Source organism: Oncorhynchus clarkii, chromosome 5 (assembly GCF_045791955.1).
Source record: "Oncorhynchus clarkii lewisi isolate Uvic-CL-2024 chromosome 5, UVic_Ocla_1.0, whole genome shotgun sequence".
Taxonomy (NCBI): domain Eukaryota; kingdom Metazoa; phylum Chordata; class Actinopteri; order Salmoniformes; family Salmonidae; genus Oncorhynchus; species Oncorhynchus clarkii.
The window spans coordinates 15174964-15297915 of NC_092151.1; the positions used below are offsets into that span (position 1 = coordinate 15174964).

At 45.5% G+C, this 122952-nt stretch overlaps 1 protein-coding gene across 2 annotated transcripts; it reads left to right on the forward strand.

Moving 5' to 3' along the window:
* Positions 1-9478: 9478 nt before the first annotated feature.
* LOC139408423 (netrin g2b) lies at positions 9479-120681 on the forward strand. 2 transcript variants are annotated; one of them, XM_071152282.1, is made up of 9 exons: positions 9479-9584; positions 9689-9898; positions 11144-11947; positions 46351-46994; positions 88934-89106; positions 90037-90072; positions 117117-117284; positions 118238-118372; positions 119560-120681. In XM_071152282.1, exons 3-9 carry the CDS (start codon positions 11729-11731, stop codon positions 119778-119780), a joined length of 1596 nt encoding a protein of 531 aa, XP_071008383.1. In that variant the 5' UTR covers positions 9479-9584; positions 9689-9898; positions 11144-11728; the 3' UTR covers positions 119781-120681. The 2 variants fall into 2 exon arrangements, with proteins under 2 accessions (XP_071008383.1, XP_071008384.1); XM_071152283.1 differs by lacking the exons at positions 9479-9584; positions 9689-9898; positions 117117-117284; positions 118238-118372; positions 119560-120681 and adding exons at positions 109067-109186; positions 110865-111004 and having other exon boundaries at positions 11485-11947.
* The last annotated feature ends 2271 nt before the right edge of the window (positions 120682-122952 follow it).

Below are 122952 nucleotides of genomic sequence, written 5' to 3' on the forward strand. Positions count from 1 at the left end.
ATGACAAAGAAACATAGAGGCACGTGTGTGTGCCTGGGTTTGTGTGCCTGGGTTTGTGTGCCTGTGTGTGTGTGTGTGTGTGTGTGTGTGTGTGTTTATGTGTCTGTGTGTGTGTGCCTGGGTTTGTGTGCCTGGGTTTGTGTGCCTGTGTGTGTGTGCCTTTGTGTGTGTGTGTGTGTGCGTGCGCATGTGCCTGTGTGTGCGTGTACGTGTGCGTGTGTGTGTGTGTTTGTTTGTGTGTGTATCCAGTTGTCGTGTGAGGGACACAACCAGGGTGTCATCAGGTTGTGTGAACATGCACTAGATGGTGAAATAAGAGGAACAGGAGGAATAGGAGAAACATGAGGAATAGGAGGAACATGAGGAATAGGAGGAACATGAGGAATAGGATGAATAGGAGGAACAGGAGGAATAGGAGGAACATGAGGATTAGGAGGAACATGAGGAAAAGGAGGAACAGGAGGAATAGGAGGAACATGAGGAATAGGAGGAACAGGAGGAATAGGAGGAACATGAGGAATAGGAGGAACATGAGGAATAGGAGGAACAGGAAGAATAGAAGGAACAGGATGTACAGGAGGAATAGGAGGAACATGAGGAATAGGAGGAACATGAGGAATATGAGGAACAGGAGGAACATGAGGAACAGGAAGAATAGGAGGAACAGGAGGAATAGGAGGAACATGAGAAATAGGAGGAATATGATAAACAGGAGGAATAGGAGAAATAGGAGGAATATGAGGAACATGAGGAATAGGAGGAACATGAGGAACATGAGGAATAGGAGGAACAGGCGGAATAGGAGGAACAGGAGGAATAGGAGGAACAGGATGAACAGGAGGAATAGCAGGAACATTAGGAATTGGAGGAACAGGAGGAATATGAGGAACATGAGGAATAGGAGAAATAGGAGGTATAGGGGAAACAGGAGGAATAGGAGAAATAGGAGGAATAGAAGGAATAGGAGAAATAGGAGAAACATGAGAAATAGGAGGAATATGACAAACAGGGGGGGTAGGAGAAACAGGAAGGAATAGGAGAAACAGGAAGTTATAGGAAGAACAGGAGGAATAGGAGAAACAGGAAGGAATATGAGAAACAGGAAGGAATATGAGAAACAGGAAGGAAGAACAGGAGGAATAGGAGAAACAGGAAGGAATAGGAGGAACGGGAAGGAATAGGAGAAACAGGAAGGAATATGATAAACAGGAGGAATAGGAGAAACAGGAAGGAATAGGATAAACAGGAAGGAATAGGAGGAACAGGAGGAATATGAGAAACAGGAGGAATAGGCAACCCTATCTAGCTTAAAAAGACATCAAACCACTGGAAAGGACCCAACAAGAAGATATGAACATTGACATACATTCTAAAAGGCGGATTAATTGCACTTTGAAGATGAAGAACGGCCACATAAATAAGTAAACAGACTACACAAACTTCTGCTTTACAACTAAAGAAACACCAATATTCCAGTAGCTGATTATCTTGTGATACTGCAGTTTTGCACATTAATACATCTGAGCACAGTTTCGGGGCATCCGGCAAATTACAGCAAATTTATGCTAATAGTACATAGACCATTTCTCCACGGTATGGACCATTTCTCCACGGTGTGGACCATTTCTCCACGGTATGGACCATTTCTCCACGGTGTGGACCATTTCTCCACGGTGTGGACCATTTATCCACGGTGTGGACCATTTCTCCACGGTGTGGACCATTTATCCACGGTGTGGACCATTTCTCCACGGTATGGACCATTTCTCCACGGTGTGGACCATTTATCCACGGTGTGGACCATTTCTCCACGGTGTGGACCATTTCTCCACGGTATGGACCATTTCTCCATGGTGTGGACCATTTCTCCACGGTGTGGACCATTTCTCCACGGTGTGGACCATTTCTCCACGGTATGGACCATTTCTCCACGGTATGGAAAGGTATGGACCATTTCTCCACGGTATGGACCATTTCTCCACGGTATGGACCATTTCTCCACAGTGTGGACCATTTCTCCACGGTGTGGACCATTTCTCCACGGTATGGACCATTTCTCCACGGTGTGGACCATTTATCCACGGTGTGGACCATTTCTCCACGGTGTGGACCATTTCTCCACGGTATGGACCATTTCTCCACGGTGTGGACCATTTCTCCACGGTGTGGACCATTTCTCCACGGTGTGGACCATTTCTCCACGGTATGGACCATTTCTCCACGGTATGGAAAGGTATGGACCATTTCTCCACGGTATGGACCATTTCTCCACGGTATGGACCATTTCTCCACGGTGTGGACCATTTCTCCACGGTATGGACCATTTCTCCACGGTGTGGACCATTTATCCACGGTATGGACCATTTCTCCACGGTGTGGACCATTTCTCCACGGTGTGGACCATTTCTCCACGGTGTGGACCATTTCTCCACGGTATGGACCATTTCTCCACGGTGTGGACCATTTCTCCACGGTGTGGACCATTTCTCCACGGTATGGACCATTTCTCCATGGTGTGGACCATTTCTCCACGGTGTGGACCATTTCTCCACGGTGTGGACCATTTCTCCACGGTGTGGACCATTTCTCCACGGTGTGGACCATTTCTCCACGGTGTGGACCATTTCTCCACGGTATGGACCATTTCTCCACGGTATGGAAAGGTATGGACCATTTCTCCACGGTATGGACCATTTCTCCACGGTATGGACCATTTCTCCACGGTGTGGACCATTTCTCCACGGTGTGGACCATTTCTCCACGGTATGGACCATTTCTCCACGGTGTGGACCATTTATCCACGGTATGGACCATTTCTCCACGGTGTGGACCATTTCTCCACGGTGTGGACCATTTCTCCACGGTGTGGACCATTTCTCCACGGTATGGACCATTTCTCCACGGTGTGGACCATTTCTCCACGGTGTGGACCATTTCTCCGCGGTGTGGACCATTTCTCCACGGTGTGGACCATTTCTCCACGGTGTGGACCATTTCTCCACGGTATGGACCATTTCTCCATGGTGTGGACCATTTCTCCACGATGTGGACCATTTCTCCACGGTATGGACCATTTCTCCACGGTATGGAAAGGTATGGACCATTTATCCACCGTATGGACCATTTCTCCACGGTATGGACCATTTCTCCACGGTGTGGACCATTTCTCCATGGTGTGGACCATTTCTCCACGGTATGGACCATTTCTCCACGGTGTGGACCATTTCTCCACGGTGTGGACCATTTCTCCACGGTGTGGACCATTTCTCCACGGTATGGAAAGGTATGGACCATTTATCCACAGTATGAACCATTTCTCCACGGTATGGACCATTTCTCCACGGTGTGGACCATTTCTCCACGGTGTGGACCATTTCTCCACGGTATGGACCATTTCTCCACGGTGTGGACCATTTCTCCACGGTGTGGACCATTTCTCCACGGTGTGGACCATTTCTCCACGGTATGGCGGGCCTCTGTCCTCTTTCTCCATCCAGGATCCTCAAATGAATTCTGGCCATGACACCACAGTCCATGGGGGACCCTCTGTTTTTTAAATTTTGTTTCACTTTCTCTGTACAATCAAAGCAAACATAGTGTGTATGTGTGTGTGTATGTGTGTGTCTTCTGTCCGTCTGGTCAAGACAGTGTCCATGGGCCATGCTGGACAGCCGCATTACATTACAGATCATGCACCACTTCGTTGGGGCCATACCACATTTCCAGATTGCTTCATGCACAAGCACGACTCCCACACAAGTTGACGTCAGTAAACTGAGAGGGGGGGATGAGAGAGAGAGAAATAAAGAGTGACAGGAGTAGAGAGACAGAGAGATGGGATATAAAGTGAAAGAGAGAAGGAGAGAAAGAGGGACAGAGAGAGAGACAGTGAGAGAGAGAGAGAGAGAGAGAGAGAGAGAGAGAGAGAGAGAGAGAGAAAGAGAGTGGGTGGGTGGGTGGGTGAGCATCGTCCTGAACTCAGTCCAAACTGCATGCCGTCACGATGAAGGGTATATCTTTTTATCAAGGTCTGCCAACGAGGCTACTCAGCCACCCCGACCTTCTGCGCAGACACATGGACACACAGAGGCTGCATCCCAAATAGCAGTCTATCACCTATTTAGTGCACTAAGTTTGACCAGACCCATGGGCTCTGGCCAAAAGTAGTAGTCTAAAGAGGGAATATATTGTCTCCGGTCAAAAGTAGTGCACTATATATGGAATAGAGTGCCATTTCGGACACAGCTAGAGACAACACAGTTGGTTCTGTGTAAGTTCCCAGAACATTTGTTAGGTCGTGGTAAATGTATGTTCACATAACACAAAAATGGTCCAGTCGTGCTGATCATTTTAGAATGTTTTAAACAAACATTCACCAGATGTTGCAAGAATGTTCCTAGAGCACATTTGATCTGTTCTTTAAAGGTTCCCAGAACATTTCATTAGGTCGTGGGATCAGTCTGGTGGAAATATTGTGGCAACATCACATAATATATTTTCCCAAAACACAAAAACTGTCCAGTTCTGCGGATGACTCTACAATGATTCTACACTGTACCTACCAACCTAATTAAATGTTCTGGGAACTTTTAAAGAACTCAGTAAGGCTGTTATGTCTACATCCTTGCAACATCAAAGGAAATATTGTGCACCCTGATACAAACATTATCTTAATGTCAGCACAACTGGACAGTTTAATTGTTTTGGGAACCTATCTATTGTCATATTCGCACAATGTTCCCAGAACCTAAAGAAACATTCTAGGAATAAATTAGAATCATTGCAGAATCATTCCCACAGCTGGACAGTGTTTCTGTTTTGGGAACACATCTTTTATGATGTCCCCATAACGTTCCCACCAGACTGTTCCCACAACCTAATAAAACATTCTAGGAACTTGTAAAGAACAGACTAAATGTATTCTAGGAACATTTTTACAACATCAGGTGATTGTTTTTTTCACCCGAAAATAAACATTGTAGAATCATACGCACAACTGGACAGTGATTGTGTTTTGGGAACACATCTTTCATGATGTCCCCATAATGTTCTCCCCAGACTGTTCCCACAACCTAATGAAACATTCCTGGAGACTTTAAAGGACAGACTAAATGTGTTCTGAGAATGCTCTTCTAATATAAGATAAATGTCTTTTGCACCCTAAAAGAAACATTAAAACCTAACTAAACATTCTGGGAACCTTTGATGAACTCACAACACGTGTTCTGGGAACGTTCTTGCAACATCAGGCGTTTTATACAAATATTGTATAATCATCAGCACAACTGTGAAAGTTGTTGTGTAATGAGAATATTTGCCGCAACCTAACTAATGTTCTGGGAACTTTCACAGGACCAATTTTGGTTTGCTGGTACAGTGTGTTTTTACATTACGTGGAAACCTAATGACAACTTTTGTGGAATGCTCTGTTTTGGTTGTTACAGATGTTGTGCACAACATTTTAGTGAATGTTAGGAGAACATTCCAAGGATATTTCATTAAAAACATGTTTTTAAAGAAGATTTTGTTATGTTTTTGGGATGTTTTCATGCTAATGTTAGATAAAATCCTAACGATAATTGAACATTGTACTGCAGTGGGCTAAATCAGGGTCACACAAAGTGTTTATTGGTAGTCTTAAACAAATCTACAATGAAACATAAGTTTACACCTCACACATGGTTCTGGGCTTAAAAAAGAGGAACCCGTGTACCATGTCAGATATAGAGTTGAAATGTATAAAATGTTGAGTTTGCATCCCAATAATATACATCACAGAAGACTCAAACAGTTTTGTTATATTTCACATAAAAAACACCGGATTTTCGTCTTTAAGGAGACATATATACAGTTGAAGTCGGAAGTTTACATACACCTTAGCCAAATACATTTCAACTCCATTTTTCACAATTCCTGACATTTTATCCTAGTAAAAATGATGCTCATTACGCTCATTACTCATATCTGCTGTCCTGCGCCTGACTCCTCCACACCGACGAGGGTAGGCAGATGCACGGGATGAGGGTAGACAGATGCACGGGGACGAGGGTAGGCAGATGCACGGGGATGAGGGTAGGCAGATGCACAGAGATGAGGGTAGGCATAATTGAATTCCAAAATATCAAACCCCTCATTCATCCCCATCATCACAGCTGACTTTTCTGTCAGGTTATATTCATGTACATTGAAGTGGATCTAGAAGAATGTAAAACTATTGGAATATACAATATTACATATTTTACCTGGTTTTGCCTGTTTGTGATCACCATTGTACAGTTAAACCTTGTTGTAAATTGGGAGGGTGGTATTATTAAATAATTCTCACCTGATGTTATAAAAGATGCAGTTTAGGGATGCAATAGATGTGATGCATTGTTTCTGTATAGCTTTAGCCAAAGGCCTAGCCATCACAAGCCAGACCAAAGACCAGAAAATACATTGACATGCATTAGAGCAGAACGAGTAGAGTATTACCTTATTGATCCCAACTTGGGAAATGTTTTTGTCACTTGAAGCATCATCAAGGATTACAAGGACAAGACAAGTATCAATGATACAGATAATACAAAAGCAAATATCAAGACACAATCGAGGGCACCTGCAGAAAGATTTAACATACTTTAATTAGCAATATAAAAGCCCAATAAGTTGACTACAATCCAGAACGTTGAATACAAAAACCTACAAGTAAACCATATCTAAAGTGAGATCATTCATATGCGTTTTGATGCTGAAATGTTTTGATGCCATGTCTCGTTTCAAGTGATAGAACTGGATTACATTTCACCATCCTAACTAATATAAGTGACGTGTTCTGGCGTCAGGCCAGTAAACGGTCTAGCACTGTCTGGCGTCAGGGAAATTACCACTCAACTGGCCAACGCTAAATCATTTGTGGGGCTTTGAGAAAGACATCCGGATTCATACATAACAAATGATCAGCTTTTCTAACTTTGATGAATGTCAGATCTTATAATGCATATTTCATATGTGACTCCAAGCTAACAAGGGTCAATTTAGTAATCAATTTAGTTTCCCACTGTAACATGTTTCTTTGAAGACCTCGGTAGATATATAAGCTAGGTAGATAAATAAGGTAGGTAGATATATAAGGTAGGTAGATATATAAGGTAGGTAGATATATAAGGTAGGTAGATATCATTTTTGGGGGGTGAAGGGGGCTTAGGTAGGCGCTGCAATGGTTAAGAGGAATCTGAAAGACTTGAGAAAGATAGAGGAGACGCTGCAAGGACAAACTATCGATCGACTCCATGCTGTACTGTCAGTGTTCCCACCCAGATAGAAGTTCAGAGTTCCCTTCCGAATCACATGTCTCTCTCGCTGTCTCTCTCTCTCTCTTCCCAAAATCACCTAAAACAAAAATCACAGAAACCCCCAGAACGTTGTTATGACAACATACTGAAGCTTCAGTTTCTTCTTTTGTGATGCATTTGACAGCTTTCAGATGTTTAGAGTGCAACGCAGCTGTCACTGGCGGGGCTACAGCATGTATTGTACACCCTGCCTTGTGAAAGTACAAGAGAAGCAGTCAGTCTATTTCAGCACCACGGACAGCGACTTTAGAACAGATAGCAAGCGCCAATTTTTATTTATTTATTTATTTTATTTCACCTTTATTTAACCAGGTAGGCTAGTTGAGAACAAGTTCTCATTTACAACTGCGACCTGGCCAAGATAAAGCAAAGCAGTTCGACACATACAACAACTCAGAGTTACACATGGAATAAACAAACATACAGTCAATAATACAGTAGGGAAAAAAGTATATATACAGTGTGTGTAAATGAGGTAAGATAAGGGAGGTAAGGCAATAAAATAGGCCATAGTGGCGAGGAATTTACGATACAGCAATTAAACACTGGAGTGATAGATGTACAGAAGATGAATGTGCAAGTAGAGATACAGGGCTGCAAAGGAGCAAAATAAATAAATACAGTATGGGGATGAGGGGGATGGGCTATTTACAGATGGGCTATGTACAGTTGCAGTGATCTGTGAGCTGCTCTGACAGCTGGTGCTTGAAGTAAGTGAGGGAGATAAGAGTCTCCAGCTTCAGCGATTTTTGCAGTTCGTTCCAGTCTTTGGCAGCAGAGAACTGGAAGGAAAGGCAGCCAAAGAAGGAATTGGCTTTAGGAGTGACCAGTGAAATATACCTGCTGGAGAGCGTGATGCGGGTGGGTGCTGCTATGGTGACCAGTGAGCTGAGATAAGGCGGGGCTTTACCTAGCAAAGACTTGTAGATGACCTGGAGCCAGTGGGTTTGGCGACGAGTATAAAGCGAGAGCCAACGAGAGCGTATAGGTCGCAGTGGTGGGTAGTATATGGGGCTTGAGGTCTAGAGTGTCTCCCCCTTTGAAGAGGGGGATGACCGCGGCAGCTTTCCAATCTTTGAGGATCTCAGACGATAAGAGAGGTTGAACAGGCTGGTAATAGGGGTTGCAACAATTTCGGCAGATCATTTTAGAAAGAGAGGGTCCAGATTGTCTAGCTCGGCTGATTTGTAGTGGTCCAGATATTGCAGCTCTTTAAGAACATCAGCTATCTGGATTTGGGTGAAGGAGAAGCTGGGGAGGCTTGGGCGAGTTGCTGTAGGGGGTGCAGGGCAGTTGACCAGGGTAGTGGTAGCCAGGTGGAAAGCAGTATCAAATTCCCTTCTGAAGTTGCCCTCAAAGCTGCTTCATATTTATGATTAATGATTGTGTCAAATCGTTTTTATAACGTATCAATATATAATCAATTGAAATTAAGTTTATGAAGCTATTTCAATATAGTCTGAAATAGCTTACAATTTTGTTATGCAAACAATCTAACTTGGCCTAGACTTCATGGGCGCTTCAATGTGTTGTAATTATTTCCATTATTCTCATAGGTCTAAAAAAAAGACTAAACAGTAGTATTTGTTAAATTAAAGTAATAGATTCAGGTATAATTTATTAAATTACAAAACGTGTAAAGGCAGCGCTGCATTTTGCAATTGATCCAACATGCTATGGCTGATTGTAATAGCGGTACGCGCCTTCTCTTTTGCACAAACAGACAGCTTTAATAGCCACCAAAAATGGCTCTGTAAACCCGAACCGTGGTTTATGTCCTGTATCTAAACCGCCCTCTATCCACCACTTCCTCCAACGTGAGCAAACAACTCTGGCTTATCTGCTGCTAAACATTTCTGATACAACTCCCTGAACGCTCGGACACAGTGGATGACACTGTAGGCTATAGCTCCACTTCTCCGCTGTTCCTTTAAGCAGCGCTTGCTGATCAGCTGGTGGGACTGTTCAGTTTGGTGCCGCTTGGCCCGTGCTAGAGAGCGTAGAGAGCGGGTAAGAAGTTGCGCAACCCGCCCTGGCTCAGGCTAGCAGATAAAAGCCCGGGTAGTGATTGAAAGAGATGGTAAAAAGGAATTAGCACAGGCATAGAGAGCGAGAGAGAGAGAGAGAGAGAGAGCGAGAGATAGAGATGAGCGAGAGAGAGAGCGCGAGAAAGGGGGAGATTTTCCACAAAGCTTTTTTTCTTTCTGCGCTTGAACATCCCGGATAAAGCTGAGCTTGTAAAGTGGGAAAGTACGAGCACCAGACCTTCCTCAACGTCAATATTTTCATACTTTTGATACTCTTTCAAGCTGGAATTCACGCTTTCGCTTTTTTTCTCCAACTCCCATTTCCAGATCTAGGACACGGTCATCCGTGGTGTAATAAAAAAGTAACAGGCACGAGAAAAAAGTAACAAGGAGACCGCATCAGATAACCAGAGTGTAGTACAGTAGCCAACACCACCGCGGGAGCCCGGTAGTGAATGGAGCCGTGCGGTGCTTATGGCAGAGGGGCGTTCGTAAAATAATGGGACACGGAGTGGCTCTCCCAGATGAACCTTCGAAGTAAGTAGGCTAAATAAGTGTTTTATCTAATAAATCTGACCCGCTTCAGAATGTTTGACTGTTAAAATAAATTCTGAGGAGATTACGAGACCTATTCGAAGTGAGACTAAAACGCAACGCTCACTTCGAGACTATTAGACTAAATTGTCACTCACTACTCTAAATGTTGTTAGGCCTACTCTATAATAAATTCAAAAGTTGTCACTTTATATAAATGTTTAGAAATAATGTTATTTATGACCAAATTAAATGCAGCCTGATCGGTTGCTACTTTCGATTCGGGCTGCTGAAAGCGAGCAGAAGCAGCAGTCTGTCAGACACACCCTATAAGGTATTTCGAGCCAGAGAACCGCTTTGGCACTTCAAAACTATAAACTGAAAAAAGCTTCACCTAATTTTCGTGGAATACATATTTGTGGGATTCTGGCCACATCGTAGCCGGACAGTGAAGAGGGTCAGTGTCATTCCCATTAAAACGTATTTTGTGACCTCTGGTCTTCTAGCATTTTGATGCCAATTCAAACTCTCACGCATAGGCGGCACTGGCACGTGTATTTCCGCAGGGGCGCAACCAGGACAGCAGAGGTGTGCGTAATAATTTACTAAGCGCCATGTCAGCTATAAGCATGTTAAATTAATGCATGGTGACGCAGTTGAAGCTAGGACAATTCATGTTTCATGGAATGAATTAAATAAGTGGTGGGGTGACATTCACTTGCTAGTTCACCCCCCCTCCCATGCATATAACGCATACGAACTTATTTTTCAAAGAAAGGGGACGAGCTTTCCACTCTATAATGAACAATCCAATACGTCTCACCCCAAAAGCACACTCACACACCCGCAACTTTTGAAACTCGGCATCAAACCTTGTATGACTTAAAAGCTCGTGTGTAACTCTCGAAATATTCTCTCTGAAATATGTTACATGCACGACGATGTACAGCATTACATACAAACATCTGTTTGATACTTTGCTACAAATCTCATCCTTGTCAGTCTACATGGTTTTGATCTATTTCTTGGAAATTCAGATGGTAAAAATAAGGAACGAAATGTCCCGTCTCGGAAAATAAGAACAATGGGATGATCAAGATAGACTAGACCTACTCACTGATAGGTATACTGGTCTCTCTCTCTCTACCTCTCTCTTTCAATAATATCTGTAGTATATAATATTCTCTCTCTTTCACTCTATCATTTCTATAATATCTAATATTTTCATAATTCCCCTCATTTTCCCAGGACTATCACTGAGGCAAGGTGCCGGACCGGGGCATCACGACCTGATGGATGTATCTAAGTACGTCGTCACCTCATCCTCCCTCGTAGCGGACAGCTCTTGTCTCTCCCAGCGGAAAAGGACCTCTGAAGTATGGATTTGTTCTGCTGATATCCCAACGACCCCTACCGCCACCACCACAGCACTGGCACCACTATGGTTGAAGTAGATGTGAAGTTTCATAGTGACTTTCGCCTCCCCCTGGTCCATTTTTTGTCCGTCTTTTCCAAACCAGGCGTCAAAACAATAAAGTGTCATTTCCTAAAGAAGCCGTGATTATTTGTGTGTCCACTTCTATTGAACGGCTCTACAGTTATTTATCTTAGTGCATTTGTATTTGTTTTCCCTCATAACTGAACCGTCCCCTATCGCTCAGTTGAGCACGTAGACTCATCATGGTGATGCCAAAGTTACTTTCTGTCTCTGTATGATCCCTAGTCGCGTTCCATGCTTTTCGCCCAAGCTCTGACTACCGTGGCCTCTCTTGCCCTTCACCGCCAGACCCCACTCATCGTCGGACCCCGCTCGTGGCTTTCCCAGGACCTGCCATGCTCTGTCAGGCCGTGTTGCTCCTCCTGCACTGCTTCGCCTCTTTGACACTGGGCCAGTACGACCTGTGCAAGTCCCTGGTGAGCACGGACGATGGCGCGGTGTGGGAGCAGTATGCATGCCAGCCCAAGGCCCAGTCCATGAAGGACTACATGCGGGTCAAGGTGGACCCACCAGGCATCACCTGTGGGAACCCACCTGAGAGATTCTGCACTCTGGTAAGTTGAATAAGTGGCGTGGTGGGTTTATTGGATTGCACTGAAATTGATGTCTGAAGTTGCTGCTGTGAGCAGGGGCAATGATTTGTTTAGTTGGGGGGCCTAGGGGTGACCAAGCACAAGTTATGGGTGGACATGGGAAATCAGCAACGTGTATCAGAAATAGCTTTGAAAATTGTCTTAAACTAACACTGGTCAATCAGCCCCAACAGTTGATTAGGCTGCAGCTGCTCACATTAGTGGGAAAAAAGAGACAGCAGCAGACGATGCTGTGTCCTGAGACAGACTGATGATTCGAGGGGGAAAATGGCAGAAGCGGATGTTCCGTTTGAATCAGATGGCGTGTCAAGAGGAGATGAGCGAGAAGGATTGCATTCCAGTGGAGAATACAAAAGGAAATAAGAGAAGTAAAGTGGTAGTGGAATCGAGTAAATCCAAGCCTAGTTCTGATTATTTTTTGGTCAGAGTAAGGGCTTTTGGATCGATGTCACCTGGGAGATCCGATTGAAGTCTATAAAAATGGTGGATGCGTTGCATGAGGTGGCGTTGATGAGAGTATTGTTGTTGTTGTGAATCTATGGAACAGAAGGAGCTTGCTCTGCGCCTCAACAAGAAATCGGATTGGAATGTGTCGTGTGTGGCTCTTCAAAGCAAGGTGTCTATCAAGGGCGTTATCGCTGGTGTGGCACTAGAAGTGAATGCAAAGCATATGTGAAGAATTGAATCAAGTGATTGGTGCACACTGACTGACCTGCATGATGGGTGGAGTGAGGAAGCCCACTCCATCCATTCTATTGCTTTTTCTCACATGCATTCTCACATGCATTTAGATTTTATGAGGTGAGAGCTTTCATGCCCAAACCCATGCAGTGTGATAAATGCAAAATATTTGGTAATGTGTCGAGTGTATGTAGACAGGAGGGGTATCGTATACCAGCTGAGCCAAATGCTGCAATTGTGGTGGTGAACATGCACCCACATTTCTGAAGTGTCCTGTTAGGGTGAAGGAGACGGAGGTGGTAAGAATAAGGGCTGTCCAGCATGTCTCCTATCTGGAGGCAGTGAGAAGATTGGAAGAAAGCAGTGGGGTTGAGGAAGTAATGGTAGTAGGAGTAGAGGAACCAGAGAATATTCCTTGTCAGAGGGATCCTGACATGTTGCATGTTAAGAAGGTGGACTTTGTAGCATTTATTACATTGGTTATCAACTGCACAGCGCAAACAGAAAGGAGATCTGAGGAATTGTGAGTGCAGCTGAGCGTTTTTTGGGACTCAGGGATTTTACAGCAGAGGCATTACAAGGAATCCTGAATCCTGAATCCTGAATGCTCTGTCCTCACAGGCACCTGCACCTGTTTAGGGATGGGATTTGAACTGTGACTGAAGGAGTGGGATGGTTTTTATTATTATTATTATTATTCTGTGTGTTGCCGGGTCCCACCCTCCATTCCCGCAAATTGATTTTGTTTTGGTGTTTCAATACCCCGTATAGTAAGTAGGTGGCAGAAATACAGTCTGCCTTAAAGAAGAAGAAGAACGGATACAAAATACTTTGAGTTTAAGATAACCTTTGTTATTAAACTTATACTTTAAGTTCCTTATTTATAAGCATTTGTGTTGGTAAATTATGTAATAGAGCCTAAGTTTGTAGCATTTACTCTGCCTCACTGAGCCTCTGTACCCTGAGACCCTCTTAGCTCTGGTCTGTGGCAGTGGCCTCTCCCCAGGCTCTGCCACAATTGCATTGAATAACTTCTTCAACTCTTAATTTGTATCTGCCCTAATTTATTCAAATTAATCCATTTGAAAATGAAAATATTCAAGTTAGAAACATCATGTTCAGTGCTAACGCCCCCTCCAAGGAATTGTTTCTCCCCTCCAAGGAATTTATAGAAAGCTGATTTAGGCCTACTGCATTTCTAAACAAAGCTCTAAAATGCTATTTAGAGAGCTGCAAAAACAATGCTATTTAGAGAGCAGCAAAACAACGCTATTTAGAGAGCGGCAAAAACAACGCTATTTAGAGAGCGACAAAAACAACGCTATTTAGAGAGCGACAAAAACAGCTCTATTTAGAGAGCGGCAAAAACAGCTCTATTTAGAGAGCGACAAAAACAACGCTATTTAGAGAGCGACAAAAACAACGCTATTTAGAAAGTGGCAAAAACAACTCTATTTAGAGAGCGGCAAAAACAACGCTATTTAGAAAGTGGCAAAAACAACGCTATTTAGAAAGTGGCAAAAACAACGCTATTTAGAGAGCGGCAAAAACAACGCTATTTAGAGAGCGGCAAAAACAACTCTATTTAGAGAGCGACAAAAACAGCTCTATTTAGAGAGCGGCAAAAACAACTATATTTAGAGAGCGGCAAAAACAACTCTATTTAGAGAGCGGCAAAAACAACTCTATTTAGAGAGCGGCAAAAACAACTCTATTAAGAGAGCGGCAAAAACAACTCTTATTTAGAGAGCGGCAAAAACAACTCTATTTAGAGAGCGGCAAAAACAACGCTATTTAGAGAGCGGCAAAAACAACGCTATTTAAAGAGCGGCAAAAACAACTCTATTTAGAGAGCGGCAAAAACAACTCTATTTAGAGAGCGGCAAAAACAACTCTATTTAGAGAGCGGCAAAAACAAGCCAAAATGACTGCATCCATGATCATCTTGGTACTGTAGCTTCATTCACCTCAGTCGATAAGGGACATGCATACAATTCTAGGACAAACACATGCCATACAGCAACTAGCTGCTACACACTAGCTCAGCACTGGGATTACAAACCCTAGTTCAGTTTCCTGTCAAATCAAACAGTAGTTACCTGGCCATTTTACCTCTGCGCTGCTTTCATCAACCAAGGGTGGCCAATCTACAATTCAGTGAACAACTGAGCAAGGCATAACTTATCGCATTGTGTGTCATTTGCCATCAACACTAGTCTATCTCAGCATGACATTGGGAAAGCCTAGTTTGTTGGAGGCGTTAAATAACACAGTAGAAGGTGATAGCAGCATTTTCACTCAATAAAGGAAAGAGCTGGAGAAAAAACATACCATTTTATTTGGCTTAGGCAGGTCGGAACCTCCTGATGCGGCGTGAATTCAAGCGGGCTCGGGTGGGCTTTGGCCAAGTTTGGCGGGCACCAAAAGTCATGACACCAGTGAAATTACTTGGCAATGGGCTGGAGCTCACAGAGAATGGTCCGGGGGTGTTGTTTGCATTGTGTTGGCAGACTGTCATCCGGCTTGATTGGGTTTTTTCGAAAGACTTCAAATTTTGCCTGGTAAAGGGCATAAAGTATTGAGAGGGGAGAGGGGAGAGGGGGGAGTATCTCTCGTTTCAAGAACACTAACTGGGTGAGGGTGGAGAACTGCAGGAGAATAGTGGGCATTACTATGCAATTCTCAACGTGTATTTCCCAGCTAGGTTGTTGAGTGGAATGAAACTCTAAAAATAGGACAATTTGAACGTTTGAGACTTAGGCCATCTTTAGCTGAGCTACAACATACCGCTTCCTTTTAATTGTCACAACTTGACACGATCTGAGATGTGTTTACTTAATGTGTTAGGTTCAGTACCACCTGGCTGGACAGTCTCTGTTAGCTGCCCAGTCGATGAGTCAGTGAGGTAATCAGATGAGCGATGACTTCCAACCAAAGGCAGAGATACATGAATTTAATAGGGGACAATTGATTCACTCATTATTCACTGATGTCTCAGAAACACACACACACACACACACACACACACACACACACACACACACACACACACACACACATTAGAGGCCCTCCCACTATTGAGACTAACAACAGGACTCCGGGATAATTTAACAATGTAAAGCAGAGCAGATAGGTAGAGAGAAAATTAGAGATGAGGTAGAGGAGAAAGATGAAGAGAGGGAGAAAAGAGCGAGAGAGAGGGAAAGAGAAGACTGAGAAAGAGGGAGAAATAGAGTGAGAGAGACACTTGGGCATTCTGTATCTTGCCCCTAATGGCAGGGCCCAGCCCGGGCCTGCTGCTGGAAACTTCTACAATTATGTTTCTGAGCAATGAAATATTGATGCTCTCCTTAATGGGCTTCTACCTTACAAGGACCCCAGGATGCTAGCCACCATGGTACGTTCCGTTTCATTCCCCATCCGTAGGCTCCTTCCCTTCTCCCGGAATGTTTCATAGGGGAGGAGTTATGGGGGGAATCTGGGATTTGAACGATCTAGCCTTAGTGGCCATGTACTATTATAATCTCCACCGGCACAGCCAGAAGAGGACTGGCCACCCCTCAGAGCCTTTCTAGAGAGTTTTTCCTAGCCACCGTGCTTCTATATCTACATTGCCTGGTTTCTGTATAAAAGCCCATTTACGCTTGAGGGTGTGATGCAATTGCGGCGCCTCCAGAAGCACGCAGAGGCTGCTCTCACCGTGCACCTCCCGAAAGTTTTAACAATGTGGAGGGCTCCATATACCTCCGCATTGACGTGATTGTTTGACGGTAGGTGGGGGCTGGAGGTCCTGTGTTAACACAAACTCACTTCCTTGACAACTTTCTTCACAACAGCTCTGCTCAACAGCGCTGCACTACTCCGCGAAGCGCAAGAAGTATGAATGCCCTGACTTCTGCAGAGGCATTGTCACCTTAAACGCTGCATGACCAATGCAGACATCAGAATGACCATGCAGCGTCTTTGAGCACTTTGTGACATCTGCTAATGTAAAAAGGGCATTATAAATCAATTTGATTGAGTGAAATTTGATTGAAATCAGATTCTTCTTAGTCAGCAATTTTTAGTATCGACTGGGATCTTTATTTATTTACTTTTTAATTTATTTAACCTTTATTTATTAACAAGGCAAGTCAGTTAAGAACAAATTATTATGTAAAGGCTACAGAAGCCTTTCTTCTGGGTTTACCATTCTGCATACTTCCTTCCTTCCCCGAAGTGTGCACTCGTTCACTCTCTCAAAATCCTTTATTTAGATAAGTAAAAAAAAAAGCCATCTTGGTGTTCATTGGAATAAGTAACAAACTGAGAAAATCTGTGTGTCTACAGCATATGTTTGTGCGTGTGTTAGGGCAGTTCGGCATGTCTACGTATGCATTGGTGGACAGCGCTGTGGGGGTGAAATGGTTTGAGTTCCATAGATGGGTTGGTTGTTTAGCAACAAAAACCAACTTGTGTGCAACTATGGGGCAAAACAGAGAGGGTTGGCTTAGATTTTGTCTCCAATGTTTATTGAAAACTTATATAAAGTTGCACAATGAGCACTTGTTGTCTTTCAAATACATCGTTACAGTTGTTGGTTAGCTAACTAGCGAATTTTAGCCATGTTAGCATAGACGTGACATCAGTCAAAATACCTAAAAACAAGACATGGTATCAAGGACATGATAAAACTAGCTTAAATGAGCCACTTATGGTTCACCACGTCAGCTTCTTGTCAATGTTGCTAGCTATTTGGTCCTACCAGCTCTCACAGTCTCGAGTCAGAATTAGACTAATTAGATGTTTCTAAAACATCACATTTAGAAGTTGTTCTAATAGTCAAATTTCAAAGTGTTTAAGCATTAACTTAAGTTCAGGAATTAACTCAGGAATCTTAAGGTTAGGCATTCAGTCCAAATGGTTAATGTAAAGGTTAAGGTTTGGGATAGGCTTAAAATTAAAATAAATTATATTGCTGGATTCAAACTGGCAACCTTTGGAATACTAAAATACTGACTTGTATCACGGGTTACCTGGCTGATCATGCCATCCATGTGAGTGTGTGTGTGTGTGTGTGGTTTGTCCTCTGACAAATCAATTGTATGTTTCGGTGTTCCTCAAGGTTTAATTTTAGGACAACTGTTGTTTTCACTACATATTTTACCTCTTGGTGATGTCATTCGGAAACACAATGCTAACTTTCATTGCTATGTGGATGACACAAAGCTGTACATCTCGATGAAACACAGTGAAGCCCCAAAATTGCCTACCCTGGAGGCCTGTGTTTCAGACAAACATTTACTTTAATTTTAAACTTGAACAAAACAGAGATGCTAGTTATAGGTCCCAAGAAACAAAGACATATTCTGTTGGATCTGACAATTCATCTTGATGCTTGTATAGACGTCTCAAAAAACACTCGGCGTTACTCTGGACCCTCTGGACTATTGGTCATATACCACAAACCCAGAGGTGCCTTGATGCTATTATTAACTGGTTACCAATGTAATTAGAGCAGGAAAAATACATGTTTTGTTATACCCATGGTATATGGTCTGATATACCACGGCTGTCAGCCAATCAGCATTCAGGGCTCGAACTACCCAGTTTATAATAGTCCCATGTACTATTAGTAAGGCTTGATTGAAGCTCAATGTTAAATTAAAATCTCCCTACTATTATATCTAAGCCAATATGACACCAACGTCGATGAAAATTAATCAACTTGATTGTAGGTACACAACACATTCTCCGCCTCTCGTCATGATCCATCTGTCCGTTTTTGAGAACCACTATAACATATTTTAAACAGGGTTGTTAGCATTAAGGTTGTCAGACAATTTTTTGCCCAAACCTTGATCAAATTCTAGACACTGCAGCGTCCATAAGGGGACAATTAGACTTGGATCCATTTGAACTGAATACGTTTGTACAATAGGTGCAACAGTTCTAATAAACTGTTTAATTTATCGCTCCCATGTGCACATTTCGGTCAATAAAAAATCAACAATGTGCTGCCTTTTGTAGCATTTATGACAATGCATATGTCTTTTCAGCCGAATCTCAGAGTTCTAAAACCAGGACCAACAACTTGGTTGCTGTGCAACAGAAGCAGCTTGCAGGCTAGCAGCTGTAGCTAGCTAGCTAACACCAGTAGATGAGAAGAAAGCTACAAGCAAAATAAGCTAGCTAGCTAGGTATATTTAGCTATGGATGGTTTTTCATATGGTTGAAGTCATCTGTGTAAACTAAATCAGAGCACCAACAAATAAGCTAGCGAACGTCCTTGTCTGCTATTATAGCCAGATAGCTAGCCAACTAGCCAGTAGCTACAAGCCAACAAGACTGTATAGATAGTGCACCATCCACAACTCAATGTTGACAATATAAGCGAAGTAAAGTTCATATTCAACACCAAACTTTGGGAAACTGCCACGTTGCTAACTTATAATACATCTATCTATTCTGGCATGTTACAGTCAAATCGGCTAGATAGCTACGTGTGCAGCCAGATGTCATTTTCAGCACAAACCTTGCTAGCTACCCTACATTTCCTCAACCAAGACCAGCCTCTCACAACATTAACTGCAGCTGATAAAACAAATTGTCTTGATAAAAATGCACTTGCAAGTAGCGTACCGGCTGTGCATTACAGTGAGTATACACATTAGCTAGCTAGCTAATTAGCTAGATCAACAGACGAGACAGAAGACATGTTCGAACAACCAGAAAAAATTCCAGCCCTTACATTATGATGCATTAATTCAGTACACCCTCCACTGTCAATGCAATTTTCTTCATGCCATTTTAATCCAAATTTGCACTGACTGACCAAGTGTCAAGTTACTTTTCAGTGTATTCCCAAAGACCTGAACTTAGTAAGCAAAATTGTTTAAAATACATATTTTCCAGACATTGAAGTTAGGTTCATTTTAGGTTCTGAATGAAAGGTGAAAATAAGTATTTTCAGGAAGTTTAAAATATGTATTTTCCATATGTAGAAAATTTATTTTTGCTGTAGCTCTGAACTAACTATTCAAGAGCTTGAGGATTAGTTGACAAGTTGAATCGTATGTGCTAGCTCTGGAATAGATCAATTACATGGAACAGCCTGGGGTCCCCATGGAGAGGTTTGAGAACCACTACTCTACTGTACGGTGCTGTCCAAACTTGTGAAACATAGATGTCTATGCTTGGTTCAGATTTGGTCCAGTACAGACTGGACCAAATCTGAACCAAACATTGTTTGCCGGACCAGAACAGAAATCAACGTCCGTGGATGAGATTCCCTAAAAACATTCCCCTTCGATACAGCTACAACTTTTTCTAGCAGGTTAGGAGAACATACCAGCAGGTTAGGAACATTAAAGCAGCAGGTTAGAAAAACTAACCTGCTAAAAAAAGCAGAGGTGAAAGTAAGGCTGTACGCCTTACCGTTAAAACATGAGCCTATCACAATAATTCAAATGAAATGTCAAAACTGTAGGCTATTACACCACTTTTTATCATTACTGCATGTCAGAGGCATGAAAAAATAGCAAATGGACTTGAAAACAGGTGGTATAGCCTACGCTAGAAAATGTGATAGGGTTTAACAAAAAGATAGAATTTTGCCAAGGCAGAGATGAGTGGCCAACACCGAGACGTGCGCCGACAGCAGTGGACACACAAATTCTGGCCTAATGCCAATCGCCAAATGTCATGACACTTTGTGGTGTTTTGAGTAACAGTCTCTTACCATTCACCACTGTTTGGAGGCTGGTAATATGTTGTGAGTGGATGAACGTGTGCAGGTAGCCTAGTAATGGAGCCCTTTGACATGATTGTCTGACAATCAGATGAAACATCATGACTGGTTGTGTTTATGCCACAATAAAAGGTAATGCATTTAAAAAAAAAAAATGACTAGGCCCACAGAGATCCCATTGAATGAATGAATGAATTAAATTATATGATTACCACATAAAAAAAATTGTTGCGTGCACATATAGGAGGTCCCGTACCGGGAAGAAATTCATTGTACTTCCCCCCCCTGATGAAGTCACTTGTTTTTAGGGAGTCCCGTCTTGGACGTTGAAGTCAAGGCCAGTCCGGACTGCACCAAACAAAGAAAAAGACTCCCAAAAGATGTCGACGTAGGTCCCCTTAGTGGGAAGTAGCCATCAACAAGTAAAAAACTGGAGGGGAGTCTGTGGGGACTCGCCCTGAATTTTTGTTTTCTTTCCTAATGCTCACTCATATTCAGTACTTTAATAGTCACTTACAGGAACTGGTATGTTCTTAATGTAAAGCAGCTGTTGATATTCACCCCCCACCCCTCTTTAATGGGAGAATCCACATGTTTTGCATAAATGCAAATAGCCAAATCTATGAAGTAATAGCCGTGGCCCGTTTTCCCGATAGTGATGGAACTTAAGCTTATGACTGTTTTAACAATGTATCGTTTCTATAACGGCCAAAGAACTCGTGCGTTTCTCAAAACACCACGTATGGAGAACTTTCAATAAGTGCGTTGTTAGAGCATGTGTCGATGCTGATAGGATCGAAAGAAAGGGCTGCTCTCGGATCAGCGTTCTCCATTCATATCTTACGTTAACATTAGATACTGACCATGGGCCAGCTCCTAGAAAGAAAATATCACCTATGGCTGCAAATATTGAGGAGGCTTATTCTAATGCTTAGGCTATGCACTAAATCAAATATTTGGCACATCATTGACCACATGTTGTTAGGCTTACACATCATGAAATTGAGGCAAAAATTACAGACGGTAGCCTACAATTAGCTAAATAGAACTCAGTTGATTGAACATGACATTTATTTAAATATGATTGAAATACACAGTGTACAAAACATTAGGAACACCTTGCTAATATTGAGTTGCACCCCTTTTTTCACTCAGAATAGCCTCAATACCTCTGGGCATGGACTCTAAAAGGTGTTGAACGTGTTACTTGGGGATGCTGGCCCATGTTGACTCCAATGCTTCTCACAGTTGTGTCAAGTTGGCTGGTAGTGGATCTCTACTCTGAATATTTTGTTCAATCTCATCCCACAGATGCTCAATTTGATTCAGATCTGGTGACTGGGCAGGCCACTGCAATAAGCTGAATTCACTGTCATGTTTGTGGAACCATTCCTGGACAATCCTAGCCTTGTGGCATGGGGCATTATCCTGCTGCAAAAATACATTTGCAGATGGATACACTGCTGCCATGAAGGGATGCACCTGATTGACAATGATGTTCAGATATCCTGTGGCATTCAAACGTTGCTCCACTTTTATCAAGGGGCCCAATGTGTGTCATGAAAACACACCACCAGCCTGCAATATTGACACACGGCATGATGGATGCATGTACTCGTGGTTTTCTCCATACCTAGTCCTTCCATCAGCGTAAAACAGCAGGAACCGGGATTCATCAAACCAGGCAATGTTTTTACAATTCTCCAGTGTCCAGTGTTTTCGTTCTGTAGCCCACTGCACTCGCAGTTTTATTTTTGAGCTGAAAGAAGTGGAACCCTGTAATGTCGACAGCTGCCATACACCATTCATGTCAAGGTACAACAAGTTGTGCATTCTTTTATGGGTCTTTGGGTACCAATGTTGTACTGGACTGTCAGTGGACTAACTCCAGAATTCTGCACAATTCGTGCCTCCTTTGTCCTCTTTCATCAACGACCCATTGTTTTACCACTGGTCTGCTGTTAGCTGTATGTCCTTTGGATGTGTGGTCACTTGTGATACACCTGGGAAACTGTTGAGCGTGAAAAACCCAACAGCATTGCAATTCTTGACACACTCAAACTGGTGCTCCTGGCACCTACTATCATACTCTGTTCAAAGGCACTTAAATCTTTTGTCTGACCCATTTACCCTCTGAATGGCACACATACACAATCCATGTCTAATTTGTCTCAAAGTTTAAATATCCAACTTTAACCTGTCTACACTGATTGAAGTGGATTTAACAGGTGACATCAACAAGGGATCATATTTTTCACCTGAATTCACCTGGTCAGCCTATATCATGGAAAGAGCAGGTTTTCCTAATGTTTTGTACACTCAGGCCTATGTAGCCTACCGTATTTATATTTAATGCCATCACCTAGGTTCTCATTTGAAGCACCTTTTACCCTTTGCTTGTTTATAACAATTGCAAAGAAATTGGCGTCTTTGTATTGTAGTCAACTTTGTTCTGAAGTTAACAGCGGTCACAGAGTGTCAGCGATTTGGGTGCAGAGTGAAAGCGGAGTCAGGCGCAGGACACAGGTATGGAGTAATCCAACTGAGATTACTCAAAGAATAAAGCAACATTCCAAAAATGGAACATACAACAAAACTCTAATACGAACACTAACGACATAAACAATCACGGACAGAACATAAATGTATGTCAGATGGTTAAATAGGGAATGTAATGAGGGAATGTAAAACAGGTATGTATGTAATCAGACAAAACGAAACAGAAAAATGGATCGGTAGTGACTAGAAAGCCGGTGACGTCGACCTCCGACCACCACCCGAACAAGGAGAAGGACCGACTTCGGCGGAAGTCATGACAGTAACCCCCCCCTTGACCGCGCGCCGACACCGGCGACGACCAGGAGGACGGGACGCAGGGCGATCGGGGTGGAGACGGTGAAACTCCTGTAGTAATGAGGGATCTAGGATGTCCTCCACCGGTACCCAGAATCTCTCCTCCGGGCCATACTCCTCCCACTCCACCAGGTACTAAAGGCCCCTTGCCCGACGCCTTGAGTTCATACGGTATACGCCGGGACCCCCTCGATGTCCAGAGGGGGCGGAGGAACCTCCCGCACCTCAGACTGCTGGAGTGGACCAGCCACCACCGGCCTGAGGAGAGACACATGGAACGAGGGGTTAATGTGATAATCAGGGGGAGTTGTAACCTATAACAAACCTTGTTCAGTCTCCTTAGGACTTTAAATGGCCCCACAAACCGCGGACCCAGCTTCCGGCAGGGCAGGTGAAGGGGCAGGTTTCGGGTCGAGAGCCAGACCCGATCCCCTGGTGCATACACCGGGGCCTCACTGCGGTAGCGGTCAGCACTCGCCTTTTGCCTCCTGACGGCCCGTTGTAGCCGCACACGGGCAGCGTTCCATGTCTCCTCTGAGTGCCGAAACCATTCATCCACCGCAGGAGCCTCGATCTGGCTCTGATGCCATGGTGCCAGGACCGGCTGATAACCCTGAGGTAAAGCTGACCGAGACCCCCAGGCGTTCCATAAACGCCCTCCATACTCTAGACTTATATTGGGGACCCCGATCAGAAACTATATCCTCAGGCACCCCGTAGTGCCAGAATACGTGGGTGAACAGGGCCTCCGCAGTCTGTAGAGCCGTAGGGAGACCGGGCAAAGAAAGAAGGCGGCAGGACTTAGAAAACCAATCCACAATGACCAGAATCGTGATGTTACCCCACGACGGGGGAAGATCCGTCACGAAATCCACCGATAGGTGTGACCATGGCCGTTGTGAAACGGGAAGGGGTTGTAATTTCCCTCTGGGCAGGTGTCTAGGTGCCTTGCACTGTGCGCAAACCAAACAGGAGGAAACATACACCCTCACGTCCTTAGCTAAACTGGGCCACCAGTACTTCCCAGCAAATCAGCGCACCGTCCGACCGATGCCAGGATGACCAGAGGAGGGTGGTGTGTGAGCCCAACAGATCAAACGATCGCGGACATCAGACGGAACATACAGACGCCCAGCTGGACACTCAGGGGGAGTAGGCTCTGCACGTGACGCCCGCTCGATGTCCGCGTCCACCTCCCATACCACCGGTGCCACCAGGCGAGAAGCTGGAATTATGGGAGTGGGATCCGTGGACCGCTCCTCTGTATCATACAGCCGGGACAGTGCGTCTGCCTTCACGTTCTGGGAACCTGGTTTGTAGGAAAGGGTGAAAACAAAATGGGTGAAAAACATGGCCCACCTTGCTTGACGAGGGTTCAGTCTCATCGCTGCTCGAATGTACTCCAGATTGCGGTGGTCAGTCTAAATGAGAAAAGGGTGTCTAGCCCCCTCAAGCCAATGTCTCCACGCTTTCAGAGCCATGACAACAGCTAACAACTCCCAGTCCCCCACATCATAGTTTCACTCCGCCCGGCTGAGCTTCTTCCAAAAGAATGCACAGGGGCGGAGCTTTAGTGGGGTACCCGAGCGCTGAGACAGCACAGCCCCTATCCCTGCCTCGGACGCGTCCACCTCAACTATGAACGCTAAGGAGGGATCAGGATGAGCCAACACGGGAGCCGAGGTAAACAGAGCCTTCAGGTGACCAAAAACCCTGTCCGCCCCTGCAGTCGCACCTGTCCCCCCTTCAGCAGTGAGGTAATGGGAGCCGCTACCTGACCAAAACCCCGGATAAATCTCAGGTAGTAGTTGGCAAACCCTAAAAACCGCTGCACCTCCTTTACCGTGGTTGGAGTCGGCCAATTACGCACGGCTGAAATGCGGTCATTCTCCATCTCTACCCCTGACGCTGAAAAGCGGTACCCTAGGAAGGAGATGGACTGTTGGAAGAACAGACATTTCTCAGCCTTGACGTACAGGCCAACAGTCTACCAAGCACCCTGCGTACCAGGGACACATGCTCGGCGCGTGTAGCGGAGTATATTAGAATGTCATCTATATACACCACTACACCCTGCCCGTGCAGGTCCCTGCAAATCTCATCTACAAAGGATTGGAAGACTGATGGAGCATTCATTAACCCTTACGGCATGACGAGGTACTCATAATGCCCAGAAGTGGTGCTAAATGCTGTCTTCCACTCATCTCCCACCCGGATACGCACCAGGTTGTTAGCGCTCCTGAGGCCCAATTTTGTGAAGAAGCTCGCCCCGTGTAATGACTCGGTCATACTGGCTATGAGCGGTAGCGTGTAACTGTATTTTACCGTGATCTTATTCAAACCTCGATAATCAATACACAGGCCCAAACCATCCTTTTTCTTCACAAAAAATAAACTCGAGGAGACAGGTGAGATGAAAGGTTGAATGTATCCCTGTCCCAGAGATTCGGTGACATATGTCTCCATAGCCACCGTCTCCTCCTGTGACAGAGGATACACATGACTCCTGGGAAGTGCAGCATCTACCAAGAGATCTATCGCACAATCCCCTTGTCGATGGGGTGGTAATTGAGTCGCCTTCTTTTTACAGAAGGCGAGTGCCAAATCGGCATATTTATTGGGAATGTGCATGGTGGAAACCTGGTTTGGACTTTCCACCGTAGTGGCACCTAAGGAAACACCAACACACCTCCCTGAACACTGACAGGACCATTCCTTGAGAGCCCTCTGTTGCCACAAAATAATAGGATCATGAGAGGCCAACCAAGGAAGACCCAATACAACAGGAAACGGAGGAGAGTCGATCAGGAAGAGACTCATTCTCTCCTCGTGATCCCCCTGCTTTCTCATAGCAGTAGGCGCTGTGACCTCCCCAATTAGCCCCGACCCCAAAGGACGACTATCTAAGGCATGTAGAGGGAAGGGAACATCAACAGGAACAATAGGAATCCCTAATCTATGTGCTAAGGAGCGGTCAATAAAGTTCCCAGCTGCACCTGAATCTACTAGCGCCTTATGCTGGGAATGTGGGGAGAACTCAGGAAATTATATAGGTAACCATATGTGTGCAACAGGGGGCTCTGTGTGAGTTGTGTGCCTACTCACCTGGGAAGACCCACCAGTGCTACGCCTGCTACCTCGACCTCTTGGAGAACCAACCCAGCACCGACCAGCAGTGTGCCCTCTGCGGCCACAACTGGTACAGGGAATGGTCCCCCCTCCGGTCCCCCTCATAGCAGCCCCTCCTAACTCCTTAGGTGTGGGATCCAATGTGCTGGGTAATGGAACGGGCGGACCCTGATCCAGACGTCCACGGGAGGCCAACAGGTTATCCAGCCGGATAGACAAGTCCACCAGCTGGTCCAGGTTGAGAGTAGTGTCCCTGCAGGCTAGCTCCCTACGAACGTCCTCTCGTAAACTACACCTGTAGTGGTCGATTAGGGCCTGCTCATTCCATCCTGCACCAGCTGCCAGAGTTCTGAAGTCCAGTGCGAACTCTTAAGCGCTCCTCATCTCCTGTCTCAGATGAAACAGTCTCTCTCCCGCCGCTCTCCCTTCAGGTGGATGATCAAAAACTGCCCGCTTCCGGGCAGGAGAAGTCCTCGTAGTCATCCAGAGTCGAACCTTCCCTTCCCCAGATGGAAGCGGCGGGAGAAGTCCTGTACTCATCCAGAGTCGGGCCTTCCCTTCCCCAGATGGAAGTGGCGGGAGAAGTCCTCGTAGTCATCCAGAGTCGAACCTTCCCTTCCCCAGATGGAAGCGGCGGGAGAAGTCCTGTAGTCATCCAGAGTCGGGCCTTCCCTTCCCCAGATGGAAGCGGAGGGAGAAGTCCTCGTAGTCACCCAGAGTCGGACCTTCCCTTCCCCAGATGGAAGCGGCGGGAGAAGTCCTCGTAGTCATCCAGAGTCGAACCTTCCCTTCCCCAGATGGAAGCGGCGGGAGAAGTCCTGTAGTCATCCAGAGTCGAACCTTCCCTTCCCCAGATGGAAGAGGCGGGAGAAGTCCTGTAGTCATCCAGAGTCGGGCCTTCCCTTCCCCAGATGGAAGCGGCGGGAGAAGTCCTCGTAGTCACCCAGAGTCGAACCTTCCCTTCCCCAGATGGAAGCGACAGGAGAAGTCCTCGTAGTCATCCAGAGTCATACCTTCCCTTCCCCAGATGGCGTTGGCCCACTCCAGGGCTTTTCCAGTCAGGCAGGAGATGAGAGCGCCCACTCTCTCACGTCCGGAAGGAACCGGCTGAACAGCTGCCAGGTAGAGCTCCAGCTGGAGTAGGAACCCCTGGCACCCGGCAACTGATCCGTCATACGCTCCTGGGAGCGAGAGCCGAATTCCACTGGGACTTGACAGCGGAGGGGTGGACATCGGTGTAGGTTGAAGCGCGGGTGGTGGTGTAGTAGCGTTGACAGGAAAGCCTCCTCTCTCCCATCTGTCCATAGTTTGCAACATGCGATCCATGGCTGTCCCTAGCCGGTTTAACATGGTCGCGTGCTGCTGAACGCGCTCCTCTACTGGGAGAGAAGGGCTGGCTGTACCTGCTGACTCCATTTGAATTGGTCCTTGATTCTGTCAGCGATTTGGGTGCAGAGTGAAAGCGGAGTCAGGCGCAGGACACAGGTATGGAGTAATACAACCGAGTTTACTCAAAGAATAAAGCAAAATTCCAAAAATGGAACATACAACAAAACTCTAACACGAACACAACCACTAACGACACAAACATTCACGGACAGAACATAAATGTATGTCAGATGGTTAAATAGGGAATGTAATGAGGGAATGTAAAACAGGTGTGTATGTAATCAGACAAAACAAAACAGAAAAATGGATCGGTAGTGACTAGAAAGCCGGTGACGTCGACCACCACCCGAACAAGGAGAAGGGCCGACTTCGGCGGAAGTCGTGACACAGAGGGACAGATAAACATCTTGATTAAAGGTTGAGCGGAGATCTTCTGTGTCTAAAGTGACTCGTAATTTTACATGTCATTTTGTTTTGCGTGTAAAAATGTTGTATAATTTTGTATAATCACATTCCGGTGTAAAAGGTATGTTTTAAATGAGAAGTAGACATTGGTATGAAGCCAAAAAAGTAAGGAAATTCACATGAGCACCACAATGTCTACTCCACCCATGCTCTACCAAGGTTTTCCAGTACACAGCCTTGACCTATAACAGTAGCTATGTTGGACTCTTTTACCTCAAACAATGTAGGTTGCTTAGGGTTCAAATCTTCTTAAGCATCCTAATTCATACTCTTCAGATTAATAATGGACTTTACAGTGTCCTGCTGTTAAAATAATATATATACACTATATATATATAAAAGTATGTGGACACCCCTTTAAATTAGTGGATTCGGCTATTTCAACCACACCCGTTGCTGACAGGTGTATAAAATCGAGAACACAGCCATGCAATCTCCATAGACAAACATTGCCAGTAGAATGGCCTTACTGTAGAGCTCAGTGACTTTCAACGTGGAACCATCAACTCAAGTCATCAAATTTCTACCCTGCAGGGGCTGCCCCGGTCAACTGTAAGTGCTGTTATTGTGAAGTGGAAATGTCTAGGAGCAACAACTGCTCAACCGCAAAGTGGTAGGCCACACAAACTCACAAAATGGGACCACCGAGTGCTGAAGCGCGTAAAAATCATCTGTCCTATTTTGCAACACTCACTACCGAGTTCCAAACTGGAAGCAATGTCAGCACTAGAACTGTTCGTCGGAAGCGTCATGAAATCGGTTTCCATTGCCAAGCAGCTGCATACAAGCCTAAGATAACCATGTGCAATGCCAAGCATCGGCTGGAGTGGTGTAAAGCTCACTGTCATTGGACTCTGGAGCAGTGGAAATGCGTTCTCTAGAGTGATGAATCATGCTTCACCATCTGTCAGTCTGACGGACAAATCTTGATTTGGCGGATAGCAGGAGAACTCTACCTGCCTGAATGCATAGTGCCAACTGTTAAGTTTAGTGGAGGAGGAATAATGGTCTGGGGCTGTTTTTCATGGTTTGGGCTAGGCCCCTTAGTTCCAGTGAAGGGAAATCTTAATGCTACAGCATACAATGACATTCTAGATGATTCTTTGCTTCCAAATTGTTAGGTTAGATTACTTGTTAGATATTACTGCATGGTCGGAACTAGAAGCACAAGCATTTCGCTACACTCATATTAACATTTGCTAACCATGTATATGTGACAAATAAAATTTGATTTGATTTGAACTTTGTGGCAAACGTTTGGAGAAGGCCCTTTCCTGTTTCAGCATGACAATGCCCCTGTGCACAAAGTGACGTCCATACAGAAATGAATTGTCGAAATCGGTGTGGAAGAACTTGACTGGCCTGCACAGAGCCCTGACCTAAACTCCATCGAACACCTTTGGGATGAATTAGAACGCCGACTGCAAGCCATGCCTAATGTATGTATATGTATATATGTATATACAGTGGGGCAAAAAAGTATTTAGTCAGCCACCAATTGTGCAAGTTCTCCCACTTAAAAAGATGAGAGAGGCCTGTAATTTTCATCATAGGTACACTTCAACTATGACAGACAAAATGAGGAAAAGAAATCCAGAAAATCACATTGTAGGAGTTTTAATGAATTTATTTGCAAATTATGGTGGAAAACACTGTCATTAAGTTTGCCGATGACACAACAGTGGTAGGCCTGATCACCGACAACGATGAGACAACCTATAGGGAGGAGGTCAGAGACCTGACAGTGTGGTGCAAGGACAACAACCTCTCCCTCATCGTGATCTAGACAAAGGAGATGATTGTGGACTACAGGAAAAGGAGGACCGAGCACACCCCCATTCTCATCGACGGGGCTGCAGTGGAGCAAGTTGAGAGCTTCAAGTTCCATGGTGTCCACATCACCAACACATCACCAACAGACCTCTATACCAGGCGGTGTCAGAGGAAGGCCCTAAAAATGGTCAAATACTCCAGCCACTTCTCTCTGCTATCGCACGGCAAGCGATACCGGAGCGCCAAGTCTAGGTCCAAGAGGCTTCCAAACAGCTTCTATCCCCAAGCCATAAGTCTCCTGAACAGCTAATCAAATGGCTACCCAGACTATTTGCATTGCCGCTGCCCCCCCCCCCCCCCCCCCCCCCCCCCCCTCCTCTACGCTGCTGCTACTCTCTGTTATTCTCCATGCATAGTCACTTTAATAACTCTACCTACATGTACATATTACCTCAATGACCTCGACACCGGTGCCCCCGCATATTGACTCAGTACCGGCATTCTTTTTATGTAGCCCCGCTATATTTATTTACTGCTGCTCTTGAATTATTTGTTATTCTTATCTCTTTATTTTTTTATTGTTGGTATTTTCTTAAAACTGCTTGTAAGTAAGCATTTCACTGTAAGGTCGGCGCATGTGACAAATGCAATTTGATTTGATTTGAATTAGGCTGTTTGAGAAGGTTTGAATCCTAAACAACCTGCATACACATTGTTTGAAGTACAATAGACCAACATAGCTACTGTAGTAGGTCAAAGCTGTGTGCTGGAAAACCTTGGTAGAGCATGGGTTTTGTAGACATTGTGGCGCTCATGTGAATTTCCATTATTTTTCGGCTTTGGACCAATGGCTTCTTCTCACTTAAAACATTGTTTTTTTGTTGTTGTAGTAGTAGTAGTAGTAGTAGTAGTAGTAGTAGTAGTAGTAGTAGTAGTACAGTAGTTCCTATAAACATGGCCACCATCTTTTTCTATTGAGGATGATGCTCCTGTACTGTATCAAGCTGGATTGGTCTCACACACACACACACACACGAAAAGCCTGCGTTAGCGTACAGTACGTCTTGCATGTGGCTTGGTTTGAACCAAAACCAACAGAGTGCCTCCATGTATGTGTATGGGCCTGTGTAGTGACAGATGAGGGACGGTGTGTGTGTGCATGTATGTGTATGGGCCTGTGTAGTGACAGATGAGGGACGGTGTGTGTGTGCATGTATGTGTATGGGCCTGTGTAGTGACAGATGAGGGACGGTGTGTGTGTGCATGTATGTGTATGGGCCTGTGTAGTGACAGATGAAGGACGATGTGTGTGTGCATGTATGTGTATGGGCCTGTGTAGTGACAGATGAGGGACGGTGTGTGTGTGCATGTATGTGTATGGGCCTGTGTAGTGACAGATGAGGGACGGTGTGTGTGTGCATGTATGTGTATGGGCCTGTGTAGTGACAGATGAAGGACGGTGTGTGTGTGCATGTGTGAAAGAAGAAGAAAAAAACCTTCCTGTCCCACAACAGAGTTTGTTTGTTTTAGAAGGTAGAAATCAGCCAGCTCTAAAAATAGACATGAGAAAGAGAGAGAGGTGGGGAAAGAGAAAGAGAGGTGGGGAGAGAGTGAGTGCGTGAAACGGAGGGAGGGAGAGAGGTGGGGAGAGAGTTAGAGCGAGAGTGAGAAAGAGAGAGAGAAAGCAGCTGGAAGGAGAGGAAGATGGCAGCTGGTGGTGTTGTGGAGTAGAGAACAGTCAGTAGATCACTTCTTTCCCAGACTGGGCCCAAGGCCATGCCACCTCCCCCTGCCCAAGATAACCCTTCCCAGACTGGGCCCAAGGCCATGCCACCTCCCCCTGCCCAAGATAACCCTTCCCAGACAGGGCCCAAGGCCATGCCACCTCCCCCTGCCCAAGATAACCCTTCCCTGGCTGCCTCTTTCCTGGCTACCCTCTTTGCATCATCCCAGGCTAATCCATCTCTGGCTGCCTCAGCCCTGGCTACCCTCGTTGCCCCTTCCCTGGCTACTTCTGCCCATGCTGCCTTTATCTGCCCCTTCTCAAGCTTTCCTGCCCTGCGCCAGCAGACAGATCCAAACAGGGACACCCAAACCCTGCAGGCCTTGGGACTGACGCCAACCCCTAGAGAGAGTTAGGTCTTCAATCCTGATTATCTTGTTCCTGTAAAACCAGCCAGTAGTAACACAACTGATTACCACCTGCAGTGAGCAACTAATCATCAAGACCTTGATTAGATAAATCAGATAGGTTAGTACTGGGCTGGAATAAAGCCTGCACCAAAAATCTTCTATAAGGAGTAATAATGGCAGCTAAAGATGGATCTGACTCTGGGAACATAGAACTACTAGCTTGCATAAACCACACAAACTTGTTAGAAATATAAGATTGGGGGAATTGGTCAGGGCAATAATGGTGTATTGATAGGAACATCATAGGGTTTCAACATAAGCAACACAATAATGATTCCATCATAAACAATACATGAATAGTCCTGAGCCAAAAGTCCAAAGAGCAAAATTCACCATGGAATTGAAAACCTTATGCTGCATTCACAACCAAGTGGTAAGTTGTTAATTACCAGTTGTAAAGTTGGATGCATTCAAGTGCTTTTAGTTGGATGCATTCACGTGCTTTGCTCATGGAAAACAATCTGTCAACCATAAACTAAAAGTACAGCTATCATGCTTTTAAACTAATTATAGCGTTCAAAAAACATGTTGTTTTGTTTTATAAATAATGTTTTATAAGTCCTACCAGAACCTCTGGTTGAGTCTTTGAATGGAAGCCCAAGTCCAAATAAATATTTGTAAACCAATGAAAAAAACATACAAACAAGAGAATCCCAACACAACCCAAATATCAATAGTCAATACTCCAACAGAAAATGTAAAGGTCCAATGGAAGATGATGGCTCTAAAATATTCAATGTATATTTCCACAAAAAACATGTTGAATGTTAAGTAAAAAGGCCTGAAATTAGTAGCAAACAATGCTCTCCAAACAATGGGCCCGCAGTCTAATTCAAGATGGCACTTGTGGGTTGGACACGTCTCCAACCACACCCATACCTGCAACGTTAAAGACCTTCTGCTTCATAGACAATTATCATCAGTGTATTAACATAGTCTTGGCATTATAAAAAAAAATTGTTTCATCATTTAATTTCTTCCTTTTAATCACTGTTTCGTTGCTGAGCATTTTCAGGAGGCTTAAAAAGGCTTGTAAAGTTTGTAATTTCCAATTTAAAAGGTCAAATTTGATTTGAGAGCATCCTAACGAATAATGTATAATCCCCTACAAAAATGTCCAATAATTATAATCCACATAATAATTTCCATAATAATTTTCACATTTACTGTGGTTGCAGGATTATTTTCATGCTATAGCAAACTGTTCCAAATTAAGATCCTACATCTGTAGTCAGGTCAATGTTTCATTTCATTTTTGCTTTATGCCTTCATGGCAATGCATGTTACAAGTTTACACAGGCAGTGTGTGTGTGTGTGTGTGTGTGTGTGTGTGTGTGTGTGTGTGTGTGTGTGTGTGTGTGTGTGTGTGTGTGTGTGTGTGTGTGTGTGTGTGTGTGTGTGTGTGTGTGTGTGTGTGTGATAATATTGAGGAACACATGGCTTGTTGGTGGCCTAATATCAGTAGAGTATTGGGCAGTTCAAGGTGGGACTAAGGAGGATCTGTTGCAAGGCTCAGGCAGCTTGAGGTGAAGAACTCAAACCACCTCTAAGCCTCCCGATGATACCACTTCACCTGTCTGATCCTTGGATTGAGTACAATATTTGGAACATAGTCTATATGGTTAGTTAGTTAGTTAAGATTTCCTCTCTCATGGGATTACAGTAAACAAGAATGGCAGGATGTCCCCAAAGAGTTTAAGAATCCAATCAATTGTTGTTGTTTATTCTTTGTCACATACTTCGTAAACAACAGGTGTAGACTAACAGTGGTTCCCCCTGAGTGTTCTTTTAGCAGTAAGTGGACTGAGTACTGTGTCGTGCCTTTGGCATCATTAAACTGAAGACTTATTTTCATCAGAAATTCTCTGTAATTATTATTACGTGATTAAACTAACTTAATCATGTAACTGTAATTAGCTAGGAAGTCGGGGCACCAAGGATATTCAGATTACAAAGTTATAATTTTCCTAATATAACTTTCAGATATTTTAATATCTGATCAATTAGTCTTCTAATTAATGAATTATTCTTTACCTCACGTTAGTCTCATTCCAAACGTCGTAAATTGTTGGTTATCTGCACGAACCCAGTCTTCATTATGAGTCATCCATACATCAATTGTCTTAAATCATTTATTTATTGACTAACTAGATAATCACAGAAATGCACAAACAAACAAGTAGATATGGTTACAAGGAAATTATCGGGGAATGTGCCCTAGTGGGCTAAACCGGCATCGCGGGTTGGTGGACAAAAGGGAAGTGGGGGTCGACTGAGATAAAAGACAAAGTTGATAATGATAACAATTGAAATGCTAACCCTTTGCACATGAACGCTCACTCATTTGGGAATAATTGCAATCAATATATACAGTGCATTGCGAAAGTATTCGGCCCCCTTGAACTTTGCGACCTTTTGCCACATTTCAGGCTTCAAACATAAAGATATAAAACTGTATTTTTTTGTGAAGAATCAACAACAAGTGGGACACAATCATGAAGTGGAACGACATTTATTGGATATTTCAAACTTTTTTAACAAATCAAAAACTGAAAAATTGGGCGTGCAAAATTATTCAGCCACTTTACTTTCAGTGCAGCAAACTCTCTCCAGAAGTTCAGTGAGGATCTCTGAATGATTCAATGTTGACCTAAATGACTAATGATGATAAATACAATCCACCTGTGTGTAATCAAGTCTCCGTATAAATGCACCTGCACTGTGATAGTCTCAGAGGTCCGTTAAAAGCGCAGAGAGCATCATGAAGAACAAGGAACACACCAGGCAGGTCCGAGATACTGTTGTGAAGAAGTTTAAAGCCGGATTTGGATACAAAACGATTTCCCAAGCTTTAAACATCCCAAGGAGCACTGTGCAAGCGATAATATTGAAATGGAAGGAGTATCAGACCACTGCAAATCTACCAAGACCTGGCCGTCCCTCTAAACTTTCAGCTCATACAAGGAGAAGACTGATCAGAGATGCAGCCAAGAGGCCCATGATCACTCTGGATGAACTGCAGAGATCTACAGCTGAGGTGGGAGACTCTGTCCATAGGACAACAATCAGTCGTATATTGCACAAATCTGGCCTTTATGGAAGAGTGGCAAGAAGAAAGCCATTTCTTAAAGATATCCATAAAAAGTGTCGTTTAAAGTTTGCCACAAGCCACCTGGGAGACACACCAAACATGTGGAAGAAGGTGCTCTGGTCAGATGAAACCAAAATTGAACTTTTTTTTTTGTGGAAAGAACTGAAAACTGCTGTTCACAAATGCTCTCCATCCAACCTCACTGAGCTCGAGCTGTTTTGCAAGGAGGAATAGGAAAAAATGTTGGTCTCTCGATGTGCAAAACTGATAGAGACATACCCCAAGCGACTTACAGCTGTAATCGCAGCAAAAGGTGGCGCTACAAAGTATTAACTTAAGGGGGCTGAATAATTTTGCACGCCCAATTTTTCTGTTTTTGATTTGTTAAAAAAGTTTGAAATATCCAATAAATGTCGTTCCACTTCATGATTATGTCCCACTTGTTGGTGATTCTTCACAAAAAAAGACAGTTTTATATCTTTATGTTTGAAGCCTGAAATGTGGCAAAAGGTCGCAAAGTTCAAGGGGGCCGAATACTTTCGCAAGGCACTGTATATTTACGCTCAGTGTGTCGTCGTGATCTCTGTTGGAGAGTTTGTCCGCCCTCTCTCTCTCTCTCTGCCGAGGTTAGAATAGATAGTTCAGAGTAACATTCAGCAATGTTGTTATAGAATAGATGTTTTGGTGGTTTTCGGTCTTCACGTTCAATGGTACCGAATTCCTAGCTGCAGACTAGTAATTAGTATCAAAGATTTGTTATTTTTCTGTCGGTTCGATAGTCTCAGAGTTTAACCACGTGGTATGGTTAAGAGTTCAGCAATCAGCTGAAACCTTGGCGCTCTCGTGGTTATCGAGGTAAGCTGGTCTCTACTCAAATCTTAGCACTCTCGTAATTGAGAGAAGCATGGTCTCTAGATAAATTCCCAAGTTGGAGGTTATATTCGGAAGAGCGGAAAGGGGCTGTCCCATGATGCCAGATCGATGTCTGTGCTCATGGGGCGGGCCAATGATTTAGTTAAACTCCAAAGGGAATTGGAGTTTCCTTCATTAAACAGTTTAAAATCACATTACATAATTTCCCAAATAGTTTTATCTTTACTCATTCATTTTATACAACAATTAGATGCAAGCCTCACAACTGAGACTCTTGTATAAACAGGGTTATGGTAATGTGGCTGTATTGTCTCTCATGAGTTTCACAAAATTGTACAAAACAGACCAGTTCGTAGCTGGCTACTTCACCGACCGTTTATACATTCTCCAGAACATGAATATTGTTCAGTTCTCAAGTTCTGTGAGGTGGAAGAAGTTCCTTTGTTCTCTCTGTGAAACCTTTTCTCCTATACTGTCTGGCCATGAGGAAGAGTGTCTCCTCCAGGAATGTACGATCTGAGATAACAGCAGCCTGGGTGTAGGCGAAAGAGAGAGGGGGAAGACACGCTATACCCAAAGAGGGCCACGTCATGACTACTGTATATGGAACACAGTCTAGTGTTAAGTGTTCCTTTAGCCATGGTATACATAGGTTGTGTCCTGAGGGAGTTCACAGTTTGGGGAGAATCAGGACGTAGACATAGTAGTACAGCTGAAGATCAGGCCAGGATTTCCTGGCTGCCCTCCTGTCCTGTTATAATGTAAGTTCCCATCCCCTGAGAGTTGCTCTTAGGCATCAGCGCAGACCTGTTCAGTGCAGACCTGTTCAGAGCAGACCTGTTCAGTGCAGACCTGTTCAGAGCAGACCTGTTCAGAGCAGACCTGTTCAGTGCAGACCTGTTCAGTGCAGACCTGTTCAGTGCAGACCTGTTTAGAGCAGACCTGTTCAGTGCAGACCTGTTCAGTGCAGACCTGTTCAGTGCAGACCTGTTCAGTGCAGACCTGTTCAGAGCAGACCTGTTCAGAGCAGACCTGTTCAGAGCAGACCTGTTCAGAGCAGACCTGTTCAGAGCAGACCTGTTCAGTGCAGACCTGTTCAGTGCAGACCTGTTCAGAGCAGACCTGTTCAGAGCAGACCTGGCTGTTGGTAATCGGAACACAGACTGTCCTGTGATGTAGCGGCAGCCAGATGCCCCTGCCCTCGTCACCACCAACTTCAAATCAAATTGTATTGGTCACATACACACAGTTAGCAGATGTTATTGCGAGTGTAGCAAAATGATTGTGCTTCTAGATCCGACAGTGCAGCAATATCTAACAAGTAATCTAACAATTCCATAACAACTACCTAATACACATACTGTAAATCTAAGTAAATGAATGGAATAAGAATATATAAATTAAAATATATGGATGAGCAATGACAGAGCGGCATGAGCAAGATGCAATAAATTGTATAAAATGCAGTGTATACAGTGCCTTGCGAAAGTATTCGGCCCCCTTGAACTTTGCGACCTTTTGCCACATTTCAGGCTTCAAACATAAAGATATAAAACTTTATTTTTTTGTGAAGAATCAACAACAAGTGGGACACAATCATGAAGTGGAAAAAGGTCGCAAAGTTCAAGGGGGCCGAATACTTTCGCAAGGCACTGTACATATGAGATGAGTAAGGCAAGATATGTAAACATTATTAAAGTGGCATTATTAAAGTGACTAGTGATCCATTTATTAAAGTGGCCAATGATTTCAAGTCTGTATGTAGGCAGCAGTCTCTCTGTGTTAGCGATGGCTGTTTAACAGTCTGATGGCCTTGAGATAGAAGCTGTTTTTCAGTCTCTCGGTCTCAGCTTTAATGCACCTGTACTGACCTCGCCTTCTGGATGGTTGCGGGGTGAATAGACAGTGGCTCGGGTGGTTGTTGTCCTTGATGATCTTTTTGGCCTTCCTGTGACATCGGGTGCTGTAGGTGTCCTGGAGGGCAGGTAGTTTGCCCCCAGTGATGCGTTATGCAAACCGCGCCACCCTCTGGAGAGCTCTGTGGTTGTGGGTAGTGCAGTTGCCGTACCAGGCGGTGATACAGCCCGACAGGATGCTCTCAGTAGTGCACCTGTAAAAGTTTGCGAGGGTTTTAGTTGACAAGACAAATTTCTTCAGCCTCCTGAGGTTGAAGAGGCTCTGTTGCACCTTCTTCACCACGCTGTCTCTGGGGGTGGACCATTTCAGTTTGTCCGTGATGTATACACCAAGGAACTTAAAACGTTCCACTTTCTCCACTGCTGTCCCATCGATGTGGATAGGGGGGTGCTCCCTCTGCTGTTACCTGAAGTCCTCGATCATCTCCTTTGTTTTGTTGACATTGAGTGAGAGGTTCCTTTCCTGACACCACACACTGATAGCCCTCACCTCCTCTCTGTAGGCTGTCTCGTCGTTGTTGGTAATCTTTTTATTTTATTTTTTTCTCCCCAATTTCGTGGTGTCCAATTGTTTTGGTAGCTACTATCTTGTCTCATCGCTACAACTCCCGTATGAGCTCGGGAGAGACGAAGGTTGAAAGTCATGCGTCCTCCGATACACAACTCAACCAAGCCGAACTGCTTAATAACACAGCGCACATCCAACCCGGAAGCCAGCCACACCAATGTGTCGGAGGAAACACTGTGCACCTGGCAACCTTGGTTAGCGTGCACTGCGCCCGGCCCGCCACAGGAGTCGCTGCTGCGCAATGAGACAAGGATATCCCTACTGCCCAAGCCCTCCCTAACCCGGACGGCGCTAGGCCAATTGTGCGTCGCCCCACGGTCACGGCCGGTTGTGACAGAGCCTGGGCGCGAACCCAGGGTCTCTGGTGGCACAGCTGGCACTGCAGTACAGCGCCCTTAACCACTGCACCACCCGGGAGGCCCCGTTGTTGGTAATCAAGCCCACTACGTTGAGTTGTCTGCAAACTTGATGATTGTGTTGGAAGCGTGCATGGCCACGCAGTCATGTGTGCACAGTGAGTACGTGAGGGGGGCTGAGCACGCACCTTTGTCGGGCCCCAATGTTGAGGATCAGCGAAGTGGATATGTTGTTTCCTACCTTCACCACTTGGGGGCAGGACCCAATTGCACAGGGTGGGGTTCAGGGTGGATTCCGATTGGTCAGACCAGCGTTGAAAAGTCCTTAGTATGGGTACTTCCTGTTTGAGTTTCTGCCTATAGGAAGGGAGGAGAAAAATGGAGTCGTGGTCAGATTTGCCAATAGGAGGGCAGGAGAGGGCCTTGGATGCATCGTGGAAGTTAGAGTAACAGTGATCCAGTGTTTTTCCAGCTACAGTATAATGATAGAATTTAGGGAGCCTTGTTCTCAAATTTGCTTTGTTAAAATCCCCAGCTACAATAAATGCAGCCTCAGGATATATGGTTTCAAGTTTGCATAGAGTCCAGTGATGTTCCTTGAGGGCTGTCGTGGTATCAGCTTGAGGGGGAATATACACAGCTGTGACAATAACTGAAGAGAATTCTCTTGGGAGATAATACGGTCGGCATTTGACTGTGAGGAATTGTAGGTCAGGTGAACAAAAGGACTTGAGTTCCTGTATGTTGTTACAATTACACCATGAGTCGTTGATCATGAAACATACACCACCGCCCTTCTTCTTCCCGGAGAGATGTTTATTTTGGTCGGCGCAACACACAAAGAATGCAGGTGGCTGTACCGTCTCCGACTGCATATCCCGAGAGAGCCATGTTTCTGTGAAACGGAGTATGTTACAATCCCTGCTGTCTCTCTGGAAAGCAACCCTTGCCCTGTGAGCTCACCAAGTAATTTGGTGTCACTCTAAAGTGGAAAGGTGGAATAAACGAGTCAGGAGTAGGTTTTCTTGATTGAACACAGTTCTCTGTTGAGGGATTTCTGTCAATACAAACACTCCAACACAATCAATGAGAATCTCCCAAGGAAAAACACACATCTTCTTCTTCAGATGAAACAGGAACATAAGACGATTATCTTTAAACTATAACAAAAATCACGGGTTTGTCACCATCTTAATGGTTCTTCGAGGATAGCTCCCCTCTCTTGGTGGCCATTCTCCAGAGATGGTTTATCTTCTCCTTCTCTTCGCCTTCCAAAAGATCCTCTCCTTTAGTGGAGCAACCACTCTTATTCTTTCTTTTTCCTCTCCTCTCTGCTGGTTCCCTCCTCTCTCTTGTAGGGGAAAGAGAATATTTCATTAGTACCGTCAGCTGTGCTTAATTGCCTCTGGTCACCTTGACTCACATGCCTGGTTGGGCTACTATCCGTGAGGCCAGCCTGCCCTCTGGTGGTCCTTCCACACCTGATTTCGTCAACCTTGTTATCTAGAGACTGGACATTAGCGAGTATCATACTCGTAAGCGGTGGGTGGTGTGCGTGCCTCCGAAGTCTGACCAGAAGACCGCTCCGTCTTCCTCTTCTCCAGCGACGTTGTTTTGGGTCAGCCTCTGGAATCAGTTCAAATGCCCTGGGTGGTTCGGACAAAGGATCCGCTTCGGGAAAGTCGTATTCCTGGTCGTAGTGCTGGTAAGTTGATGTCGCTCTGATATCCAATAGTTCTTCCCGGCTGTATGTAATGACACTTAAGATTGTCTGTGCTGAAAATGTAAGAAATAGTACATAATTTTTTAAAAATACTGCAAAGTCTGTCTGCGCCATCTTGACTGACAAAGAGGTTTAGCATAATGTTGCAGATACACATAGACACACACTCCCTCTCACACACGCGCCATACTCACACTGATAGAGACACTGATACCCACACGCTCACACGTGCATGCGCACATGCTCAAACAATTCATCACTCATCCTATCACACTACTACTCCCACTATCACTCACACACTCACCAGCATAATAACTGACACACACGTGGTTCAGTTGGTAGAGCATGGCACTTGCAACGCCAGGGTTGTGGGTTTGATTCCCATTGGGGACCAGGACAAATGAAAATGTGCGCACTCTTTACCTAAAGTCACTCTTGATAAGAGCGTCTGCTAAATGACTAAAATGTAACAGACATACACTTCTTATGTACAGGACAATCACATTCCCCAACAGGGCAAGGGAGACAGTCCCCTGGTGACCTTAACTCACAGCAAACAACAAAACAAACACACTGAGCCAGGAAGCAATATCCCTGGCTGTGTCTCACTGTGGGCTGTTTTAATGGGACGGTTACTTCATTGGATGATTGTTCCAAAGAAACTACATTGTGTTCTTTGGCTGTCCTGGACTTTATTGCCCTTGCTGGCAAGGAGAATGAGAGCAAGAGAAATTACAAAGCATGCCTTCTGTTTATTTTGATGTAGGTCATTTGAATTTGATTGGGTCCTATTCCTTCTTAGACAAACAGACAAATTGTATTGATAATGTGAGTTGTTTGAATTGAATATTATGTTTGGTACATAGTTGTTTAGTGTTCAGATGTCTCTGTAACTTACTGGAGTGATTCCTCTCATAAAGATGGATATGCCCATTTATATTTGCATCTGGTCCATACGTTCTCCAAATCACACAACAAAAAATATATTTCTCAGATTTTGAGTGTCAGTATCCAAATCTAGATCCCTCAGGTGTAGGGAAATAAGGGCTCAAGCAAGCTTTTGCTCCAATTGGGACGTGTCATATCGGCTCATAAAATACTGTTTACAGATGTAAGATCTTAATTTGATCACTCTTTTGTTGCTGATAATTGTTCCGCACAGCATTAAATGTAAACTTGTAGTGTATTTGAGTTAAAAATGCTTCTAAAGTTTGGAATTCCCACTTTGAAATTTCAGACTTGATTTTCCCTAACAAAAAATGTATCAACCCCTACAAAAATGTCCGTTAATTATAATCCACATAATATTTCACATGTGCTGTAGCAAACTAGCTAAAATGAACTACATGTGTTCTTACTGAGTCTCGTACTTAGGTTAGATTGTTTCTAGACCATGGTTATTGTGTATTCTGAGCCAGATCTAGGTCTCTAAGCTTAAGGGAATGAGCAAGCTTCTGCTCCGATTGAGACGCGTCCCGCCAAAAAAGGGAACCTGCTTATCACTGCCGCATGTTTACAGCGACAGAGTTCCATCGCCGTGGTGCTCATCGTCGCGGCAACAGGATCCCAGCGAGGATAAATGCTGGATGGGATTAGCAGTGCGGGCCACCTGCCGTAGCAGTTGGCTGGGATTTATGTGTGTGTGTGTGTGTGTGTACATACTGCTGGCAGGAGGTAGCTATGTGGGGCAGGGTAGAAGAAAGAGAAGAGGAGGGGAGAGGTAAACAAATACCAACACTCACCCACTCACTCACGCAACCCTCCCATGCACAACAAAATACTTCCCCCCTCCCTGATTATCTAAGAAACAGAGAGGTCAGCCAATAAGGTCAAGTGCAGCTTTTAGTGCATAATTTAGTTCATCACTGCTCAGTCCCACACCAGATCCAGATGTGCATGTAAACCACAATTACACACACTGTATTTGCGTCATTCTCTACACAGACCCTCCGCCACTCTGTCCTGTATATTGCATTAATGCAGTTCCGCTATGTAACCTATGTGTCCTTGTGTATCTGGGACAGTGTGACAGTGTCAGTTGAGTGTAATCATTTTCAATAGGATTTGGAGGTCAGGGGTCATTTCCTTAGGGCAGGCCACAAATCCTCTCCAATGTAGGTTGCTGCATCGGAGGCAGGAGTGAGGGGTGGACAAAAATGTGTACCTTTTCTTGGCCTAGGGCCAGATTCCGGTTGGAAATCCTGGTTGGAGGATTCTGGATTTCCTGCTGATTTCCTGCTGATTCCTGGAATCTTCCAATGAGTTTTGGGAAAGTTTCTAGGGTTTTGCAACCCTAGTTGTGTATTATGGAGTAGCAATCTGTTGTGTTTAACAGGCATCTCTCACTATTTTACTGTGTTGTGTCTGTGCCTCGTTGTGTTACGTCTAATAAGGGGGTGATATCAGCAGTAGTTAATGAGGTTATCTGAGAGGAAATAAGCGTGCCACGTCTCCCTAGTGAGAGTGGGAGGATCTCATCTAATGTTGTTGTTGGGAGAAAAGACCCAGTCCTTTCAGTATTAAGTCATAGCCACCCACACTGTTAGATCTTCTATAGCAGGGCTGTTCAATTCGGTAGCCTCAAGATATCTTGTGCTGCTGGTTTTTCATTCTTCCTCTCTTAACAAGGATTGATGGCCTGGAACACTAGGGCCGTGTTCAGCAGAAACAAACATTTTGAAATGGTGTGATAAATCGTCAGACAACAACAAACATACATTTCTGTTTCAAAAACTTGTTCTACTGTGTGCCCTACTGAACCCAACGCAGCTGGGTGAGGATAACACAGTACCACCGATGCGGCCCGCTACCATAGACTGTAGCTCTACTTCTCCATGGCCGACGTCAGTAAAACATTTAAACGTGTTAACCCTCGCAAGGCTGCCGGCCCAGACGGCATCCCCAGCCGCGTCCTCAGAGCATGTGCAGACCAGCTGGCTGGTGGGTTTACGGGCATATTCAATCTTTCCCTATCCCAGTCTGCTGTCCCCACATGCTTCCAGATGGCCACCATTGATCCTGTTCCCAAGAAGGCAAAGGTAAATGAACTTAATGACTATCGCCCTGCAGCACTCACCTCTGTCATCTAGAAGTGCTTTGAGAGACTAGTCAAGAATCATATCACCTCTACCTTACCTGCCACCCTAGACCCACTTCAATTTGCTTACTGCCCCAATAGATCCACAGACGATGCAATCACCATCACTCTTCACACTGCTCTATCTCATCTGGACAAGAAGAATACCTATGTAAGAATGCTGTTTATTGACTATAACTCAGCATTCAACACCATAGTACCCTCTAAACTCATCATTAAGCTCGAGGCCCTGGGTTTGAACCCTGCCCTGTGCAACTTGGTCCTGGACATCGTGACGGGCCGCCCCCAAGTGGTGAAGGTAGGAAACATCACCTCCACTATCCTGATCCTCAACACTGGGGCCCAACAAGGGTGCGTGCTCATCCCCCTCCTGTACTCCCTGTTCACCCATGACTGCGTGGCCCAGCACTCCTGCAACTCAATCATCAAGTTTGCAGACGACACAACAGTAGTAGGCTTGATTACCAATGATGACGAGACAGCCTACAGGGAGGGGGTGAGGGCTCAGGGAGTATGGTGCCTGGAAAACAACCTCTCACTCAAAGTCAACAAAACAAAGGAGATGATCATGGACTTCAGGAAACAGCAGAGGGTGCACCCCCCTATCCACATCGATGGGACCGCAGTGGAGAAGGTGGAAAGCTTCATGTTTCTTGGCATACACATCACGGACAAACTGAAATTGACCACCCACACAGACAGTGTGGTGAAGAAGGCACAACAGAGCCTCTTCAACCTCAGGAGGCCAAAGAAATTTGACTTGTCACCTAAAACCCTCACAAACTATTGAAAGCATCCTGTCAGGCTGTATCACCGCCCGGTAAGGCAACTGCACCTCCCGCAACCGCAAGGCTCACCAGCGGGTGGTGCAGTCTGCCCAACGCATTACCGGGGGCAAACTACCCGCCCTCCAGGACAACTACAGCACCTGATGTCACAGGAAGGCCAAAAACATAATCAAGGACATTAACCACCCGAGCCACTGCCTGATCACCCTGCTATCATCCAGAATGTGAGGTCGGTACAGGTGCTTCAAAGCTGGGACCGAGAGACTGAAAAACAGCTTATTTCTCAAGGCCATCAGACTGTTAAACAGTCATCATTGGTACATTAGAGGCTGCTGCCAGTAGGCATAGACTAGAAATGGCCACTTTAAGGAATGGAACACTTGTCACTTTAATAAGGTTTAAATATCTGGCATAACTCATCTTATGTGTATATACTGTATTCTATACTATTCTACGGTACCTTAGTCACACAGTTATACTGTTTTCTAAACTATTCTACAGTATTTCATTTACTTATTACTTATCCCTTATTACTCATTTACTTGTTTACATATCTTGCATTACTCATCTTCATATTTATAGAGTCTTAATTCATTCCTACTTATATTTGTGTTTATGGGGTATACGTTGTGTAATTTGTTAGATATTACTTGTTAGAGCTAGAAGCACAAGCATTTCGCTACACCTTCAATAACATCTGCAAATCACGCATATGTGACCAATTAAATTTGATTTGTTTTGGAATCTCTGGGCCAGTCAGTGACATTATTCAATCAATGAACTACTATTTTTCAAAAAAATTATATTTCACCCTTATTTAACAGGTTGAGAACAAGTTCTCATTTACAACTGCAACCTGGCCAAGATAAAGCAAAGCAGTGCGACACAAACAACACAGAGTTACACATAGGATAAACAAAAGTACAGTCAATAACACAATAGAAAAATCTATATACAGTGTGTGCAAATGGATTAAGGAGGTAAGGTAATAAATAGGTCATAGTAGTGAAGTAATTACAATTTAGCAAATTAACACTGAAGTGAGAGATGTGCAGATGATGATGTGCAAGTAGAAATATTGGTGTGCAAAAGAGCAAAAAGTAAATAAAAACAATATGGGGATGAGGTAGGTAGATTGGGTGGGCTATTTACAGATGGGCTATGTACAGCTATGTACTATGCAGGAAAGAACCAGTATGACTACATATCTTCAGGCTAGGATTTGAGTAGTGGTTCTTCTGAGAATAGCTTTTCACAAACTACGTCCACTATGTTTTGCTTATGCTTGTTGTTTTTTTCTATTATCGCAGTGTCACCATAAATCAGATGATTTATCAACTCGGCCTCCACAGAACTGTAACTTGCTTTTGTTATAGGCTGGTTGTGTGCTTTTGACTGACTGGTTAGTTTTCTGTGCAGGTGTTGTTCACTGACTTAATTAGAAGGATAAATTAATGCGCATATAAAGTTTCAAGATACCCAATGTTTCAGTCTAAGCTGTGATGATTTTGCCTGACTATAGATCGAAACAGCTATTAAAATCTGTAATAGTAATATCTGTTTTTTTTCCAATATCTTGGAAGCAGTGTGTTTTTTCATCAGTCACAGTATATTCCAACTTACCTGCAAGAGACTCTTGATATGTGAGTGCAACCCTTTACTAGCAACTCATTATCTTGTCCCTCTCTCCTCTTTCCCCTTCTCCCTCCCTCCACTCCCTTCTCTCCTCCCCCTCTCCAGGAGAACCCGTACCTGTGCAGTGATGAGTGTGATGCCTCCAACTCGGACCTGGCCCACCCTCCCCAGCTGATGCAGGACCGCGAGCGCACAGGCCGCATCACCTACTGGCAGACAGTTACATGGTCCCGTTACCCAGAACCCCTCTTGGCCAACATATCCCTGGCCTGGAACAAGAGCCTGGAGTTGACCGATGACATCGCCATCACCTTCGAGTACGGCCGTCCCACCATCATGGTGCTGGACAAGTCCATGGACCATGGTCGCACTTGGCAGTCCTACCAGTTCTACGCTGATGATTGTCTAGATGCCTTCAACATGCCGCCGAAGCTTGTCCGTGACCTGTTGCCTGCAAATATTACCCGTGTCATCTGCACTGAGCAGTTCTCACGCTGGGTGGGGTCGAAGAACGATAAGAATGTGAAGTTCGAGGTTCGTGAGCGTTTTGCGGTGTTTGCCGGACCGAGGTTGCTCAACATGGACAGCTTGTACACGCGCATGGAGAGTATGAAGGGCTTGAGGGACTTCTTTACCTTCACTAACCTCCGGCTGAGGCTGCTCCGGCCAGCCCTGGGGGGAACGTACGTGCAGAGAGACAACCTGCTCAAGTACTTCTACGCTATCTCCAACATTGAGGTGCCCGCCAGGTAAGAGAGGGTACAATTTTGTATTTATTTATTTTTTGTACATTTTGGGGGAGGTGGGGGGTGGATCAGCTTTAAAATTGCAGATAGATTGATTCAAGTTCCATCAATGTAATTTTCTGCATCACTTCATTAATATAACCCATTAATATCAAAGTGAAAACATGTTTTTAGAAATGTTTGCAAATAATCTAAAAATAAAAAATGGAAGAATCACATTTACATTGGTTTTCAGACCCTTTACAAGTACCTTTGGCAATGATTACAGCCTCTAGTCTTCTTGGGTATAACACTACAAGCTTGGAACACCTATATTTGGGGAGTGTCTCCCATTCTTCTCTGCATATCTTCTCAAGCTCTGTCAGGTTGGATGGGGAGTGTTGCTGCGCAGCTATTTTCAGGTCTCTCCAGAGATGTTCGATCGGGTTCAAGTCCGGGCTCTAGCTCGGCCACTCAAGGACATTCAGAGACTTGTCCTGAAACCACTCATGCATTGTCTTGACTGTGTGCTTTGGGTCGTTGTCCTGTTGGAAGGTGAACCTTCGCCCAAGTCTGAAGTTCTGAGCGATCTGGAGCAGATTTTCATCAAGGATCTCTCTGTACTTTGCTCCGTTCATCTTTCCCTCGATCCTTACTAGTCTCCCAGTCCCTGCCGCTGAAAGACATTCCCACAGCATGATGCTGCCACCACAATGCTTCCCCGTAGGGATGGTGCCAGGTTTCCTCCAGACGCTACGCTTGGTATTCCAACTTAAAAAAGCAATTTCATCCATTTTAGAATAAGGCTGTAATTTAACAAAATGTGGAAAAAGTCAAATGGTCAGAATACTTTCTAAATGCACTGTATATCTATTTTTTAAATATACAGTACCAGTCATATGTTTGGACACACCTACTCATTCAAGGATTTTTATTTATTTGTACTATTTTCTACAATGTAGAATAATAGTGAAGACATAAAACTATGAAATAACACCTATGGAATCATGTAGTAACCAACAAAGTGTTAAAGAAATCTAAATCTAAACATTTTAGATTCTTCAAAGTAGCCACCCTTTGCCTTGATGACAGCTTTGCACACACTTGGCATTCTCTCAACCAGCTTCACCTGGAATGCTTTTCCAACAGTCTTGAAGGAGATCCCACATAATATGCTGAGCACTTGTTGGCTACTTTTTCTTCACTCTGCATTCCAACTCATCCCAAACCATATCAATTGGGTCGAGGTCAGGTGATTGTGGCGGCCAGGTCATCTGATGCAGCACTCCATCACTTTCCTTCTTGGTCAAATAGCCCTTACACAGCCTGGAGTTGTGTTGGGTCATTGTCCTGTTGAAAAACAAATGATAGTCCCACAAGGCCAAACCAGATGGGATGGCGTATCGCTGCAGAATGCTGTGGTAGCCATACTGATAAAGTGTGCCTTGAATTCTAAATAAATCACAGACAGTGTCACCAGCAAAGCAACCTCACACCATTACACCTCCTCCATGCTTCACAGTGGGAACCACACATGCAGAGATCATCTGTTCACCAACTGCGTCTCACAAAGACACGGCGGTTGCAACCAAAAATGTCAAATTTGGGCTCATCAGACCAAAGGACAGATTTACACCGGTCTAATTTCCATTGCTTGTGTTTCTTCTCTTCTTCTATTGGTGCTCTTTAGTAGTGGTTTCTTTTCAGCAATTCGACCATGAAGGCCTGATTTACACAGTCTCCTCTGAACAGTTGATGTTGAGATGTGTCTGTTACTTGAACTCTGTGAAGCATTTATTTGAGCTGCAATCTGAGGTTGGTAAATCCAATGAACTTATCTTCTTCAGCAGAGGTAACTCTGAGTCTTCCTTTCCTGTGGCGGTCCTCATGAGAGACAGTTTCATCATAGCGCTTGATGGTTTATGCGACTGCACTTGAAGAAACTTTCAAAGTTCTTGAAATTTTCTGCATTAACTGACCTTCATGTCTTAAAGTGATGATGGACTGTCGTTTCTCTTTGCTTATTTGAGCTGTTCTTGCCATAATATTGTTATTTACCAAATAGGACTATCTTCTGTATACCACCCATACCATGTCATAACACAACTGATTGGATCAAATGCATTAAGAAGGAAAGAAATTCCACAAATTAACTTAACACGGTTCACCTGTTAATTGAAATGCATTCCAGGTGACTAACTCATGAAGTGTTTGAGAAAATGCCAAGAGTTTGCAGTGCTGTCATCAAGGCAAAGGGTGGCTACTTTGAATAATCCAAAATCGAAAATATATTTTGATTTGTTATCTTAATTTCCGCAATTAACAATTAATATGCATAGTAATGTAGGCAGTTCATGCAAAGGATTGTTACCTACCTATAACCAGGATTGTTACCTACCTATAACCAGGATTGTTACCTACCTATAACCAGGATTGCCATTAAATAAATTACATTTTTGGCAAGCAATTATTGTGATTCATTCTATATGGTCCCTAACATCCTTACCCCCTAGAAACAGATGTGGGATACACACACACACACACACACACACTCCCCACCCTTCCCCCACAAACAACCACAAGCTCAGATGTTCAAGTTGTTCCATACCTGAGCCCAACTCAAGAAAGGACTTGATGTGCGAATGCATATATGTAACCGATGTAAAATGGCTAGCTAGTTAGCGGGGTGCGCGCTAATAGCGTTTCAATCGGTGACGTCACTCGCTCTGAGACCTTGAAGTAGTTGTTCCCCTTGGAGCGATGGGTAACGATGCTTCAAGGGTGGCTGTTGTCGATGTGTGCAGAGGGTCCCTGGTTCGAGCCCAGGTACGGGCGAGGAGAGGGACGGAAGCTATACAGTTACATATACATTTGTAGCTGTTTGAAAAGGCATGCAAAAATGATTATGAATGGGGAGATTTGATTAACCAATGTTAAGTCCTAGCTGATGGAGCTCAGATACATCCTCTTCCCCTGAAACACACACACGCTGGTCCCTTCGTTGTGACCATTTTACCAACCATCTCTGTGCAGTCAGACCACAATCATTTTCCCCCTCTCTGATTGTCCGAGTGTGACCCCCCTCCTCATGGGTTACTGTGTTTCCAGCACTGCTACTACCTTGGTGGGGGCTCCACACCGGCTAGGCACAAGGTCGTCAAGGTTCTCATTAGCAGCTTTGAGAATTTCCTTGTATAATATGCTCTCCCATCAGGGGGCTTTGGCTTTGTAGGACCAACCCTGCCAGGCAGGCTCAGAATCTTGAGGGGGCGGTGCTGCTTTAGTCGGTCTCTGACCTCATTTATCTTTCTGTCTTTGCTGCGTATAGGCTACCTACAGTAGTCCGTAAAACAGATAAGGACTTCTCCTTAGTGTACAGGTTGCTAAGGTGGGTGTCGAGGGTATAGGGTTGGGGATCGTTCCATCATGATAGGACAATAAATAAATAAACATTATTTATAATTTATTTTAAAATGTACAGTTGAAGTCGGAATTTTACATACACTTAGGTTGGAGTTATTAAAACTCGTTTTTCAACCACTCCACAAATTTCTTGTTAACAAACTATAGTTTTGGCACATTGGTTAGGACATCTACTTTTTGCATGACACAAGTCATTTTTCCAACAATTGTTTACAGACATATTATTTCACTTAGAATTCAGTGTGTCACAATTCCAGTGGGTCAGAAGTTTACATACACTAAGTTGACTGTGCCTTTAAACAGCTTGGAAGATTCCAGAAAATTATGTCATGGCTTTAGAAGCTTCTGATAGGCTAATTGACATAATTTGAGTCAATTGGAGGTGTAACGGTGGATGTATTTCAAGGCCTACCTTCAATCTCAGTGCCTCTTTACTTGACATCATGGGTATGAAAGTATCTTTATCCACAGTAAAACAAGTCCTATATCGACATAACCTGAAAGGCCGCTCAGCAAGGAAGAAGCCACTGCACCAAAACCGACATAAAAAAGCCAGACTACAGTTTGCAACTGCACATGGGGACAAAGATTGTACTTTTTGGAGAAATGTCCTCTTGTCTGATAGAACTGTTTGGCCATAATGACCATCATTATGTTTGGAGGAAAAAGGGGGAGGCTTGCAAGCCGAAGAACACCATCACAACCGTGAAGAACAGGGGTGGCAGCATCATGTTGTGGGGGGGCTTTGCTGCAGGAGGGACTGGTGCACTTCACAAAATAGAGAGAAAGGTCCTGGACATCGTGACGATGTCAAAATAGAGAGAAAGGAAAATTATGTGAAATGTATTGAAGCAGCATCTCAAGACATCAGTCAAAGCTTGATCCCAAATGTGTCTTCCAAATGGACAATGACCCCAAACATACTTCCAAGTTGTGGAAAAATGTCTTAAGGACAACACGTCAAGGTATTGGTGTGGCCATCACAAAGCCCTGACCTCAATCCTATAGAAAATATGTGGGCAGAACTGAAAAGCGTGTGCGAACAAGGAGGCCTACAAACCTGACTCAGTTACACCAGCTCTGTCAGGAGGAATGGGCCACAATTCACCCAACTTGTGGGAGCTTGTGGAAGGCTACCCAAAACGTTTGGGCTATCTGAAGTTAAACCATTTAAAGGCAATACTACCAAATAGTAATTGAGTGTATGTAAACTTCTGATCCACTGGGAATGTGATTAAATAAATAAAAGCTTAAATAAATAATTATCTCAACTATTATTCTGACATTTCACATTCTTAAATTAAAGTGGTCATCCTGACTGACCTAAGATAGGGAATTTTTACTAGGATTAAATGTCAGGAATTGCGAAAAACTGAGTTTTTATATGTAAACTTCTAACTTCAACTGTATATCCCATATGTGCACGAAATGGAAAGCTCTCTCGGTCACAACTTCTTCTCACAGACACACACGCTTCTTCCATTTGCAACCATTTCCCCTTTTCACTAAACTCCACACTTTTCCAAACACAAAAACACACGCCCCACCATCTATCACAATACACCCGCACACACCCACATACTGTGCCTTCTATGTCCTCCGTTTGCTGTGTTTTATATCTACCATGTTGATTCAGTACTTTTGTGTTCCAGTTCCTTATATTTGAAGATGTATTATTTAAATAATGATCCTTTCTTCTAATTCTGTCTTATCTATTTATAAATACTGTAAATAGAATGTCCAATACTCATTATTTTACAACATTCCCCATCTGGAATGGTGTAGTTATTTCTTTATCAATTGTTGTATTTGTTTTCCAGTTTTTATTATTACAATCCCTACCATGGATAGTATTGGGTGTTCCATTATTTTTCTCCTCCATGGAAACATAGTAATATTTAGAATAGCCATTGAGTAGTCTTCGTGTCTCTGAACAATTGGTTATCAATATACAGTTTATCGACTACGAGCGCTACACGTTTCCCTTTGAATCTTTTCACCTTGAAAAGTGGGTACAGAACTTTGCGCCATTCTACAATTTCCTTCAGGTTGCTGAGTTACTAATACATGCTAAACAGAGGGTAGTGTTCAGCGAGAAAACGTTTTGATATGGAGTGAAACTGGGAGGTACTACCTGAACTATATCCAATAAGAACACTGATTTTCGGCCCTTCTGAACATGACCTAGGTGTTTCACAAGGAAGAGTGTTGGCTGCTGGGTAAATTAGTTCTATTCACGGTTCACATGCTGAAAATAGTTCAAACACGTCTCTGATGTCTGTTTAGAATGCTGTTTAAATCGCTCTTACATTCAAACACTCTCACACACCCTAACATACATAACCACACTAATGCTGGGTCCTTTACACTGACCCTCTCTTTACTCTTTGTGAATCCTACTACACCCGCTGTCATTGGTCTACTACGGCGTGATGATGAACAACACTAACACACAGCCTCGGTGGTCTTAACGTAAACCTGCGTCCACATCTAACGTGGTGCTGCGGTGTCGGGCGGGAACCGGGAACCTCTTACACTGCACCTTTGTGACAGTGAGGGATGGCTTTCACCGTCGTACTGCCTGCTTAGCATCAACAAGGCATCTCTCCCACCTCTCAGAATTATTATTCCAATCAATATGGCAGGGTGACATTTGAATGGTATTTAACATCCACGTTGGGATGGAGGGAGGGAGGGAGGGGGGAGGAGAAGGGGAATGGAGGGTAGGAGGAGGAGGGAGAAGGGGGAGGGAGGGAGGGAGGAGAAGGGGAATGGAGGGAAGGAGGAGGAGGGAGAAGGGGGAGGGAGGAGAAGGGGAATGGAGGGAGGGAGGGAGGAGAAGGGGAATGGATGGAAGGAGGAGGAGGGAGAAGGGGGAGGGAGGGAGGAGAAGGGGAATGGAGCGAGGGAGCGAGGGAGGAGGAGGAAGGAGAAGGGGGGTGGAGGGAGGGAGGGAGGGGGGGGGGTGGAGGAAGGGAGGAGGATAGGAGAGGAGAAGGGGGATGGAGGAGGAGAGGAGAAGGGGGTTGGAGGGAGGGAGGAGAGGAGAAGGGGGTTGGAGGGAGGTAGGAGGGGAGGGGAAGGGGGGTGGAGGAAGGGAGGAGGAGGAGAAGGGGGGTGGAGGAAGGGGGATGGAGGAGGAGAGGAGAAGGGGGATGGAGGGAGGGAAGAGGAGAGGAGAAGGGTGTGGAGGGAGGGAGGGGGATGGGGGAAGGGAGGAGGGGAGGACAGGAGAGGAGAAGGGGATGGAGGGGGGAGGAGAGAAGAAGGGGATGGAGGGAGGTAGGAGGGGAGGAGAGGAGAGGAGAAGGGGATGGAGGTGGAGAGGAGAGGAGAAGGGGGTGGAGGGAGGGAGGTGTTTAGCGTGATGCGGAAATAAGTGAGAAACGTGTGAGTAAAGGATTGTGTTGGGAAGGTGTTGGTTGCCAGAAGAGAGGAGGAAAGGAGGGGTGTTTGATGAGGTCTTGAGTGGATGCTGACACAGCCTCCCAGTCCCCTCTCAGCCCCCTAGACAGCTCTGCCACACATGCCTGTGGTCAGAGACAGGAGGGGGCCTGGAGGTATTGCCAACACTTTTCAGTCTTACAACGGAGAGGCAGAGAGAGAGAAAGGGACAGTACCAGTCAAACGGTTTGGACACACCAACTCATTCCAGGATTTTTCTTTATTTTTACTATTTTCTACATTGTAGAATAATAGTGAAGACATCAAAACTATGAAAAAACACCTATGGATTCATGTAGTAACCAACAAAGTGTTGAAGAAATCAAAATATATTTTACATTTTAGGTTCTTCAAAGTAGCCACCCTTTGCCTTGATGACAGCTTTGCACACGCTTAGCATTCTCTCAACCAGCTTCACGAGGTAGTCACCTGGAATGCATTGCAATTAACAGGTGTGCCCTGTTAAAAGTTAATTTGTGGAATTTATTTATTTCTTAATGCATTTGAGCCAATCAGTTTTGTTGTGACAAGGTATGGGTGGTATACAGAAGATAGTCCTATTTGGTAAATAACAATATTATGGCAAGAACAGCTCAAATAAGCAAAGAGAAACAACAGTCCATCATTACTCTAAGACATGAAGGTCCGTTAATGTGGAAAATTAAGAACTTTTAAAGTTTATTCAAGTGCAGTTGCAAAAACCATCAAGCGCTATGATGAAACTGTCTCTCATGAGGACCGCCAAAGGAAAGGAAGACCCAGAGTTACCTGCAGAGGATAAGTTTATTAGAGTGCACCTCAGATTGCTGCCCAAATAAATGCTTCACAGAGTTCAAGTAACAGACACATCTCAACATCAAATCAAATCATCAAGTCATCAAATCAACATACAACTGTTCAGAGGCTCTCTCTATACGTATATATAGAAAGAGACAGAGACAGAGAAAAGAGGGAATTAAATATACCAAGGCACCTGCTAAGGCCTGGAGTATTTCCTGCCCAGGTATAGCCTAGATGTAGATCCTAGAGTATCCTGGTTAGTACCCTGGTTAGTATCCTGGTTAGTATCCTGCCCAGGTACAGCCTAGATGTAGATACTAGAGTATCCTGGTTAGTACCCTGCCCAGGTATAGCCTAGATGTAGATCCTAGAGTATCCTGGTTAGTACTCTGCCCAGGTATAGCCTAAATGTAGATCCTAGAGTACCCTGGTTAGTATCCTGGTTAGTACCCCGGTTAGTATCCTGCCCAGGTTTAGCCTAGATGTAGATCCTAGAGTACCCTGGTTAGTATCCTGGTTAGTACCCTGGTTAATATCCTGGGTAGTATATTGGTTAGTATCCTGCACATGTCACACCTTGACCATAGTTTGCTTTGTATGTTTATATGTTTTGTTTGGTCAGGGTGTGATCTGAGTAGGCATTCTATGTTGTATGTCTAGTTTGTCTGTTTCTGTGTTTGGCCTGATATGGTTCTCAATCAGGGGCAGGTGTTAGTCATTGTCTCTGATTGGGAACCATATTTAGGTAGCCTGTTTTGTCATTGTGGGTTGTGGGTGATTGTCTATGTTATGTTGCTTGTTAGCACAGTGTTTCAGTAGCGTCACGGTTGTGGGTGATTGTCTATGTTATGTTGCTTGTTAGCACAGTGTTTCAGTAGCGTTGTGGGTGATTGTCTATGTTATGTTGCTTGTTAGCACAGTGTTTCAGTAGCGTCACGGTTGTCACTTTGTTGTTTTGTTTTTGAAAGTGTTCAGTTTTTTCCATTAAAATGATGAACACTTACCACGCCGCATCTTGGTCCGATCCTTACTCCTCTTCAGACGAAGAGGAGGAAATCTGCCGTGACAGCCCATGTATAGCCTAGATGTAAGTTCTGACCGTAGCCATCTCCCAAACCAAGCAACTCTGACCAATATTTCACTTACCAACATCCCCCTAATTTCCCCTAATCAAATACAATACCTTTATCAGTAATTGTGTGAGTTTCCACTAGGGCCACATAGTCAGTACTTATGTTCAGTAGCTACTGTATAAGTCGCTTTGCATAAAAGCGTCTGCTAACTAAATAACTCTATTATATTATCATTGCCTTACCTACAGAACAAACCTCATCTCTCAGTCTCTCCCCTAACATCTACATCCATAGAGAAGCTACTGTATAATAATATCCAGCTACAACAATACAATACTGTCTGTGTTGCTGGATCCGGTATCAAGGGGAGCCAAATATAGCCCCCATAGAAATGACATAGGCCTGGTATCTTCCTCCATCACCGCCCGTAACGTAATCACTAATCAATGCTGTTATTCTGGGATGACTTGGTGATGGGGGGAGCTCGGTGGGCCGGCGGGGAGGGGTCTCCCGGACACTACTGTATAATCGGAGGTATCTGATGCTTACCGCTGGATATCGATTTCTGGAGGCCTGGCGATTAGTCAATGCTCCCTCTGGACAATAAGGCTGAGCCATCTCATCTGGCACAGAACATATTGGGTTTTCCAAACTGCTCAGGAGAAGATTTGAATAATGAATAATGAATATTCACCCATTGCGCAGGCACCGCTGGGACCGCTCGAGATGAAATGGGTTTTATATTATTAAAAAGAAGACCAAATGGGGCTCTTCTTAGTCTAGGTCGCCGCGGTAATGAGAGAGGGCAATGATGGCGGTGATATCGACGGCCAGGAGAGGTAGAGTCACTTCCTTAAGGGCTTGTGTGTCCCCTGCACTCCTCAATCCCTACTCCTCAAGCCTCACTCTCCACTCCTCACTCCCCACTCCTCATTCCCACTCTCCACTCCTCATTCCCACTCTCCACTCCCCACTCCTCATTCCCACTCTCCACTCCTCACTCCCACTCTCCACTCCTCAATCCTCACTCCCACTCTCCACTCCTCACTTCTCAAACCTCATTCCCACTCTCCACTCCTCACTCCTCATTCCCATTCTCCACTAAAAAAATAAAAAAAAGCACTGTCTTGCTCCAATGTGTACCTAACCATAAACATCAATGTCTTTCTTAAAATCAATACACAAGTATATATTTTTAAACCTGCATATTTAGTTAATATTGCCTGCTAACATGAATTTCTTTTAACTAGGGAAATTGTGTCACTTCTCTTGCATTCTATGCAAGCAGAGTCTGGGTATATGCAGCAGTTTGGGCCGCCTGGCTCGTTGCAAACTGTGTGAAGACCATTTCTTTCTAACAAAGACCGTCATTAATTTGCCAGAATTTGACATAATTATGACATAACATTGAAGGTTGTGCAATGTAACAGCAATATTTAGACTTAGGGATGCCACCCGTTAGATAAAATACGGAACGGTTCCGTATTTCACTGAAAGAATAAATGTTTTGTTTTCGAGATGATAGTTTCCGGATTTTACCATATTAATGACCTAAGGCTCGTATTTCTGTGTGTTATTATATTATTATTATATGATTTGATAGAGCAATCTGACTGAGCGGTGGTAGGCAGCAGCAGGCTCGTAAGCATTCATTCAAACAGCACTTTCGTGCATTTGCCAGCAGCTCTTCGCTGTGCTTCAAGCATTGCACTGTTTAGGACTTCAAGCCTATCAACTCCCGAGATTAGGCTGGCTATACTAAAGTGCCTATTAGAACATCTAATAGTCAAAGGTATATGAAATACAAATGGTATAGAGAGAAATAGTCCTATAATAACTACAACCTAAAACTTTTTACCTGGGAATATTGAAGACTCATGAAAGCTGGTGGTTCCTTTTAACATATGTTCTCATGTTCTGAGCAAGGAACTTAAACGTTAGCTTTTTTACATGGCACATATTGCACTTTTACTTTCTTCTCCAACACTTTGTTTTTGCATTATTTAAACCAAATTGAACATGTTTCATTATTTATTTGAGACTAAATAGATTTGTCTGTGGTATTATATTAAGTTAAAATAAGTGTTCATTCAGTATTGTTCTAATTGTCATTATTACAAATATATATATATATATATATATATATATATATATATATATATATATAAATCGGCCGATTATTCGGTATCATCTTTTTTTGGTCCTCCAATAATCGGTATCGGTATCAGCGTTGAAAAATCATAAATCGGTCGACCTCCACTCTCTACTCTCTACTCCACTCCTCACTCCCCACCCAAGAATGCGTCCAATACATGTGGGTTTCTTTTTGATCAGACAATGCTTCATTGTCAGAAGGATGAGCTCCTTACTGCACTAAGGCTGTGGGAGATCATACAGGTTAGAAGACAGGACAGAGATGGAGGGATGAAGAGGAGGTGGACAAGTGAGTGAGAAGTTTGGAGAAGTGGGAGAGAGGTGATGGAGTGATGGAGGGGCGGAGAAGTGAGAAGGTTGGAGAAGTGGGAGAGAGGTGATGGAGAGATGGAGGGGCGGAGGAGTGAGAAGGTTGGAGAAGTGGGAGAGAGGTGATGGAGGAGCGGATGAGTGAGAAGTTTGGAGAAGTAGGAGAAGGGTGATGGAGGGATGGAGGGGCGGAGGAGTGAGAAGGTTGGAGAAGTGGGAGAGAGGTGATGGAGGGGCGGAGGAGTGAGAAGGTTGAAGAAGTGGGAGAGAGGTGATGGAGGGATGGAGGAGTGAAAAGGTTGGAGAAGTGGGAGAGAGGTGATGGAGGGATGGAGGAGTGAGAAGGTTGGAGAAGTGGGAGAGAGGTGATGGAGGGATGGAGGAGTGAGAAGGTTGGAGAAGTGGGAGAGAGGTGATGGAGGGGCGGAGGAGAGAGAAGGTTGGAGAAGTGGGAGAGAGGTGATGGAGGGGCGGAGGAGTGAGAAGGTTGAAGAAGTGGGAGAGAGGTGATGGAGGGATGGAGGAGTGAGAAGGTTGGAGAAGTGGGAGAGAGGTGATGGAGGAGTGAGAAGGTTGGAGAAGTGGGAGAGAGGTGATGGAGGGATGGAGGAGTGAGAAGGTTGGAGAAGTGGGAGAGAGGTGATGGAGGGGTGGAGGAGTGAGAAGGTTGGAGAAGTGGGAGAGAGGTGATGGAGGGGCGGAGGAGTGAGAAGGTTGAAGAAGTGGGAGAGAGGTGATGGAGGGATGGAGGAGTGAGAAGGTTGGAGAAGTGGGAAAGAAGGTTGGAGAAGTGGGAGAGAGGTGATGGAGGGATGGAGGAGTGAGAAGGTTGGAGAAGTGGGAGAGAGGTGATGGAGGGGCGGAGGAGTGAGAAGGTTGAAGAAGTGGGAGAGAGGTGATGGAGGGATGGAGGAGTGAGAAGGTTGGAGAAGTGGGAGAGAGGTGATGGAGGGATGGAGGGATGGAGGAGTGAGAAGGTTGGAGAAGTGGGAGAGAGGTGATGGAGGGATGGAGGGGCGGAGGAGTGAGAAGGTTGGAGAAGTGGGAGAGAGGTGATGGAGGGATGGAGGGGCGGAGGAGTGAGAAGGTTGGAGAAGTGGGAGAGAGGTGATGGAGGGATGGAGGAATGGAGGAGTGAGAAGGTTGGAGAAGTGGGAGAGAGGTGATGGAGGGATGGAGGAGTGAGAAGGTTGGAGAAGTGGGAGAGAGGTGATGGAGGGATGGAAGAAGTAGCTGTCTGTCTATCTACATGTTTTTGTATTCTTCACTATTCATTTGTGACTTACTCACACAAATGTTTGAAGTAGCATAGTTCTCATAGCTGACTCTTATTATAGGCCTATATTATCCAACCAGTGAGGTTAAATTATTTTCATAAGGATATTTAGTCCTATTCAGCTACTGTAGATATACCATGCTTGGGCCTACTGTACTTTCTAGTCATATAAAAATGGTGCTATCCCTTCGTTGTTGAGGACCACACTAACAGAAGCACTCCATTCTCATTTACATCATCAGTGAAATCATTCAAATCTGTGAAATCCTATTCAGAGGTACCCCACTCACTGTATGACTGGAGCTCTAAGACCCTGCCCTCTCCCACCCTCTCCCTCTCTTTCTCCCTCCCACTTCCTCCCCCTCCCTCCCTCCTTCTCTCTGGGCCACCAACAGCTACCATTCTAAACCGTTCTAGACTGTATAATGTGTTTGGATTAAGACTGTGCACAGTCGTGGATTGGACCTTTCTAATGGAATAGGAGGCAGGTCGTAGAGTAGGTCTGTATAATGGAATCAACGTCCCGGCTTAGAGCAATACAGGAAGAGAAGAGAGAGCCACCTAAGTGGATTACAGACACAAGACTGAGAGCCATGTCAGGGCCAGAGACAGACGGGGATAAGGGCGAGACCCACATTTGTCTCCCTGGTAATCCGACATAGGGCAGAAAGCATAGGGCAGGGCGACAGGCTATAGGTGGAATCAGGACGTTACCACCATCAACTCCTGGGTCTGATTGAATTGGTTGACTGAGATTTAGGGGTATAGAGGAGATGAAGTACTCAGAGAGCCCTCTCTGATCCTCCTTTACTCTATAGGCCATTACTGTTAGAGGAGAATGGATAGTGCTGTATGTTTTTAGTGTTTGATAATGGAACAGGTAAGTGTTTTGGAGACCAGAAAGGTCATGATGAAGAGTTCAGAGGTATCTGTGAATATGGTTTGATGAGGAGTGCAAGATCACAAAGTGTTTATTTTGAACCAATAGGATTAATGCCTCTGTAAAAAGTCACCAATTTCCTGTCGCAAAGACAGTTGCACTGTGAGCTAATGCAAAGTGTAAGTAACGCACCACACGCAATGCAATCCTGGGACACAGTAGAATTTTGCGGTGCGTTAGTTCACAGCACAGCTGAGATAAATATCACCCTAAGACTTTCTTAGCTGAGTTTGAACAGCCCTTATTCCCAAGTTGAGGGATCCACTTTTTCCCCTCTTTACAAAAATCACCTAAAACTACCTCAAACCATATGTCCCTAGGATTAATGTTAATGCTAATGTCTGAGTCCTGGGAGTGGGAGTAGTGTTTTTCAGATGAAGCTGTTGTATGGTGCCTGTTTGGTGTATTTATTCCTGTAATACCTGCCCCATGCAGAGTAAGATGAACTCCTGGGTCCCTCAGTCTCCTTCTACTGAGTTGTTGAAGTTGGTAGGGCTGGGTGGGATATGTGGGAGGTACTGTGAGACAGGCAGTTCGGTGGGAGGTATCTGTGAGACAGGGAGTTCTGTGGGAGGTATCTGTGAGACAGGGAGTTCTGTGGGAGGTATCTGTGAGACAGGGAGTTCTGTGGGAGGTATCTGTGAGGCAGAGAGTTCAGTGGGAGGTATCTGTGAGACAGAGTTCAGTGGGAGGTATCTGTGAGGAGGAGAGTTCAGTGGGAGGTATCTGTGAGACAGGGAGTTCTGTGGGAGGTATCTGAGACAGGGAGTTCTGTGGGAGATATCTGTGAGACAGGGAGTTCTGTGGGAGGTATCTGAGACAGGGAGTTCTGTGGGAGATATCTGTGAGACAGGGAGAAGCTAAAAACTTGTGAAAAACAACAACTACAACAACAGAAATCCATTGAATATTAAATACATTTATTTAAAGCAAAAAACAAACAAAAAAGTAACGTATGTTGTACAAGTAGGTCTTTATGGCAGGTGATTTCTCCATGACAGCAAGCTAAGGCCTCTGAGAATGACAGATTGTTAGACCCAAGTAGTGAGTGATTTCAGGTCTCAAGGCTCCATCTACTTTACCTCCCGGGGAGGATGAAGGATTGCAGCTAGCTAGTCCTTTGTTGTTCTCACTCTGTATTTTCACAGTAATATATTTTGGGTCTTGATTATTGAAGTTAGTGGGACATTGACTTTGGAAACTGGGTTTTGAGTTATGCCAAAGTTTTCTTTGGTGTCATTTACCTTGTGAAGGTGATGGGAGAGTAGGTATAAACCTATACCAGGAGAGAGAGAGAGATAGGGAGAGATGATGAACTCCCAGTAGGATGGACTGGGCCTAAGTAATTTTGTGATGAATGTGTGTGTGTGTATGAAGCTCTGTAAACGTTATCCAACATACAGCTGCCTACATCGTGAGAGAGAAGCATTCCACCTGTAAAAATGATTTTGCTGTTGTACGTGAACAGATATCAGGTAATAAATTGAAGTTAATACAATGATTTCTGGATAGCCAGCCTGGTGGTAGGTAGCCTAGTGGTTAGAGTGTTGGGCCAGTAACCGAAAGGTTGCAACATCAAATCCCCGAGCTGACAAGGTAAAACAAATCTGTCATTCTGCCCCTGAACAAGGCCGTTAACCCACTGTTCCTAGGCTGTCATTGTAAATAAGAATTTGTTCTTAACTGACTTGCCTAGTTAAATAAAAATATCTGGTCACATATCATTCCACTTTTTATGTCTATTAATGTATATATATTTCCATACAATTACGAACGCAAACAAACTGGGTCCTATGTGTGAGCTGGGTCCTATGTGTGAGCTGGGTCCTATGTGTGAGCTGGGTCCTATGTGTGAGCTGGGTCCTATGTGTGAGGAGTGTCTAGGGAAGATACATAATACACATGCATTGATTTCCTCACATTAAAGTGTTAGTATCTTGCATAGATCTATGAGTAACGACACCTTCTTCACACAAGACGCGCCCTTAGAAGTTACCTCGCACAAGCTCCGCCCCTCCGAGGTTAACTTCCTGCATGACAGAAAACAGCACTCTCTCTCAAAAAACAGATTGCTCCTTAAGTCCTTCATGAGAGGGCTTTGCGGAAAAAAAATGGCATGCAGAAAGAAGAAGAGGAGAGGATGGGGAGAGAAGCGACAATGAGGAAAGTGTCATTGTTCTTATCATACGCCGTGATTTATGACACCACAGTTGTAACTGATTTGATCATCACGGTTTATTTCCCCTCCTAGTCAGGCGAAAGTAAAAAGTCAGCAATTTTTTAGTTTTACTGTTGGCCTTTTTTCTCCTCTTTTCTGTGAATCTCGCTTTCTTCCCCCGCCAGATACACACGAGCATACTGCCCCCGCCACATACACACGAGCATACTGCCCCCACCAGATACCCACGAGCATACTGCCCCCGCCAGATACGTACGAGCATACTGCCCCCGCCAGATACGTACGAGCATACTGCCCCCGCCACATACGCACGAGCATACTGCCCCCGCCAGATACACATGAGCATACTGCCCCCGCCAGATACACACGAGCATACTGCCCCCGCCACATACACACGAGCATACTGCCCCCGCCAGATACACACGAGCAAACTGCCCCCGCCACATACACACGAGCATACTGCCCCCGCCAGATACACACGAGCATACTGCCCCCGCCAGATACACACGAGCATACTGCCCCCACCAGATACACACGAGCATACTGCCCCCGCCAGATACACACGAGCATACTGCCCCCGCCAGATACACACGAGCATACTGCCCCCGCCAGATACCCACGAGCATACTGCCCCCGCCACATACACACGAGCATACTGCCCCCGCCACATACGCACGAGCATACTGCCCCCGCCAGATACGCACGAGCATACTGCCCCCGCCACATACACACGAGCATACTGCCCCCGCCACATACACACAAGCATACTGCCCCGGCCACATACACACGAGCATACTGCCCCGGCCACATACACACGAGCATACTGCCCCCGCCACATACACACAAGCATACTTCCCCCGCCAGATACACACGAGCATACTGCCCCCGCCACATACACACGAGCATACTGCCCCAGCCACATACGCACGAGCATACTGCCCCCGCCACATACGCACGAGCATACTGCCCCCGCCACATACGCACGAGCATACTGCTCCGCCACATACGCACGAGCATACTGCCCCCGCCACATACACATGAGCATACTTCCTCCGCCACATGCACACGAGCATACTGCTCCGCCACATACGCACGAGCATACTGCCCCCGCCACATACACACGAGCATACTGCCCCCGCCACATACACACGAGCATACTTCTCCCGCCACATACACACGAGCATACTGCCCCCGCCAGATACACACGAGCATACTGCCCCCGCCACATACACACGAGCATACTGCCCCCGCCACATACACACGAGCATACTGCCCCGGCCACATACACACGAGCATACTGCCCCGGCCACATACACACGAGCATACTGCCCCCGCCACATACACACGAGCATACTTCCCCCGCCAGATACACACGAGCATACTGCCCCCGCCACATACACACGAGCATACTGCCCCAGCCACATACGCACGAGCATACTGCCCCCGCCACATACGCACGAGCATACTGCTCCGCCACATACGCATGAGCATACTGCCCCCGCCACATACACACGAGCATACTGCCCCCGCCACATACACACGAGCATACTTCTCCCGCCACATACACACAAGCATACTGCCCCCGCCACATACACACGAGCATACTGCCCCCGCCACATACACATGAGCATACTGCCCTTGCCACATACAAACGAGCATACTGCCCCCGCCACATACACACGAGCATACTTCCCCTGCCACGTACAAACGAGCATACTGCCCCCGCTAGATACACACGAGCACACTGCCTCCGCCACATACACACAAGCATACTTCCCCCGCCAGATACCCCCCCCCCCCCAGTCAGTGACACACTTTCTCACCCTCCCCCTCTTTCCATAAATATGCTTTTAAATTCACACAATAAATAATTCTCTCTCTCCCTGGTGTTAACGGCACAGCCCGGCCTCCCGCTCGCCTGCACTGCGCCTTACCCAGCATCTGTTGAGAAGAGGGGATTGTCTTGATACCACGAGGCGTGCCTTTAAAGCTGAGATGCACACTGGGAATTGGAAGTAGGGGGAAGGGGTAGAGGGTGTCCTTGGAAAGACTGTTTATTTTCTCTCTGAAAGCCACGCTCATTAGCATAATATTATTACAGAGTTTGGTGTTTTTTTTATATTTTGTGTTTCTCACCTCTTTACTCTAATCAGCTTGTCTGTGATTGTAGATAGAGGAGGAATAAATGACCAGATAAATGAGAGAGCGAGTAAGAAAGGAGGCTAGAGAGTAAGGAAGAAAGAAAGAGAGAGATAGGAAATGACACACTGGTGACAGCAAACACTTGAACATTCATGTGCTTGGAAACAGACAACTGACACACAACATACATCAGACATACATCAGACACGCATCAGACATACATCAGACACGCATCAGACATACATCAGACACACATCAGACATACAACAGACACACATCAGACATACAACAGACACGCATCAGAGATACATCAGACATACATCAGACACACAACAGACACACATCAGACATACATCAGACATACAACAGACACACATCAGACATACAACAGACACACATCAGACATACAACAGACACACAACAGACATACAACAGACACACATCGGACATACAACAGGTACACAGCAGACACACAACAGACACACATCAGACACAGAAAAGAACACACATCAGACACACAACAGACACACAACAGACATACAACAGACATACAACAGACACACATCAGACACACAACAGACACACATCAGACATACAACAGACACACATCAGACATACAACAGACACACATCAGACATACAACAGACACACATCAGACATACAACAGACACACATCAGACACACAACAGACACACATCAGACATACAACAGACACACATCAGACATACAACAGACACACATCAGACATACAACAGACACACATCAGACACACATCAGACATACAACAGACATACAACAGACACACATCGGACATACAACAGGTACACAGCAGACACACAACAGACATACAACAGACACACATCAGACACAGAAAAGAACACACATCAGACACACAACAGACACACAACAGACATACAACAGACACAGAAAAGAACACACATCAGACACACAACGGACACACAACGGACATACAACAGACATACATCAGATACACAACAGACACACAGCAAACATACAACCGGCACACAGCAGACATACAACCGACACACAGCAGACATACAACAGACACACAGCAGACATACAACAGACACACATCGGACATACAACAGACACACATCGGACATACAACAGACACACAACAGACACACAACAGACACACGTCAGACACACGTCAGACACACAACAGACACACATCAGACACACGTCAGACACACATCAGACACACGTCAGACACACATCGGGCACACATCGGGCACACAAAAGAACACACATCGGACTCGCATCGGACACACATCGGAAATACAACAGGCACACATCAGACACACAACAGACATATCAGACACGCAGCACACAACAGACACATAACAGACACACATCTGATAGACAACAGACAGACAACAGACACACAACCAACACACAGCAGACACACAACGTACACACAACATATATACAACAGGCTTGCAACAGACACACAATAGACACACAGCAGCCATACAACATGCACACAACAGACACATAACACACATTGGACAGACAACAGACATGCAACCAACACACAGCGGACACACAACGGACACACAACATATATACAACAGGCTCACAACAGACACACATAAGACACACAACAGACATAGTTGTGGGTGAAATTACAAGACAAGATAATACTGTTATTGCATCAAACGGTTGTGTTATGCAACAGAATAGGGGGTTGTTATAACTATATTATATCTGTGTGAACTGAGAGTGGGCCTCTGGGGCTTAATGCTGACAGTAGAGTTACGATGCCTCTGGTCACATTCCATTCATGTGAGGGAGATGGCTCCAGTTTGACTGGAAGGTACCAGGGAGAGATGGCTCCGGTTTGACTGGAAGGTACCAGGGAGAGATGGCTCCGGTTTGACTGGAAGGTACCAGGGAGAGATGGCTCCGGTTTGACTGGAAGGTACCAGGGATAAATGGCTCCAGTTTGACTGGAAGGTACCAGGGAGAGATGGCTCCGGTTTGACTGGAAGGTACCAGGGATAAATGGCTCTAGTTTGACTGGAAGGTACCAGGGAGAGATGGCTCCGGTTTGACTGGAAGGTACCAGGGAGAGACGACTCCGGTTTGGGTTTCTACACAATGAGAACAGTCTTTACAGCAGATACTGTCTGCTGTGAATTATTAGTATCTTTCATACAAATCCTAACTTTGTGACCCATTCCATACATCTGTTGTTTGTCATGAACATTCAGGAGGATGTACTTTGCTATAAAATGCTTTGGCTCAAATCCGCTCGTTGGGCTCTTAACAAATCATCCAGGGGTGGTTTGTCGACCAGCTTCATTATTGCAATAATTAATCGGTTATTAATACGTTTTGAATAAAGTTATATCCTGATTGGTGATTGACCTTGTCTCTCCTCATTATTGATTCGAATTTCCACGACAACATACATCAGACATACATCAGACACACAACAGACACACAATAGACACACAATAGACACACAACAGTCACACACCGACACACAGACAGATAAAGACAGACATGCAGGTATGCAGTCATGACCTATGATTATAAAACAAAGGTATGCTTTTGTTTAGACTGCTGCTACTTTCTCTCAGTGTATAAGGGACTAACTCAAAAGTTCAGAATCCTCACTCTTCTTAGGTTAGGGTTAAGTTCAGGCATTAACTCCAAATTCTTACAGTTAAGGTAATGGTTAAAGTGATAATCCACCCCAAGTGATAATCCACCCCAAACCACAAATTCTAATGATTTACAGTGTTAAATAGTGTTAAATAATACTGATATGTGAAAACAATAATTTTTGTAAAATGTTTGATTTTGTCGTTATAACAAGGTTGGTAGAAATGTAAAAATAGTTTTTGGAAATCTGTTGCAGCTCAGTCTACCGCAAAACCCACAATGCAATTGTGGTGGAAATTCTAACCAAGTGATACGGGACTTTGTTATTTCTTCAAACAATCAATCTTTATTATCGATTAAGAATTGCAATAATGGAGCTGGTCAATGACAACCCAATGGTAATCGTTGAGAGCCCGACAAGCAGATTTGGGTTACAGCAAAGTACATCCAACTGAATGTGCATGACAAACAACAGATGTGTAGAACTATACAAAGGTACATTGTGCTATCAAGCAACAGACAGCAAGATGTAGATTGCGCCAGGTTTCTGTCTATAGGTAATTTACTACTTGTTTATACAGGGTTACCTTCTCAGTTTCGCGCTCCTTAAAACACAGATACTAATGCAACAGGTCCAGTGTTCATCTGCATGTGAGAAAGAAACTGGAGGGATGGTTTGCCTGACCCTGGCAGACAGGCCAACATTTCACAGACACTAAACATTCAATGGAATGCTGGCTGTGGGTTCTATCACCAAGTCATCATAAATCAATTGCCAGCGCCAAGCCCCAGTACTGAAAAACCTTATTCAATGCATAAACAGTATTATACATAATCTTGTAATTTCTACCATTGAATTATCTCTCTCTCTAGCCTGGCTGGCTAGCTAGCTAGAAAACAAAGCTACACATAATAATGCCAAAGTCAATATCAGCATGTGAAGTAACTAGCTAGCTGGAAAATTGCCTAAACAAACTGCACTATCAATTTAGGAGTCTGCCTCACCGAGTTCAACTTGTGTCTCTGCCACTGAGCTATAAACAGCGTCTCTGCCCAGAGAGAGAGCAGAGTAATGTTGCTTTCCCATAGAGATACTCCATTAGAATCAGCATGTGAAGTAACTAGCCCTTGTGTACATCGCCCATAAGTCACGAGGTGCATACTGGGTGATTCTGGGACAAGGAGAGTTCTCCTTCAAGGATTGAATGGGAGTCAATTGGGAGCTAGCTCAAAAAAATTGAAATTATCATGAATTTCATGAACAAGAAGTACATATACAAAAAAATATACCATTCTTTTCCAAGATGTGAGATAACTAATATGTTCTCTGTAATATTGTATAGCTTTGGAATTGTGACATTACGTACTTTCGAGGGAAATAGGCATGTTTCGACTCATACCCTGACTTAGAGAAAGGATTGCGTGACGATTAGCTTAGAAGCCACAATGCCCTAGCAAAAGCAATACCTACTTGAAGGTAACAGTTCTCACTGTTGTCCCTAGTGGCCGGTTTCCACGTCATCTACCGACATCCTCAGACATGGATGGACTTCGAATACTGACTTGCAGTGGGGATTTTAGCATGTAAATCTTGGTGGGACCAGCAAAGCCACTACACAAAACAACACAACACTAAACAATACATTAATTGCACTATAACGGTGACAAACAATGCCCACAAACTGTTAGGGCCTAAAGCTGTCCCAACAGCAGAGCTTTCTTTTCAGCACCATAGGGAGAATCCTTACGACCGCAACACCTGTCTATCAGGGGGCCTTGTCTGGCAGCGAAACAGTTCATTCAGCCTTATTTACTGTATTTAAAAAAAAACATAGCTGAAATGGCTGACTTGCTTAAACAAATGTGATTTCTACTGACAATTGAGATGTACAAACTATGGCATAAGGGGACATAATTAGCAGATCATTTAGATTAAGACATTAATGAGCGAGCAAGTACAGACATAGTTAATATAACTATTTGTTTAGCACTTTTGAAATGTACAGCGATAGAATTCAGAACATGGGCGGTTCTTACAATATTCTCCCTGTACACCAATTCAGAACCGTAGGATAAATCAAGGAGGCATATAAACAGACAATGAAAGCTCTTACAATATTCTATGATTACATTTCTCTAAAACAGGCTCTAGGCTACATGTGCACCACCAAGTCAGAACAGTAATCTAAGTTATGAGGGGGAAAGGTGCCAAATGATTAGGGGGAGGCACATGGGCTACTAACAGCTTACTACACAACATACACTTAGTATTACTTTCTTAGCTACAGTAAACATATATCCCTGGCATATTACATAATTTATGCAGCAGTATACAATACATTTTTTGACTCACCTTGTTGTGCTGTGCTCACTTGAACAGGAAGGTGGTGCGGCAGTCCTTCTTGTGGGCAAATTTTGTCATCAACTGGGAACTCTTAAAAAACAATGTTGAATCATAGCGTCAGTGGTCTTCAGGTCAGCGCTCTAGAAAGAGGCAGAGTTCCCGACCTGGAAATCCGAGTTGGCTGTGATTTGAAGTCATTTTATCTGTGGCCCATGACCTTGAGCCTTCTTGGATGGGCACTTCTAATTCAAATCTATGGCAGTACCCAAGGGGCTTGAATTTTAGAGCTCTCCCTGTAGATTTTGCGGTGACGTAGTGTCCCCACGAGTGACAGAACACTGAGCCAATCAAGGTGACAGAACACTGAGCCAATCAAGGCGCAACTAGAGAACATTACTAACCCCTATGCCTTGTACTTTCCGCTGGCTGCTCCACAACCACAGAAAGCACTGAGCTTGGCTGAAACTCTTGCATTTTGGAGCTGCCTTACTCAAGAAAGCAGCAGCTTTATTAACTCAATTATTTTATTTTACATTGTTTGCAAACTGATATGTGACACATATTAATGCCAAAGTAAAATGCTAAACAGACAACAAACAGGTGGGGTGGACTCAAAACAGGTGGGGCTCTGCCCTGACTGACGGGTCACAACTGCTGACTTGTATAACGGGGGACCTGACTGAATATATATGCTGCTAATAGTGGAATGATAATATTTCACAGTATTACTAGTGTTGTGATTGGCGGAGCGACATCTGTTGTCAAACTGGGAAAGCTGTTCTGACTTTGTGGCTGTGTTATCTAGTGGAAATCGCTGTGTCATTTCCTGGTTGCTAAAATTCGACACTGTTTGCTCAATTTCAGTTTATGTGAGAGAACAAGCACTGAATAGTGTATGGAATCATTGTATCATCGAAATCGCTGTGAAATTATATTTTTAATAAGAAAAACCCACGCGCACACACACCCTCTCCCTACCTCTCCCTCCCTTTATTGACATGAGAAACATATGTTTACATTGCCAAAGCAGGTGAGATAGATAACAAACAAAAGTGAAATAAACAATCAGAAATGAACAGTAAACATTACAAAGGAATAGAGACATTTCAAATGTCATATTATGTATATCTACAGTGTTGTAACGATGTGCAAATAGTTAAAGTACAAAATGGAAAACAAATCAACATAAATATGAGTTGTATTTACAATGCTGTCTGCTCTTCACTGGTTGCCCTTTTTTTGTAGCAACAGGTAACAAATCTTGCTGCTGTGGTGGCACACTGTTGTATTTAACCTAATAGATACTGGATGGGAGTTTATCAAAATTGGATTTGTTTTCAAATTCTTTGTGGGTCTGTGTAATCTGAGGGAAATATGTGTCTCTAATATGGACATACAGTTGGCAGGAGGTTAGGAAGAGCAGCTCAGTTTCCACCTCATGTTGTGGGCAGTGAGCACATAGCCTGTCTCTTCGCACTCTCTCCCTCCCTTTCCATCCCTCCCCCCTCTTCTCTACCTTCCACCCTTTCTCTTTCCCTCCCTACCCTCCTCTCTCTCCCTCTTTCCCTCCCTCCCCACCTCTCCCTCGCTCCCTCCCTGCTCTCCCCCTCCCCCTCCTCCTCTCCCCCTCCCCCTCCTCCTCTCCCTCCCCCCTCCTCTCCCTCCCTGCTCCCCCCCCCCTCCTCTCCCTCCCTGCTCTCCATCCCTCCCTCTCTCTCCCAGGCCTGAGGCTGGGGTAGCTCTGTTCTCCATTTATTCTATGACTAATGATGTTCTCTCCCTCTCAAGGTTTTAGCAGGATAATTACATTAACCCTTGTCCTTTTTCTGATCTCAGCTCCTCTTCTTGCACCGGGCAAACCCTGAATTATGAATTAATACACACACACTTATAAATACAGTATACAAACACAGACGTTTGCGGGCATACCCAACAGTTACACAGACACACACTCACACAATCCTTGCACTTTGTGTAGAACCCCCGAGCAGAAATGTTTCCCATAGCATGCAAACCACAAGAGAGTTTGAGGGGTCAGGTTGGTACATGCTAGGCATTAGGATGGTGCACCATAGTCCTCCTTCTTGTTATTACATAGAGTAAGAGTGCTGATTTAGGATCTGTCCATGTAATCTTATTCGTTATGATATAGAAGGCTAAACTGACCCTAGATCAGCACTCAGAGGGTGGCAGGTAGACTAGTGGTTAGAGTGTTGGGCCAATAACTGAAAGGTTGCTGGATCAAATCCCAGAGCTGACAAGGTAAAAATCTGTCATTCTGCCCCTGCACAAGTCAGTTAACCCACTGTTCCCCGGGCGCCATGGATGTCAATTAAGGCAGCCCCCCGCATCTCTCTGATTGAGAGGGGTTGGGTTAAATGTGGAAGACACATTTCAGTTGAAGGCATTCAGTAGTACAACTGACTAGGAACCCCCCTTTCCTACACTGTAAACCACAAGGCATTTTTAACTCAAATACTTCTAGTAAGTTAAACTTAAAGTCAATGAAATGTAATTATTACCTAACATTTTTATGTGGTACTGACTCAAAACGAAATGGTCACATCAACTACATTTTTAAAATTATGATAGCAAATTAACTTTTTAACCAGAATGCTGCAGGTAGATTTCTAAAATTGTTTTTAATATCTGTGTTTTTTTACATGTACATGTCGTAATTTATTGATTAATATTATGCTACACAAAGATTAATGACGTACATTTTTCTAAACTAATTCTATCGTTTAGTTAGATTTTTTTTTAACTGACTTACCTAGTTAAATAAAATACGAATTTGTTCTTAACTGACTTGCCCAGTTAAATAAAGGTTTAACAAAAAGACTTTCCTAACTCTGGCAGCCATTATGAAAGCTGGTGAATAAAAATTCAAACTATTGGATATCCTAACTCTGACTGGATTCCAATAGGAATTACACATCACTTTGCAAGCCAGCATAATGTGACTTGCAGGTAGGATTGAAAAATGAATGTACATTTCCCAAATTTTCCAGAAATCCCAGTTGGAAGATGCCTGGAAATTCTCCAAAACAGGATTTTGGGGGAATTTGGTGAAAGTTACTGCAATTTTGCAACCCTACTTGCAGGCCTGATGTGGCTTGTAAACCATGAGTTTCAGACCATCATATTAGGGTAAAAATATGCCTCAAAATAAGGCCTTATGAGATATGTAATGTATTGTCATAAAGAGTTTAATTATAATGATTATATTCACCTAGGAACTAATTTGGTGAAGGCCACAGGACAGAACACGAAGGAATTCAACAAGCATGTCTCTGTCACTAACAAATACAGTCATGGGTGGTAACTCTACAATTCACTCGAAAGGCAAGGCACACTGGGAAATTCTATTGGAGGCGTGGCTTAGTGGTGGCTGACTCACAGTGACTATCGGTTTAAAGTATAAACTACAAAATCACTTTAAGTAACTGTATGCATATGTGTGGATGCTGTACATCGACTACAGTTTGGCCTTCAATACCATAGTGCCGTCTAAGCTCATCATAAAGCTCACAACCCTGGGACTGAACTCCTCCCTATGCAACTGGGTCCTGGACTTTCTGGCGCGAAGCCCCCAGGCGGTGAAGGTAAGCAACATTATTTCCTCCAGCCTGATCCTCAACACGGGGATCTGTACTCCCTGTATACCCACAACTGCTTGGCCTCACACAGTTACAACTCTATCATCAAGTTCACTGACAACACGACAGTAGTAGGCCTGATTACCAACAGCAATGAGACAACCTTCAGAGAGGAGGTAGGCACTCTGACGATGTGGTGCCTCTGCGTTCCTCTGCACAAGTTCCTCTGCGTACACATCTCTGATGAGTTGAAATGGTCAACCACTCTGACGTGGTGCCTCTGCGTTCCTCTGCACAAGTTCCTCTGCGTACACATCTCTGAGTTGAAATGGTCAACCCACACGGACACCGTGGTGAAGAAAGCACGGCAGCAACTCTTCAGAAATATAACCTGTCCCCGAGGGCCCTCAGTGTTCTACAGGAGTACCATCAAGAGCATACCACGGTGTCCGTGTGGGTTGCATCACGGCCTAGTACGGCAACTGCTCCCGCCTCACAACGAGAATTTACCCTGCCCCCAACCCCCCAATGGACAGCTGTTACAGCTGTAAATATGTATTTCACTGTTGGTGCTCGGGGCATTACAATTTCACTGTATCCTGTGATTACATCTGCGACCCTGTGATTACATCTGCGACCCTGTGATTACATCTGCGACCCTGTGATTACATCTGCGACCCTGTGATTACATCTGCGACCCTGCGATTACATCTGCGACCCTGCGATTACATCTGCGACCCTGCGATTACATCTGCGACCCTGCGATTACATCTGTGACCCTGCGATTACATCTGCGACCCTGTGATTACATCTGCGACCCTGTGATTACATCTGCGACCCTGTGATTACATCTGCGACCCTGTGTGTGTGACTGTATGTGTTGGCGTGTAAATAGTCTCTTAACACATCAGCGATTTCATTTGGGGGCAGGGAGTGGACATTACACCTTGAAGGAAAGGATAGAATATCTGCAGTTTACCTGCTTCTTTCCAATCCTTTTACACACACACACACACACACACACAGACAAACATACACACAGACAAACCGACACACAGACACACAGACACACATAAACACACACACACACACACAGACAAACAGACACACAAACACACACACACAGACACACAGAAACACATAATCAAAGAGACACACAAACACACACACACACAGACACACAGAATCAAAGAGACACACAAACACACAGACACACAGACACATACACAGATACATACACACACAGTCACACACACAGACACAAACACAGACAAACACAGACACACAGACATACAGACAGACACACATACACAGATACATACACAGCCACGCACGCACACAGACAAACAGACACACAGAAACAAAGAGACACACAGAGACAAACACACACACAGAGACACACACACACAGACACATACACAGATATATATACACACAGTCACACACAAAGACACATACACAGATACATACACTCACACACACACACACAGACAGACAGACAAATACACAAAGATAAAAAGACACACACACACAGTAGGCCTTGCAGGCACGCAGATCTTCAGTAACCCTGTACCAGCACCCTGGGGGCCCATACACAGAGGAGGCATCCCGCCAAAACTCTCATCCCCCCATCGCTGCTGTCCTTCAGCATTTTTTCATCCCTCTCTTCCTCGGCCAGGCTCTCACTTCTTACTCTCTTTCTTTTCAATTCTTCTCATCACTCTCTTTTCTTTTTGAAACCGTTCCATATCTGTGTAGACCCCCCTCTTCTCTATCCCTCCCTCTCTCCATCCCCCCATCCCTCCCCAAGCGCTCATCCCATCTGCAGTATTCATTAAAACACATTCAGCAGTGGTGGACTCTGGAGAGACACACACACACACATACAGAGGCAAACTCTTCCTAATATCCAAAGCAGCACAGCCCTATATGGATCTATCCACTAACACTCAAGGGCGGATGATTGGTCCAGAAAGCGATGGGTTGGGCCAGAGCCAGAACACACGTGGGTAAAGTGGTGTTTTGTAAATTCCTTATTTGCTTTGATACTCTGATTTGGTTAGAGATGATCCAAACGCGGATGACGTTGTTTTGTACAACAGCCCTCATTTGACGTCACCACAAATGACTTCAATGATGTCAGTCTCAGACTGAAGTATATAGGGAACAAAAGTAGTGCACTACATAGGTAATAGGGTCCCATTTAGGATGGACATGTTCTTCCACCATCTATTTTTCTACACTACTGCACCTCTGTGCGTGAGAAGAGTCCTCTGAGAAGAGAAGAGTTTAAAACAGGCCGTGGCAAAGTCTCATTATTTATATATTTCCAATAGGGCGGCTGCTGTTCAGCATACAGTACATACTGTAGAGTGGTCCTGTATTACTTCAGTCTGCACTCTGCATTGGTCTCTCTCGCTCCCCCTCTCTCTCTATCTTCTCTCCCCTTCTCTTCCCCTCCCTCCCTCCCTCCCTCTCTCTCTTTTTCCACACAGCCCAGTCCAGCGCTAGGCACGCAAAAGCAATTTAATGCATCCTGTGTGAATTATTTACACAGGTATACATACACAAACACAGCAGTACAGATATACACACACACACACACACACACACACAAACCTCCGCATGCACACAGACAGATCTAGTTTCTAGTTTTAAAGTCACATGCACAAGTACAGTGAAATGCCTTTCAATGTATTACTAGAAAAAAACACATGATAAATAAGAATAGGAAATATAGGAAGTATTCACACAATATAGTACAGTAAGTAAGTAAGCAAACTATATAGAGGAAATATTTGGTATCAGTTCCAATACCATATTTACACTGGGCAGGGATACTGGGAAGGGATACTGGGAAGGGATACTGGGCAGGAATACTGGGAAGGGATACTGGGCGGGGATACTGGACAGGGATACTGGGAAGGGATACTGGTAAGGGATACTGGGAAGGGATACTGGGAAGGGATACTGGACAGGGATACTGGGCAGGGATACTGGGAAGGGATACTGGGCGGGGATACTGGACAGGGATACTGGACAGGGATACTGGACAGGGATACTGGGAAGGGATACTGGACAGGGATACTGGACAGGGATACTGGACAGGGATACTGGACAGGGATACTGGGAAGGGATACTGGGAAGGGATACTGGGCAGGGATACTGGGCAGGGATACTGGACGGGGATACTGGACAGGGATACTGGACAGGGATACTGGACGGGGATACTGGACAGGGATACTGGACGGGGATACTGAACAGGGATACTGGGCAGGGATACTGGGCAGGGATACTGGGCAGGGATACCCATTGCTACTGTAGACACAGGGGATGTCAGTGTAAGCCACACAAACGCTCACACTCCCACTTTCATTCACACTCTCACACACACACACACAGAGAGAGAGAGAGAGAGAGAGAGAGATTACTAAGGCAATCAAGGTAATTTCAAAGACTTCAACACTTAAAGTGTCTTAGTGCTGGACATTTCTCTCCCATTTTCCTCTGGGTCATGTTTAAGGTCAATGAACCCTCAACCCAAAACCTTTAGCAGTGTGTCTGTGTATGCGTGTCTAATTGTATGTGTGTGTGTGCCTAAGTGCTAGTATGCATGGGTGCGTGTGTATGTGTGCATGTGTATGGGAGAGGTGGAGTGTGTATGTGTGTGGGAGCAGAGGTGTGTGTGTATGGGAGCAGGGGAGTGTGTGTGTGTGTGGGAGCAGAGGTGTGTGTGTATGGGAGCAGGGGAGTGTGTGTGGAAGCGGGGGAGTGTGTGTGTGGGAGCAGGGGAGTGTGTGTGTGTATGGGAGCAGGGGAGTGTGTATGGGAGCAGGGGAGTGTGTGTGTGTATGGGAGCGGGGGAGTGTGTGTGTATGGGAGCGGGGGAGTGTGTGTGTGTGTGTGTATGGGTGTATGTGTGTTTGTATGGGAGCAGGGGAGAGTGTATGGGAGCAGGGGAGTGTGTGTGTGTGTATGGGAGCGGGGGAGTGTGTGTGTATGGGAGCGGGGGAGTGTGTGTGTATGGGAGCGGGGGAGTGTGTGTGTATGGGAGCGGGGGAGTGTGTGTGTGTGTGTATGGGTGTATGTGTGTGTGTATGGGAGCAGGGGAGTGTGTGTGTCTATGGGAGCGGGGGAGTGTGTGTGTGTGTATGGGAGCGGGGGAGTGTGTGTGTATGGGAGCAGGGGAGTGTGTGTGTGTATGGGAGCAGGGGAGTGTGTGTGTGTATGGGAGTAGGGGAGAGTGTGTGTGTATGGGAGCAGGGGAGTGTGTGTGTGTATGGGAGCGGGGGAGTGTGTGTGTGTGTGGGAGCGGGGGAGTGTGTGTGTATGGGAGCAGGGGAGTGTGTATGGGAGCAGGGGAGTGTGTGTGTGTGTGTATGGGAGCAGGGGAGTGTGTGTGTGTATGGGAGCAGGGGAGTGTGTGTGTATGGGAGCGGGGGAGTGTGTGTTTATGGGAGCGGGGGAGTGTGTGTGTGTATGGGAGCAGGGGAGTGTGTGTGTATGGGAGCAGGAGAGTGCGTGTGTATGGGAGCAGCGGAGTGTGTGTGTATGGGAGCAGGGGAGTGTGTGTGTATGGGAGCAGGGGAGTGTGTGTGTATGGGAGCAGGGGAGTGTGTATGGGAGCAGGGGAGTGTGTGTGTGTATGGGAGCGGGGGAGTGTGTGTTTATGGGAGCGGGGGAGTGTGTGTGTGTATGGGAGCAGGGGAGTGTGTGTGTATGGGAGCAGGAGAGTGCGTGTGTATGGGAGCAGCGGAGTGTGTGTGTATGGGAGCAGGGGAGTGTGTGTGTATGGGAGCAGGGGAGTGTGTGTGTATGGGAGCAGGGGAGTGTGTATGGGAGCAGGGGAGTGTGTGTGTGTATGGGAGCGGGGGAGTGTGTGTGTGTATGGGAGCGGGGGAGTGTGTGTGTATGGGAGCAGGGGAGTGTGTATAGGAGCAGGGGAGTGTGTGTGTGTGTGTATGGGAGCAGGGGAGTGTGTGTGTGTATGGGAGCAGGGGAGTGTGTGTGTGTATGGGAGCGGGGGAGTGTGTGTGTATGGGAGCGGGGGAGTGTGTGTGTATGGGAGCAGGGGAGTGTGTGTGTATGGGAGCAGGAGAGTGCGTGTGTATGGGAGCAGGGAGTGTGTGTGTATGGGAGCAGGAGAGTGCGTGTGTATGGGAGCAGCGGAGTGTGTGTGTATGGGAGCAGCGGTGTGTGTGTGTATGGGAGCGGGGGAGTGTGTGTGTGTGTGTGTATGGGTGTATGTGTGTTTGTATGGGAGCAGGGGAGTGTGTATGGGAGCAGGGGAGTGTGTGTGTGTGTATGGGAGCGGGGGAGTGTGTGTGTATGGGAGCGGGGGAGTGTGTGTGTATGGGAGCGGGGGAGTGTGTGTGTATGGGAGCGGGGGAGTGTGTGTGTGTGTGTATGGGTGTATGTGTGTGTGTATGGGAGCAGGGGAGTGTGTGTGTCTATGGGAGCGGGGGAGTGTGTGTGTATGGGAGCGGGGGAGTGTGTGTGTATGGGAGCAGGGGAGTGTGTGTGTGTATGGGAGCAGGGGAGTGTGTGTGTGTATGGGAGTAGGGGAGAGTGTGTGTGTATGGGAGCAGGGGAGTGTGTGTGTGTATGGGAGCGGGGGAGTGTGTGTGTGTATGGGAGCGGGGGAGTGTGTGTGTATGGGAGCAGGGGAGTGTGTATGGGAGCAGGGGAGTGTGTGTGTGTGTATGGGAGCAGGGGAGTGTGTGTGTGTATGGGAGCAGGGGAGTGTGTGTGTGTATGGGAGCGGGGGAGTGTGTGTGTATGGGAGCGGGGGAGTGTGTGTGTGTATGGGAGCAGGGGAGTGTGTGTGTATGGGAGCAGGAGAGTGCGTGTGTATGGGAGCAGCAGAGTGTGTGTGTATGGGAGCAGGGGAGTGTGTGTGTATGGGAGCAGGGGAGTGTGTGTGTATGGGAGCAGGGGAGTGTGTATGGGAGCAGGGGAGTGTGTGTGTGTATGGGAGCGGGGGAGTGTGTGTGTGTATGGGAGCGGGGGAGTGTGTGTGTATGGGAGCAGGGGAGTGTGTATAGGAGCAGGAGAGTGTGTGTGTGTGTGTATGGGAGCAGGGGAGTGTGTGTGTGTATGGGAGCAGGGGAGTGTGTGTGTATGGGAGCGGGGGAGTGTGTGTGTATGGGAGCGGGGGAGTGTGTGTGTATGGGAGCAGGGGAGTGTGTGTGTATGGGAGCAGGAGAGTGCGTGTGTATGGGAGCAGGGAGTGTGTGTGTATGGGAGCAGGAGAGTGCGTGTGTATGGGAGCAGCGGAGTGTGTGTGTATGGGAGCAGCGGTGTGTGTGTGTATGGGAGCAGGGGAGTGTATGTGTGTATGGGAGCAGGGGAGTGTGTGTGTATGGGAGCAGGGGAGTGTGTGTGTGTATGGGAGCAGGGGAGTGTGTGTGTGTATGGGAGCAGGGGAGTGTGTGTGTGTGTGTATGGGAGCAGGGGAGTGTGTGTGTGTATGGGAGCAGGGGAGTGTGTGTGTGTGTATGGGAGCAGGGGAGTGTGTTTATTTACCCTAAAAGCACATTCCCTTTAGCATGTCCCAAGCTCCCACAGACGTTACAACAGAGAGAGATTCCATCCGATGGTATCTGGAATACAAGTCCAAAACAACAGTGAAAACAGACAGACAGACTAGATCGCATCTACATTACAAACTTCATGAGCTTTTACGGTCACAATCATTTTACAACGATGAAAAATGTAATGAAAATGAAATGATTGAAACTTTAAACTACCCCTTGGTCTGAATGAGGGAAGAGCTGTGAATAGACCGACAATTATCTCGGTCACCAGATCATTGAAGGGGAGTTCCGTTATAGATTACCTGAGCCCATAAAAGAGAAAGACAGAGAGAGAGAGCGGGATAAGGGAGAGAGAGATAAGGGAGAGAGAGAGAAGGATAAGGGGGAGAGAGAGAGAGCGATAATGGATCGAGAGAGAGAGAGAGAAAGAGAGGGATAAAGGAGCGAGAGAGAGTGAGAGGAAAGGAGGGAGGTCGGAGATCGCTCTCTCACACACACACACAAACCCCTCTGCTCCGAGAGACTGCACTGCACTCCAGGAAAATCGATCCTCCTTCAGAGTAAAGAAATTTATGAAGCAGGAACATAAACGCAGTCATGTCCAATTAGCTCCACTGAATTTACGATTGGAGGAGGAGGGAGGGGAGGAGACGGGGAAGAGGAGATGGGTGGTGATAAAGACATTAGGCGAGGCCAATAAGACCTGCTGATCAATGACCCGTCTCCACACTATGGTGCGTGAGTGTGCGTACGTGCGTGGGTATGTGTGTGTGTCTAAAGCATTGTGATCCCAGACAGCACACCAGTACCTGGTTTGCCTAGAGCATATGAACCAGAAGGAGGAGAATAGCCAGCTAGTGTGAGTTTGGAGTTCTACTGTAGATCTACTGAGAATCAGATCAAGTACAATGTCCCAAATGGCACCCTATTTCTTCTTCATTTATTTATTTAACCTTTATTTAACCAGCCAAGTCAGTTAAAAAACAAATTCTTATTTACAATGACGGCCTACCGGGGAACAGTGGGTTAACTGCCTTGTTCAGGGGTAGAACGACAGATTTATTTTAACCTTGTCAGCTCAGGGATTCAATCCAGCAACCTTTCAGTTACTGGCCCAACGCTCTAACCACTAGGCTACCTACCGCCTGATCAAAAGTGCACTACAAAGGGAATAGGATGCCACTTGGGCCATAGTCATTGAGAAAAGCACCATGGCAATAGAACTAACCCTGTCATTTCCTTCCAAACAGCGAAGACACAGAGACATTACCTTTACATGTTAGTCATTTAACAGACACTCTTATCCAGAGCAACTTACAGTTAGCACATTCATCTTAAGATAGCTAGGTAAGTTGCGAACATGTACACTACAGTACTTTCTCCGTGATGGATGTATGAACAGCGAGAGAGAGAAAAAGGACAGGAGGGAGATCTCCCCTGCTGTGTGTGAAGCTGCATTGATGCAGTCTGTCTGTCATCCCAGGTTAGAGAAGCATCCATGCGGACCGTCCTCCTGGTGTTCCCCCTGCGGTCAGGGAGCAAGGCTGATTGGCAGCTTTGGTCCCCCCCCCCCCCCACACACACAGAGTGGTAAAGCCTCCTCCATCCTCCTCTCCTCTGTCATCCCTTCATCTCGGAGGAAGGGATTCTCTCCTACTTCCCTCGCCCCCGCAACCCAACACCTCTACATTGTATAGTCCATTGGATGGGAGGGAGGAGACAAGGAGGGAAGAGAGAGAGAGAGCGAGATGGTTGAGTCCCCAGAGAGAGAGAGAGAAGAGGAGAGGAGAGGAACACGTGTAAAAGAAGACTGAGAGATAAAGGCCTATTAACGGCTGCTTCCAGCTGTCTCCCTCCTCCTCTCCTAGCCTCCATCTCTCCCTCCTCCTCTCCTAGCCTCCATCTCTCCCTCCTCCTCTCCTAGCCTCCATCTCTCCCTCCTCCTCTCTTAGCCTCCATCTCTCCCTCCTCCTTTCCTAGCCTCAATCTCTCCCTCCTCCATCTCTCCCTCCTCCTCTCCTAGCCTCCATCTCTCCCTCCTCCTCTCCTAGCCTCCATCTCTCCCTCCTCCTCTCCTAGCCTCAATCTCTCCCTCCTCCATCTCTCCCTCCTCCTCTCCTATCCTCCATCTCTCCCTCCTCCTCCTCCATCTCTCCCTCCTCCTCTCCTAGCCTCCATCTCTCCCTCCTCCTCTCCTAGCCTCCATCTCTCCCTCCTCCATCTCTCCCTCCTCCATCTCTCCCTCCTCCTCTCCTAACCTCCATCTCTCCCTCCTCCTCTCCTAGCCTCCATCTCTCCCTCCTCCATCTCTCCCTCCTCTCCTAACCTCCATCTCTCCCTTCTCCTCTCCTCCGTCTCTCCCTTCTCCTCCCCTCCGTCTCCTCTCCTCCATCTCTCCCTTCTCCATCTATCCCTTCTCCTCTATCTCTCCCTTCTCCTCTCCTCCATCTCTCCCTCTTCCTCTGCTAGCCTTCATCTCTCATCTCCTCTCCTCCATCTCTCCCTCCTCTCCTGCCTCCATCTCTCCCTCTTCCTCTCCTAGCCTCCATCTCTCCCTCTTCTAGCCTCCATCTGTCCCTTCTCTCCTCCATCTGTCACTTCTCTCCTCTCCTCCATCTTTCCCTTCTCCTCTCCTAGCCTCCATCTCTCCCTCCTTCTCTCCTCCATCTCTCCCTTCTCTTCTCCTAGCCTCCATCACTCCCTCCTCCTCTCCTCTCCATGATGCTCCCTTGATGTTTGTTTATCTTTTATTCGTATTTATTTCTCTAATTGCCCCATCTCTCTGCTGTCTCCAACTGGCTCTCCTGCCCGCATCTCACAACGAACACACACACACTGTAATGCCACGAGAGAGAGAGAGAGATAGCTAGACAGGTGCACAAGTTAATTCAGAAAGACAGGCAGGCAGGCAGAATGACAGACAGACCGGTAGGCAGACTGATAGACAGGCAGACGGACGGACGGACAGACACACACAATCACATTCAAACACAGTTCAGCTTTGTCTGTGTCTGTCTCCGTCCATCTGTCCACCTGTCTGTCTGTATAAGTGGAGCTACTACCTAGCGGACAGAGTGATGCGTTTTCATATATCTCTCTCTGTCGGTCTCTGTCTCGCTCTCTGTCTCAGTCTCCCTCTCTCTCTGTACAGTTTCTCTCTCTCTCTGATGGATCCTGATGTCCTGTCCCCAGCTAAGAGCTCCCTCCCTCCCTCACTGCTACACTCACTTCAGTTTGATGACTGCAGTGGGGGAGATGCAGCAGTCAGACATTAACATATTGTGATTGTGGCCCATGTATTATTAGTGTGCAGAGGGACTGTGAGTAGAGAGAAGGAGAACTCCCACTCTTCAAAAGCCATAGTGTTACAATCACTCATCTGGAAAAAGACAGTAGTTCCGGGGTGGAGATGGGAGAGGGGGAAGGTGTGTGTATGTCAGGAGTTGGGGAAGGCAGGTTAAGGGTGGGCTGCAGCATCTTGCTACACATTTTGGTTTGGGCTTTAACCAGCCCTGGGTCATGTTCATTAGGCTGCAAATAAAATAAAAAGCACTGAAAAAGGGTGGGATTATGTAGATTTATTAACGTTCAATAAATTCCCTAGTTCTCCCGAAATCCAGCTCAGAGGATTCCCGGAATCAGGAGGGAATAAATCCTCCAACCAGGATTACTGGAAAACTAGGGAATTCATTGAAAGTTCCTGGAATTTTTCAACCCTACTGTACCTATACTTGTCTAATTATAATTTTTTGGTTTCTGTGTGTGTGTGTGTGTGTGTGTGTGTGCGTGCTTGCGTGCGTGCGTGGGAGCACTACATGAAGTGTGTGTTTGCGAGAGCAATAGAACGAGCGCGAGAGAAGGGTGGCAGACCGTTTCCCTTGCTAAATACATGTATCAAGACGTGGTTGTATGTTCTTCAGTTGACATGACTCTAATTGACGTAAGGGAAGCCTATAATCCTCTATACACTCTGACATGTACACCATTATTACAGGAACCACACAGTACCTGGCAAACCACTCGTTGTTTTGATCAAAATTCTAGATCAACTCTACTCTATTTTCCTAGTAAGATTTATTCCTGAAGATAAAATAATCCACAGGTGCTGATAAGGTACAGTAATGGGGTAGCCTGTCAGTCAGTCAGGCCATTGCTCAAGATCTACTTCAAAGTCCGATGTCCGCACGGTACCCAGGACGACAGGAGATGCCTTCAAAACTGGCCACTAGGCACTATTGGCAACAAGTAAGCATTGGTTTTGCTAGGGTCTTGTGGATTGGGGTGGCTGATGGGCGTAAACGGCGAGCTCCGGCTCCGAGGGTCACATATTCAATCCCAGTGACAGGCAGCATTTTTTTTTACCATATCTCAAACATTAACCCTTAATTTACCCATTCGGAATGAATGCCTAAACTTAAACAGCTGCGAGGCGCCGGAAACAGCAGCGGAGCAACCCAGGTTGTCCAAAACAGCGGGGCAACCCAGGTTGTCCAAAACAGCGGAGCAACCCAGGTTGTCCAAAACAGCGGAGCAACCCAGGTTGTCCAAAACAGCGGGGCAACCCAGGTTGTCCAAAACAGCGGAGCAACCCAGGTTGTCCAAAACAGCGGGGCAACCCAGGTTGTCCAAAACAGCGGGGCAACCCAGGTTGTCCAAAACAGCGGGGCAACCCAGGTTGTCCAAAACAGCGGGGCAACCCAGGTTGTCCAAAACAGCGGGGCAACCCAGGTTGTCCAAAACAGCGGGGCAACCCAGGTTGTCCAAAACAGCGGGGCAACCCAGGTTGTCCAAAACAGCGGGGCAACCCAGGTTGTCCAAAACAGCGGGGCAACCCAGGTTGTCCAAAACACTTAGAAATGTCATGTTTGGAGAAACGTGGACAAACGTTGGAATCTGAAGTTAAATTGGTCAAAGTGTGAGATCTTGTTTTAATCATCCCTGGATCTGTCACATCCTCTCTCTGAGTAATGCACCAGGATGGCTCATAGGGGAACCCAGTAAACCTGCCCCATAGAAAGAGAGATGTCCAGTAAACCTGTCCCATAGAAAGAGAGATGTCCAGTAAACCTGTCCCATAGAAAGAGAGATGTCCAGTAAACCTGTACCATAGAAAGAGAGATGTCCAGTAAACCTGCCCCATAGAAAGAGAGATGTCCAGTAAACCTGTCCCATAGAAAGAGAGATGTCCAGTGTGCACACATACACTGAGTATACAAAATATTAAGAACACCTGCTCTTTTCATGACATTGACTGAACAGGTGCTTCCAGGTCAAAGCTATGATCCCTTATTGATGTCTCTTGTTAAATCCACTTCAGTCAGTGTAGATGAAGGGGAGGAGACAGGTTAAGGTTAATAAATCCTCTTAAGGATCTCTACAGATTGATATCCCACTCTCGGTACGGTTGAGCTAATGTATGCTAATGTGATTAGCATGACATTGTAAGTAACAGGAAAATTTCCCAGGACATAGACATATCTGATATTGGCAGAAAGCTTAAATTCTTGTTAATCTAACTACACTGTCAAATTTACTGTAGCTATTACAGTGAAATAATACCATGCTATTGTTTGAGGAGAGTGCACAGTTATGAACTTAAAAAATTACGAATAAAACAATTAGGCACATTTGAGCAGTCTTATCACAAAATGTTGAACAGAAATACAATGGTTCATTGGATCAGTCTAAAACTTTGCACATACAATGCTGCCATCCGGTGGACAACATCTAAATTGCGCCTTTCCCTTGCATTTCAAAGATGGTGGGACAAAAAAACTCATGTTTTTTTCTTTGTATTATCTTTTACCAGATATAATGTGTTATATTCTCCTACATTAATTTCACATTTCTGCAAACTTCAAAGTGTTCCCTTTCAAATGGTATCAAGAATATGCATATCCTTGCTTCAGGTCCTGAGCTACAGGCAGTTAGATTTGGGTATGTAATTTTAGGTGATTTTTTTTTTTTTTTAAAGGGGCGGATCCTTAAGATTAAAGAAGGATTTTTAAGCCTTGAGACAATTGAGACATGGACTGTATGTGTGCCATTCCGAGGGTGAATGGGCAAGACAATAAATATAAGTGCCTTTGAATGGGGTATGGTTGTAGGTGCAAGGCGCACCGGTTTGTGTCAAGAACTGCAACGCTGCTGGGTTTTTCACACTCATCAGTTTTCCGTGTGTATCAAGAATAGTCCAGCACCCAAAGGATATCCAGCCAACTTGACACAACTGTGGGAAGCATTGGAGTCAACATGGGCCCCCCATCCCTGTGCAACGCTTTTGACACCTTGTAGAGTCCATGGCCCAATGAATTTAGGCTGATCTGAGGGTAAAAAAAAGTCAGGGGTGCAACTCAATATTAGGAAGATGTTCCTAATGTTTGGTATCCTCAATGTATACGCATTTGTTTGCATGTGTGTGTGCGTGCGTGTATGTGCGTGTACGTGCATGTGTCTAGGTGAATATAGGGCTGTGCTTCTCTCTGAATGGATTCAGTGATTCACTGTGATCTATAAAGTTTTAGTCCAGGGTCCGTATCCACATAGTGTCTCAGAATAGGAGTGCTGATCTAGGGTCAGATTTTCCTTTTAGATCATAATGAATAATATTATATGGACAGATCCTAGGTCCTATCACTCGTACTCTGAGATGCTTTGTGGATTGGGGTGTTAGTGTACACTCCTCCACTATGTTCTAGAGTTAGGTGCTATAATGGAACAAAAGGTAATAATGTAGGTAATGCAGGTAAAGGAGAGGACTGGTGACGCAGGGAGGGAGGTGTACATCTGAAACTAGAGAGACGAGATAGAGAGAGTACGGCCCAGTACCAAGCTTCCTTCCATCCAGGACCTCTATACCAGGCGGTGTCAGAGGAAGGCCCTAAAAATTTATTCCAGCCACGCTAGTCATGGACTATTCTCTCTGCTACCGCACGGCAAGCGGTACCGGAGCACCAAGTCTAGGTCTAAGAGGCTTCTAAACAGCTTCTACCCCCAAACCATCAGACTCTTGAACATCTAATCAAATGGCTACCAAGATTATTAGCATTGCCCACCCCCCCCCCCCCCCCCCCCCCCCATCTCTTTTACGCCGCTGCTACTCTCTGTTATCATCTATGCATAGTCACTTTAATAACTTTACCTACATGTACATATTACCTAAATTACCTTGACTAACCGGTGCCCCCGCACATTGACTCTGTACCGGTACCCCCTATATATAGCCTCGCTATTGTTATTTTACCTCTGCTCTTTATCTACTTGGAACTTTTATTTCTTATTCTCATTTCTATTTTTTAAACTGCATTGTTGGTTAGGGGCTTGTAAGAAAGCATTTCACTGTAAGGTCTACCTACACCTGTTGTAGTCGGCGCATGTGACAAATACAATTTGATTTGATTTGAGAGAGAGAGAGGGGAGATTGTGAGAGAGAAAGAAAGGGTCCAGACGGAGAGAGAGAGAGACAGAGAAGTGATGAAGGAAGCTTGAAGTAGTAATTTTGCCAGTGTACAGGGCCCATTCATTGAATATTTGATGTAGACGGATAGCTGTCCACTCCAGCAGAACAAACCAGATTGGAATCCAGCCGCTCATCTGGAAAAGACTGTAATTTAAAGTCAGAGCCACCGTGACATCCTCAAGATCCTCATTTCCTGTCTCATGATTCTTACGGCTGGACCAACCCACCTGGGCTCTGCCCCTTGTCACAGACAACACCCATGCACGCAAACACACACACATAAATATGTGCCCACACAACACGCATGCACGCACGTACGCAAACATGCACACTCAAACACGCAAACCTATCAGCCCGGCTTTCCTGGCAATTATCGACCAAACTGAGCAGATTTATTCTTGAACAACAAGCAGTAGTTTTGAGTGTGCATCAGTGAGAGTTCAGAGCTGTCTGTCAATGATGTTATGGTACTAGATCCACATTCTATTCTTCCTTATTGTCTCTTGAATGCAAGTGTGTATAAATCAAAATTACACTGCCAAGTGTTCACTATAATCAAGTTAGAGTTCACACACCTACTATTGCTGCTCCTCTCTCCCCTCCACCCAGGTGTCTAACATGCTGGCCACACCTCTCGCGTTACATGCGTGAGCGCTGCTAAATAAATGTACACATACATGCTATTTAATCATTGCATCCGAACTGCTCACGTGCATCTGTGTAGCCAGGCGCTAAAATAGAACCTGGTTCTATTTGTGACGTTTGATGCGCTGCAAGTCCCGCCTCTCCCATCTCCCCATTGGTTTTTAGGAGCATATACCCACGTGGGTGATTGAAAGATGAACTGAAGTCCACACTCCAGTTCAGTTGGTAGTGGTAACGCACCTTAAAGTTGGTTGCCAACCGACATATAGAGTCTGAAGAAGAAGAAGCCTGAAGGAGGAGAGATTACTAGAAACAAACTTTGTTTGCCCTTTTATCTGTGGATTAATTGTTGGAGTAGAGGACCTTGTCCATTTCAGGTAAAACAACCCAATGTTTATATCCCAGGACAAATTAGCTATCAACAGCAAGCAAGGTAGCTAATTACCATGAATGTTAAATACTTTTCAACCTGTCCCCAAATTAATATAGTTGGTTCATTTTGATATTTCAACCTGTGTGTCCTGATCGCGTCTGGTGTGGATGGACAAAATCAGCTCGCTCGCAACCGGTCTAGTCAGCATGTAAGAGACTTCCTACTGCTCCTCTCTTCCCTCCACTCAGGTGTCTAAATGTAACCTGCAAACGTTTCTGTGATATATAATACAAAACTTGTCATTCTTCTGGTTTAGGTCAACTGTGTTATTGTTTCATTTAAGATATTGTTAGGGAGTTAGTAGGTAGTCCTGACTGGGGCTTGAACCCATCACCTTTACTGTTACGTCAAGGGATGTGAATCTGTTGACGAGGTGCCTAGGTGTTGGATCAAGGTCGCTGCAACATACAATATAGTACACACTCACTCCTGTGCCTTTGCTACCCTTTCACACACCCAGACACAACCCCACACACCCACTCACAGACACTCACTTGTCATCCCCTCTTGGTGTAAACATCTCGCACATCCATAAACAGTCACACACACCTCTCCTTTCACACACTCACATTCTTCCTCCTGTCTCCTGTACCCAGGTGTAAGTGTAACCTACATGCATCGCTGTGCCTGCTGCAGGAGGGAGACCTCCAGTGTCAGTGTGAACACAACACCACAGGACAGGACTGTCAGCGCTGCAAGAAGGGCTTCAAAGCCAAGTCCTGGAAGGCTGGCTCATACCTGCCCACACCCAACGGATCCCCCAACACCTGTATGTGCCCCAGTTCTATCCCAGTTCTATTCTATGTTCCCTTTAAACAGGTCCCTCTTATACAGCTCACTCATACAGAAAGTTCATTCTAGAATATTCTATTCTGTCTACTTACTGTAGGTAAGGTACTATAGGTACGCTGAATAGAAAGAAAACTGCTGGTAACAATAAATGTTAGCGACTTAATGCAGTTTTGTCAAGTACAGTCACCCAAAATGGTTTGTCTTATGCACTGTTGTTTATCTGTAACAGTGTAACAACTATGTATCTAATATGTAATTACTAAAACTGTGGTTTGGTAATCATTTGATTTTAAGGGATGAAGTATTCTTTTACTGGAATTGTTACACTATGTTGGATCCTTTACGCATAAAAGGTAGGTTAGGTTCTTGTGTTATTTTTGATAATAAATATTTATTTGAAAAATGTATGAAGGATGCATGTGGAATCACCAGACGTCTCTGTCCAATGTCCTGAATGAAAGAGAGATGAGTTACGTAAAAAAAGAGAGAGTGAGGGGAAGAGATAGAGAGAGAAATCGAGATGCAGAGTTCTTTCCCCTTTACCTAAGAGCAGAGAACAAAGCTGTGTAGTGTGTGGGGGGGAGGGGGGGGCTAGCGATCATAAAATAATCATCTAGGCCAGCTACTCCCGCCCTGCCACAAACTGCATATAGATCAGTGTTCCACTGTCCTGGTCCCACGGAATGTGCCCGTCCAGCACCAACACAATGGATTTAACTGATTTAACTGAGCAAAAGCCTGCACCCACTCAGGTCAGGCCAGATTTGAAGAACGCTGATTTACTTGCTCTTTCTACAGAGTATGATAAATGAGGGAGGGATGACTTTGTCAAATTAATGCATAAATAAACAGATACTTATCATCTTTCTTTTGTTCCCCCCCCCCTCTCTCTCTCCCTCCTTTTCAGGTGCAGTCGCTGGTGCCCCCATGGGCGGTGGTTCTAGTAAGTTAAAACAAGCCAAACAGAGGATGCTGCATCCACTTTCTCTCTCACCCCCACTCTCTCTTTTATGTATCCCTTTATCCCTCCATCTAACGCATCGTTCCATCTCTCTGTTCTTCATCCAGCTCCCTCTGTTCTTCTTTGTTGGTTGCAGCGCTGGTCTTGTCTTCTATATTATTGATAGGCCTCCCTGTACTGTTGGCACCGTTATGTCCTTTTCATCCCAGCTACGCTAGCTTTCACTGGAGGAATCTTTCCACAGTTCTTTCTTACTTATGTTGGACTGAAGTCACACTGGTGGAGAAGCATGGAAGAGAAAGAGATAATGAAAGAGAAGAGGGGGGGTGGGGAACGAGTGTGTGGGTGGTAAAGCAGAGGCAGGGGAAAAGGATGAGAGAGAGAAGAGAGAGACAGACAGACAGACAGACAGACAGACAGACAGACAGACAGACAGACAGAGAGAGACACACAGACAGACACATAGAGAGAGCAAGAGAGAGAGAGTGAGAGAGAGAGCAGGGGAGTGTGTGTGTGTGTGTGTGTGTGTGAGAGAGAGGGGGAGTGTGTGTGTGAGAGAGAGAGGGAGGGAGTGTGAATGTTTAAGTGTGCTGTAATGCGGTGTGATTCCGGGAGAGGAACTCCTAGAGGAATGAATAAAAGGGAATTTGATTAGGGATTCTCTCTGTGGAGACACTCTCTGCTCCGAGCGTTTAGATGGAAACCATGGGCAAAGTGGCAACATCAGAACTGACAGACAGCACTGGTCTCTCACTGGTCTCTCATTAGTTAGTCTACAGGCTGACTGGGCCGCCGTTACTTTTTGTGACAAGGAACTCATTTTTCACAAAATATTGCATGTTACAACCGGCACCCTATAGGACTGGATGGGGGACAGTGGTTAAAACAGACTTGTAAAACTCGCAGATCTATATTCGATTTGTTTTAAAACTATTTATTGATTTAAATATATGACATATGCTTTTAGACTAGTCTTAGTGCTTCCAATATTGTTTCGGTTGAAACAGGGAGGGGGATGTTTTGGGTGGAGAGGGGGATGTTTTGATTGGAGAGAGGGATGTTTTGGGCGGGAGGGGGATGTTTGGGCGGGAGGGGGATGTTTTGATTGGAGAGGGGGATGTTTTGGGTGGAGAGGGGGATGTTTTGGGCAGGAGGGGTTGTTTTGGTTGGAGAGGGGGGTGTTTTAGTTGGAGAGGGGGATGTTTTGGTTGGAGAGGGGGATGTTTGTTAGTCAACTTGGAATCTTCTTTCTCACAGAACTTTCAGAACATTTGCCTTTGACCACCTTCAACCACCACTACTACCTCCATAACTTAAAGTCAAAGTGAACCTGAAACTACAGCCATAACCCCCACTACCACACCAGAACCACATCCGTTCACAACCGCTACTCAGGAAGCCTCTGCTAGTATTCAGGGAGGAGGGCACCTAGAGAAGGTAGAGGTAGTGATAGGTCCAAAATTATAGATAGTAGTTATAGGTAGGGTGTGTGTGTTTATTTCAGACGTACATTATCTCTTGTGCATTATCATTGTCAAGCCATCATCTTGGTTGACATTAATGCAATATGTGGCTACTGGCTAGTCCCTCTAGTTCATTCATAGGAGAGAGTGGGCGTTGAGCTGCTACAGTATGGACTGTCTGACTGGATTCTTTTTGACTGACTGGGTTTGAGGAGCCCATATCCGACAGGACCAAACACACACTGTCAAGACCATGAATATAAAGTGGTCCTCAGAACCGGGTCTTGTTCCGACCGACGACGGTCCCAGGCTAAATTTAAACCTGGCATCTAGGGAGCTGGTGCGCCGCTCGTGTTCCTCCAGAAAAGCACTTAGGACGTGGGAAGCAGGGAGGGAGAGGCCCAAGAAAGAGGGAATGCCAGGAACGTCGTCTGTGATGTCGTCAGAATTTTCTTTGAGGAAATCCATTAAGTGGTGTTGTTGAACAGCGCAGCACTTTTTGGACTTTTTAGGCCGATGTCAGGAGCTCCGATAAAGTCACTGATAAGCTGTGATTGTGCTTCAGTCAGCTGCTCCTCAGTCTAAATTCCTTTAGGGACTTTTCAAAGACCACAGTTAGGTAGTGACACAAACTTGAATTGTCACATTTGACCAATTATTGCATACTATTTCCTACAAAGACAATTAAAGACATTTTGTCATCAGACATATTGCTCATTAATATACCGCAGTAAGTGGGTCTATTGTATTTTATTTTCAGTGTGTTTTATTTTCAGCTAGGCAACCACTGAGACAGCTATACTGTTGTTAGAGAAGACCACAGTCTAACAAACTACCAGGTTTGGGGTTCATTCCATTTCAATTCGAGTCTTTTCAGAAAGTAAACAAAATCCCAATTCCAATTCAACATTTTGAATTGAGCAGCTAACCGATCGCTGCAGCTGTACATAGTCCATCGGTAAATAGCCCACCCAATTTACCTACCTCATCCCCATACTGTTTTTATTTATTTACTTTTCTGCTCTTTTGCACACCAGTATCTCTACCTGTACATGACCATCTGATCATTTATCACTCCAGTGTTAATCTTCTAAATTGTAATTATTCGCCTGGCTCCTCATGCCTTTTTGCACACAATGTATATAGACTCCTTTTTTCTTTTTTCTACTGTGTTATTGACTTGTTTATTGTTTACTCCATGTGTAACTGTGTTGCTGTCTGTTCACACTGCTATGCTTTATCTTGGCCAGGTCACAGTTGTAAATGAGAACTTGTTCTCAACTAGCCTACCTGGTTAAATAATGGTGAAATAAGTCTTTAAAAACATTTTTTTTTCCTAATTGAAAAGCACTAAAGAGAATTGGAGTTGGAATTGAAATGTCAGTACACTTCCTGAATTGACCAGAATTGAATGGAGCTGACCCCAAACCTTCCAAACTACACTCTTAGAAGAAGAAAAGAGTTCCAAAAGGGTTCTTTGGCTGTCCCCATAGGAGCACCTTTTTGGTTCCAGGTAGAAGGTTATACCTGAAACTTAAAGGATTATCCTATGGGGACAGCAGAATAACCCTTTTAGATACTAAGAGTGTACAGCATACCACACCATATCAGTAGCTTTCTCTAAGCTTGATACTCTGATACACTTGACAATGGGGTTCAGATCTGCTATACTTAGAGCTACCACTAAGATGTGATGCTATCTTGCTTTATCTTTCATCTGGTGGTTAGAATAGTTTATCTGGCTAGGGCCTGACCCTGATGTTTGGAGCGTCTCATTACCAGTCTCTCTCTGTGTGTGTGTGTGTGGATGGCATATGGCTTGGCACAGTGAAACTCATAAATCATCCTCATCCTCCCCTCTTCCTCCCTAGGAACAGAGGTCTGAGGTCTTACTCTGATGGTGGAACACACACACACACACACACACACACACACACACACACACACACACACACACACACACACCCCACCTTCCCACCTCCCATCACCTTCCTACAGGTACAATACAAGCTGTGTCTGACCAGGAGTCTACCCCTCTAGAACTAAGAATAGAACACCCTATAATTCCCAGTCCAGTCATAACAAATGACTGTACCAAGCCCTGCAAACCCTCCACTCTCCAGTCCCCATTGACGATGTCTCAAGAGTCAGCACTATGACCTGTCTGTGTTTAGATTGGGGGGGTGTGCGTGCGTGTGTGCGCGTGTGCATGCGAGCGAGCGTGTGTGCAAGTGAGTGAGCATGTGTATGGTTTTCTCATTGAGTTTGTGTTGGTTTGTGCATGTATGTGTGTGTCTGTACACGGGTAACCATCCTTCTTCCCTACATACAGAACGCACATTCCATCCACACAAGTCTGTCTGCAGAGTGTATGTTGGGGAAGCGTGTTATGCTGTATAATAGGGGAAAGAGAAGCTCCTCTCTGCTTCCCTTCACACAGCAGAGTCTATCCGATTAAACAGCCCAGTAACATGTGTATGGGGCCAGCCACTACACTACAGAAACATCTCCCTTAGTCTCCAGGGCCTCCCACCCAGAGGCAGTCAGCCAGTCAGTCATTTCCTCCCCCAGCCAGTCAGTCAGTCCCTCCTCCAGCCAATCAGTCAGTCTCACTTCCAGACAGGCAGCCAGTCAGTTAGTCCCTCTCCCAGCCAGTCAACCAGTCCCTCCCCTTACCAGTCAGCTGGTAAGCCAGTCAGTCAGTCCCTCCACCAGTCAGTCAGCCAGCCAGTCAGTCAGTCCCTCTCCCAGTCAGTCAGTCAGTCCCTCCCCTTGCCAGTCAGCTGGTAAGCCAGTCAGTCAGTCCCTCCCCCAGTCAGTCAGCCAGCCAGTCAGTCAGTCTCACTCCCAGCCAGCCAGCCAGGCAGCCAGTCAGTCAGTCCCTCCCCCAGCCGGTCAGCCAGTCAGCTGGTCAGTCCCTTCTATTGAGCAGGCTCAGATGGATAGGGGACAAGCCGTCCAGTGACTAGACGGGCTGATCTACTTTGGCCAGATGGGTGTGGGGGAGGGAAAATGAGGTCCTAACCCTTGGCCCCTCCCCTTCCTAAAGCTGCCTTTGCAGGTCAGGTTGTGGCAGGTCAAGAGGATTCCCTCTATGCTAAGTAGAAAACACAGACTCTGACTCTTTAAACCTTACACTCACACCACAGATGGCTGGTGTTACCTTAATTGGGGAGGATGGGCTCATAGTAATGCCTGGAAAGGAATTCATGGAATGGTGTCAAACACAAACACAAGGTTTCCATGGGTTTGATAATATTCCAGTCACCCCATTATGAGCTATCCTCTCCGCACCAGACTCCTGAGTCACACACGCACAAACACTTCTTGACTTTTTTTACTCACACGTCTATGCCATACACACTCTCGCATACACATGTGTGAGTGCACACACACAGCCCCTATCATGTACAAACAGACTCCATCATGTACAAACAAACAGACTCCATCATGTACAAACAAACAGACTCCATCATGTACAAACAAACAGACTCCATCATGTACAAACAAACAGACTCCATCATGTACAAACAAACAGACTCCATCTTGTACAAACAGACTCCATCATGTACAAACAGACTCCATCATGTACAAACAAACAGACTCCATCATGTACAAACAAACAGACTCCATCATGTACAAACAAACAGACTCCATCATGTACAAACAAACAGACTCCATCATGTACAAACAAACAGACTCCATCTTGTACAAACAAACAGACTCCATCTTTTACAAACAAACAGACTCCATCTTGTACAAACAAACAGACTCCATCTTGTACAAACAAACAGACTCCATCTTGTACAAACAGACTCCATCATGTACAAACAGACTCCATCTTGTACAAACAGACTCCATCATGTACAAACAGACTCCATCATGTACAAACAGACTCCATCATGTACAAACAGACTCCATCATGTACAAACAGACTCCATCATGTACAACCAGACTCCATCATGTACAACCAGACTCCATCTTGTACAACCAGACTCCATCTTGTACAACCAGACTCCATCTTGTACAACCAGACTCCATCTTGTACAACCAGAATCCATCATGTACAAACAGACGCCATCATGTACAGACTCCATCATGTACAAACAGACTCCATCATGTACAAACAGACTCCATCATGTACAAACAGACTCCATCATGTACAAAAAGACTCCATCATGTACAAACAGACTCCATCTTGTACAAACAGACCCTTCAGCAGATTTAGAGAATGGCCAGTAGAATTCAACATAAACATGAGCATGTATTAAAACCCAGCCAAATCACATGGTAATAAAGTAGTCCGTAGGAGGTCAAACGTTCAAGTAACCATCCTGTCACTCATCTGGGTGTCATTAGGTGTTCTGGGAACAGTCTCTCAATCCCTCCCTGAATCACAATATCATCATTAGTACAACCAGACTCCATCATGTACAACCAGACTCCCTCTTGTACAACCAGACTCCCTCTTGTACAACCAGACTCCCTCTTGTACAACCAGACTCCCTCTTGTACAACCAGACTCCCTCATGTACAACCAGACTCCATCATGTACAAACAGACTCCATCATGTACAAACAGACTCCCTCTTGTACAACCAGACTCCCTCTTGTACAACCAGACTCCCTCTTGTACAACCAGACTCCCTCTTGTACAACCAGACTCCCTCTTGTACAACCAGACTCCCTCTTGTACAACCAGACTCCCTCTTGTACAACCAGACTCCATCATGTACAAACAGACTCCATCATGTACAAACAGACTCCATCATGTACAAACAAACAGACTCCATCATGTACAAACAAACAGACTCCATCATGTACAAACAAACAGACTCCATCATGTACAAACAAACAGACTCCATCTTGTACAAACAGACTCCATCATGTACAAACAGACTCCATCATGTACAAACAGACTCCATCATGTACAAACAAACAGACTCCATCATGTACAAACAAACAGACTCCATCATGTACAAACAAACAGACTCCATCATGTACAAACAAACAGACTCCATCTTGTACAAACAGACTCCATCTTTTACAAACAAACAGACTCCATCTTGTACAAACAAACAGACTCCATCTTGTACAAACAGACTCCATCATGTACAAACAGACTCCATCATGTACAAACAGACTCCATCATGTACAAACAGACTCCATCATGTACAACCAGACTCCATCATGTACAACCAGACTCCATCTTGTACAACCAGACTCCATCTTGTACAACCAGACTCCATCTTGTACAACCAGACTCCATCTTGTACAACCAGAATCCATCATGTACAAACAGACGCCATCATGTACAGACTCCATCATGTACAAACAGACTCCATCATGTACAAACAGACTCCATCATGTACAAAAAGACTCCATCATGTACAAACAGACTCCATCTTGTACAAACAGACCCTTCAGCAGATTTAGAGAATGGCCAGTAGAATTCAACATAAACATGAGCATGTATTAAAACCCAGCCAAATCACATGGTAATAAAGTAGTCCGTAGGAGGTCAAACGTTCAAGTAACCATCCTGTCACTCATCTGGGTGTCATTAGGTGTTCTGGGAACAGTCTCTCAATCCCTCCCTGAATCACAATATCATCATTAGCGTTGTGCAAATGGCTGTCTAGAGCCACGGTAACAAATGACAGGGACACCCAGACTGACAGGTGGCATTACGTGTTATTGTGATAATTTATCTTGCCTACATTAACCCAAACAAGTGACAAATTGTCTCATTATTCACAAATGTGTTTATGTGACAGGAAAGACACAAAATACAGAGGACGTGGTGGGTAAGAGTGTGTGTTTTTGTATGTGTGGGTAAGAGTGTGTGTTTTTGTATGTGTGCATATATGTACGTGTGCTCGTGCATAAGTGTGTCATGTGACTACATAATAGTAAATTCATCTGTGCTGTCACGAACCGGCTCGTAGCCCGTAACAAAAAAGGGAGACAACACAGAGATCAAGGAATAACAAAAATATATTTATTAACCAAAGTAAACTATATACAATTAACAATTATGTGTGTAGTATGCAGTGTGAGTGGTTGTGTGCATAGATGGTGGTAATGAGGGGTGTTGAGGTGCCAAAATAAACACGCAACAAAATGTCACAAACAAAAATACAGGTTTGTCTGCATGGAGAGAGTCTCCTCAATGAATGAGGGAAAGATGTATTTATCCCTGGGACACACCCGAGCCTCCCTCCCGGCTCCACCTACCGCCATACTATTAAGGAAAACAGGAGCCAATAGAAAGAATTTGGCAGACAGAGGGGGAGGGTCGTCACAGTGCAGACAGACAGGACAGTCAGTTCATCAGTGCAAACAGACAGGACAGTCAGTTCATCAGTGCAAACAGACAGGACAGTCAGTTCATCAGTGCAGACAGACAGGCACATCAGTTCATTTGTGCAGACAGACAGGCACGTGTCATCACCAGATTATGTAATTATCCAGATCACTGTTTTTATTCTCTCTGTCACAGTCAGGGTCAATTCCATTTAAATTCCAGTCAATTCAGGAAGTACACTGACATTCCAATTCATTTTAATGAATTAATACATCCCTCATTACCTTGAACATGCTCTCTCTCCTCAAGAGCCCCTCCTTCCGAACAAGGACCCAACCGACTCCCCCCCCATTACAGACCCCGAACACCCCCCCCCCTCACTGACCCCCCCCTCACTGACCCCCCCCCCCCCCCCCCCCATCACCTACACCTATAGAGCAGGAGGAACTTACAACATCCATCATTACCACATCATTACCAACGCCCCCTACAACATCCCCTCAGCCTATCACAGAGGAATCCACACCCCATCCACCAATCGCGGAGGAGCTCACGTCACCTGCCCTGACTGAGAGCCCTCCCCCCACTACAACCCCTTCCCCAATGGACCTGCCTGAGCCAATGGATGTAGAGAGAGAAGAAGGTAAGCCAGACCCATAGAGTAGCAGTTTAGAATAGAGTAGATCTATAGCATTGAATCTAGATCTAGAAATCTTCCTGATTTATTTGAAAGATTCCTGTGGTGTGGCTTCATAGAAAGATAATATATTCCCTGGCACAAAAAGGGCTATTTAAAAAATAAAGAGGAAGTATGTTATATTGCACAATAATCACATCTGAAGTCAGAGCTGCTCATTCAATTTAGATAATGACACTGAAACCCCGTTAATGTGGGCTAGCGTGAGAGAGAGGGTGAGAGAGAGAGCACGAGGAAGGCGAAAGAGAGGGTGGAGAGAAGGGGAGAGAGCTAGCTAGAGTGAGAGAGCTAGAGTGAGAGAGCGCATTGGCAGTCGTAATAAAGGCCTTGGTTCACAGTCGTAATAAAGGCCTTGGTTCACAGTCGTAATAAAGGCCTTGGTTCACAGTCGTAATAAAGGCCTTGGTTCACAGTTGTAATAAAGGCCCTGGTTCACAGTCGTAATAAAGGCCCTGGTTCACAGTCGTAATAAAGGCCCTGGTTCACAGTCGTAATAAAGGCCCTGGTTCACAGTCGTAATAAAGGCCCTGGTTCACAGTCGTAATAAAGGCCCTGGTTCACGGTTCAGAGACACTGGGTCCCTGGGGAGTCACTGGGAGAGAGAGAGAGAGAAGTCCGAAACAAATCACATAGAGAATGGTTTAAAGCTCATAGAGAGGGCTTGGACTTGATCAGACTTGCTTTCAACAGACAAAGTCATGGGTCTACAGTCACAATTTGCTTAATATTCGACAATTAATCATTTCACTTTCTCCTTCACGTTAAACACTAGGTGGACTGTGCATAGACTTTGGGAACCTCCAACTCTACGGCATCCATATTAGGAAGTCATCAAATGTCACAAGTTCCTGATATGCTGTATTACACTTGTATGATTTATGTCAAGGTGTTTTGGTGGCTGGAATGGCAGGCTGACAGGCACTGTGAACATGATTCTGTAGGGAGGCAGCCTGCTGTTTTAGTGTTGGGAGTCAGGAAGCTCTAGAGGGTGAAGTGTCAAACTGCTGCCAGTGACCAGAGCAGATGATTTGAAAGCTCCATCACTGTCCTGCTCTGCTAAGCCGTCCCCTGAACACACACACACACGTGCGCAGATGCACAAACACCCACAAACACACTCCCACGTGCACAGTCGTAATACCCACACACACTCTTGCAGATCTAACCCCAGTTCCCTGTGCATGTCTGTGTGTGTGTTTGTGTCAGACAGTACGAGTTGGGCTGACGAGCTGATAGAGATTAATACCAGTAGGACGGTGAAACGCTCTTTCCCCCAAGGCAGCGTGGGTAACTGAGATTAAATGCATTTATGCTTTCTGTTGTGTAAGATCACCAGGTGTAACAGCAGTGTCCCTGAGCACCCCCACTTCATACAAAGAATGTGTTGGTGTGTGCTCCATACAGAGGATGTGTTGGTGTGTACCTAATACAGAGGATGTGTTGGTGTGTTCCCCATACAGAGGATGTGTTGGTGTGTGCTCCATACAGAGGATGTGTTGGTGTGTACCCCATACAGAGGATGTGTTGGTGTGTGGCCCATACAGAGGATGTGTTGGTGTGTGGCCCATACAGAGGATGTGTTGGTGTGTGGCCCATACAGAGGATGTGTTGGTGTGTGCCCCATACAGAGGATGTGTTGGTGTGTACCCCATACAGAGGATGTGTTGGTGTGTACCCCATACAGAGGATGTGTTGGTGTGTACCCCATACAGAGGATGTGTTGGTGTGTACCCCATACAGAGGATGTGTTGGTGTGTGCCCCATACAGAGGATGTGTTGGTGTGTGCCCCATACAGAGGATGTGTTGGTGTGTGCCCCATACAGAGGATGTGTTGGTGTGTGCCCCATACAGAGGATGTGTTGGTGTGTGCCCCATACAGAGGATGTGTTGGTGTGTACCCCATACAGAGGATGTGTTGGTGTGTACCCCATACAGAGGATGTGTTGGTGTGTGCCCCATACAGAGGATGTGTTGGTGTGTGCCCCATACAGAGGATGTGTTGGTGTGTGTGCCCCATACAGAGGATGTGTTGGTGTGTGCCCCATACAGAGGATGTGTTGGTGTGTACCCCATACAGAGGATGTGTTGGTGTGTGCCCCATACAGAGGATGTGTTGGTGTGTACCCCATACAGAGGATGTGTTGGTGTGTGCCCCATACAGAGGATGTGTTGGTGTGCGGCCCATACAGAGGATGTGTTGGTGTGCGGCCCATACAGAGGATGTGTTGGTGTGCGGCCCATACAGAGGATGTGTTGGTGTGTGCCCCATACAGAGGATGTGTTGGTGTGTGCCCCATACAGAGGATGTGTTGGTGTGTACCCCATACAGAGGATGTGTTGGTGTGTGCTCCATACAGAGGATGTGTTGGTGTGTACCCCATACAGAGGATGTGTTGGTGTGTGCCCCATACAGAGGATGTGTTGGTGTGTACCCCATACAGAGGATGTGTTGGTGTGTGTACCCCATACAGAGGATGTGTTGGTGTGTGTACCCCATACAGAGGATGTGTTGGTGTGTGTACCCCATACAGAGGGTGTGTTGGTGTGTGCCCCATACAGAGGATGTGTTGGTGTGTACCCCATGCAGAGGATGTGTTGGTGTGTGTACCCCATACAGAGGATGTGTTGGTGTGTGCTCCATACAGAGGATGTGTTGGTGTGTGGCCCATACAGAGGATGTGTTGGTGTGTACCCCATACAGAGGATGTGTTGGTGTGTACCCCATACAGAGGATGTGTTGGTGTGTACCCCATACAGAGGATGTGTTGGTGTGTACCCCATACAGAGGATGTGTTGGTGTGTGGCCCATACAGAGGATGTGTTGGTGTGTACTCCATACAGAGGATGTGTTGGTGTGTACCCCATACAGAGGATGTGTTGGTGTGTGCCCCATACAGAGGATGCGTTGGTGTGTGTACTCCATACAGAGGATGTGTTGGTGTGTGCTCCATACAGAGGATGTGTTGGTGTGTACCCCATACAGAGGATGTGTTGGTGTGTACCCCATACAGAGGATGTGTTGGTGTGTGTACTCCATACAGAGGATGTGTTGGTGTGTGCCCCATACAGAGGATGTGTTGGTGTGTGCCCCATACAGAGGATGTGTTGGTGTGTGCCCCATACAGAGGATGTGTTGGTGTGTGTACTCCATACAGAGGATGTGTTGGTGTGTGCTCCATACAGAGGATGTGTTGGTGTGTACCCCATACAGAGGATGTGTTGGTGTGTACCTAATACAGAGGATGTGTTGGTGTGTACCCCATACAGAGGATGTGTTGGAGTGTGTACCCCATACAGAGAATGTGTTGGTGTGTGGCCCATACAGAGGATGTGTTGGTGTGTGCCCCATACAGAGGATGTGTTGGTGTGTGCCCCATACAGAGGATGTATTGGTGTGCGGCCCATACAGAGGATGTGTTGGTGTGTACCCCATACAGAGGATGTGTTGGTGTGTACCCCATACAGAGGATGTGTTGGTGTGTGCCCCATACAGAGGATGTGTTGGTGTGTGCCCCATACAGAGGATGTGTTGGTGTGTGTGCCCCATACAGAGGATGTGTTGGTGTGTGCCCCATACAGAGGATGTGTTGGTGTGTACCCCATACAGAGGATGTGTTGGTGTGTGCCCCATACAGAGGATGTGTTGGTGTGTACCCCATACAGAGGATGTGTTGGTGTGTGCCCCATACAGAGGATGTGTTGGTGTGCGGCCCATACAGAGGATGTGTTGGTGTGCGGCCCATACAGAGGATGTGTTGGTGTGCGGCCCATACAGAGGATGTGTTGGTGTGTGCCCCATACAGAGGATGTGTTGGTGTGTGCCCCATACAGAGGATGTGTTGGTGTGTACCCCATACAGAGGATGTGTTGGTGTGTGCTCCATACAGAGGATGTGTTGGTGTGTACCCCATACAGAGGATGTGTTGGTGTGTGCCCCATACAGAGGATGTGTTGGTGTGTACCCCATACAGAGGATGTGTTGGTGTGTGTACCCCATACAGAGGATGTGTTGGTGTGTGTACCCCATACAGAGGATGTGTTGGTGTGTGTACCCCATACAGAGGGTGTGTTGGTGTGTGCCCCATACAGAGGATGTGTTGGTGTGTACCCCATGCAGAGGATGTGTTGGTGTGTGTACCCCATACAGAGGATGTGTTGGTGTGTGCTCCATACAGAGGATGTGTTGGTGTGTGGCCCATACAGAGGATGTGTTGGTGTGTACCCCATACAGAGGATGTGTTGGTGTGTACCCCATACAGAGGATGTGTTGGTGTGTACCCCATACAGAGGATGTGTTGGTGTGTACCCCATACAGAGGATGTGTTGGTGTGTGGCCCATACAGAGGATGTGTTGGTGTGTACTCCATACAGAGGATGTGTTGGTGTGTACCCCATACAGAGGATGTGTTGGTGTGTGCCCCATACAGAGGATGCGTTGGTGTGTGTACTCCATACAGAGGATGTGTTGGTGTGTGCTCCATACAGAGGATGTGTTGGTGTGTACCCCATACAGAGGATGTGTTGGTGTGTACCCCATACAGAGGATGTGTTGGTGTGTGTACTCCATACAGAGGATGTGTTGGTGTGTGCCCCATACAGAGGATGTGTTGGTGTGTGCCCCATACAGAGGATGTGTTGGAGTGTGCCCCATACAGAGGATGTGTTGGTGTGTGTACTCCATACAGAGGATGTGTTGGTGTGTGCTCCATACAGAGGATGTGTTGGTGTGTACCCCATACAGAGGATGTGTTGGTGTGTACCTAATACAGAGGATGTGTTGGTGTGTACCCCATACAGAGGATGTGTTGGAGTGTGTACCCCATACAGAGAATGTGTTGGTGTGTGGCCCATACAGAGGATGTGTTGGTGTGTGCCCCATACAGAGGATGTGTTGGTGTGTGCCCCATACAGAGGATGTATTGGTGTGCAGCCCATACAGAGGATGTGTTGGTGTGTACCCCATACAGAATACAGAGGATGTGTTGGTGTGTACCCCATACAGAGGATGTGTTGGTGTGTGCTCCATACAGAGGATGTGTTGGTGTGTACCCCATACAGAGGATGTGTTGGTGTGTACCCCATACAGAGGATGTGTTGGTGTGTACCCCATACAGAGGATGTGTTGGTGTGTACCCCATACAGAGGATGTGTTGGTGTGTGTACTCCATACAGAGGATGTGTTGGTGTGTGCCCCATACAGAGGATGTGTTGGTGTGTGCCCCATACAGAGGATGTGTTGGTGTGTACCCCATTCAGAGGATGTGTTGGTGTGTGTACCCCATACAGAGGATGTGTTGGTGTGTACCCCATACAGAGGATGTGTTGGTGTGTGGCCCATACAGAGAATGTGTTGGTGTGTGGCCCATACAGAGGATGTGTTGGTGTGTACTCCATACAGAGGATGTGTTGGTGTGTACCCCATACAGAGGATGTGTTGGTGTGTGCCCCATACAGAGGATGCGTTGGTGTGTGTACTCCATACAGAGGATGTGTTGGTGTGTACCCCATACAGAGGATGTGTTGGTGTGTACCCCATACAGAGGATGTGTTGGTGTGTACCCCATACAGAGGATGTGTTGGTGTGTGTACTCCATACAGAGGATGTGTTGGTGTGTGCCCCATACAGAGGATGTGTTGGTGTGTGCCCCATACAGAGGATGTGTTGGTGTGTGCCCCATACAGAGGATGTGTTGGTGTGTGTACTCCATACAGAGGATGTGTTGGTGTGTGCTCCATACAGAGGATGTGTTGGTGTGTACCCCATACAGAGGATGTGTTGGTGTGTACCTAATACAGAGGATGTGTTGGTGTGTACCCCATACAGAGGATGTGTTGGAGTGTGTACCCCATACAGAGAATGTGTTGGTGTGTGGCCCATACAGAGGATGTGTTGGTGTGTGCCCCATACAGAGGATGTGTTGGTGTGTGCCCCATACAGAGGATGTATTGGTGTGCGGCCCATACAGAGGATGTATTGGTGTGCGGCCCATACAGAATACAGAGGATGTGTTGGTGTGTACCCCATACAGAGGATGTGTTGGTGTGTGCCCCATACAGAGGATGTGTTGGTGTGTGCCCCATACAGAGGATGTGTTGGTGTGTACCCCATTCAGAGGATGTGTTGGTGTGTGTACCCCATACAGAGGATGTGTTGGTGTGTGTACTCCATACAGAGGATGTGTTGGTGTGTGTACTCCATACAGAGGATGTGCTGGTGTGTACCTAATACAGAGGATGTGTTGGTGTGCGGCCCATACAGAGGATGTGTTGGTGTGTGTACTCCATACAGAGGATGTGTTGGTGTGTGCCCCATACAGAGGATGTGTTGGTGTGTGCCCCATACAGAGGATGTGTTGGTGTGCGGCCCATACAGAGGATGTGTTGGTGTGTACCCCATACAGAATACAGAGGATGTGTTGGTGTGTACCCCATACAGAGGATGTGTTGGTGTGTGCTCCATACAGAGGATGTGTTGGTGTGTGCTCCATACAGAGGATGTGTTGGTGTGTACCCCATACAGAGGATGTGTTGGTGTGTACCCCATACAGAGGATGTGTTGGTGTGTGTACTCCATACAGAGGATGTGTTGGTGTGTGCCCCATACAGAGGATGTGTTGGTGTGTGCCCCATACAGAGGATGTGTTGGTGTGTACCCCATTCAGAGGATGTGTTGGTGTGTGTACCCCATACAGAGGATGTGTTGGTGTGTGTACTCCATACAGAGGATGTGTTGGTGTGTACCTAATACAGAGGATGTGTTGGTGTGCGGCCCATACAGAGGATGTGTTGGTGTGTGTACTCCATACAGAGGATGTGTTGGTGTGTACCCCATACAGAGGATGTGTTGGTGTGCGGCCCATACAGAGGATGTGTTGGTGTGTGTACTCCATACAGAGGATGTGTTGGTGTGTACCTAATACAGAGGATGTGTTGGTGTGCGGCCCATACAGAGGATGTGTTGGTGTGTGTACTCCATACAGAGGATGTGTTGGTGTGTACCCCATACAGAGGATGTGTTGGTGTGCGGCCCATACAGAGGATGTGTTGGTGTGTGTACTCCATACAGAGGATGTGTTGGTGTGTACCCCATACAGAGGATGTGTTGGTGTGTGTACCCCATACAGAGGATGTGTTGGTGTGTGCCCCATACAGAGGATGTGTTGGTGTGTACCCCATACAGAGGATGTGTTGGTGTGTACCCCATACAGAGGATGTGTTGGTGTGTGTACCCCATACAGAGGATGTGTTGGTGTGTGTACCCCATACAGAGGATGTGTTGGTGTGTGTACCCCATACAGAGGATGTGTTGGTGTGTGTACCCAATATAGAGGATGTGTTGGTGTGTGTACCCCATACAGAGGATGTGTTGGTGTGTGTACCCCATACAGAGAATGTGTTGGTGTGTACCCCATACAGAGGATGTTGGTGTGTGCTCCATACATAGGATGTGTTGGTGTGTACCCCATACAGAGGATGTGTTGGTGTGTGCCCCATACAGAGGATGTGTTGGTGTGTGTACCCCATACAGAGGATGTGTTGGTGTGTGTACCCCATACAGAGGATGTGTTGGTGTGTGCCCCATACAGAGGATGTGTTGGTGTGTGTACCCCATACAGAGGATGTGTTGGTGTGTGCCCCATACAGAGGATGTGTTGGTGTGTACCCCATACAGAGGATGTGTTGGTGTGTGTACCCCATACAGAGGATGTGTTGGTGTGTGTACCCCATACAGAGGATGTGTTGGTGTGTGCCCCATACAGAGGATGTGTTGGTGTGTACCCCATACAGAGGATGTGTTGGTGTGTACCTAGTACAGAGGATGTGTTGGTGTGCGGCCCATACAGAGGATGTGTTGGTGTGTGCCCCATACAGAGGATGTGTTGGTGTGTACCCAATACAGAGGATGTGTTGGTGTGCGGCCCATACAGAGGATGTGTTGGTGTGTGCCCCATACAGAGGATGTGTTGGTGTGTGCCCCATACAGAGGATGTGTTGGTGTGTACCCCATACAGAGGATGTGTTGGTGTGTGTACCCCATACAGAGGATGTGTTGGTGTGTGTACCCCATACAGAGGATGTGTTGGTGTGTGTACCCCATACAGAGGATGTGTTGGTGTGTGCCCCATACAGAGGATGTGTTGGTGTGTACCCCATACAGAGGATGTGTTGGTGTGTACCTAATACAGAGGATGTGTTGGTGTGCGGCCCATACAGAGGATGTGTTGGTGTGTGCCCCATACAGAGGATGTGTTGGTGTGTACCCCATACAGAGGATGTGTTGGTGTGTGTACCCCATACAGAGGATGTGTTGGTGTGTGCCCCATACAGAGGATGTGTTGGTGTGTGCCCCATACAGAGGATGTGTTGGTGTGTACCCCATACAGAGGATGTGTTGGTGTGTGTACCCCATACAGAGGATGTGTTGGTGTGTGTACCCCATACAGAGGATGTGTTGGTGTGTGTACCCAATATAGAGGATGTGTTGGTGTGTGGTTACCCCATACAGAGGATGTGTTGGTGTGTGTACCCCATACAGAGAATGTGTTGGTGTGTACCCCATACAGAGGATGTGTTGGTGTGTGCCCCATACAGAGGATGTGTTGGTGTGTACCCCATACAGAGGATGTGTTGGTGTGCGGCCCATACAGAGGATGTGTTGGTGTGTGCCCCATACAGAGGATGTGTTGGTGTGTGCCCCATACAGAGGATGTGTTGGTGTGTGCCCCATACAGAGGATGTGTTGGTGTGTGCCCCATACAGAGGATGTGTTGGTGTGTACCCCATACAGAGGATGTGTTGGTGTGTGCTCCATACAGAGGATGTGTTGGTGTGTACCCCATACAGAGGATGTGTTGGTGTGTGCCCCATACAGAGGATGTGTTGGTGTGTACCCCATACAGAGGATGTGTCGGTGTGTACCCCATACAGAGGATGTGTTGGTGTGTGTACCCCATACAGAGGATGTGTTGGTGTGTGCCCCATACAGAGGATGTGTTGGTGTGTACCCCATACAGAGGATGTGTTGGTGTGTGCCCCATACAGAGGATGTGTTGGTGTGTACCCAATACAGAGGATGTGTTGGTGTGTGCCCCATACAGAGGATGAGTTGGTGTGTACCCCATACAGAGGATGTGTTGGTGTGTACCCCATACAGAGGATGTGTTGGTGTGTACCCCATACAGAATACAGAGGATGTGTTGGTGTGTACCCCATACAGAGGATGTGTTGGTGTGTGCCCCATACAGAGGATGAGTTGGTGTGTACCCCATACAGAGGATGTGTTGGTGTGTACCCCATACAGAGGATGTGTTGGTGTGTACCCCATACAGAGGATGTGTTGGTGTGTACCCCATACAGAGGATGTGTTGGTGTGTACCCCATACAGAGGATGTGTTGGTGTGTACCCCATACAGAGGATGTGTTGGTGTGTGCCCCATACAGAGGATGTGTTGGTGTGTACCCCATACAGAGGATGTGTTGGTGTGTACCCCATACAGAGGATGTGTTGGTGTGCGCGCATTGTGTGTACAGGCAAATGCAGCTTCCCTGTATATGTGAGCACATGTGTGAGGGGGTGTCAGCTATCTACTTATTCTGAAAATGGGTCAGGGGGGCGAGAGTCAGACATTAATGGTGGTGGGAGGGTCACGTTGATGAAACATGATGGCTGGGGGGGTTGGGAACTGCTGCCAGCGTTCCCTCCCTATGGGGCTCAGCAGCACAATCTGTACTGGGATCAGTCGGCGTGGAGGGGGCACTGGCTTGGGGGAATCCTCAGGGACTGTGTTAGCTACACACTAGCTCACAGGGTAAGCTCCTTCGAGAGGAATAGAGGGCTCTTGTATGTCTCTGCCGAAGAAAAAAACACTGTATAGATCTCTACTATCTCTATGGTAGGCTGTCACACCACGCCCCTGTTGATAGAGAATACTTCTGGATCACTTGGATCCATGCAAAGAAACGGAAGGATTATGCAGAATAGATTTTATGGAACCCATACACCCAGTAGGGGGAGTGCTGCAGAATCAATACCTTGTCATTGATTGGTCAATAGCCTGGCCATCTTAAATGTAGCCCGGTCATCTTAAATGTAGCCCGGTCATCTTAAATGTAGCCCGGTCATCTTAAATGTAGCCCGGTCATCTTAAATGTAGCCCGGTCATCTTAAATGTAGCCCGGTCATCTTAAATGTAGCCCGGTCATCTCATCTTAAATGTAGCCCGGTCATCTTAAATGTAGCCCGGTCATCTTAAATGTAGCCCGGTCATCTTAAATGTAGCCCGGTCATCTTAAATGTAGCCAGGTCATCTTAAATGTAGCCAGGTCATCTTAAATGTAGCCCGGTCATCTTAAATGTATAATTTAAAGGAGAAAGTTTCCCATGTACAACTCTTTCCCCAACTTCCCTTGGCTGATTAGTAATTCCTTGTTTAGAGGTACTTGTTAGAGAGCTCTGAAACTTTCTGGCTGTTTACAATAATGATCCATTTGCACATCCTCCTTTTGGAGGTTGCAATGCTTTTTGTTCAGCTGCTAATAGTGAAGAGGCAGGAGATGCAGGAGAGACTGAGATGCCCTTTGAAGAAGAGGGGGAGGAAGGAGAGGTGAAGGAGAAAGAGACTGAAAAAGGTATAACTTGTGTATTGTAGCCTCAGTAGTATGTGTAGTAGTTCTAGTATGTGGGTACTGTAGTTCTGTGGTACTTTGCATTGTGTAGAGAGACATGCATATCGGACTGTAAAAGACTACATCGCTCAATGTTCACAGTCACCTCCAAACCCGCTGAAGCAGAGGACAATGCGAAGAGCAAAACTCCATCTAAGACAGAACGAGAAAGAGGGTGTGGAGGAGAAAGAGGGAGAAAGAGGGAATGGGGGAGAAAGAGGGAGTGGAGGAGAAAGAGGGAGTGGGGGAGAAAGAGGGAGTGGGGGAGAAAGAGGGAGTGGGGGAGAAAGAGGGAGTGGAGGAGAAAGAGGGAGTGGAGGAGAAAGAGGGAGTAGAGGAGAAAGAGGGAGTGGAGGAGAAAGAGGGAGTGGAGGAGAAAGAGGGAGTGGAGGAGAAAGAGGGAGTGGAGGAGAAAGAGGGAGTGGAGGAGAAAGAGGGAGTGGAGGAGAAAGAGGGAGTGGAGGAGAAGAGGGGGTGGAGGAGAAAGAGGGAGTGGAGGATAAGCGGGAGTGGAGGATAAGAGGGAGTGGAGGATAAGAGGGAGTGGAGGAGAAAGAGGGAGTGGAGGAGAAAGATGGAGTGGAGGAGAAAGAGGGAGTGGGGGAGAAAGAGGGAGTGGAGGATAAGAGGGAGTGGAGGAGAAAGAGGGAGTGGAGGATAAGAGGGAGTGGAGGATAAGAGGGAGTGGAGGAGAAAGAGGGAGTGGAGGATAAGCGGGAGTGGAGGATAAGAGGGAGTGGAGGATAAGAGGGAGTGGAGGAGAAAGAGGGAGTGGAGGAGAAAGATGGAGTGGAGGAGAAAGAGGGAGTGGGGGAGAAAGAGGGAGTGGAGGATAAGAGGGAGTGGAGGAGAAAGAGGGAGTGGAGGATAAGAGGGAGTGGAGGATAAGAGGGAGTGGAGGAGAAAGAGGGAGTGGAGGATAAGAGGGAGTGGAGGAGAAAGAGGGAGTGGAGGAGAAAGAGGGAGTGGAGGAGAAGAGGGAGTGGAGGAGTGGAGGAGAAGAGGGAGTGGAGGAGAAAGAGGGAGTGGAGGATAAGAGGGAGTGGAGGAGAAAGAGGGAGTGGAGGATAAGAGGGAGTGGAGGAGAAAGAGGGAGTGGGGGAGAAAGAGGGAGTGGAGGATAAGAGGGAGTGGAGGATAAGAGGGAGTGGGGGATAAAGAGGGAGTGGAGGAGAAAGAGGGAGTGGAGGAGAAAGAGGGAGTGGAGGAGAAAGAGGGAGTGGAGGATAAGAGGGAGTGGAGGATAAGAGGGAGTGGAGGATAAGAGGGAGTGGAGGAGAAAGAGGGAGTGGAGGAGAAAGGATAAAAAGATTGGGAAAAGGTACAGGCCTAATCGTTGTGCATTGAATTTAGAGTGTAATGGAACATTCACGTGTAGAAGTCTACTTGTTGCCATGATGTTGTGAACAGACAGAGTAATACACATTACTCACCAACTTTCAGGTAAAGAAAAGAAAATCGATGATAGATGAGGTCTGTCAAGAGCCTGCTATTGTCATGGATCATATTAGCATGCCATTAGTTAATTGAGCCGTGACTATGATGAAGTAGCCATATGATGTGCAGTCCCCTTGGTCCCACCCTGATTGTAAAAAAAAATACATTCTGAGAGTACTCATGTTTCACTGGTACTCGCACACAGCCTCCTCAAAACCTGAAGCAGAGGACTCTGGGAAAAGCGAGAAGCCCTCTAGGAAAGTGGAGCGGATGGAGGAAAAGAACGAGAAGACAACAGAGAATGAGAGATATAAAGGTTATAGCTTTCTAGCTGTGTAAAGTCATTTGAGAAAGTGGGAAAAACAATATTCTCTTTCTAGCGTGACCTGTAGATTCAAGGCGAAGTGAACAAATTGTGATGCGTCTGTTTTTTGGACCCTTTCTGACATTCACAGTTCCCCCCCAACCTGAGGAAGAGGGCCCTGGAGAGAGTGAGTGGCCCTCTGAGGGATTGAGCGAAAGGGAAGCAGTGGTGGAGAAAGAGAAGGAGATTGAGGCAGAAGGTATCTGTCATTGTGTAGGATTTAAATGGACTTCATTAGTTAGTAGTTTTATAACTCATTGTGTTGCTATGAACTAGACTGGACTAGTACAATAGTAGGTACAATAGTATAATGGATGGATGAATAGATGAATGAATGAAAAGAGGACGAACGAAGGAACAAACAAAAACACTAATGAACAAACAAACGAATGATGTGACCCGTTAGTGCTCACAGTCTCTCCTACTCCTGAAGTAGAGGAGACAGGAAAACCTTCTGAGAAAGAAGGAGAGCAAGAGGGGAAAGAGGACACAGAAAGCAACCCTGAAGGTATCTTCCCTAGATGAGTTGTACATGTATGGAGCTAGTGTGTAGTGCTAGTGAATGTATGAGTTGGTATAGACCAGTGCATAGATGTGTATAGTTCAAAAGTAAATACAAGTTGGAGTACAGTAGATTCTCCTTCAGACATGACCAGTCAATGTGTAGAACTGTTGATCAGTCGAAGCCTGTCGAAGTTGGAGCTACTGGGAACAGTCAGACAGCACTAATCAACCTGTAGAGCAATAGATTTCAGATCTCTCACTCTTCCTCTGTGGTGATCCAGAGGAAGTTCCCATACCCCCTGAATGGGAAATCTGGGGTCAGGAGACCTTAGAGCCCCCTGGGAGAGAGGAGAAGAAGAAGAAAAAGTGGGAGGAGGAAGAGAGTGAAGAGGAGGGAGAGTTTGCAAAAAAGAAAGGTAGAACTCAAGTACTGTACATTGGCTAGTGTGTAGTGTACATACCATGTAGGCTAGGATCCGGTAGACTCCACCTCTCCCAAGCCATATCCTTAATACTGTATAACTAGGTGATGACCAACCCATAAAGATGAAACTAGCTGGTTTAGAACTGCCCTAAAGCAAGATGTCTGACAAACTGTTCCATTGCAGGACATTGGGGCTCTGCTCCATAACATCACCCTTTCTAGATGTATATCTGTATGGACCTACCTCTCCATACAGTGCATTTGGAAAGGATTCAGACCCCTTCACTTTTTCCACATTTTGTTAAGTTACAGCCTTATTCTATAATGGATTCAATTGTTTTTTTCCCTCATCAATCTAACACAATACCCCCTAATTACAAAGAAAAAACAGATTTTTAACTCAGTACTTTTTTGAAGCACCTTGGGCTGTGATTACAGCCTCGGGTCTTCTTGGGTATAATGCTACAAGCTTGGCATACCTGTATTTGGGGAGTTTCTCCCGTTCTTCTCTGCAGATCCTCTCAAGGAGCGTCGCTGCACAGCTGTTTTCAGGTCTCCAGAGATGTCCGATCGAGTTCAAGTCCGGGATCTGGCTGGGCCACTCAAGGACATTCAGAGACTTGTCCCGAAGCCACTCCTGCGTTGTCTTGGCTGTGTGCTTAGGGTCGTTGTCTTGTTGGAAGGTGAACCTTCATGTGCCTTTTACTGAGGAGTTCCTTCTGGAAGGTTCTCCCATCTCCACAGAGAAACTCTGGAGCTTTGTCAGAGTGACCATTGGGTTCTTGGTCACCTCCCTGACCAAGTCCCTTCTCCCCCGATTGCTCTGTTTGGCCGGGCGGCCAGCTCTAGGAAGGGTCTTGGTGGTTCCAAACTTCTTCCATTTAGGAATGATGGAGGCCACTGTTCATGGGGACCTTCAATGCTGCAGACATTTTTTGTCACCTTTTCCCAGATCTATGCCTCGACACAATCCTGTCTCGGAGCTCTACGGTCAATTCCTTCGACCTCATGGCTTGGTTGTTTCTCTGACATGCACTGTCAACTGTGGGACCTTATATAGACGGGTGTGATCGTTTCCAAATCATGTCCAATAAATTGAATTTACCACAGGTGGACCCCAATCAAGATGTAGAAACATCTCAATGATGATGAACAGAAACAGGATGCACTGGAGCTCAATTTCGAGTCTCATAACAAAGGGACTGAATACTTAAATATTTATGTAAATAAGGTACATCTGTTTTTTATTTTTTAACAAATTTGCAAAAACCTTTTTTCGCTTTGTCATTATGGGGTATTGTGTGTAGATTGACTCAGGTTGGATCCAGGAAACCCATCTAAAACAAAGATTCGTTCATCTCCTAAAGGGATTCTCAAGCTCTTGATCTCAGGAGGAGAGCCTGAGGCCAGACAGTTGTATGGGATCATATACGATGATTTCAAAGGTAAGACACTGAACAAGAATAGCTAGCAGGGGAGTGACTGAGGATGCTTACAGGACACTGGAGTGCCATGGAATCCTCTTTTGTAGGCTTACCATCAGTGGTGTTAGTGGAGTAGCTAGCATTGAGTTGAGTTAGTGAAGAGTTAGTAGAGTGTTATTGAGTCAGTAGAGTTAGTAGAGTGGTTTTGAGTTAGTTGAGTAGCATTGAGTCACTAGACTCAGTTGAATAGCATTGAGTCAGTAGAGCTAGTTGAATAGCATTGAGTCAGTAGAGTTAGTTGAATAGCATTGAGTCAGTAGAGTTAGTTGAATAGCATTGAGTCAGTAGAGTTAGTTGAATAGCATTGAGTCAGTAGAGTTAGTTGAATAGCATTGAGTCAGTAGAGCTAGTTGAATAGCATTGAGTCAGTAGAGTTAGTTGAATAGCATTGAGTCAGTAGAGTTAGTTGAATAGCATTGAGTCAGTAGAGTTAGTTGAATAGCATTGAGTCAGTAGAGTTTGTTGAATAGCATTGAGTCAGTAGAGCTAGTTGAATAGCATTGAGTCAGTAGAGCTAGTTGAATAGCATTGAGTCAGTAGAGTTAGTTGAATAGCATTGAGTCAGTAGAGTTAGTTGAATAGCATTGAGTCAGTAGAGTTAGTTGAGTAGCATGGAGTCAGTAGTAGAGTAGTATCGAAGAAAACAGTTCTTGGAAATGGTCTCTGTCTGAATGACCAGATTGGTGTCAAAAACTGTGGAAAGATTCCATCTCTCTGCATGTTTCAGTTCTTCCTTCTCTGACTGTCATTTCTTATCATCATGTTGGTATTGTTTGGCTCACAAGGTAAGCATCAAGATGTCCTAGTTACTGTCACTATCTTGTCATTGCTATCACTATTCACCGTTAAAACAGGTCAATTAGCTCCCTGTCCAACACCTCTCTTGTATCAGATATCATTTCGTCCCCCAGATTTAACAACTGTCCAGGAATATAGGCCTACGAAACCTTCAAAATAACAGTATCTCCCTTGTTACTATTTTCTTTTACAGCCTTCCATAAATAAAGTCCCATCTTGACTTTGCATATATTTGTGGAACTATGTCCCGGTGCTCTCTCTCTCTGCCATCTGTGGAACTATGTCCCGGTGCTCTCTCTCTCTCTGCCGTCTGTGGAACTATGTCCCGGTGCTCTCTCTCTCTGCCGTCTGTGGAGTAATTGGGCAGTTATATATAATTACCGTGTAACGTTTCTCCCCTAACCTTTGTTTTATAGCTGAGAGAAGCATTTTATGTGTGTGTGTGTGTGTGCCTGTGTGTGTGTGTGCGTGTGTGTGCGTGTGTGTGTGTGTGTGTGTGTGTGTATTTTATGTGACTCTCTTCTCACCGGCGGTTCTCCCCTCTCAAAACAGCCCATAAATATTTCAGCGGCGTCATCAACCAAACAATAATAAAATAATAATTTGACGGCTGATTAAACAGCTAAACTTAGACTTTTTAATGTGCATTTAAATGTGTATTTGCATAAACATGCTTGGTAAACTCCTCTTTAGAGGACAGCGATGCCTCGTAGCGCACACACACACACACACACACACACGTTGCAGCCGACTTCTGAAGCTTAATAAAAGCTTAATTATGTACAAACCTCAGCCAAGAATATCACAGGAAGGATTCACTCACTCACACACACACACTTTGGTTGGGGACGCGCTACATTGAGATTTGGTCTGTAAATACATTAATAAAAGGTGATTATGACATATGGGTTTTTAGCTTCCTGGTTTACCATATTAAATTCAACTTAGTTGAAGGAAGTCACCCTGTGGACTGCACAGATTGAGGAGTATAGAACAGACAGTATCATATGTACAAGCAGGTATAGCTTCTGTTCCAAATGGCACCCTATACCCTACAGTCCTATGAGCCCTGGTCAAAAGTAGTCCACTACATAGGGAATAGGGTGCCATTTGGGATGCAGTATAGACACTATATAAGCATCAGATCGATAGAGAATAGATGAAGACCTACTGTATAATGGGAGGTAGAAGTTGTGTCAGGAATGAGGATCTTCTTACACCAGGCCTCTAATCTTCCCTGCATTAAAACACAAACAAATCAACACACACACGGCCAGCATACACACACACACACGTGTGCATGTTTGCACAAAACAGGCACAAATATACAGGCATAACACAAACAGGCAAACACACAGGACAACACACACACAACCTCCCCCCGAAATACACACACACACACACACACACCAGTATAGACTGCTGTCAGTAGAGCTTGATAAAGCCCTGTCAGCGTTCCCCTGTCTTGGGGAGGGGGGAGTTATCTGAAGTCTGTCTTTAACAAGTTGTGAGTCAGACACTAAGATAATTAATCGATGAGGATGCCTTTTGACTCGCAGATGGACAAAACGCAGGGCACGATATTTTCAGCGTTCCCAAATCATTCATACACCTAAAGCTACTTACTGTAACTGTTTCTTACAATAAGGGCCACGACGACTGGATGTGATTTCAAACAATTCTGGTGGTCCAGAGACCGTTTCTCAATGGGATCATTCTCTAGCGTTCTTTGGTCCTAACCATCCTCTAACATCTCCCCACTTACTGTATGCCATGTCTCCACCATACCAACCATCTCTATGGCTCATTATGTAATATACTGTCCATTCATTTAGTGAAGTCAGCATACAAACCAATACGCTACAACACATGCAATACAGAAAACACTAGAAACGTAATTCCCCCAGTCTCTGTGGCCTGCTGTCTGGCCATGTACTGAACCTACATCTGTCCTATGTCCCACTGTTCATCACCACAACTCTCCTCTCTGTTCCCAGACTGTGAGTGCTACGAACACTAACTATCCTCTCTGTTCCCAGACTGTGAGTGCTACGACCACTAACTCTCCTCTCTGTTCCCAGACTGTGAGTGCTACGACCACTCTAACTATCCTCTCTGTTCCCAGACTGAGTGCTACGACCACTAACTCTCCTCTCTGTTCCCAAACTGTGAGTGCTACGGCCACTAACTTTCCTCTCTGTTCCCAGACTGTGAGTGCTACGACCACTCTAACTCTCCTCTCTGTTCCCAGACTGTGAGTGCTATGACCACTAACTATCCTCTCTGTTCCCAGACTGAGTGCTACGACCACTCTAACTATCCTCTCTGTTCCCAGACTGTGAGTGCTACGACCACTAACTCTCCTCTCTGTTCCCAGACTGAGTGCTACGACCACTCTAACTATCCTCTCTGTTCCCAGACTGTGAGTGCTACGACCACTCTAACTCTCCTCTCTGTTCCCAGACTGTGAGTGCTATGACCACTAACTATCCTCTCTGTTCCCAGACTGAGTGCTACGACCACTCTAACTATCCTCTCTGTTCCCAGACTGTGAGTGCTATGACCACTAACTATCCTCTCTGTTCCCAGACTGTGAGTGCTACGACCACTAACTCTCCTCTCTGTTCCCAGACTGTGAGTGCTACGAACACTAACTTTCCTCTCTGTTCCCAGACTGAGTGCTACGACCACTAACTCTCCTCTCTGTTCCCAGACTGTGAGTGCTATGACCACTAACTATCCTCTCTGTTCCCAGACTGTGAGTGCTATGACCACTAACTATCCTCTCTGTTCCCAGACTGTGAGTGCTACGAACACTAACTTTCCTCTCTGTTCCCAGACTGTGAGTGCTACGGCCACTCTAACTATCCTCTCTGTTCCCAGACTGTGAGTGCTACGGCCACTCTAACCGCTGCAGCTACATAGACTACCTGAACATCGTGACGTGCGTCAGCTGCAAGCACAATACCAGAGGACAGAACTGCCAGCACTGCAGACTGGGATACTTCAGAAACGCGTCCGCCGAACTAGACGACGAGGGTGTCTGCATCGGTCAGTCACAATGTGTGTGTGTGTGTGTGTGTGTGTGTGTATTTATTGCAGAATAATCATTAGGCATTGTGTTACACAAACAGTATGAAATGGTGATCCACCAAGACATCATTGATCAGAAATACAGTTGAGATCAGCATCTCCAAACAAACTGCCAGAAAAAACTGCTAAACAGATAGACAGTAAAAACACTGACTCACTGAGATCAGACTATTAATCCTCCTGGATTCTCTGTGGAGCTGAATGTAGATCAGACTATTAATCCTCCTGGATTCTCTGTGGAGCTGAATGTAGATCAGACTATTAATCCTCCTGGATTCTCTGTGGAGCTGAATGTAGATCAGACTATTAATCCTCCTGGATTCTCTGTGGAGCTGAATGTAGATCAGACTATTAATCCTCCTGGATTCTCTGTGGAGCTGAATGTAGATCAGACTATTATTACTCCTGGATTCTCTGTGGAGCTGACTAGTGTTGATGTAGTCCATCTGCAGGTGAGAGGTGGGGGGCTGGAGGAGGGTAGCAGGAGGGTGGGAAGAAGGTAGGAGGAGAGCTGGAGGAGGGGAGAAGGGGGGCACAAGGAGAGTCAGGAGGATAACCCTGTCACAGTGCGGGCAGGTCCAGGCCTTGGAGTCAGCACAAATGAGGGCCCCATTAGCTCACCTGCCAGGCTACTGGCACACAGAGACTGGCATTGAATCAATACAGGAGAGAGAGTTTTACACATGCACACATACACCAAATTAACTTAACTTAAAAATAAATATATTTTCTAACATGCCTGCCTCCCTCCATCTCTTTCTCCATTCCTCTCCCCCTATCCCTCTATCCTCCTCTATCGCTATCCCCCTCTTCCTCTATCCCCCTCTCTCTCCCTCTCTCTCCCTCTATCCCCCTCTCCCTCTATCCCCCTCTCCCTCTATCCCCCTCTTCCTCGATCCCCCTCTCCCCAGAGTGTAACTGTAACCAGATGGGTTCTGTCCATGACCGGTGTAATGGAACAGGCTTCTGCCAGTGTAAAGACGGCGCTACGGGGCCCAAGTGTGATGACTGTTTCCCTGGGTACTACTGGAAACAAGGCTGTTACTGTGAGTATACAGGGGGAGGGGGAGATATGCACTTGGCTGTGTGTGTGGGGGGGAAAGATAGTGTGTGTATGTATGTGGGGGGTGGGTTGTGTGTGTAACACCTTAACCCTCCTTCCCCCTATCATATCCCATAGAGTCAGGGCCAGTCTCAAACACATACAGCCCCAGCCTCCTTTTCTCTCTGAGGCTGGCTTTGGAATCCCTCCTTACTGCAGTTTGTTAGTTAGCCAATTGGGTCAATCAGTAGAGCACAGTGGATCCCATATTAGATTAAGGTGAGAGAGTAAAAAGGTTTTCGGTGGCATAAACATGCATGATACACAGAGAGCTCCAGAACATAAAAGCTTTGAGCATACTTTTGTCATCATGCCCTACAGATCTTCACAGGTCTTTACATCACACCCTCGCACATGCACACACATGATGCATGCACACACGCTGTGACACACACACACACACACACACACTCTCTCTTGTAAACACACACTGTGTGTTTTAGGCCAAATATCTTGTACAGTATAAAAACTACCAGCATGTTTTTTCCCACCCCTTTTTAATTCAGCCTATGATTTACAGACAACTAAGAAATGTATAAGAGACTTCTGAACAAAAATAGAGACATTACTCTGATTCAGAGAAAGTGCCTGCTCCAAAAGAACAGGGAAAAAGATGTCAGAAAAGAGGTGTTATTCGTTGCTGAGCTCGAGGCTAGGATAATTCATATTTTCTTATTTCTTCCCCCCCTCTCTATCGATATACTTTCATTGCTCCCTTCATCTCTCTTCCCCATCTTGTTATTTCTGTGGCAATACTCCTCTTCTCATCTTCCCCCGATCGCTCTCTCCTATTTTACTCCTCTCTTTATTCTCTTTGCTCTTTACTCCCCCATCCTCCTTTTATCTTACATGGAACCTTGTTGTTTTGCCACTATATCTCCCTCTCTTTCCTGTATCCCTTCAATCACCTTCCTCAACCTCCTCTCTCGCTTTCATCCCCGTCTCTCTACCTCATCTACACCTTCTCTACCTCCATCATCACCGTCTCGATCCCTTCATTCACCTTCCTCAACCTCCTCTCTCGCTTTCATCCTCTTCTCTTTCTCTACCTCCATCCTCACCGTCTCGATCACTTCATTCACCTCTTTCTCCTTCTCTCTCTTTCTCCCTCCCCCTCTCTCTCGCTCACAGCCAACGTGTGTGACGAAGAACTGCTCCTATGTCAGAACGGCGGGACGTGCTCCCAGAACCAGAAGTGTATCTGTCCCCCAGAGTTTAAGGGCATGCTGTGCCAACAGTCACGCTGTGAGGGGGACAAGGCCTGCAACATGGCCTGTACCCCACACCTCCTCGCCCCCCTACTGCTCTGTGTCCTGCTACCCCACCTTCTGGCCACTTTAACTGCACACTGAGTCACCTGCTGCCCCCTCAAACACAGGGGGAACTGTTGTGTGTGTGGATCCTTAGAGGAGGTTAGGTTGGGAAAGGTCTGCAAATACACACCCACCCACACACACACACACACACACCTCACTGACTCGGGGAACGTGTGAGAGTAAAACAAGAGAATGACTTCAGAGAGAACAGAGGAAGGTGGAGGAAAATCATACAACCAAACCCCCCCGTCTCTCTCCCTTTAATCTTGAGCTGGAGGAATCTCGATTTCATACCAAAAAGCATAATTATTATTAAACGAGCAAACGACTGTTCGTTTAACACTTTAAATCACTACTGTTCACTATGAAGAAAAGGGAGGAATTGCTGATGTAACACAAGTACATTTCCTTTGTCTTAATTCATTGAATTAATGTGCCCCTCTTCTCGAGACCCTGCACTTACTGCTCCAGACAGACAGACGGGGAGTGTGTTTGGCTAGACTTGGGGAGGGCTGGGCTGGGAGCAGATTTGCTGCTGAGGTGTATGTAGAATATACTGTAAACCAGGTTTCACATCTTCGACTCAAAATTACAGACTTGTTTTCACCTTTGACATTTTTTTTTATTTCATCTTCTTCAGTTGTTATTGTATGTTATGTGCCCACCGACAGACGCTGAGATTATACATCATTATTACAATATCCAGAGGGTTATCAATATTAAGATTTTAGTCACTATAATGGTTGTTATAGGAATGAGTCGCCACAGTTTAGCAAGATTCTATCTTCACACAGTATTCAGGAGTAAAACAGAATTTAAACGTATCAGTCTGAAAGAAGAGAAGAAAACAAAAGTATCAATATAATATGACATTATTTGAATAGTTTTTGTAGAGATTATTTTTGTTTGAAGTTATAATAATAAATGAACTATTTCAGATGAGCATTTTATTACACTGTAAACTTCACAGTAAATGTGTGCCATTTGTTTTTACTTGTACATTCTTTCAAGAGAACAAATGTGTCACGACCAAAACGGTCAGTTGTCTACTCCAGTGGAAGTGTCTAAGTTGCAGAAAAGTACAAAAAGATGACCTCATTTATTGGTAGAGGAGTGGGGTAAGTTGAGCCACCCCTTACTTCTAGGAAACCGTACACAAAATGAATCATGTGACCAAATATCTAGAAAGAGGTCATCATTTCATAGTCTGAAGGAAAAATCCACATGGAAAAAATGGTAAGTAAGTTAGGTAAAATAAAAGATAGATTGTCTCAAAGTCAGATGAATGTGTTTCATGATGCTTGTGTCTAAACCAAAGTAGATAGTTTTACGATTGTTTTGTACATCAGTTGGGTTCTCTTCAAGCTACAAAATGAGGTGCTAAACTTAGCATGAAAGTGCATCCTTGTAGCTGTGTGGGCTAATACAGTCAGAATGTTTGCCTTGGGGTAAGTTGAGCCAATGGCCACCAATGATTACATTTGGTCAGTGTTTGGGATGCACCGATATGACATTTCTGGCCGATACCCGATATTTTCCTTGCCAAAGAACTTGACACCGATAACCAATTTAAAACATTTGAGTCATTTTAAGCATTGTAGTAGTTAAATAGTTGAAACACACACACCAAAAAGTTATTTTGTTGGCATTTACATATGTCCCCATTACTAGTAAAACATAAACAAAACCTATTTCTTTCACTTACTTGCTGTGCTGTTTCATTGTTCAGTCGTTTCATTCACAACCAAGATTTCATCATATTTTTCGTGGCATCATTACATCATGTTATATAGGTATATGCATGTCAGCTTTGACATCGGTTTTGCACATCGGCGCTAAATTAATACCGTCCGATTCCGAGCTCACCGATATATTGTGCATCCCTAATGAGTTTTATGCATAGTAGTTTTGCAATGTGTCATGCATATTAACTTGTTACAGTGCATCAGGCCCTCTGTATACAAAAGTAAAACAAGCAGGGGTTTAGCCACCCTTGAGGTTCTTGAGAGAGCAGCCAATTTAGTGACATAAGAGAATAAGTCCCCTTGAGCAGCAGCAAGGGATGACAAAATAGACGGAATGACACTGAAGAGGCACAATGACAAAAAAGAAAACTAACATGTGAAGGAGAGGACAGAGTAGCAGAGACACACGAGGTCTTATCTGATGACATGGAGTCTGAGCTTGATGAACATGTCAATCATTTCAGACTGATTTCATGGGCTTAGTAGCCTCAAAATGCAGAGACCTTGCACACTGAAACATACAACTGGTCAAGAAATGGAACGGTAAGTGATTTTGAACAGAGATCTATATCTGAATGTAGCCCTACATTTAAGATATATGATATAGCACACCTGCATTCCATGAATTAAACTTTGACCTACCAGCACCATGCCCCGATGTCACAGGACATCACACACTTACCCCCGAGGCGGATCCATGCTAAACTTACCCCATACCCGGGGTAAGTTGTGCCAATAGACCACTGTTTAGACAACAGTTTATGTTTACATGAATTCTGATTATTTCCAGGGATACACAACATCCTGAAATACACTACATGACCAAAAGTATGTGGATACCTGGTCGTTGAACATCTCATTCTAAAACCATGGGCATTAATATGGAGTTGGTCCCCCCTTTGCTGCTATAACATCCTCCACTCTTCCTGGGAAGGCTTTCCACCAGATGTTGGAACAGTACTGCAGGTGAAAAATTCATGACTGTTTGATTTACAAGTATCTAGAATGACCTCCCAGACATATTCAGACAGAAAACATAGGGCTAATGAATAAGACATGTGTAAGCAGAATATAGGCTGAGCTCAGGTGAATGAACAGAGCTGGATAAACAAAGAGTTAACCATTGGACATGTAAAAACAGAACGGAAGCAGAATCTATAAGAGAGTGTACAGACTGGGTCAATAACCACTAGAAATGTAAAAACAGAACGGAAGCAGAATCTATAAGAGAGTGTACAGACTGGGTCAATAACCACTAGAAATGTAAAAACAGAACGGAAGCAGAATCTATAAGAGAGTGTACAGACTGGGTCAATAACCACTAGAAATGTAAAAACAGAACGGAAGCAGAATCTATAAGAGAGTGTACAGACTGGGTCAATAACCACTAGAAATGTAAAAACAGAACATAAGCAGAAAATGTAAAAGAAGAATCCATGGTTGTACTAATCAAGTATTATTAG

Excerpts from the sequence above, each read along its gene's own strand:
- LOC139408423 (XM_071152282.1), top strand. The coding sequence starts at position 11,729 with ATGCTCTGTCAGGCCGTGTTGCTCCTCCTGCACTGCTTCGCCTCTTTG. Across the intron at positions 89,107-90,036 it reads CAACGGATCCCCCAACACCT|GTGCAGTCGCTGGTGCCCCC; the intron begins GTATGTGCCCCA and ends CCTCCTTTTCAG. Across the intron at positions 117,285-118,237 it reads CGACGAGGGTGTCTGCATCG|AGTGTAACTGTAACCAGATG; the intron begins GTCAGTCACAAT and ends CCCTCTCCCCAG.